At 37.7% G+C, this 144,179-nt stretch overlaps 1 protein-coding gene across 5 annotated transcripts; it reads right to left on the reverse strand.

Annotated features, from left to right (window-relative positions):
• Positions 1-32,730: 32,730 nt before the first annotated feature.
• On the reverse strand, positions 32,731-96,449 carry POT1 (protection of telomeres 1). Of its 5 annotated transcripts, XM_071552517.1 has the most exons (22): positions 96,382-96,423; positions 96,142-96,296; positions 95,362-95,447; positions 89,232-89,365; positions 85,719-85,791; positions 84,207-84,298; positions 80,360-80,473; positions 78,506-78,553; positions 77,221-77,335; positions 70,830-70,960; positions 63,028-63,318; positions 59,096-59,251; positions 52,131-52,291; positions 48,964-49,052; positions 46,754-46,798; positions 46,169-46,325; positions 43,471-43,676; positions 42,078-42,213; positions 39,454-39,548; positions 37,792-37,883; positions 35,542-35,647; positions 32,731-34,514 (listed from the first exon to the last, which is right to left on the reverse strand). In XM_071552517.1, exons 4-22 carry the CDS (start codon positions 89,352-89,354, stop codon positions 34,405-34,407), a joined length of 2,340 nt encoding a protein of 779 aa, XP_071408618.1. In that variant the 5' UTR covers positions 89,355-89,365; positions 95,362-95,447; positions 96,142-96,296; positions 96,382-96,423; the 3' UTR covers positions 32,731-34,404. The 5 variants fall into 5 exon arrangements, with proteins under 5 accessions (XP_071408618.1, XP_071408619.1, XP_071408617.1 ...); XM_071552518.1 differs by having other exon boundaries at positions 95,365-95,447; positions 96,142-96,449; XM_071552516.1 differs by having other exon boundaries at positions 96,142-96,449.
• Between the last annotated feature and the right edge of the window lie 47,730 nt (positions 96,450-144,179).

Consider the following 144,179-nt stretch of genomic DNA (forward strand, 5'->3'; position numbering starts at 1 on the left):
AGAGTGTAGTCTTGAATAACGTTTGGAATGCAATTGTGCTCATAGAAAAAGAAGTAGAAAAGTTGCACAGTATTTTACAGTGTGCTTATAAAATTATTATGTGAATGTAAAACTGCAAAACACTGATATCCTGAAATAGATTTCTGTACATATTGCATAGTACAATTTAATATTAATCACATTTTTATAATGCTGTATGTTGTAAGAGCACATATGCACACATACTGTTCCACGCAAACACATGCTCTGTCATACACTTACTAAAGTGTATATGTCACACTTTCTATTTTCTGTTGAATGTTAATGCTAAACCCAAGAAAATAGAGGCATACTTTCTAAATTCATAAAACTAGGAATGGGTAAATGGGAACAGATGTGAAGAAGAAGGAATTTTAGTCTGGAGGGCTGTCATAACAGAATTAAGATACCCAGCTGACTTCATATTCAGTGGTAGAAACTTTCAGCAGTGGGTGGTGTATGAGCATAGAGTCACACCATTTTAGAGCTCAGCGAGTATTAAATATAGCCAAAGTAAAGCCTGAAAGAAATAATAAGCTGCAGCTGATGCAAAAAAAAAAGTTGCTAGGTGGACATAATGTGTCACAATAGCCCATCACATTGAGATAATGTACAGCTGCAATGATGTCAGCTGCCCTGTCAAGAGTCCTACGATGGGGTTGTGGAATGATGCAACTGAATAAAATAATAAAAAAGGCTCTGTTAGTATATGCAGTGTGGTGATAGGCTGGAGACTTTTGAGTACTGTTTTGAGGTGTGACCTCTGCCAAGGACACAGATCTTCTCAGGTCTGGGGACACATAACTTCTGATGCGTTCAGTTAACTGTGTCTTTCAAAAGTTCCTGTGGATCAAGCTCTGCAGCTATAGGCCAAGAAAATACATCTTGCATTATCTGCATAATGATAAAGCTCTGTCCTGTGTTCCGTAATGATCTCACTAAGAGACTTCGTATTTACAGAATGTGAGATGGGAAAGGAAAAGAGCCTTGAAGCATGCTCCATTTCAAATTCTTTTACTCTGACACATAATTACCCAGCAGAGCCAGTTACCTCCCATTTTTTAGGCAGCTGGAAGAGGAAGGATGGTCTTATGCATAAGACCTTGGGAGATACAAGCTTAGTAGCTGACTCTGAGGGAGCTCTTTTAGTGTGCCCTTGAGTAAGTGCTTCAACTGGCCACAATTTGGTACTCCTTATTTAAAAGAGGATCACTCTTTTGGGTCATCAAATTGTTTTGATATTTCTAGGCCCACAGGTTGCAGTAAAACACCTGTAAAGTATCAAATGTATAGTATTCTAATGCTGTTTGCACCTGCATGCACTTCCAAGCTGCAAATAATGAACAGTGAATAAGACTGCTGGAGAACAGCTTTAGAAACACCATTCATTTCTTCTGTCTGATAAAAGAAAAGTATTATGGATTATAAATATTATTTATTTAAGAATTCCAGGAAAAACTAAACAATATTAAACTTCTTTAGGGACAGAATAGGTAATGACAACTATAATTAATGCTTTTCTTAAATGTAATTCTGGAGTTTTCCCATTTTTCTAGAAATTGGCAAAAATAAGCAGGATTATTCGCTGAATTTTTAAACCATTTTCTTGTAAAGTTTCTGGGTAGAGCATTAAGGAAAATATATATTTTGATCATATGAAATGCTGATACCTGTTTCCTTTGGAAGCTTTCAAGCAGAAGCCTGAAATGTATTGCAAAAGGGCAGAAAAAGAGAAGATTCCATTTGATTGTTTCCCTGAAATATTATTTCACTCGAGCTATTTTCTCTCTCTGCAAGTGACAAGCTGTGCCCTTCCCTCTTGATGGTGTAAGACCAGGACCTTGAGGCACTGTAGGCTAATGATAGTGCTGCCTTTGGAGTCCTCCCCTTGCCTGCACATCCCACCCCTACCTGTTGTCTTGGATATCTTGCCCCTGACATACCCTGTCAGGAAATTAGGTACTGGTAATGATGGCAGTTGTTAGTCATCAAAGATAATGGAGGAGAGAACTGCAGGTGAAATCAGAAGAGGTGATGCTGGTCAGCGCTGCAGTACTGGTGTGTGTGGGCTGTTCTGTGTACCCTGCTGGAACTGCAAAGGCCCTATTAGCAGTTTCCCCCAAAGGACTGGCAACTCTTCAAACCCTGTACCTGCTTCATACAGGAAATATACACTGGAATGGCTTGTGAATCACGTGAATTATAAGATCTTGCCCATTCTGAGCAAAATGCCTCTCCATCTCAGGCATATGTGCTGCTAAAGATCTTTTTCTTGAGTCTCTATGATTGGTATTCACAACGTGAAAGAGAGGGGAGTGGTCTTGCCTGTCAACATAAAGAAGAAGCAGCAGGACCTTTGGCTGCAGCAAGAGGTGTTTAAAAGTCTGAATGCTAATATCTCCTACAGCACTTTCCTGAAACACCATGCTGAATAAAATAATGGGAGCCTTGGTAACATTTTGTGAACCAGCCTGTTAAATGAGTGACCACACTTTCAATCTAATACATTGTCATTTCTGATTAACATTTTTTGATGAATTTCTATCCACTTGTTCTGGAATGCCTTTTATATTACACTGACACGGACCAATAGCTTGGTAGATTGTCAGGGCAAGTAGACAACAATTGAAAAAATTATTGGTGCTTATTAGTTCAAGAATGCCATTATGTTATTTGTGTATTCACAAAAGGGCCAGGGGGCAAATATATGGTGTCTTCATATAACAAAGTGTTTCAACTCGTGGAATTAGTGTTTACATTTGAATTTGATTTTTCAGAACACTTGTGCTTTTTTGTGTATGTGCTTTACAGCAAATTTCTAAAATTATATTTGGTGATACATCCTGATATCAACTGTGCAGGGTCTGCAGTAATTTGTTATCCAAAGGAGTAATTGTCAAGTTGAACAAGCCAGCTCAGAGTAGCAGGCATTTTAGGAATGATAATGTAATTTCATTAATATGTGCCCTAGTGCTTTCTTTTTTAAGGACACTGCCTACCACATCCAAATACATATACAAAATTATGAATGCTGCATTTCCTCTGTAAATATATGTCTATGATATTTCCGCTGTGACATGTTATGTCACTCATGGGTGCTAGAACATGCTCTGTATAACTGAGACACCAAGTTCCTAGTTTTTCTTGCTGATTTTCCCTGACACAGATAATCACAAGAAGTATAGGAGCAACGGTTTTGTTTGGGTTTTTTTCTCTTCTGTTACCAGAATATTGCTATTTCTGACATCTTAACATCTAGACATTGTAAGGGAAGGCTAGACAAAGCAGTCTTGTCTTAAACTGCCATGCTAGGGTAACACTATAGTATCCTCTTCTCCAGATCTGGGGACTGGAGAAGGACCTTCAAAAAATCTTATTCTCTATCAGTTTTGTGAGGTAAATAATGATTGTCTCCAGCAGATGTTGGTGTAGCATATTTATGAAATACTCTAGCAAAGATCTCCCAGCCTCTGTGGAAACAGCCTCAAAAAAGAGGAGTTCTGCTTTACATTGAGATGCCAAAGAAACCTGTTCTGCACTGCTTAAAGGTAATGACCAAGACAGGAGAGCAATCCTTAGAGAACATAATACACCTCTAGAAATCATGCACCCTGCCCAGGATTTTTTTTCTGAGGCCACAATGAGTTGAAAACAGACAACATCTCTCTTAACAAACAGTCAAGGATGTTTGAAGGCTACTGTAAGATGCTACTACTTGCTGATTGTGCTGTTGAATTTTTTGCCTGGCATGTTTTGGCATGATTGAACTAAGGAAAAGAAATCTGACATAAAATTGCTAATAAAATGTGAAAGAAGAAGGAACATGTTCTCTTTCCCTGGGATCAGAGCAATTCACAAGGGTTTTTTAAATACCTCATCAGCTTAGTCAGAATGAAAGTGAGAGTTTTTAGCCATTTCTGCTGACATGTGCTTTAAGAGAGAAATGTTTCATGGGATACTTTGTCTGTTCTGAAAAAATATACTCACCTCATTGCAAGACTGATGAAGTTTGAGTACCATTAACAATAACCATCTCTGAAAATTCTCTAAGGATGATGCTGTTGTTACTGCCATTGAAAACTCAGCATTCCTGCTGTAACAGCATAAAAATTAAACTGATGAGCTGCAACTGAAGTATTTAACAATAAGATAGCAAGCGAACTGTTCAAATATGCTGCAGTGTAGCAATTCACAGCTGTAAGTAATGGAGAATGAAACAACAGGTATTTGAGAGATTGCTGAGAAGCATGCAGTGTGAGTGCTGGGGCGGCTATAATGGATGGCTGAAGAAATGAAGCAGCAAAGGAAGATAATTAATGAAGGGACAAGAGGTTTTAGTAGCTCTAAAGCTGACAGGTAGCAGTACATTAAATGTCTCAACCAGACTGGTTGAAGTAGATGATACTGTAGTAGTAGTGGACAATTTTTCTATTATATTCTAATGGTTAAGGTTCTTGGCCAGGAAGATGACTGTTTCCAGACAGCTTTTTTCTTCCTGGGTAGTCAGGAATGTAGGAGTTTCAGGAACAGAAAGGATGAATGAAATAGTGGCTCCGGAAATGAGAACTTAGACACTCATCTCTTGAATAACGGGTTAGTGACTAGTACCTTCAATGGGGAAATATCAAACTGCATTGGATCCTTGCTTGGAGTCATTCAGACCTTGCATCCTAGGGCTGCAACTTTCTTGGGGAGCAAGGGAACATGAGCCCGATCTCTGCTTCCCAGGGCATTTCTGCATGTTACATTACCTACTCCCAGAGCAGTGATCCAGAGCATCCCAGTGAAATCCCATGCTGTAGAAACCTGCTGGTGACTCAGCAGTAGCTGAGCAGCTTGCTTCCTATCCATCCACTTGGAGGAGGAAACCCTTCTTTAGCACTATCAGCAATGTAAGTCTTACTGTGGATGCTATAGGAAAATTAATTGGGATGGACTATATGAGATACTTTGTCTGCTGCAGTCCAAAGTGGGGAGCTGCAGTCCTGACAGACCTGGGAATGATGGAGGTCTGCTGAGCTACTGGTGTTGTCCTGAGGGTCCATTCAAAGATTCAGGTGTTTGTTTCTACTTTGAACTCAGTACTGTACCCTTTTACTCTATAAAGACATTTCCCAGAGTGAGAAAAACACACACACACACACACACAAGATTTAAACCGATCAGACACTTGATCTGACACTTGTTTGTTGTTGATTTTATGTTTCATTGGCTCCAGGCTATTTTTCTTGGTTTTACTCAGGCAAATAACCATGAGTGAAATCAGAGTCAAGCTCTTCAAATTTAGCCAAAAGTATGGTGTTTTATAATGATGTGTAGTTATGTGGAACCCCAGATTTGACATACACAATTATTATTAATCCTATTGCTGCTATTGCTTTGATTGACAGGAGGGAACAAATAGAGCCTCATCCCAATATCAGACAAAAAGAGTACAGACATACGTATTAGATGGCTTTGAAGATCCTGAAGCTGCTTTTTCTGAGCCAATAAAGGCTACAATACAAAAGTGAAATGCAGAAGAGTTTGTTAAAGTATATTAATCATGAAACTGAGTGAACCACAGCAATACTTGCAGAAAAATACTCTACCAAGATGTTGTAGTTTGGGATTATTATGTAAATTCTCTCCCCTGCCACTTAACTGCCCAGGCCAGCGGTTAACAAAAGAAGCAGTTAACTGTGATCGCTGGGGTGGGGGCAGGTTTGTCTCTTTTGGTTTTTTTTTTTTGGATATTCTCCTGAGTCTTGGCTCGGCGGAAGGGGGGAGTGGGGACTCCAAGGAGGCAGGCTGCCCTGCTGGTTACTGCTGGGGTTTTCCCTGGCTGTCTTGCCGCTGCCTACTTCGGACCACCTTTTCCTGCCGTGCTGCTGCCTGCCTTGGATTTGCTGCGGGTTGCTCGTACTTTTCTGCTTCTTGGACGGGGAACACAGGGGGAAGAGACTGAGTCCATCTGAAAGCCCACTGCTCGTCTGTTTCGCTGGAGAGGGACTGAAACTCACTCTGCAGCCAGCCGAGCTGTGACAAGGACACTTAAGTATAACCTTTTCTCCCGGAAGAAAACCTGCTGGGTTTTGTTGTTGTTTTTTTTTTTTCTCTTATGGTGTTGGGGAAGTGGGTTGCACTAGTCTGTTTACATATATATATATATATAGCAGTTATCCTTCTTGTATTAAAATTCCTTTTCTTAAATTTGATAAAGAGTGGTGTGATTATTGTGGAGGAAGCCCCTCCCCTGCTTGTGGGTAAAACATTTTAGTTTTTCCCCTCAAACCGAGACACAAGAATGTTATATAAGTATCAATTTTAAAGTGCAAATATGACCATGAATCTGTCTTTAAGAATAACACTTTTTTCTTTTTTTTTCTTGGTAGTGGCCTTAAAATGTAAGACTACATCAAAATTATTTGTATACAGGTAATAAGTAGTATTAGGTGATGAACAACATTAGCTTCCAAAGCAGAAGCAAGAAATGGCTATTTCCGTAGTCTGAAGAACCTCTCTATGCAATAATGAGCACAATTTTCATGTTCCATAACAATATGTTCAATATAGATACAAACTGAGCTTACAAGAGGATTTTGCATTCAGTTTATACTGATGTTTGTAGCTGTTTTTGCAGGTGGAGAATTCGCACAGAAGTAAGAAGTCCATTAATGTGTAAGTACAATTGCTCAAGAGAGAAAAAGGGCAGAGAAGAGGAGGATGCCATTGAAAATAATGACAATAACTGTAGAACTTGTTCTTTTTCTATGTTCCGTGACAGACATCAGTCAGTATGAAAGTAATCTGTTCTTTATTACAATTCTTTTTCTCTAATTTATGTCCAAGTTGGCTGACTGAGATAAACTGGTGGGCTTCTGGCACTCATATTTTCTCTTTGGAAACTGCAGCAAAAATAAAATAAAAAAAAGATTAATTAACAAAAAAATGTGTAAAATTGCACTAACATTACAGAGCAAAACTAAGATCAGAGGAAGTTGCATTTCAGCCAGTTTCAACAATGTCTCCCTAATTTGAAATTGCAGTGGTTATATGAATTTGAGTCACATTTGATTTTTTGCTTGACCTTTTATATACAGAAGCAGGTATGAGGGAGTAGTGAGTTCCCCATGTGTGTTATACTAATGAACACAATCTTGGGAAGGGAAGGCAAGGGTAGGGGTATGCTGCAAACACCAAGAAGTTATTTTCCATTCCCCTGCCTCCCATTCAGAAGGTGTTCAGGGCTTTTCAGAAAATGTTTAGCTGATACAATCTATCCTATTGTGATTTTCAATTTACAGTGTAAGTGGTTGACTGACGTTGCTTGGTAATGTAGCGAATAAGTTTCTGTAGATGTTTCATCTCTGTGGTTTAGGCTGTGTTGAAATTGCATCAATTTGCACTGTTAACTATTATGCGGTACAAATAGGGCCTGCATGGAAATTCGAATTGAGACCTAAATGAACAGATGCAGTGATAATTCCAGCTGTCACTATTAATATTTCCTTTTTTCTTTTTTCTTTTTTTTTTTTTTTTAATGCATAGCTCTCTGATTTTAAATACTAGTTTGGGGTTAAATATGAATAAAATGGAAGCCATTTTTACTCAGATTTTCCTCACCCAGGTACCACAGATCTGAGCAAACTGATGTCCCCACAGAGCACAACTGGTGGTGCCCACATTCTGACTTGTACAGAAGGCACTTGCTGCCTGCTCTGCAAGAAACACCAGTCATTTGTCCAAAGAGTTGCATGCTACTGATACTATAGATAAAGACATTACCAATATACAAGCAGCTTCTTCTTCAGCACTTTGTGACTTTCCAGCTCATAGTATAATGGCCCTTAGTGCAGCTTCCCTGTGGGGCCACATTAGCTGAGATGATGGAAAGTCTTTTGCTGGATGCCAACAAATAGCCAAGATTTAGTAGAAGAATTATATGGGGTTTTAACATTATATTTTGTTTATATAGGCAGAAAAAGAGTTTGGCATTAATGTTGTCAAAACTGTGCAGACACATTTACCTATAAACAGACCTGAATGCTCAGCTAAATATTCCTTCTTCCCTAGATGAGGTGGGGATATGGTGGCAAAGCAAGTGTCTAGAACATGCTGTTAGGCTGCAGATCTGAAGAAAAGACCATTTCCTCTGTATTTATAATTTCATTTGTCTGTTTTAATCTTGGCAAAACAATGTACGTTTCACAGGCACCCCTGACCTATCCAGCATAGCTGCACTTGCTGCATGTTTCTCCTTAGCACACTGATATTACAGATCCACATTTTAAAATATGTAGGGAATAGCTCCCTCCCCTGCAAAAGATAAGGTATTGCTGCAAGTCATAGAGAACCTATTTTGTACCTATTCCTTAAGTGTCAAAGGGGTAATCAGCCTGTTTAATTGGATTACAGAGTTAAATTGCACTTGCTGATACATTTGTACAGTATTTACTATGTTTCTTCTCCGGGGACACCCCCTTGTCGCGGGGGAGAAGCTTGCGTGCCCTCATGAGGTTGAGAGCTATGCTGGAGGTGGTTTGTGCCGCCGGTAGGGTCTCCCATGCCAGACAGGTCTCAGCTGAAGGGTCAGACAAAGTGTGTCCACAGGCAGGATGGGCTCGCTAGCCGTCTGGCAACCATCCTAGGAGAAGGACAACTCCAACCCCAAACCCGGGCAGATGGAGCTTGCTCAGCCCTGTAAGGCCATCCATCTAAGAGAAGGATACTCTAACCAAGCCTACATCCTGAGGTATTCGCTGTCACCGTCCAAGCTCGCTAGGCTGTGGCAGATGAACCTTAGGAGTAAAGGGTGGGGCCAGTTCTGCACACGCTGTGCCTCACCTAAAAAATCCATTGCGTAGGCTTGAAGGGTTCACCCACATTGCAAAGCCCTGTAGCGACAGGCAAGGGTTGAAAACGGCAGGCGATAGGAAGCAGCTGGAAGCCGCAGACCCAACCCTGCATGCAGGCGGTTCAGGATATTGGTCATTAAAGACTTGACCCCGTAGATGACAGTCTCTTGAGGCAGCATCCTGAACAACCGAGCAGCCTTTTCTAGGGACAGCACTGCTTGCTCCACACGGAGAGGGGCCTGGCAAAGGTGGCCTAAACAAAGCTCATCTCCACACCCGGTTGGATAACTGCGGCCAACCGGCATCTTCCATGCAGTCAAACAAAAGCAAAGAGATTTCAAAGGCATACACCTGCCTGCAAAGGTGTGCTCAAACTAACACTCGCATGTTGGAACATCAGAACCATCCTTGATACTGGGGATAGTGGACGTCCTGAGTGTCGTTCTGCTCTAATTGCCCACAAACTGTCACGGCTCAACATTGACATTGCTGCTCTCAGTGAAGTTCATCTTCATGAGGAAGGCAGCCTTAAAGAACATGGTGCTGGCTACACACTCTACTGGTCAGGCAAACCCAAAACCGAAAGACACCTTTCAGGAGTTGGCTTCATGATTAAAAAGTCCATTGCCTCCAAACTTGAAAATCTGCCGACAGGTCATTCCGATCGCGTTATGTCCTTATGCCTCCCTCTACACAACAAGCAACGTGTTATTCTTTTCAGCGTATACGCCCCAACTCTCCAAGCTGACCCAGCAGAAAAAGACAAATTCTACACTGACCTGCGCCGCCTCACCCAAAATGTTCCTGCAGATGATAAGATCATAATCCTTGGTGACTTCAACGCCAGAGTAGGTAAGAATTCTGAAGCCTGGAAAGGAGTCCTGGGCAAGCATGGCGTTGGAAACTGCAACGACAACGGATGCCTCCTGCTAAAGTGTTGTGCAGAACGGCACCTCACCATCACCAACACTATCTTTCAACAGAAAGACAGCCTGAAGACAACCTGGATGCATCCTCGATCCAAGCACTGGCACCTCATTGACTATATCTTAGAGCAACAGAGAAATGTCAGCGATCTCTATCATACTCGAGTGATGCCGACTGCAGAATGTCAAACAGACCATCGCCTTGTGCGTTGCAAACTTAACCTCCACTTCAAGCCCAAACGTAAGAGATGCGGCATTCCAAGGAGGAGGCTCCAAGTCAGCAATCTTCAAACAGCCACAGTGAGAGCCAGCTTCCAGGTAAACCTTCAAACTAGACTTAAAGATGATCCCATAGATCCCTCTCCTGAAGCACTTTGGCAACATATTAAAAGTTGCATCCTGCAGTCCTCTGAAGAGTCCCTAGGGTTCTCCTCCAAGCAAAACAAAGACTGGTGTTATGGGTTTAGCCAAGTGGGCCTAAAGCTAGGTTTTAAAGTTCAGGTAGGCCTAGGATTGTCAGCTGATTTAAGCTGGGCTGAGCTAGCTAACAGCTGACTTCTTCCAGCCAATAATATTGTATTCCATACCATACTAAATCATCTCAAAGGGTGTAAAATCCAGTGTGTGGGAGTGGCTTGGTCAGTTCCATCATGGCTGCACTAAGAGGAGGACATCTAGCAGCTCCTCTACTATGCTAGGCCCTGCTCCTCCTGCCTCTGCCTGCATTTTGTTTGCATTTAGGGAAGTAGAAACATTTTTGTTGTTATTCTTTCTGTTTCTTGCTATGTGTCTCTTAAAGTACTTACAGATCTACTGTAATAGACTTAGCTTTGTATTAATTGAGGAGTAGGAAGTTATGCCTTGTTATATATATGTAACTTGTGTAAGTGTGTGTTATATTGTAGTTTCCTTTTAATTTTCTCTTTTCTGTATAAATACATGTAGTTAGTTTCAGCATAAACCTGGTTTTAAGGGTTTTTCTTTCCTCTCCCTCTTCCTTTCCCCTTGGCTGGTTGGGGGGAGGAGGAACCCTTTTCACTCTGTCTTAGACACTTGGCATTTTGCCAACTCAACCCAGGGCAACTGGTTTGATGAAAACAATCAAGAGATCCAGGAGCTGTTGAAGAAGAAGAGAACTGCTCACCAAGCACACCTTGCTCAGCCATCTTGACATATAAAAAAAGCTGCCTTTCGTCTTGCATGCAGCAAGCTCCAACAGAAACTTCGAGACATCCAGAACAAATGATGGATCAACCTAGCAGAAAAGACACAACTTTGCACAGATTTGGGTGACCAAAGAGGATTCTATGAGGCCCTGAAAGCAGTGTACGGACCCACACACCAGGTTCAAAGCCCCCTACTCAGTGCAGATGGTCAAATGCTTCTAACAGATAAAACCTCCATCCTGAACCGATGGTCTGAGCACTTTCAGACTCTCTTCAGTGCCAGCCATGTAGTCCAAGGCTCAGCAATTCAGCACATTACACAACAACCGGTGAAACATGAATTGGATGAAGCCCCTACTATGGGAGAGATACTCAAGGCCATACAAAAGGTGAAAACTGGCAAGGCAGCTGGGTTTGATGGAGTTCCACCTGAAATCTGGAAGCATGGAGGTCAAGCACTCCATGCCAAATTCCACGAGCTTGTTGTGCGTTGCTGGGAACAAGGGGAACTACCACCAGATCTCCGTGATGCAGTCATCATCACCCTGTACAAGAAGAAAGGAGAAAAGTCAGACTGCTCAAATTACCGAGGTATTACTTTGCTCTCCATTGCTGGTAAAATCCTTGCAAGAATACTTCTGAACAGATTAGTACCCACTATTGCAGAAGATCATCTACCTGAAAGCCAGTGTGGTTTCAGAGCCAATAGGAGCACCACAGACATGGTGTCTGTTCTCAGACAACGGCAAGAGAAGTGTATCGAACAGAACAAAGGTCTCTATGTAACCTTTGTTGACCTCACCAAAGCTTTCAACACTGAGCAGAAAAGGCCTGTGGCAGATCTTGGAATGTTTAGGATGTCCCCCTAAGTTCCTCAAAATGATCATCCTGCTACATGAGGATCAGGTGGACAAGTCAGATGTGGCAATGCACTCTCTGAGCCCTTTCCAATAACCAATGGTGTGAAACAAGGTTGCGTTCTTGCACCAACTCTATTCACAGTCTTCTTCAGCATGATGCTTCAAAGAGCCACAGCAGACCTCGATGAAGAAAACGGCATCTACATCCGATATCGTACCGATGGAAGCTTATTCAGTCTAAGGCGACTGAAGGCCCACACCAAGACCCTGAATCACCTTGTTTGTGAGCTGCTTTTTGCTGATGATGCCCCCCTTGTTGCTCACACAGAAGCAGCTCTGCAGCACTTAACATCGTGCTTTGCAGAGGCTGCTGAGCTTTTTGGGCTGGAAGTCAGCCTGAAGAAGACAGAAGTTCTCTACCAACCTGCACCTCAAGAAGTCTTCCATCATCCTCACATCACCATAGGCAATTCAGAGCTTAAGTCAGTCCAGCAGTTCACCTATCTGGGAAGTATCATTTCCTCAGACGGTAAGATTGACAAAGAGATAGACAACAGGCTAGCAAAGGCATACAAAACCTACAGAAAACTCCATAAAAGAGTCTGGTCCAATAAACACCTGAAGAAAAGTACAAAGATCAGTGTCTACAGAGCCATTGTTCTGTCTACTCTCTTATATGGGTCTGAATCATGGGTCACCTACCGACACCACCTGCGGCTTCTCAAACATTTCCATCAGCGCTGCCTCCGTTCAATCCTAAACATCCACTGGTCTGATTACGTGACCAATGTGTCTGTTCTTGAACAGGCAGGGGTCAGCAGTATCGAGGCCATGCTGATGAGAACGCAGCTGCGCTGGGCGGGTCACGTCTCCAGGATGGAGGTTCACCGCCTTCCGAAGATTGTGCTCTATGGTGAACTCTCCACTGACTGCTGCAAGAGAGGAGCTCCGAAGAAGAGATACAAGGACTCCCTGAAACAACACCTCAGCCTTGGCCATATTGACTGCCACCACTGGTCCACTCTGGCCTCCAATCGGGATTCATGGACACACACCATTCACGACACTGCTGTTTCCTTTGAGAATGCACGGAGAGTCAGTCTGGAGGAGAAAAGACAACGCAGAAAGAACCGTTCCTTGCCAGTATCACCTAGGCAGACGTTCCGCTGTGCCTTTTGTGACCGGACCTGCCTATCCGATATCGGCCTTTTTAGCCACCAGCACGCTTGCAGCGAGTGTGGGTAGCGCCCTTCTCAAATCTTCGTTCACAAAGCCTAGCCATGATGATGACTATGTTTAGAGTGTGTAATTTTTGAATTGCACTCATCCATCTACGTTGTAAATTCATTTACAAATATAAGTCTTTGAGAAACACAATAGAAACAACTTGTTAAGGAAATTTTCCCCTAGAAATAAACAAACAAACTTCTTATATACTGCTCTTCTCTGATTAGAGGGCTTATACAGTCTTTCAATAAAAAGAAGATAAAAGAAGCATCTGTTTCATAATCATCATTTAGACAGCCTAACAGCATCAGAATGCAAATACTACAAGAATTGCAGATGCTTTGAAAACATTGTAAGATTATCATATACCGAGAGCAATCTTTTCATTAAAAAAAATACCCCAAAGCCCTCCAAACCCCACTTTTCTGCAGGATCAGGGCTTTGGAGTTCATTTTCATGAATTATAATGCAACACATGTTTGAAAGAAAACGTATGAAGTTTTTTAACAGGTTATGAATCCTCTGTAAGAGGTCTGGCCTAAGAAATAAATTAGTGGTTTTACCAAAGATGAGAAGTTGTTTAGATAACATTTTCTGCTTACATTTTCTTAATATGGCATTCTATTTCCATCTGTCCCTTATGTGACAACATATTTCCACATCTTTTTGGGGTCCATCTGACATGGGACTGTTGCTGATGTTAACAACATAGCATTAATCCTCTTCTCCTCCTAAATGCATTAATTACACTTCAGGTAGCCTGCAGCTAAATTCAGGTCCTCAGCAGGTGGTCTGTGGTGGCCAAGAAAGCGTCTGTAAGGCAGTAGCCAACCAATTACCTAAAACTGTTCTAGTGCAGTTGTATTCTTGATCCAAGCTTAGTCCCTCATATTAGAAGCCTTCCCAGAATTACAAAAATAAATGCGAAGACTATAATCTTGAGCATATTCTACTAATATATGGAGAAGTTATTAGCTTCAAATAACTCTGCATTGAAGTCCTTAACAGCCAGAGGTGTGGTGCCAGTGAGTAGGTCCAGCTGTGTGGCATGACAGCCTGCTCATCTCAGAATCAAAATGATCCTCTTCTGCTGCAGAGTGGGCAGGAGTGAGACACTTGGATATTAAAACTCAACAAAGAAGTTTATATGTTGACCTTAGTTAGAAATTAATATGATATTATAAGTTTGCTAAATCCTGTGTGTTTTGCAGGCCCACAGTTGTGGAACAGGCTATTAACTTTGCTCTATAGCACCTACTAAATAGTTGAATATTTTTTCTTCCAGTAATATTTCTTTTGGTTCTGAAAGTATGATTGTTGAGAAACATTTCTTTACCTTGAGAAATCTTCACTCTTCCAATTGATAAAACATTCACATTTATGGAGAAGTTGTCAGAAGGAAACTGACTGTTGAAAGAACAATAAAAAGATGGTGATAACAAGCTGTAGTGGGTTGTCCCTGCCTTGACACCAGGTACCCACTAAACATCCCTCTCCCTCTCCTCCTCAGCAGGACAGTGGGAGAAAATAATAAGGAAAGAAGTCTTGAGTGTCGAGATAAAGTCAATTTACTAAAGCAAAAGTGAAGGTTCCACATGTGCAAGCAAAGAAGAAAACAAAAGATTTTCTTCTCTACTCCCCATCAGCAGGGAATGTCCGGGCTCTTCCTGAGAAGCAAGGTTTCAGTACCCATAGTGGTTACTCCAGAAGGTAAACATTGTAAATAACAATTGCTCCCCCCCTTCCTCCTTCTCTCTCTCAGCTTTGGTAGTTTGGGTCAGCTGTTCTGATTATGACCCCTTTCAAGATCTTGCCCACCCCCAGCCTACTGGTGTAGCGGTGGAGTGTTGGGGAGAGAGCACTGATGCTGTGCCAGCACTGCTTAGCAGTAGCCAGAACATTGGATTGTTATCAACACTTTTCTAGCTCCAATACAAAGCATAGTGCTCTGTGAGCTGCTGGAGGGTAAATTACCTACATGTAAAGCAGACCCAATACACAGGTTACATTTGCATTTCCATGGGAACTGGCTACTACACAGGGTGCTTTAGGTCTCCACCTGTCACTGCTGACATCTAGCATTCTCTTTGCTTCCTGAAGAATCTTCCCAGATAAAAAAAAAAGGAATAGCAATTAGGATCAGATCACAGTCATTACCAAATTATTCCTGGAATATGAATAATAAACCTGGCAGAATTAGTAGCACGGGGTTATTGGTGTAGTTTCCTTTGTTTCCTTTTCCTTTTTTAATTCCTTGAATATTTTAACACTTGCAATTTCTTTTTGGTGTTGTTGGTACTGTTGGGTTGCACATCATACTCTGGAGTCTAATTTGTCAGCCACAATAATGGGCATAACCTGACTGAGATTGATTTTGCTGTCCCAGTTTCTTTCAAATGACACACTGGCCCACATTTGAGGACAGTGTGCAAATATATAAATATGCAGTGCTGTTCTTTCAAAGATATCCCTTTAGCAAAAATAAAACAGTGATAATAGTTATTGATACATGTCTTGGTTTGAGGGGAAAAAACCAAAATGTTTTACCCACAAGCAGGGGAGGGGCCTCCTCCACGATAATCACACCACTCTTTATCAAATTTAAGAAAAGGAATTTTAATACAAGAAGGATAACTGATATATATATATATATATATATATATATATATATATATAAATAAACAGACTAGTGCAACCCACTTCCCCAACACCACAAGAGAGGAAAAAAAAAAACCAAAAAAAAAAACCAACAACAAAACCCAGCAGGTTTTTTTCTCTGGGAGGAAAGGTTATACTCAAGTGTTCATATCACAGCCCGGCTGGCTGCAGAGTGAGTTTCAGTCCCTCTCCAGCGAGACAGACGAGCAGTGAGCTTTCAGATGGACTCAGTCTCTTCCCCCTGTGTTCCCCGTCCAAGAAGCAGAAAGGTACGAGCAACCAGCAGCAAATCCAAGGCAGGTAGCAGCAGCAGCATGGCACGAAAAAGTAGTCCGAAGTAGGCAGCGGCAAAACAGCCAGGAAAACCCCAGCAGTAACCAGCAGGGCAGCCTGCCTCCTTCGAGACCCCACTCCCCCGTTCCGCTGAGCCAAGACTGGGGAGAATATCCAAAAAAAACCCAAAAGAGACAAACCTGTCCCCACCCCAGCGATCAGCAGTTAACTGCTTCTTTTGTTAACCGCTGGCCTGGGCAGTTAAGTGGCAGGGGAGAGAATTTACATAATAATCCCAAACTACAACAATACAAGAAGCCAAACCCATGTTATACTACAAAGCAAGGCTTTTTAAATAAGATCAAATAGAAGGACAACCATTTAGTTTATTAATTGTAGAATAAATATACTGTCTTGGGTTGAGCTAAACCCATAAAATATTCTATAGTCCTGTTTAAAAAAAAAAGGCAGTAAAATCTCATTAAGGATATTTTCTTATTTTACATTATAAGACCCAATGGTAAAGTATAAGGAAATATGCTGATTTATGAGGAGCAGCTGAGGTCACTTTGTTCAGCTTGTAGAAGAGAACACTGAGGGGTGCCTCCTCACAGTCTACAACTTCCTCAAGGGGGACAGTGGAGAGGAAGCTGCTGAAGTCCCCTCTCTGGGGACCAGTGATAAGACATGAGGAAATGGAATGAGGAAGTTTAGATTGGACATTAGGAAAATGTCTTTCATCTGATGAAAGCTGAGGAAGGTTATAAGAAACAATGCTGATGAGTAATGTCCTTTGATGTGGCTTAGTTGTTTATGGATATGCTCTGCCAAAGAGTTCATATTTGTAGTTACTCAGGAATAGGAACTGCTAAGCAATTAACTGTAGGTGTAGATCCCACCAGGAATTAAGAATAGGAAAGCTTTTGGTGAAATCCCACTCTTCTTGAAATTAAAAGCAAAACACACCTATTGATTTCAGCAGCATCAGTGGTGTATTGACTGCATCATTTACCAGTTCACCAGCCATTTTGTCCTCGATCTGCTTGCTTTTCTAATCTTTAATGCATCCAGTGTGGCTATCACCTCCCATTTCATGCCAGAAAGACCATGTGACCAGCAGCTTTTTCAATTCATGAGAGCAAAATGTTGAGAGTTTCCACTGATGGCCTAAAATAAAGGATAAATTGATTTCGTGTCTCCTGCAGTGAGGTGGCATGGTTACAGTGGAGTAACACCAACCTTGTCAGCAAAGGAATATTCACTGCTTGTGGCCTTTGGAACTGAAAAAAGTTAAAACCAAAAGGAACAGGTTGAACTTACCAGTGATGCCACCCCTCATGCATTGCCTAAGAAATAATTCCTTGTGACACTGCATAGACTAAAGGCCCAGTGCTGGGAGTACAAGGACTAGGGGACTTGTGTCATGACTGCATTCAACTAAAAATTATTGTCTTCTAGTTCCTTCATTGATGGCAGCAACCAGAAAATCCCTAAATGTTTAAAGGAAAAGTGAAATGTGTTATGGATTTTTCACAGTCTTACACTGGGAAGAGTTATGTGCAACATTAAGCTTAAATTGATTTTCAGTGTTTGAGCACTGGCCTGGACGGTGGACCTAATTAGTATCTGCAGTTATTTAAACAGCAGAATTGAATGCCTGGGTTGCAACAATTCCCATCTTGGTTTAGAAATATGCTTTGTTAAGGAAACTCTTCTTGGGGTTCTGAGACATGAACTTACTGGGAAAATTTAAAATAAAACAAAACTTGCTTTTGTTACTTAAGCTGTGATAGTTTTACCCAAGTACTCAGCTTAGAAGCAAGCAATGAAAACAGAAGCTGAGCTACAGAAAAGTCCAGCTGCTGTAAATCACATCTCATGGGAACCATAAATCTATAGAGAGCCTGAATTTGTCATGATCTGTTGTTAACGCATTTGATCTTTTGAGGTCTTTTCCACCAGCTTTCTGCAAAGCAGGCAGCAAACTGGCCTGAGTACTACCTGTGGATCATCAGAAAATGCAAATCCACTGTTCTAAATCACAACTCCTTTCTCCATCCACTGAAAAGAAAGTATTTTGGGACGGAAAAATGGCTAAGATGGGTTCTGGGAAGACTGCGGGTCTCTACTTTTATGTTCACCCAAGAAAACAGTCCCATAGGAGCTGGCACATATTAAATAAAACAAGTGAATCAGAGAAGAAAGAAACCTGCTTCACCCTGTGTTACAATCCTTAGTTACTTGTTACATTTAGAAAAAAATTGTGCATGATTATTACATGCTTATTTCCTTTCAGAGTGAGAAAACAAGACAGATTTAAAAATAAATATGTTTGACAGACTTCTCACCTACTTTTTCAGCTTCTGAATATCCTCAATTCCCACTGAGGTTAGGGAACTAAGCACAGGAGTGATAGCGCCTTGCAAATACACATAGGAAAGACTAGTCAGGAGTTGCAAGTTCAACAGAGGCAGTGACTAATCTTTGGCAAAGGGATAACACCACGAATATCACCCATTTTCTTTATCTAGTGGTTACATTCTGAATGAGTCATATTTAGGGTGTGGAGTTTTTTTCTCTCCACAAGCCATTATGGAATTATAATACTAGAAAAGTGTAATTTTAGCCCCTGTGCTTTGAGTGATGTTCCTCTAATTTGCAATCTCTTAATTAAGGTCTGGCATGGCTCAGCTATTCTTTACACTTATAGTGGTTGGCCATTTGGGCTTCACTAATAAATAAGCACTTTAATAGCTGAACTACTTAATAAACCTTCAGTGAGAGAAGAGGAAAATCAAGGAAATTCTCTCATTATGAAAATATGCTGTGCCATCTAATTGTTCAAAAGCAGATGTCACTCAAATTCAATTAAGCTGTTTAATGACCTGCATGCTTATTACTAACTCGATGGAAGGTCTGACACAGTATAGTAAATACAAATGGCTGGGAAGATTTTATTTTCTCATGTTTCTGCTTTTTGCTACTTTCCCCAAATACTTACATCAATCTGTGGGGCTTTTTCTTATGATATATGATAAATTTGCGCTGTCTGGTCTGAAATCAGAGTTTATGAAAATTGTTAATAAACATATTTTTCTTATTTTCACTTAAAAATGTGTAGTTTTTGTCTCACAAAGAATGTGTCAAATTATTCCAATGTGAGGCAGTCATGAATGTTGTTGGTTAGATAGCAAAGGTCCCCAAGCAAGATCTTTGTTTAGTGATTTAGACCTGTATTTCTGTTAGTGACAGACAGAGAGGCATTAGGGCTGCTTTTTCTCTTTAAACAATGTCTTATAACATGCCAAGTTTTATAGCATGCTAATGAAATCTATATATAAGTTCCTCCTGCTTTATTAAGAAAAAGACATACAGTATTAATTGATTATTAAAATGTTACTCAGCACTTCAGGTTTTATAATAAGCTTCCCATTTCCTTGTTCCCCTCATCCTTGTGACTTTTTTAATTAGCTAATTATTCCTTAGTACTTACTACTTACAAAATTAAGAATGGATTATCTTCCTTACAAACTTAAATCCATGTTGCAGATTTCATGGCCACATACACATTGTGAGCTGGCTCACACAGTCTGTCCCGACAGAAATCTGAAGTTGTGTGGATTAGATGTAGGTCATCCTGGCTGTGCAGTGGTGGCACAGATTTAAAGAAGTTCTAGAGCTGCAGTGCTTCCCACAGCAATATGTGCATGCCAGCTGCTGCTGTGCTGCACAACTTAACCTCATACTAGTCACTGTCCGAGTCCTTTTCTTCACCTTGCCATGGGCAGTAAGCTCAGCTACATCTGATCCAAGCAAACATTTGTAGGACATACATAGTCATAGATAGTCCTGCATGGGAGTAGGAGAAGAACTATAATGTCTTTTTTTTGAATCTGTTTTTCCCACTAGATCCAACACAGTTCTATTTATTATAAGAAGATTGAGTTTTTCAGGTGTGCTAATAATTCTGAAACAGGGACTTAAAACCAAGAAGAAATCCTGGAGTAAATCCTAATACAGATGCTGTGGATGGATGGCTTCCTGCTAAGGAGTGAGAAGAAAAGCTTATCCTTTGCACATTGATCTCAGGTCAAGGATCTGATTTCCAGACTCCATAATGGGAAGCAGATAACCTGGGAGCCCTGGAGGCCCAGAGCCATCCACATGGTGATGCAGCCCTAGAGCAATAGACCCTGAAAAACAAGGTTCTCAGCATCTGGTGCTGTAGAGCAGCTGGAAAGCTTCCAGTTGAGCATTTTCTACATTCCAGCAGAAGACTTTGAGTGCAAAATGCTTGCATTTAGCCTTAGTTATAGTTTTTCATTTTATAAAACAATTTTAAGACTAGTTTTTTTTCCACATCCCAGCCAATGTTTTTTCTGGATCAACAATCCACAGCAGAACTTATGTCCTTGTAGGAATATGGGGCTACTTGGAAAACACTGCTCCTATTAAATATATACACACAAACTCCTTGTTCTCAAAAAGGTAGAATGTAATGTATAGCTGATCTGTTAAAGGGAAAAATCTGTTAGAGAAATTCTTGTAAGTGTACAAAACCAACACATATTAATCTATAGGGTTTGAGATAAAATAATTGAGCTCTACCCTTTTGCCAAGGCAGTTAAATGCCTCCCTGACATCCGAACCCGTCAGATCTCGGAAGCTAAGCAGGGTCAGCCCCGGATTAATACTTGGACGGGAGACCTGGGAAATGCCAGGTGCTGTATGTTCTAGTCCTGAGGACTTCACTGGCACTGTCCAAGCTCGCTCGGCCGTGGCAGATGAATCTCAGGACTTAAATGGTGGGGCCAGTTCTGTGCACGCTGAGTCTCACCTAAAACATCCACTGCGCAGGCTGGAAAGGCACACCCACATGGGGACAGCCCTTCCCAAATCTTCGTTCAGCGAAGCTGAGCCACACACACCCTTTTGCCAATGAAATACGTTTAAAAGTTCTTTTGTTTGTACTGGTGTCATAATCATAGTTACTTTCCATGATGATTTTTTGGTAATTGTGCCAGTCTAAAAAGATTAACAATCATAACCATGGAAGCTTTTCAGTGTATGCACATGAAGGTTTGGTTTTCAGGCCAAATATCTAATTACTTATCAGATGGAGTAGTCTGAAGTCAACAGTAAATCTTTCCTATCACAGAATTACAGAATTATTTAGGTTGAAAAAGGCTTCCAAGATCATCAAGTCCAACTGATCACCACTTTGACAACTAGACCATAGCATGAAGTGCCCCATCCAATTACTTCTTGAACATCTCCATTGATGGTGACTCTACCATCTTGCTAGGCAGCCCGTTCCAATGCTTGACAACCCCTTTCATGAAGAAAATGCGGTATATTTAGGTCTTCATTCCATTACCTAGAAAGATTCACGCATAGTCCCTCCTAACTGTAGTGCAACTGCTTTGTAATTCCTGTAATTATACAAGGGATGAATAAGGCTCATTCAGTTTAAGAAAGTGACATGTTTCTGTAGATCATATGTTAAAGAACTTGATCATTCAAGGGCGTTCAAGGAAAGGCTATGTCCATCTCAAACTGTAAGAGTGTTAGCATCAAAAGGTGTTTAACTTGTTTGAAAAGTAACACCAGCACTGGATATATTGGGCAAATTTTCAAAAATTGATTCCTGCCTCACATGAATGTGCAAAAAGAGTAATTGTGAAGTTGTAAAGATCCAGTTCTTAGCTAATTTTCATACCCACAGAACATTACTCACAGTATCAGGCTGTCGGAGGAGACCAGACTGATGAGGAATTCACCAAGTGGCAGATATATTACAAACGCTGGGTGGACAAAGATGCGGAGGTCCGGGACCCCAGGGAGCGCATGCAGCGGCCGGATCGGGACCGTGGGGGCTTTCGGATGGACACTTCCCCAGTTTAAATGTTATACTCTTAGTGTGGCTACCCTGGTTATTTTTCCCTTAGTCGTTCCTTATCCAAGTTTCCTCTTCCCACAAAACCCTCCAGGTCGCAGCCCCCTGTCCTGGCCCGACCCGGCCATGGGGGTGGTTGCCGGTGGGGCTGCCCACGAGGCGCTGCTGGAGCCGGGGCGGGAGCTGTCCCTGCCTCAGAGTGCCGGAAGCCCTACGGTAGACTTTCCCCACCCATCTCATTCTCCCACTGGTCCTTTTGCCGCTCCTCCCCTCCCTCCTTCCCTTCGTTTGCATGCACCCAGTGCCCCGTCTCCGCCCCGTCTCCGCCCCTCTTCCCCGCCTACATCCGGGGAATTCCCATGCTCTCCTTATAAGCTAGCGTGCGGCATTAAACTTGGTTTTTCCTCGTGGACTCCTGGCAAGTGCAGACTTGTTCCATTTGGGGCAGTCGCCAGGCCGGGGACGGGAGGAGCCGACCTCGCTTCTAAGGGGCCTGATCCTAGGGGAGCCCTGCTGGCTCCTTTCCTAGCCTTGCTCCTGGAAGCAGAAACCTCTCCACCGTATTGGTGGTTATTTTCAATCCGCTGATATCAGGCCTCTTGTGTATAACCTCAGAGGGTAGATTTATCTATTTATTTTAGAAGTACGAAATTATGACCTTTAATCAGTGTTGGTTTTCTCCCTATACAATAATTTTCCTGCTACAGTTTTAACACAGAAGAAAGATCTATTTCATACAACTTCAGGACATTCCCTTGGGTCCTGTCACGGATCACCACAGAGAAGAGATCAGTGCCTGCCCCTCCTCTTCCCCTCATGAGGAAGTTGTAACTACAATGAAGTCTCCCCTCAGTCTCCTCTCAGCTGCTCCTCATACAGCTTCCCTTGAAGGCCCTTCACCATCCTTGTTGTCTTTGAACATTCTCTAATGGCTTAATATCTTTCTTATATGCAGAGATCAAAACTGCACACAATATTTAAGGTGAAGGTGCACCAGTGCAGAGCAGAGCAGGACATATCTTCTAGGTAGGGGTGCTAGGCCATCAGGAAATGTGCTCTGATAAAATCTGTCTGAATAAAAAATTTTCTCTCATTTTCATGTCTCCGGTGTCCACTGATCACCAGCATGAGGTGGACTGCTGCAGTGTTTTCAGAGGCCATTTGCAGGACTATGCCTTTATGCTTTATGCACATTCACCACTACAAATACTCTGATAGAAATCCTCCAACTTTGAGAGCATTTTTTATTTTTTTTCCTTAGCATTTTGGTTTTCTTGTTTAATTTTAACAAAAAATGGGAACTACAGTGTAGTGTGAGACAGGGGCAAAACACTTGTTCTTTCAGCCAGGACACTGCTGTGGAAGGCAGGAAGCACTAGTCCATTCCTAGCTTTAAACAAATTTAAGAAAATATAACTAAATCATAACATTGTTGAGACTAAGTTTCACTTATCTGCAGTGAGAATGCTGCGTGTAGCCCATCCTCCTACTCCAGGCTGCAATAAAATATGGTGCGGTAATGGATGGGCTGATAGTAAATATATCCATTACCCCGATCCCATCTATTATGACACCTAGTTCTCTACAGTCTTAAAAAATAAGCTTATCAACATTCAAATAGTGCCAATTGGAAATTGTTTTTCTCTACTCCCCACACAAATATTAGAAATGTAATTTTTTGGCCAGGCAAATTGGATGAAAGTAATTTTTTAACCAAGAAGAAATTTCTTTTAGAGCCAAATAAACTGTGGAATTAGGCGCAAATGGAAAAGGAAGTATTAAGGGGTTATATTACTACAGTACTATCTGGTACCATGCATGCTCGTCCATATGTGTTTTGCAACTGTTCAGACATAGCTATTGTAAACTGATTCAATCTGCTGTTTCTATTTTGAACTTGTCAGAGCTCTCCTTTTGATCTAGACTAACTGTTGCATTTTTTAATATTCAACCTTTGAGAATCAATTTGAGGACCAACAGGAGAGTACTGGTATGTTGTTTGAAAATTGATAGTCTTTTACACCAAGGAGGTGTCAGTTCTTTTGGCAGTTCTTTTTCTCAGTAAGAAAGGCACAGATACAGAATTGGATAGATGATTTATTAAGGATGGAAATTATAGAGGAGGTGACAGCAATGCGATGTCCCTCTTGAAGCTGGGAAGTGCAGCTGTTGCACAGTCAGATGAGCTCCTCTTTTTGGGTCATGGTACACTACCCAGTGTTCCAGTTGGGGCTGGGGTTTGTCAGCTTTGTGTTCACTGGCATTCTTAGGTACAGATTCATCCCCCACTGACAGCTGTCTGGTTTGGAATGTGGACTCAGCTCTGACAAGTCCCTTGGATAGTGTACTCCAATACTCATCTCAATAAAGGCATGGTTCCCAGAGGTTCATGTATTATTTGAAGTAGACAAGACTGCATATATAATTATGTCTGAATACATATTGAATCCATTCAAATTGGTTACCTGAGAATTTGTTATGTATATCTCAATCAGTTATGCTATAGTATAAGGGTTTTGTATGGTATTCAAAAGAAAAAAAGGCACTTTTCAATATAGTGCCTCTTCTGGGGTCTCTGCTCTATTTGAGCAAGTAGTTTAATTGTGCTTTTCATCTGATGATGCTTTTATTTACTATTTGGTTTAATTTTTAGACCAAGCTTCTTTACTAAAGCTGAATTACCAAAAGCAGAATATATCACTGTCACATTTTCCTTGTGCCAGTTTCAATTTGAATTGACTTCCAATTCCGATTTGCCTTGTTGCATGTCCTCTTGACAGGAGTATTTGGTACAGTTCTATGCTTTCCTGACATGTATTAGCTGATGACCTCAATACTAAAAATGAGATTTGAGTACCTTCACCATAGCCACTATGAAAGGAGTTCAGGATTCCCTGCTCCATCATATCATATCAGCTCCCTTTTTACCCAGACTGAAAAGTAGGCCAAAGACATTCACATTTTTCCAGGCCTTACAAAGAAGCTAAATGAGCTTTGAAAACTATTGCTATTTTTGCAATGCCTTGGTAAGCTTGATGTGAAAAGGTACACTTACATGGTACCATTGTGGAATATCATCCTTGCCACAGAAAATGGTCTGATATGAGCAGGCCTTGGCACTTGGTGAATGACAAATATTGTGATTCAGGAAATTTTTCACAGTTTTTAAAGGAAAACCAACTGACCACTCTCAGTTCAGATAAAAACAATTTCCAGTAACTAGATCCAGGGGAATTATAGCATCATAGAATCATAGAATCGACTGGGCTGGAAAAGACCTCCAAGATCATCGAGTCCAACCCTTGGTCCAACTCTAGTCCATTTACTAGATCATGGCACTCAGCGCCATGTCCAATCTGCGTTTAAAAATCTCTAGGGATGGTGAATCCACCACCTCTCTGGGCAGCCCATTCCAATGCCTGATTACTCTCTCTGTAAAGAATTTTTTTCTGATATCCAACTTAAATTTCCCCTGGCAGAGCTTAAGCCCATGCCCCCTTGTCCTATTGCTGACTGCCTGGGAGAAGAGACCAGCCCCCACCTGGCTAGAACTTCCCTTCAGGTAGTTATAGACAGTGATGAGGTCACCTCTGAGCCTCCTTTTCTCCAGGCTAAACAACCCCAGCTCCCTCAGCCTCTCCCCATAGGGCTTGTGCTCCAGTCCCTTCACCAGCCTTGGTGCTCTTCTCTGGACTTGCTCCAGCACCTCAGTATCCTTTCTGAACTGAGGGGCCCAGAACTGAACACAGTACTCAAGGTGTGGCCTCAGCAATGCAGAATACAGGGGAAGGATCACTTCCCTGGTCCTGCTGGCCACGCTATTTTTGATACAGGACAGGATCCCATTGGCCTTCTTGGCCACCTGGGCACACTGTTGGCTCATGTTGAGCTTCCTGTAAATTAGTACTCCAAGGTCCCTTTCTGCCTGGCTGCTCTCCAGCCACTCTGTGCCCAGCCTGGAACGCTGCAGGGGGTTGTTGTGGCCAAAGCGCAGGACCCAACACTTGGCCTTATTAAACTTCATCCCATTGGAATCAGCCCATCTCTCAAGTCTATCCAGATCCCTCTGCAGAGCCCTCCTGCCTTCCAGCAGATCAACACTTCCTCCCAGCTTGGTATCATCAGCAAATTTGCTGATGATGGACTCAATCCCCTCATCTAAATCATCAATAAAGATGTTAAACAGGACTGGACCCAATACAGACCCCTGGGGAACACCACTGGTGACTGGCCGCCAGCTGGATGCCGGTCTGTTCACCAGCACTCTCTGGGCCCGACCCTCCAGCCAGCTCTTAATCCAGGAGAGGGTACACTTGTCCAGGCCATGGGCTACCAGCTTTTCCAGGAGTATTTTATGGGAGACAGTGCCAAAGGCCTTGCTGAAGTCCAGATAGGCCACATCTATCCAGCCTTCCCCTCATCCACCAGGTGGGTCACCTGATCGTAAAAAGAGATCAGGTTGGTCAGACAGGACCTGCCCCTCCTAAACCCATGCTGGCTGGGTCTAATCCCTTGTCCACCCTGAAGGTGCTGTGTGATTGCACTCAGGATGAACTGCTCCGTAACCCTGCCAGGCACGGAGGTCAGGCTGACAGGCCTGTAGTTGCCAGAGTCCTGCTTGCAGCCCTTTTTGTGGATTGGGGTGACATTCGCCAACTTCCAATCATCTGGGACCTCCCCAGAGAGCCAGGACTGTTGGAAAATGATGGAGAGCGGTTTGGCAAGCTCTTCTGCCAGCTCCTTCATCACCCTGGGATGGATCCCATCTGGTCCCATAGACTTGTTAGGATCCAGCTGGCTCAGTAAGTCAGTAACTATTTCCTCCTGGAATACAGGAGGGGTATTCAGCTCCCTCTCCCTGTCTACCAGCTCCAGAGGCCAGTTGTCTTGAGGGCCACCTGTCCTACTGGTGAAAACTGAGGCAAAGTAGGTGTTAAGTACCTCAGTCTTCTCCTCATCTTCCTTAACTATATTTCCCTCCAAGTCCAACAGACAATGAAGGTTTTCCTTGCCCCTCCTTTTCTTATTAATGTATTTATAAAAGGACTTTTTGTTATCCCTAACTGAAATAGCCAAATTTACTTCAAATTCCACTTTTCTTTCCCTGATTTTTTTCCTGCATGACCTAGCTTTATCTGTAAATTCTTCGTAAGTAGCCAGCCCTTTTTTCCATAGTCTGTAAACTTTCTTTTTATCCCTGATTTCTTGCAGAATCTCCCTATTTAACCAAGCTGGCCGCCTTCCCCTCCGGCTGGCCTTTTGGCACAATGGGACAGCCTGTTGCTGTGCATTCAAAATTTCCTTCTTAAAACATGTCCATCCCTCCTGGACCCCCTTGCCTTTAAGGGTTGTTTCCCAGGGTATGCTCTGAATCAGTTTTTTGAATAGGCCAAAATCTGCTCTCCGGAAGTCCAAAGTAGAGGTTTTAATTGTGGCTCTCCTTACATTCCTGAGGACTGAAAATTCTATTATTTCATGGTCACTATGGCCCAGGCGGCCTCTGACCACTACATCATCTACCAGCCCCTCTCTGTTTGTAAACAGTAGGTCTAGCAGGGCCTTACCCCTGGTAGGCTCATTTACCAGTTGATGAAGGAAATTGTCCTCTATACACTCCAGGAACCTCCTTGACTGCCTCTTCTCTGCACTATGAAGCTCCCAGCAGATATCTGGCAGGTTAAAGTCACCCAGAAGAACAAGGGTTGGCGATTTTGAGACACCCGCCAGCTGCTTGTAGAACAATTCATCTCCTTCATCATCCTGGTTGGGCGGTCTGTAACAGACTCCCAAAAGGGTGTCAGCCTTGTTGGCCTTGCCCCTGATTCTGGCCCACAGGCACTCTACCTTGTCACTGCTGACCTCAACTTCAACAGAGTCAAGAGACTCTCTAACATATAAAGCCACCCCTCCACCTCTCCTTCTCTGCCTGTCTTTCCTGAAGAGCTTGTAGCCCCCCATAGCCGCACTCCAGTCATATGAGTCATCCCACCATGTTTCTGTGACAGCAACTATGTCATAGTTTTCCTGCTGCACTGTGGCTTCCAGCTCCTCTGGTTTGTTTCCCATACTGCGTGCATTGGTGTACATGGACTTCAGCTGGGCCATTGATTTCATTCTCAACTCGGGCTCTATGCCCTTAGGCCTATCTCTGGAGAGCCCAGTTGCCATCCCTTCCCCCTTCAAACCTAGTTTAAAGCCCTCCTAACCAACCCTGCCAGCTTATGGGCTACAGTTCTTTTGCCCTTCCTAGATAAATGAAGCCCATCTGCTTTGACGAGACTGGGCAACACGGAGTTTGCCCCATGATCAAAAAACCCAAAATTTTGACGATAGCACCATCCCCTGAGGCACCTATTGGTAAGCTGGGCTTTCCTAAACCTCTCCTCATTCATCCCAGCTAGCACAGGAACTGAGGCAATTACTACCTGTGCTCCTGTCCTCTGAAGAGATCGGGTCAGTGCCTTGAAATCTTTTTTAATTACTCTGGTACTCCTTTTATTAATGCCATCACTTCCAACCTGGACAACCAACAGCGGGTAATAGTCTGAGGGTTGGATAAGCTTAGGAAGTCATTTGGTAATATCCCTCACCTTGGCCCCAGGAAGGCAGCAAACTTCCCTGTGGGACGGGTCTGGCCGACATATAGGGCCCTCAGTTCCCCTCAGAAGGGAGTCACCGATTACAACCACCCTTCTCTTTTTCCTCTTACCTGTAGTTGTAACCCGTCCGGTAGACTGGGGGTAACCAGAAGACCTTGTAGACAGATCCTCCTCCTGACTGTCCTCCAACAGACTGTCTGAGTCCAGGGTCATATACCTGTTTTTTAAGGGCACCCTGGCAGGTGAAAGGGGTTGAGAGGGGGTGTTTTTGCCTCTACGACCAGGCACCTGTTTCCATTCGTCCCCATCCCTATGGTCTGTTCTGTCTGCCTGATGGCAGGAGGGGCTGGGCTTCCTTAGGAGTGGAAAGGGTGTGACTCCAGCAGTCAATTTCCCTTTCACTCTCCCTTATGTTTCTGAGCCTATTGACCTCTTCCTTTAGCTCTGCCACCAGACCCAGCAAATCGTTCACCTGCTCACATCGTATGCAGGCGCTTCTCATACTGTCCTCTGGTAGTATGTCCAGGCTCAAACAGTCTATGCAGCCAGAGGCCTGAGTGGCTGCATCCTTTTTAGAGGGTTCTGTCTGTATTGACACCCCTCTACTGGTAACAGGAGCAACAGCTTTCATTTTTTTGGGAGGCATGACTGCCTTGAGCTGTGGGGAAAGGTAGAAAAGAGAAACAAACAAACAAACAGAGAAAAAAAAAGGCTGCAGAAATACCTAGGCTTCTGCCCTGCCTGTTTGCCCTGACTGTGCAAACTGCTGTGCCATGCCCTCACTGACGTGCCACGCCCGTTTGCCCGCTCCTGTTTGCCGCGCTCCAGGTCGCTTGTGCTCCCTAGAGATGTTTTTAAAACCTTCTCACTCTCCTGCTAAAGAGCAAGCCACGCCTCCAACTCCCCTCTGAGTCGCCTGCTGATAGCTGAAGGAGCAGCAAACAAAGCCTGCTAGGGAATTAAACTTGTTTAGAAACATAATTGTGAATTAATCTAATTAATCACAACAGATTGGAGATATATTAGAAAGGTTATTTATGATCAAATCGTAAATAAATCATATAGAGCATAGCAGTCAACAGATCTGCACGAGGATTTTCTAGGTACAACAGCTGATTTATAGAAGTGCAGTGTTAGATATTCAAGGTTCACTCCTCATTCCTAACTGTTCTTTCATGTGTAACTTCTTACTTTTCCCTGTCCCTTCAAACAAAGCTTTTCAAGCTTTCTTTTCTGTTTCTTTTTCCTGCAGAAGGACCCAAGGCACAGCACAATGCTAACAAACACACTGACTGACCTGTAGGGGAAAAGCAATTCTTTACCTTGTCCTTACTTTGAAGGCTCGTTGGTTTACTCCTGACAAAACAGCAAATGGCAGCAGCTGTGAGACCTTATGCATGTCACTACGTGTGCAAGGGTATCTGCAGGAAGGGAAGACCAAAGGGCAGCATGTCTCGATGATCTTTGACATCTCTTTACACCGTGGGTTTATGTCAAACTCAATCACTACAATAGTTTCATTATTATTAACAGGATTTCATATCTTTAGCATAGTGAATATGTTAGAAAAAGGGTATGCTCTGTGATGGAGCATCAAAAGAACGTACGACAGAGTAACAGCACTAAAGACTGCTGTGTGGTGCAAGTCCCTTATCCACCCCCATTAAAACCAACAAAGAGCCCCCCTGTTAAATACACACCCTGCCAGTAATGGATCATATTTGTCATTTCAAACTTTGCTTCAGAAGGCCTTTGAGTTGCTTAATGGCTCGCTCATTTGTAGACAGAAGAAATAAAATCTGTAATTAAACTGAAACAAATCTGCTGCTAGAACAGATTTTGGTGCTCTTTTAGGCACAAAATTCAAGCAGCATTTACAAACTAGCATGACCCAGAGAATTTCTTTCAGTGAAGTAAAAGCTCTATAAATCAGAGCTACCTGATAGCTAGCTTTTGTAAGTGTAGCTTCTACTTCACAAAACTCTTTCTTTAACAGTGTGAGTCCACATGCTGTACACACACAGTAGAAGGCATAGGACAAATTTATGCTTAAAGCTTTGTGTGTGATAGAACAGTTAAGGGATTAAAAACAAAAATAACTTTTTCCTCTCATATTTTCAAATCTAGGATATTTATTCTTAGCTTACTTGCAAAAATTCAAATTAGAACAAGTATCTACTAAATGTAATTTATTCCTAGATTCAGTCTGCATGGTTTATGCAGACAAGTGGTAACAAAACATCAGTTTTAAGGAGATACAGATACATCTGTAGGCATATACGGGAGTTGCAGCAGAAAACAAGACAGAAAGACACATTGTAGCAGATTGTTCTGGGGTAGAGTCCATCCATAACTTTGCCACAAATGTCAATTAATTATACCATAATTCTGCTCTACATTTTTCAAGCACTTCTGTCTTTCATCATAGTTTCCACAAACTATAGTTCTCACTGGGAATTTCATGTATAGGAAATGCTGTGAAGAGGAGGGGCAGCAAACTGTCTCATAAAGACTCTGCTCTCTATTAACTACAGTCCTCTGAAACCGTTCTTTCCTCCTCTCTTCATCTTCTGCTGAAGATTTTTTCCCCAATTCTTAACATTCACTGTTCAGTACTTTGAATAATGCTTATTTGAAGTAAATTATTTGAAATTTTTTTTATGCTCCTCTATTGAATAAAATTTTCTGCAGTATCCCATTCCACCTGAAGAACTTGAACATGTACATTTGCCAAATTTTTTCACAACTCCATTTCAGTGTTTGGCCTTGCCCTTTATTGCAGTACCCCAGTTCCTGCCAGTTTCACATCTTAATGCAATGGCTTTGGCCAGAAAGTGACCTAATATGCATAAATTTTTTGTGATCTAAAACACAGTGGTGTTGAAGAGGTGAGCACTCATCCCTATTAAGACAATACTCTCTTCCTTCTATTGCAGACCTCAGCTTGTAGCCTGTGGCTCTACTCTTCTTGTAATCCAACTTCCTGCTGCTCAGTAGCCAAAAGATTAGTATTAAAAGCTAAGCATTTCAAAGCCTTGTCTGTAAATCTCTGAATCCCCATAGCTGCAGAAGCTGATGAGAAAGTTCAATCACCAGTGAACAGCAGGTCACCTAGCAGGAATGCCTCCTTGTTCCTGCAATGCTATTTATTTACATTCTGTCTTTCCAATTGGAGTTTCAAGAATGTGACACATCCAAGAGCTTAAAGTCAGCTGACTTTGGAGAGACTTTCAATCTTAAGCTTTTAAACCCCATTGAAACACTGACTTCAAGGAGCCCAATCACACAGGCACCCCTAAAACCACTACTGCAATTTTTTTTTTAATTACAATGTTATCAATTTCTCTACACTTACCTGTGTAATCGGAGCAGGGGATAGGTTCATGTTCCTTTATTGGTCTTTCATATTCTTTTAATTTTCCCTCCCATCTCCTCCTTTACAATCAAGATATTCTTCCCCTGTGCCGGTGATGATTTTGCTGTGTGAGGTACATTTCACATTCCATACATATTGCCATAAGAAGCTGATGTTTTGATTGTTACCTTATATGTTGGGATGCATGTGGAGGTAGAAAGAAGATGAGAAACCAGGAACACATGCCTGGAGTTTTGATCGGATCTTAGTGTACCAGTATTGACCTGATCTCCTAATGGCTCAATTTCTAAGTGACTTCAGAAATTGAAATCATACATCTGGTCAAGAAATTCACCAAAGGAAATGTGACTTTTTTTTGTAATTAAGAAGACTGCTAGTAATGGCTAAAAGTCATTGCTGCCTGAGATCCTGTTTTCAGAAACTGAAGCCTATTGGTGCTGCAAGTTTAGGACACAATCTCAGGATTTCCACCCAGCAGTCAGATATTCACAGGTCTCAGCACTGACCAGGATAGGTAACTAAGGTCCAAGTCCCATCTCAGTGACTTCCATTGCTTCATACAAAGGCTACCAATGAGATGCAGACCTTTTTCAATGTCTGTGCACTATTTCCTTTCTATACAGTAATCTCTGGTATTGCCAAATACATAATTTTCAATTGTTAATTAGAAAGAGAATTAAACATGTACATTTCAATCCAACAAACTATACAAACACTCATTTGGAGCACTGTGTTGGATGAAGGCTACTGATTACAAAGTTTCCACAGTTATGGAAAGTACAAGTAAAGTCAAGTACAAGAAAAACTCAATAATTGGAGACATCTTCATTAAACATTTTAATACAATATTAAATAGTAAAAAAAATCATGTGATGCATTGTTTTCAGGCAGGGATCTCAGACACAGCATGTGGTGATATTTATTTTACACCAAAGTTCAAAACATATTCTCATTTATTACTTTACAAACACTTATTTAGTAAAATTGTACAATATCAATATCTTTCAGAGTTGTTAACAAAATAGAAAAATAAAAATTCCTGTTTTCATACACTATATACAATAAAAGCAAAAAAACCCTGCCTTCAATTCTAACTTCTCAAATCATTTGAATGTGACCAGTTTTATAATGTTCATTTAGCAATTTGCTATAACTATTTTTTGTTGATACATTTATTCAAAGATTCAGGTGAACTTTTGTAAGTCAGCAGACTCTGGTAAACTGCTTGTTCAATTCCAAAGTTGTTTTATTTTTTGGAATTTTTAAAGGAGACTTTTAGTATTGGTTCTGCCTATACACCAATCAATAAAGAACAATCTCCTGGCTTATCACATATAAATCCAATATAAGTTTTTAGAGTACCAGAAATTTATCAGAAGATATTTAAAGAAATTTGAAATGACAAATTGCATAATCTACTAAACATCCCTGACAAACGAAAAAAATGTCATCTACTATTAAAATAATAATCTACTTACAAACAGATATTCCATCTTGCTTCTGAGCGTCTTTAAAAACAGATGTTGAAATATTAAGTAATTTTGCTCTGATGGAAAGCATTTGATTTGACAGGGATTTCTACATTAATAATCCTTGGAGAAAAATGTTCTGAATTTGTCCTACAGACTTCTGAATGCAAAGTAAAACCATCAAGTAATTTTGCTAGTCCAGCAGAATTTTCAATCCATGATAGCACTGGATCAGTTCTGTATCTCTAAATTTAGTCATACAATCTGGTTACATAAAATGGAAAAGACTGATCTAGGCAGTGCAATCTGACAGTGCATTTAGCCAGATGCATGAGAGCCTTTGCAAACACAGACTCAGCTAATCAGCATGCTACCAACTTTGGTACCCAACTGGCCACCCTAAAAATCACTACCATCTACTAAATGTCAATATTAATTTAATGATTTTACACTACCTTACTTTCATGGCCTGACTTTCATTTTAGTTATAGTCATTATATGCTCATGTTCATAACCCCATGAGAGTCTATAGTAACTGGCACACAGAGCAGTTACTTTGGTATTATTAAGAGGATGAGTTTCATCTAAACGTACATAAGGTGCAAAACCAAAGAAGTCCCTAAAAACCAACAACCTCCCTGCCAAACTGGCTGAGAATAGTAACACAGCCTGCACAAAGTAGTCTGAGAGAGTTTACTGAAGAGCTTCTTCTCCCTATCTTCACAGACAAAATGTAATACAAAAATCAACAAGCAGCATCATTCTGACTACATTTTCTGAGTAAAACCCATCAGAGTAACCTCATCACTGCCTTTTGAAGGGTAGACAGATACTGCATTGCTTCCATCAACCTGAGCCAAGCAGCTTCCAGTGAAAAGCTTAGCATCTTTACTTCCCCTTAGATCATAAAACTGTATACCAGGAAAGTAGTAAATACATCAAAGCATAATTCCAGTTAACAGTCATACACAAACTGAAAATTCATACACACAGGTTGAATTTCTAAGAAAGGAACAAAGATTTCTTTTAATACAGTCTCTGATCCCAATTACTCTCAAAATTTGTTCTTACTGGATTACTTTCTATTAGCAACACATGATTACACATCTTCAGCAACTGTAGTGTCAAAAATTTGGTAATAAACTTGATGTTTCTTTGCATCTCTGACATTATATGACTTGATGAAGCATTCCAGCCATGGCAAGTCACCTATCAACAAAACCAAAATTACTGTTCAATATTCATTTCCATCTTTTATAGAAGTCGAGTATAACTTAAGCAAGATCTTAACTACAGTATCTAAATGTTTACAAAAGTTAATAGGAAGAAAAATTAATTACTAACTTTCACATCTGAATTGGTATCTCCAAAGTTTCCCACAGTATCTGAAATAGTGTTCAGTGACAGTCTTCCACAACTTGGCCTCCCTGCGCCAGCACCCTCCAAAACACTTGGACCCAGTACTTGTATCACAGAATGTAATACATATATATGTGTAAAAACTTACCAGTAATAAAAATTCATCTCCATGTGTCCCAGAGAGACAATTTCACTGGTGTCAAAGGGAACATCCTTTATAATAGGGTCACTTTTTACAAGTATAGTAAAGACTCCAGTGTGGCTGCAGTGGTCACTGGCAGCTGTGTACTGGGATTATGCTCTGGAGGTCAGAGCTGCATCACGCAACCAGGATGCCTCAGACATGTGTGGTTTAGGCAGAGTTACTTTCTGCCACAATGCAAACACTGCACAAAAACCTCTGTGAATGGATTTGGATTGAGCATTTGCTCAATTTCCATGGCTGTTTCCTCTAGTGACTGATGCTCTAAATAAACAGGTGCAATTGAAAGCAGAGTGTCACCCAAAGCCATGTGCCATATGCTGAATTTACTTTCAGCTTTCCCTGACGAGCTGTGACATTCAGTACAAGGGTGTTCTGGTTGACTTCCATATGAATACAAGTGACATGTTAGTGCCTGCACAAGCATGACTGTGTCACACATCACTGCACGCTACATGGGAATTTACTGACCCAATACTTTTCTTTTTCAAAGAGTTCTAATATTAAAGAAATGTATCAGAACAAATTATTTGGAACTCTGCTTACAGACTCGAGCATTTCTCTGTTCTGAGTTTTGCCTGAGCATAAGGTGAATTCTAAGACTTTGCATATACAACAACAGATTGGGGGATCCCTTCCCTTCCCACCCCCCTTTAAAAATAATGGCAGGCTGACCTAATTTTCTTCCTGGAGGACAGAGCGTATTCATGGTCATCTGCATCTTTTCCTGAAGAAAACTGTTCGTTAAGATTTCAGAGGCAGGAATCTGGAAAAACTTCTCCTGGAACAGAACAGAAAAGTATGAGGTGTTGAAAGAGGTGTCAGAAATAATTAGCCAGGACCTTGACTGCATGTTCTTTTAGCAACTTAAAATTAGGTAACATAAGAATAATATTATTTCAAAAATTATTCAGATACAGAAAAAAACAAACTGTCTGAAAAAATTACTAGTCTGAATTTCAATAGAGAGTATTAATTAAAAAAATTATTATTATGAAAAAATTAATACTCCGTATTTCAGCACAGAGTATTCAGGGACTACAGGCACCTTGACAGCACACATGTAGGTCTCTGTATATAACTGGTGGATATTCCTCATAAACCTCCATAATCAGACAATGTTATGGCCAAAGAGGATGGTCAGTCCCCCTCAACAGTCCCTCTCTGCAGTGAGCAGAACATCTTGAGAGGAACAAAGTCACTTGAGAACAAGGGGCACTGCAACCTCTCTTCATACCAGTGGAACTCCCTTAGTGCAAATTTCATTTTTTGACAGTTTGAGAATCTATGGAAGAATGCAGGGTATATTTCTGAATGGAGACAAAGAATGGAACATTAAAATATTAAATAATAATTTTCTGAGTATTATTAAACCACATATAGTAAGCATGACTCATAAAACTCCAATTTTATTCTTTCCAAGTTTGTTATCTGATTTTATATTTTAAAGACTCATCATCTCCTAAGTTCTCAGAGTAAGCTAAGGTTTTTGATGGCAATTTGTCATTTTTCTTAAAAAATACAGAATAATCTGGCTTTGTATGATTTTTGTATGACATTTAATGGCACTGATCAGAAGTTAACAGATAATCCAGCAACAAAATTGACACAGATAAGTGCTTTTTCCTTTCACTCTCCCCATTCTTCTTCTGATCAGAAAACTTCTTGGTTTTTTACTTCACTGACTTCTCCTATAAAGAGGGGAGGAAATAAAATAACAGTGTGTTCCTACAGAAATGCAATTGGAAGTTAGTGTACAGCTGGACTGCAAAGCAGCCCAGTTCCTTCTCAGGTGGTGCTGAAGGACCACAGTTTAGGCTTGGAACGTATTGGCTCGTCTTTGAAGTACTACCAACAGGAATGCTAGCAGCTGGCACTTTGGAAGAAATTGTGGGGGTTTTCCTGCAGCTAAACTGAAGTTCTGAGCAGTATCTGATAAGCATGTGAGTCAACCTGAAGTAGAAATTTTTGGAATTTTTCATCAAGAGATGGTTTAAAATCTTTTGTCCCACCTTCCTTTTGGAGTTTAGTTTTTCAATATATAAAGGAAAAGGTCAGCAGAAGGAAAACATGACTATTGAAGTGGCGATTATTTTAAGAAAACATGTTTACATTTTTCCCAATATTATTTTACTTACAGCTTTAAAATTAAACAAAGTCCCATTCAAAGTCATTTACTGTAATAGTGGAAAATATGCAGATATATGCACATATATATACAAAATATGCAGATTTTATGACAGCATTGCTGTGTGAAAAAAAGTCCACTTTTTCTGTCCCACTTTGTCACACCCAAATTGTAGTGACAGGATAAAACATCCATTCTTCAGTGTATCAGGTAGCAGGAATGGTCTTAAATTGCATCAGAGAAAACCGAAGGTAGGTTAATTCTAAGCTTAGTAAGGTAATTGAATAAATTGCTTCTGAAATCAAAGACAAATATCTGTAGAGATATATAGCTGAGCTCTTCCTAGGGAAGGAAGACCTCTTTGCCTAATGGTCATACAAAACCAAAAAATAAAGCATTACTGAATGGGCAAATTCTACTGAGAGTTCAAAAAAAGAGGTAATGAGATTTTAAACTAATCCAGACATAACCTGCATAAACCGTGAAACACTCCCATCATTCACACAGCATTCACGCTGCATAATTACCATTGCCAATAAAAAAGAAATTCAGCCATGAGAATGTATAAAACTACAGAAATACCATATAATTTATCTATACAAGCTTCAGTTTTGTCTTTATGCTTTAATCTTCTATAATCTGTACAGTATTACCAACATTACAGCATTGTAACTGTCCCTGCAAAACACCGCAGGTAACACAGAATGAATATTTGTGTACATATATTTTCTATTTTAAAAACAAATCAAATCCAAACCCACAATGTGTAGAGTCTACCTTTACCTAGATCTACTTACATAATCAAAAAGGTACGCATTTATTGCTCCTGTTCCATCAACCAGAGTAAACTTCATAATAAAAACATACTGAAGCAATTCAATACCTAAAACTGAAGGAAAAAAAATATTTTTCTTGGAGCGAATATGCAAGACAAACTATAACAACTCAGGCTGACAATATCCCTCCTTTATAGGTAACTAACTTTGAATACTGTCATTGAAAGTATAAATGACAGATCAAAACACAGAGGCTGTGAACAGCAGAGTGTCACTTGTTTTAAGACCACATTGCAACCAGCCTAGAAACACTGTAATAGATGAATCTATGAAAATGCATAAAGATTTTAAAGTACTTATTCTCATACTAATAAAAAAAAAGCTAGTATTTGCTTGGATCTTAGATCCTACCTTAGTAGGATTCTCCTACTCCTTTTATCCATGGAAGATTAAAGGAGAGGTGCTCTTAATTGAGTGATAATAAGAATGCATTCCACTTGAAAACTATGCCCTGAGGAAAACAATTTATTTCATGTGACTCAGTAAAAGCTACTAAGCAGTCTTATTCAGAAAAGACTTTGCTGGTAGTTCTGAAAGTATTCCTGCTGAAGAGTAAATTTCTATATCCACTCTCTCACTGGCAGCAGTAACTGTTATGCTGCAAACATAAAATAACTTCAACATACAAAGTTACTACAACTCTGCATCAGTTTTTTCTGGATACACCTACTGGTATGTTACTGGTAGTAATTTTATGTTCAGCTGATCTGATATACTTGCAGGCTGTAATTTAGTCTGAAACCATAGAAGAGAGAAGAATAACATACATAAAATTGCGTAGATGTCAGGAAGCATTAATGATATTGTTTTCATTGTGAGAATTAAATGTCAATCACTATCAGCTATATATCACTTTACACTTATGTAAGAGGATACAATTATAACAGTTTATTTATTAGAATCACTTTATTGCTCAAAGTTTTTTTAAATTTTATAAAATCTTTACCAAACACGTACTGCTACATATTCTGGCAATATGTTAGAACATGCATCAATAAACACAAAACCATTTTTTTTCCTTAATGTATTGTAAAGTTTTAAGCTCCATTTCCAGCATTTTAACATATTGACTGCATATAGTAACACAAGAAACACAGAAAGCATGGAACACACATAAATGTTGTGATATAATGTCTTTCATTTGAATATTATGTCTTGTAGACTCTCTGGAATATGCTTAGTCTAAGGCTTACCCAAGATAAAAGTCTAACTTGTACAAGCCATTAACTAAGACTCTCTTAAGTTCTGGTCAGAAAAACTGTATCTTCAACAGGAAAAGAAAGATTAACTTCTATGACTGCACGCATATACACAGTTACCAACATCTGCAACCAAAAATTCATTACATCTGTACTACGATAGGTGTTACTACTGATACTTATGGTAAGAGAAACTAGTCAACATATAAAATCCTTTAAGTCATACTGCAATAGTTTCAAAAGTAAACATGTTATTTCTACTGGTAAAAAGTTAATAAATTTTACAGCATTATATTCAACATGACCATAAATTACATGCTTTCTGTAAAAAACCACAACCCAGAAGAGCAAACCAAAGTATTTCACATAAACACCTCAGAATCAAGACACAAAAGTGTTTCAGGACAGTATCATGTCAGCTGACCTTGTGCTATTTCAGTTGGTTCCCATGATGGGTGTTCTTCTGCAGCAATGAATCTTAGGTTCTTGACAGGCTTTGGAGCTGAACACTGCTTGCACCTAGCATTTAAAACAAGATATTGAGACTAACCAAACACTCATCTACTTATACTAGAAGCTTTCTGCATAGAAAAAAACATTCTGATTTTCTTACACAGTAGAAGTGCAAAAGTATTTGTTGCTGCTTAGAAAAACTATTTTACCAGACAAACCCACTTTAGACCACATCACCCTTAATGCTGTTTTTGAATTATCTGTGAGAAGAAATAAAAGACCACCTAAGTGAACAGACAGGAGTAAAATTGTTCATCAAGGCTGAGAGCTGGAAATCAGACAGCACTGGGAAGACCCTTTTGTATGTAAAAGGGGCTTATAAGTAAGACAGCGAGAGACTTTTAACCAGGGCCCGTAGTGACAGAACAAGGAGCAACAGTTTTAAGCTGAAAGGTAGTTAATTTAATTTGTACAGAAGGAAAAAAATACTTTACAATGAGGATGATGAGGAACTGGAAGAGGTTGTCCAGAAACACTGTGGATGGCCCATCCCTGGAAGTGTTCAAGCCCAGGACAGATGGAGCTGAGATACCTGGTCTAGTTGAAGGTGTCCCTGTCCATGGCAGGAGGGCTGCCTTCAAAGGTCCCTTCCAACACAAACCATTCTATGATTCCAAGATCCATTGCTAAACATACATTCATATGCCACTACTTCTCACTTTGTAAAAGTAGGAACACAACACACACAACAGTGCTAGAGAAGAAATTTGGTTTTGTATATGTTGAGAAAATTAACTTTGAGTTATTGGAACAATCTATTTTATTACTGGTGTAGTTACATCAATAATTATAAATTTTACATGTGACATAGTGAGCCAACAGTCCAAGTGGACAAAAACATCAAAGAACTGTTTTCAAAGTTGCTCTCATTTACCTCAGGGAATAAAATTACAGAATAACTATTTTTATCAAATTAAGCTTCTCTGCTAGTATATCACAGTTAGAACTCGAAATAAACATTTATTATCTTTTAGAAATTTATGCAAAGCATGTCATAAAAAATCAAAGGAACTCCTTCTCCTTAAGTGACACAAAGTCAAGCTCAGCTAAGCCACTTTTTTCCTTTAAAAAACCCACTCAAATTCCAATAAAGTGACTTAGCCATGAATTTTGCTTTTTCTATGCAAGTGTGTCTGTGTTTATTTATATATCTGTATATGAATATATGAGCATACACACACACATATACATTCATTCTACTACACAGAATCTTTTTCAGGTTTTGGTAAGTATATGCCACTGATAAAAAAAGCACATGAAACATTGCTTTGAAATGTCAGCACCCCTGTGAGGTTCCTTCCTAAATATCCCATAAACAATCATGGAATATCTTATAAAGCATTTACTTTCATAATCCAGCCATTCGAAGAAATAATGCCTGAAGGTGTGTTGTGTGCAGCCTGGGGAAATATATGGATTATGAAAGTGCAAGGAGAAATACTTTGTATTGGAAAAGAGCTGGTCCCAGTAGGAGGACCTATATACTGCCTTTCTTTCAAAAAGCTGTAGACAGCCATATCTGGAAAGGTCAAAACAATATACGGCAAAGAGAAATACTTACCTATATTCATTTTATGGATGGCTCTTATTGGAAACTTTGTGGTTCACATAAACATGCACTATTTCTGCACAGAAATTTCCTTATTGCCTACGGTGACGTAGTGCACCACTGTACTGTGCTCTGCCTGAACTTACTAAGAGTGATTAGAGAGACGCCTCAGTAGTTTGCATGAAGTAGACTAGTATTTCTGAGCTCAGTAACTGTATGTTGCTGGGCAGTAGTGAAAGAACACACTGCTGCTAGCTCCCATCGGGCAGGAACATGGTATTGCACAGCAGATCACAGATAACAGACCTAGATGTACCTACTGTATTCCACAGCCCTGGAAATGTGGAATTCAGAAAGCTGCTGAAGTCATCTCTACAGAGAATGACATCCACAAACAGGTGAGGCACTTTGCAGTGCTGAAGATCACAATAAATGACAAAAGGTAAGGACAGGCTGTCCAAAATACCTTTCTTCTTCCAAACCCCAAGCTTTCCCAACACTGAGAATGAAAGAGAATGAGATGTAGATTGACAGCCTGAAAGTAATCCGCTATATTCTTAATATATTTATAAATCTCCAGTATATAGTTTTCAAAGCAACATGTGTTTGGATTTTAGTCTCAGAGCAGAAAATAGAAGATCTGAACTAAAATAGGTAGATTTAGGTACTTTGCAGCCTAAAGAGATTCTCATGTGCATTTCCATCTCTGTAGCACACTGCCCTACCCACATACCACTGAACCTGGGGTGCTGCATAATTAAGGACTTAAGATTTACACAGCAAGAGCCCAACTGCAGTCAAGTTCTTTGATATGAGGCAGTAGGATGGCATTACATTCCTGATGTCCGTACTGCAGATCATGTTATGTATTTTGCATCAAAGAATCCTTGGGTAAGTTGTCCCTTGAGCACTGCAGTTTGAATTACTGAAGAAAGTGGTATCTATTACTGCAACTATGGAAACATCAACAAATACTTTTAACCTACCCATAATATTTCACATTTCCTTGTAAAAGAAAAGGAGCTGAAAGATCTAATAATTCAAGATCATCTTCTGTGGATTTCACAGGAATAACACACTTAAATCTTTTAGTAAGCTTCCAGAATTCTTTTAGTGTTCCACCTATTAAAAATAAAAAAAAAGACATGGTTTCTTAAATTGCAATCAGGAATAAATTGAACAACTTGCATTCCTTGGCAGATTAGATACCAATTTCAGGATGTTCAATAATAATTGAGATGCACTATGGAAAATTAAAAAATTAGCCCAATACCTTCTCACACTTACTCAATAAAGAATTAATAAAGAATCAGAGACTGACATTTACCAAAGCAGATACCTTAATATCTTCCTCATAGCTATCACTGTAACCAAGATGTTGTATTTAGTTAGCATCCCTTTCATATAATTTTTCCTACAATTTTACCAGCAATTTTCTTGGAAAAAAAATCAAAACAACCAAACTGGCTTTTTATACACATTATCCACATACACACATACTTAGTTGCTGGCAATTTAATATCTGAAAAAAGATTTACCAAGTCATATTGCTCAGTCGTTTTAGGAAAATGGAGCAAAAGTAGATTCATTTTTTCCCCCCAAAGATAAGGTTATATTGAAATCAGTTTGGAACATATTGGAAATAAAGCATCTATCAGAACAAGTTGAATATAAAACAAAGCAGAAAACGGAAGAGGTTTTGTCATTAACCCCTAAACAAAGGATCACCTGACTTACATTTGCTTATTCACACCACTACTTGAGAAAAATTGAAAACTGTTTTAAACCTGAATGGTACTAATTGCAATTATTTATTATTTTTTATTATATTAAAAGATTCTTCAACAGTGTTCTTGATAAATTGTTCTGTTTAAAGGTTGGTGGCTATTCCTCTTCTCTGAGGAAAGCGGACAAAAACCACAATAACTAAAAAAAACTCATGCTGAGAAAAGCTGTATTAATCTGAAACAATACTGACATCCAGAGGCTGACAAAGTTAATTGTAGGCTTGTATTACCAGAAGGTTTTCAAAACTTTTCTACATATAATAGGTTTGTTGAGAAGACTCAGTGAGTTTTTAAATCAGAAATGAAAACACATTAAGCATAGCTAGGGAAAAAACCCCAGATATTTAAGCATAATCAACAATAAACATATTGGCATAGTTTTAAAATAGACAGATGCATCTTATAAGACCTTCACAGATTACCTTTTCCTGTTTGCACAACAGTAACTTACAGTTCCAGCCAAGTTTTCCCTGTCTTTGAAGATGCCTTTATGATCACCACTACTGAGTACAACTTCAACATGTCTTCACTTTGTACATCCTCAGAGTAGACGCTGCGCTGTAAGAACTTTTATATTTGTAATCTACCTTACCTTCCATCATAAGCAAGGTGTGTTCAGGCTGTTGAAGCAATTCATCATGCCTTACAAAATGGATAGCTATTTTCCTTCGCTTCTGGTCTTGTGTAGTCCACATTACAGAATCATACCAGGATGTATTTTGTAGTTCTGGGTTTGGGGCAGTAATGGCAGAGTCTTGTAATATAAAGTCAAAGTCATCTCCATCTGGAACTTCTTGCCTAAAACCATTTCCAAAATGAGTAAGTAAATTCTAACAGCTTCTCCTTAGGGAAACTATCAATAAGGATGACAGTATTCCAAATAAATATTAGAATATATCACGAGAGTTAAAGTACATACAAGAAAAACATCCTCATAATTTTATCAGTTTAAACATCTAGAGTTGTAGAGTATATTATATTATTATTTTGCATGTTAAAAACTATGCTAAGTAATATGCTAACTTACCTAGAAGCAGAGGTAGCCTAGTGCCTTCATCCACACATATGTAAATCCAGGGAAAACCAAACATACCAGCTTTATGTGATTTCAATTGAGCCTTAAAAGGACCACACAACTGCATAACACTTCTTTAGACTGAAAAGGCTGTACAAGCTTATATAATTTCAAGTTTTACATTTTAGTCTATTTGATTTTGCATATATTAAGGGGAAAAAAGAAAGAAAATAAGAGCAGGCACAGAATAGCTTCACATAAGTACTATAAAGGAAAAATGTGCAACAGATTTGGTAAATCTATAAACAAGTGACAAAAGTGGTAGACATAGTTATTATAGGTAAATATTTCCTTTTTATACTTGGCAATAAAGACCATGAACTTGTATGTTGTGAAGATCCTGAAATATTTCCTCTTACATTATGAATGCTACAACAATATCTGATAAGGACTAATACTGTTAAAGATCCAAGTGTGATATTTTGCATCCAAAAGCTGTAAGAGAAGCATAGCAGGGCCATTTTCTTGTCTCAGTGATGTTTGCATCTGATAAATCTTGATTGTGCAAAAATTTACAGATTGCTAGGAGAATGCTTATGTACCAACATTAAAGAATGCAATAGTTTACACATCAATAACAATAGAGCTGTTGGTTTGGCACTGATGTTAAGTCAGGCAAAAAAAGTGATCCAGGATCCAGATGATCATGAATAGCACTTCCATGCATGCCATTCAGGGATCTATCAAAAATAGGTAAATTCTAACAAACTTCCTTTCATTTTTAGAAGAATTTACAGCAGAAATGGCATATGGTTATTTGACTGAGCATTGATATAATGACAAACAGCACTAAAGGGGAAATAACAGTGATACAACAGTCAGAGAACTCACACAGGTCAGAAAAAAGACAAAAATAACAAGGTGAATGGTGCAGATGCCCATATCCTGTGTTAAAGGTTCAAACAAAAAAATGGGGGGGGGGGGGGTGGGCAATGGAGGATTTTTTCTCTCCCTACCAACACAAAGGTTTGGGGAGTTGAAGTGCCAGGACTGAGAACAAAGGTATGGTTGATGGCTCTAGATTCCAACTTAATGGTGGGGTGGAGGTGAGGAACGGACCCACAACACCTGGGAGGGGAAGAAGCTTTTCCTTTGCGCTGGCTTGAGTTAGTTATCGGCAGCTGCTGTGACTAGCCACCATTTTGCTAAGGTGGTGAAAGCACCTTGGAGGGAGATCCCTGAGAGAGAGAGACTGAGGAGCGCTGCACCAGAATCACTGGAAACCACCATCATCACTACCTAATTTCTAATGTTTTCCCTTCTTTGAATCCTGTCTCTGCCTTGCTGGGAAAAGAGTGTGAACCTGCCTCGTGTCCCGCCAAGGTGTGACACTGCCACCTACTGTCCTTAAATATAATTGCACCAACAGAGACAGACGTCTGTTTTGAGGTTGTTTTTGCTACAGTGAGGGATGGCTTGGCTTTGTCTGTTTTATAGTTACATATACATACATACATATATATATGTGTGTGTGTGTGTGTATATATAATATATGTATATGTGTGTATATATACATAGTAGTTAAGAACTGTTATCCTCTTCTACACGTTTCCTAATTAAAGTTCATTTTCTTTTCCTTAAATATAAAAGGGGTGTAGTGTTGGTTCTTGAGAAGAAGTTCCCTTCTCTAGTTTAAATACACACTTTGGTTTCCTTTAAACTAGGACACCCTGGAAGTGTTCAAGGCCAGGCTGGATGGGACTTTGAGCAACCAGGTCTAGTGAAAGGTGTTCCTGGCCACAGTAGGGGGGTTGGAACAAGATGATCTTTAAGGTCTCTTCTATCCCAAGACAATCTATAATTTCTCTGATAATTTTGGATCCAGAAAAGATGTTTTGTCTGTAAGTTACACTTCAGTCAAAGATATTTTATTCATTCACTTGGAGACTATCGCACCTCTTTGCATATCCTGTTTTAAAACTGCAATAAGGAAACGTACTCAAATACAACTCTGGTATAAAAAAAACTGCACTACTGCTTTTGAAAGTAAAGAAAGACTATTGTTTTGAGAGCACTCAAAGGATGCTGCAAATGGAACTCATTTGATGATTTAAAATTTTCCTACCTAGAATCAGTGAGTTTCAAATCTTTGCTCAAAATGATACATATCTACTCAGCTCATTTTACACAAAAATGATGAGAACACACCGAAAATCTAGGCATCCCAAAACATATAGAACAATTCCTAATTATTTATACTGTGTGAAACACTTACAAAGAGTTGCATTTGGAACAATGAAGTTTAACAGACTGATGGAGCTTCTGGGGTTTATAGGTTCTCAGCTTTGCTCTGATGCGATACTGTTGAGGAGCTGTGCTGTTCATAATGGTTCTCAGTTCTGTGTTATTCAAATCCTGATGATCTGTTAATACTGCAAAAGAATACACACACACAAAAGAGCAATGTGTATACCTATTAAACACCATAATATTTGGAATACAGGAAATGCAATTGCAGGTATACATTTTTCCTTGATTTCAAACTTTCCTTTCCAGTTGCAGTCTCAGTTTTATTAATACAACATGTTACTACAGTCTGTAAGATAAAACGCAACAGGCTGCAGGAGCACGGTGTACTTCAGGGTACAGAAATTCAATATGTAGAGAAAACATATGAAAAAAAAATATGTAAACATGCTCTATTCCTTTAAAAAACAAGTAAAATTAATGTAACAGACACTCTTATACTCTTAGAATAGCTCTCTTAATAAGTAAAAGATTATTTTAGCCTTTGAGATAATCTGTCAGTTTTTCTCTTTTAGCAAAATTAAAATTCACCTTATGTCAAAATGTTACCTACCTGTAACTGGCAACTGCTGACATCTCTGTAAGTGTGATTCAAGATCTAAAATGAAGAAGAATTATCTAATTATTTTCCTTCCTTCTTGTAATGGGTTTGATCCATGGCTTCCTCAGTAACTAGGTGTAACTAAGGAAGCAGACATCACAAGTATTCCACACGTGTTTTCGACGTAACAGAGGAGGAGTCTAGTCTTCTTCCAGGGAGCTGCGAGTAGGAGAAGCCTGAACGGTCTGTTCTGTTTCTGTGGTGTTCCTGGCCCAGGACGTGAGTGGGCTCGTTTCATGCTTGTTCTCCTTTAATTGCATTTGTCTGTTTCATTTGTTTTGTTTTGGTTTTGTTTCTTCCTATTTTCTGGTTAACAAGTTTTTTTCCTTTTTCCCTTTTCCCTTTCCCCTGGGGGTGGGGCCTTACGTGGTGTGTACACATTGCATATGTGGTTGCAAATGTCAGAAAAATATAATTTCTTTTTAATTCAGTTCAGGGAAGTAGAAATTAAGACAATAAGAAGTGTCTCAGGTTGAGCTGGCAAAACGCCAAGTGTGCAAGACAGAGAGAAAGCGTTCCTCCTCCCTGCAACCAGCTAAGGGAAAGAGGGAGAGGAAAAAAAAACCCTCTAAACCAGGTTTATGCTGAAACTAACTACATGTATTTATACAGAAAAAATTAAGAGAAAACTACAATATAACACACACTTACACAAGTTATGTATAGTATAACAAGAAATAACTTCCCACTCCCCAGTTAATACAAAGCGTATTACTCTAGATTCATGAACACTCTAAAAGACACCCAGCAAGAAAGAGAAAGTATAACAACAAAATATTTCTACTTCCTTGAATTCAAACAAAATGCAAGCAGAAGGAGCAGGAGCAAGGCCTACTCCAAGACAGAAGCTGGATCACGACCGGCTTGTACCTCGGCCATGGCAGAACTGACTAAGCCACTCCCACACACTGGATTTTACACCCTTTGAGATGATGTAGTATGGTATGGAATACAATATTATTGGCTAGAAGAAGTCAGCTGTTAGCTAGCTCAGCCCATCTCAAGTCAGCTGACAATTTCAGGCCTAGTCTGAACTTTAAAACCTAAATTTAGGCCCACGGCCAAACCCATAACACTTATGTATCATGTGGACACCCAAAACCAGGTAGGTAGACAGGCAGATAAATGACACGCACACAAACCCAAAAGCTGAACGGAGGAAAATGGAAATCCCAGAAACACATGAAAATAATATAGATGAAAGAAAAAAACCAAAGTAAGCAGGTGACAAACATTACATATCAAGAGTTAATATATTAGAGGAGAAGCTAGCATATACATTAAATAGCAATGCTCATCAAAACGAACACTTTTCAAAAGTATACTGTGCATGATCTGCTGACATAAACTGTATTCATCTCTTGTAATCTTTCTGGACAAGAACAAAAATACATACATTATTCTAAAATCAATATGGAGTGCCTGGTCCCTCCTCTGAACAAGCTGTATTACACACACAGAGTGCAGTAAATAGGAGCAAAATTCTTTCTAAATTTGTAGCTATGGACTGGACATGAAGTATTTATTTATTCTTGACTTTTGCACCCTTTTAGAAATATCCTGTCACAGTATATTAATAACGGCGAAGTAACACAGAATTTTAAAACCTAGAAGCAGTGATACAGACTATGTCCAGTCAGATTCATAATTTAATTCCCTTTTAGCTATTCTTATCCTGGGCTAAAAATGCTGTTCAAAGAATAATATGAGATCTGTAGAACTGTCTGTGAGATACCACTTTTCCATGGCACTGCACCTTGCAGCTCTGCCACTGACACTGTTTTCCATCCAGTGAGTTAAGAAGGGCTCCTCAACAGGCAGCTGTTCAGTATTATTTTCACTGCCTGTCCCTGAAGAATCTCTCTTTGGAAGGAGGCAGTTACATAACTCTGCTTTGTGATCTAATATAGTATGATTAAGAAACACCATCTATGTTTAAAAATTTATTCACTACCTCTTATGAAAGTATCTTTTCATGTAATATGAAAGGCTGGGAGACAGAAAAATAGGGTAATGTAAATTTCCAGCCTAATGATCCAAAACAATTCTCAAAGGTTTTGCATGTGAAAGTAACATTACATACTTAAGCAGTAATTGTGACCTTATCTTGACCATATATATCTGTTGGAAGAAAGAGTATATCAGCTTTCAATTGCTCTTACCTGTAAAATCACCAGAAGTGCCATCTAATTCCACTGAAGTCATGCTTTCCATATTCTGACCGTCTGCCAGATCCACAGATTCCAAGAATCTAAAAATAAATTACTGAATATTTTATAACCTAGAAAATCTTTCATATATCTGCATACACACACACACACATATATATGGGATTATATAGACACTTATATGATACCTATTTATTATCAATACACAGGTATAATGTTCAGACATATAGGTTCCAGCAAAGATATAAAACTCAGCTGAGCCAGAATTTGCAGGGGATTATATTAATGATGCAGATGAGACACTTCTTTCCAAATCAGTTCTGGAACATTAAACACAATATAGTGGCAAAAAGAAAGAGGTACTACTGGAAACAGAATTCCTGACAAAGAAATATGGACTTTGGTTACTTAGCCTTTCCTAAGACAAAAAAGAGTTTACAACCTTTGGAAGAAGGGGCAGAACACTCAGGACTACAAGGATGTTATGTAGGCAGAAAATTAGAAAGGCCCAAGCCCAGCTAGAACTTGATCTGGTAACTGCCATGAAAGACGACAAAAATAGTTTCTACGAAAACATCATCAACGAAAGGAAGGCTAGAGAGAATCTCCATCCTTTGTTGGATGTGGGGGGAAACATAGTGACAAAGGCTGCTGTCCTAGTTACAGCAGCCAGGACCAGTTTATCAATGTGTGGGTGGAACCAAAAGTGTGTATTCGACACCCTCTATATCATTTCTGATAAACTGTTAACAATAGATCCTATGCAGCTGCCCAGGGCACACCTGACACCTCAGGCTACAAGCTGGGTGTTAAAGAAGCCTGAGAGGTATGGGAATGTTCCTATTTTCACACCAGTGACTCAGCTGTGTTAACTCCCCTCCAGGGAGGCATCAGTACCTTCACACCCAGTCTGAGGAGTTATGTCTACCATTAGGGACTGGATAACAGGCAGTTGCAATGACCTAGGCCATCAAAGATTCCAGAAATATCCCATGACTCACAGAGTTAAACCACTCTTTGGGAAACTCCCCACCCTGGGAGGAGGTACTGGGTGTTCCCACCTGAACCAAGGCATATATAATCTTTGAGTTTTGGGACTTTAGGTATCATTCATCGAATCCAGAGGAGGACCAGAACCTCAACAGGACTGTGACTGCCACTCTCAACCAGACCGTGACCATCACCCTCACCAAAAGGTTTTCCTTTCCTTTTACTTTACACTCAGGGGGACTATGTGGGGGCTCAGCACAGGGGCTGACAAACAGCACTTTGCTTGTGCCCTAAGGTGCTGGATTATATCTCTGGTTTTTGTGGGTTAAAACCAATTTTGCTCTATCTATTTGTAATTATTGTAATCTTTTTAGTAAATTGTAACTCGGACTTGTAATCTCACTTGAGTTGGGTTCATTTCTCCCACCAGTTTACCTTTAAACCAGCACAGATGCGGAAAAGGATGAGGTACTTAATGCCTTCCTTGCCTCAGTCTTTAATAGTAAGACCAGTTATTCCCTGAGTACCACCTCCCTGAGCTGGAAGACAGGGATGGGGAGCAGAGTGAAGCACCCATAATCGAAGACAAAATGATCAGTGACCTGCTACACCACTTAAACATACAAAACTCTATGGGGCTGAATGGGATCCACCCATGGATACTGAGGAAGCTGGTGGAAGTGTTGACTGAGTCACTTTCCATCATTTACTAGCAGTCCTGGCTAAGAAAGGAGATCCCAGTGGACTGGAAATGTGATGTTCATCTACAAGAAGGGTCAGAGGGGTGACCCAGGGAACTACAAGTCTGTCAGTTTGACCTTGGTGCTGGGGATCACAGAGCAGGTCATCTGCTCATCTGCAAGGTCATGTTGAGTGCCATGCCATGGCATGAGCAGGACAAACAGAGGATTAGGCCCAGACAACACAGATATATAAAAGGCGGGTCCTGCTTGACCAATCTGGTCTCCTTTTATGACAAAGTGCCCTACTTAGTGGATGAGTGAAGGGCTGCGGATGTAGTGTACTTGAACCTTAGTACAGCATTTCCCACAGCATTCTCCTGGAGAAACTGGCTGTTCATGGCTTGGACAGGTATACTGTTCACTGGGTGAAAAACTGGCTGGATGGTTTGGCCATCCAGAGATGGTGGTGAATGGAGTTACATCCAGTTGGCGGCCAGTCACTAGAGATGTTCCTCAGGGTTTATAGTACTGGGACCAGTTCTGTTTCATATCTTTAGCAATGATCTGGTGAGGGGATCGAGAGCACAGTCAGTTTGCAGACACCACCAAGCTGGGCCAGACTGATCTGCAGGAGGGCAGGAAGGCTCTACAGAGGGATCTGAAGAAGCTGGATTGATGGGCTGAGGCCAATTGTATGAGGTTCAACAAGGCAAAGTGCTGAGTCCTGGATTGCTCTTTACAACTACCTGAAAGGAGGTTTTAACTGGGTGGGGGTTAGCTTCTTCGTTCAGGCAACAGGATGAGAGGAAATTACTTCAGGCTGTGCCAGAGGAGGTTTAGATATTAAGAAAAAAATTTCATGGAAAGGGTTGTCAAGCACTGGAACAGGCTGCTCAGGGAATTGGAAACAGTGTCTGGAGGTGTTTAAAAGATGTGTAGATGTGGCATGTACAGACATAGTTTAGTGATGGACTGAAGCAACATTTACATTTGGGCTCAATGATCTTAAAGGTCCTTTCCAATCTAAATGATTCTATGACTCCTTATGAATACAACACAGTTCAGTAAAGCATGTAAATTATCTGCTTCATTTTGAACATCTTTAAATTTCACCACTTTCAATTAATACATATGTACATGCTTAAAATGTGCTTAATTTATTTGTTGAAACAAGGCTTTTGTCTTGAAAAGATTATATGTTGTTATAATAACAGAGTATGTTAACATGCCAAGATTTATTGTTACAGCACTATAAAAGAGATCTTGATCCCTACTATATTTAATATTTGAAAAAATAATAGTCTTTATTTACCTATCCCTCCAAATACTCTTCAACTTAGTGGTGCTAAAGACATATTCTGTTTCAGAGTTTCTGGTTCTTAGATATGTTTACAACTCTAAACTGTACAATTGTTACATTAGCCTATAGTTTTCAAGAATCATCCAAAAAAGAAAAAACATAACACCTACATATAGAACTTAACTTACGCTTTTAGTTCCTTAACATCTAGGTTATTTTCTGGCAAGATTCCTATTCCTCGACCATAACAGGTGCCACCATGAAGATGAAATTCTATATGTGAGACAGCTTCATTGTCAGCACTTGCTTGTTTCGCATGAATGCTGTAAATTCTCAGAAAACTTCCAATCTGAAAGAAAAGGAAAACAATTTGATAGCACAAAGTTAGCTATTTTCATGGAAAATTCTAGGTTTCTTCCCTGTTTTAACTGAATCATGTAACAGCCAAAGTTGTCAGAGACCTCTAGAGATTGCCTCATTCAACCCCCGTGCCCAGGGCAGAATCAACTAGAGCAGGTTTCTTAGGATTGTCTCCAGCTGGGGGTTGAATATTTTCAAGTATGGAGACTGTAAAACCTCTCTGTGTGACCTGTTTATTTTGTTTTATCAGACATTATGGACAGCAAAGGGTCATTCAGAGCCAGCATAAGCCTTCTTAATAAATCTAATTCTCAAACAAACTTCAGAAGATAGATGAAATGAGTCTATACATTTCTTTTCTGAGGACAAAATTTTCCTTCTATTTTCCCAGCATGGTCCTCCAGACACTGATGTCCTGTGATTTATCTGTGTATGGCCACATTCAGCAACTGACTTCATGTCCATCATTGTGCATGGCTTTTTATCTTCTTAAGTGTACATATAAACACATCTGCTTACTCAGATTTCTTTATCACATCTTCCTCTTTCATTACAGACAGCATTTTTTAGCACCAGGACAAAAGACAACACATGTTAGAAATTGAAAGATCTTGGCAATTGTCCTAATTCCATTAGATCTGCTTCTCAGGTACATGGAGAATATGCTTCTTGTTTTGCTTAGAATTATTTTGTATTTCTGAAACAGTTTTGTCAAGTTACACAAATGGATTTAGGCTACCTTGTATAAGTACCTATCAAAGAAGAAGTTACAGAGTGCTGAATATTGAACGCATCCTTGTAACTCTGCTTTTATTTCAAAATATCACTCCCATTATCTCTCCCCCAAACCCACTCCCGCACAACCAACCAAACCAAACTCAAGGTTCTAGAAGTAGGTAATACAGAGACTTTACTATATAGTTACTAAAATATTTTTTTAAATATGTAACTTAAGTGCCAGCTGATAACTGGCAAGCTACACACATTCAATAACTTGGATTTATATTCATTCTAAGTATCTTTTTAAATATCCCTATATAAATGAGAAATTATTTCAAATTTATTTCAATTAAAATTAATATTACAGCAGTCAAGTCTGTTGAGGCTTATTTCAGCTTTAACTTTACCCAGTGGAAACCTAAAAAGTTCTTATTAGATTGGATTGGCCAGGTCTTAGAACATTTATATATCTATGTCTGTATGTATAAAAGCAGATGGAGCTACAACCTCTGTCTAGAATCACTCCTCTGTATTAAGGAATAAATTATGACTACATAATGCTGGTATCAAACTGCTCTTTTAAACAATAATCACACACATAAAAGGCAACATATTTTCCAATTCAGGCAGCAGGGACATAAAAAGTGCACTTCAGCCTGCACTTATTTCGCTTCTGGCATGGAGCTCTTACCAGAGTTTTAACTGATCTGCACCATTAGCGGGCTGCTCATTTTGTTCATTCAAAACATCACCAGGACAGCTTGTGCAATTAGATGGCAGTTAAAAGGCTCATCCAGAAGTGTGGGGGTATTTTTCCTTTCCAGATGCTGATTTCACTTGATTACATTAAATATCAAAAAATGCAAGGGGCACTCATATTATAAAACTAATTAAATGACTATGACAAATGCCTTTGGAGAAAGTTTATTTTTAAAAGTTCTTATCTAAGTCCTGCTAATGAAATAACCTTATGTCAATTAGACAGTATCAAACTACTTCCCCCCACCCCCAAGTAATTTGCATATAAGTAGGAAAAAGTTCATTACCATTGACATTTTCTTTTCCTTTTAAAAGAATGTATGAAAAAGATTAAGTATTTTCTCTATGTATAAGCACAAAAAATTAAACATGGGAGAGGAGAGTTCAGAAGCCAAGCATATAAAATACTGGATCTGCCTTCTAAACTCTTGTGCTGAAATTCATGCAAAAGTCAACTGAACTACATGTTTTAGTACAACGCACACTTTGCAAGATTTGTCATCACGATAAAATAATCTTCATATATATGCATTTATTAGATCTTTTGTTATTATTTTATATATTTTAATAGCACTTAGAACTGTAATAAAGAGAAGCACTATAATCAGCAATGCCAAATACTGAAAAAGTCTGTAAGGTTCTGAATGGCAAACCAGAGCTGCCTGTGAGGACAGGGTGCCACTACCATGGATTCCTTCGGGTGGCAGCCTTGCTTACTGTTAACAGCAATGTGCAAATGTGTTATGGATAAAATGTTATTGTATTTCTGTTGTTTACAGAATGCCTGCAGACCAAGCACTTTATATACCTGACTGAGAAGAAATAATAATCTAAATTATAGTAAACACGATTTACAGAGCCATCACTAAAATCTAGTACAAAACCAGCTCCTTTCTTGACTTTACAGCAGTTCTGTTTATGAAATACCTATTTAAATTAGAGCAAGTTCATTTAAAATGAATTGAAGCAGTATAAAAACATTTCTTGCAGTAATATAAAATATACTGATACTCTATTTGCAATCTAATTCAAATATGACTATTTAAAAAGTACATATTAAGGCTAGAGAGAATTAAAATGCAAAAGTCACATATGCAGTTCCCTATAACCGGCCACCAAATACAAATTTAGCATAGGAAGTTCTCATGATTATTTCAAAACATACAGGGTTGTTTTCACATTCACACTGGTGAATTCAGAACAGCCATTTATTATGGCAGGTAAGTATTCATGTTTGACCAGAAAGGCACTCATAGCAAGAAGCTGTCTTTAGCTACAGGAATCACGTAACAAATTCATCTGTAGTAATTTTTATGCCTATTTTTATGGCTGACTATTTTCAATGAGATTTCTTTGTCATCATTTTTATCAAATCAACAGTCTAATTTTACTGAGTAAATGGTGCACAACTTCTTGCAAATGAGAGGAAGCATATACACGCATTTGGGAACGGTCCCTTGCAGTAAGAAATACCAACTTAATTCCATTTAAGAGTTTGAAAGATTCAGGGGTAGGATTAGAGGGTGTTGTCTTGTAGTTTTTCTCCTTTGAACGAGTGAAAAGACAGAAGTGGGGAGAACACCAATGACATGTCAAAGGAATGCTACCTAGGTCTGGAAAATATGAAGCTAGATATTACAGCCATGTAATAACACATTTAAGTTTCTGGTTGAAAATGTGACTCTCGCACTAGAAAAACAAGACTTCTTACTCCATACTACTATCAAAGAAGAGATTATATTGTATATGGTGGGAGAAACAGCTGAAAATATAAGTTCTGTATCTGAAGATACTTAACACAAAGCAAATGTTATGAAACTACAGACTGGGACTTGTATTTATGCTCAAGATTAATTGTTTTAATTCCACTATCTGGAAAATGCATGGCAACACAAAACTGATGGTTATCAAGCCACAAAATGAAAGGTACAGTACCACATATTCAATTAATTACTGAACATAAGGAAATCTCTGACCAGCTGTGGGCAGCTGGACCCCTACTGTGCACTGACTGACCACTGATGCTCACTCACCTCGATGCTTACCATCTAAGCAAAATGCTTAAGATGGAGAAACTCACATCACAGACTTACTCCCAAATCCTACAGCAAAGTCAGTGGATCCTGAGAATTTATGGAAAAACTGGCATAAGAATGGCTGAAGAATAACAAACTACTACCTATGGGGAGCTACTGTATTCCAGTCAGTTAGTTGTTTGCTGAGGTTCCCAGAGTAATGAGAAAGCCTCCATCACCCCAGGTACCCAGAGGAAGAGGGAATTCAAAACCAAACCAGTGAACACCATTTTGTTTGCTCAGTTGTAGTTCTTCCTTGTGTCTTTATGCTCCAGGAAATAATCTACTTCAGAGATGAGATTTCTGAAAATTCTTTTTGTTTTCTGTTAACGCACCAGATGCTGAAAGCCAAAATTCAGAACAAAAGAGAGGCGAGTAGGAAAAGTAACAAAAAGTCTACTTACAGTATCAACTACAACATACCTTCAATGTTACTAAAGTTCTTTCTACTGAAAATTTTAAGTATTATTTGTCTGTCTCAGAAAATGGTATAAAGTGCTCAAATCTTCTGTGTTCTCTGGACAGATGATGTAAAGTTTTAACAAACTCTTGCAGCAATATCCCTAACTCTGTCCTCCAGCATTTGCCAAAAATTCATTGTAATAATTACCCACTTTGTCTAGCATGTAGTGCTTACTCAGAGCTTCCTTGTCTGAACATGTGCCTACAGATACAATTCTAAAATATTTCAGGTTTTTTTTTTAATCTGCCTTTCATGTTAACAAGGCTGTGTAAAACAGATTGCTCCTACATAAAATGTCATTTCTGAGATGCAACTGTCACTGCAAATAGTACATGACAACAGGGGAGAGTGTAACCTAACAATTCCATAACAATTTACATTAAAAAAGGCAATTCTAAGTTACTGTCAAATGCAGAAGAGATGCCTGAAAAATAGTGTAGTTTTGCTGTTTCTGAAACCATTAACTGGCAAAACATCTAATCACGCTTGGGAAGGTGCATGTGGATACACTAAACACTCACCAGTTCTATACTTCTACATAGACGATTTCTTAAAATAATCTTTGCATAACAAGACCCTGAACTAAATAGAATATTGTGAAGATTTCAATTATACTTTTGTCCTTGTTCAGCAGCCAGAACCAGTTTACTACTGTGTGGGTCTGACCAAAGCTTTGTGTTCTCCACCCTCTGTGTCATTTATCATGAACTGTTAACAATGGACTATTTGCAGCAGCTGCCCAGGGCACACCTGATCCCTCAGGGTGTGAGCTGGGTGTTAAAGAAGCCTGTGAGACGGGAGCTGTGATAACTCCTCTAAGGGGAGTCGTTAGCACCTCCACACCCAGCCTGAGGGGGCATGTCTGCTAACGGGCCAGTAATGATTCCAAAAATACCCCATGACTCACAGAGTTAGATCACCCATTGTGGAACTCCCTGTCCTGGGGGAGGTACTGGGCGTTCTCACGTGAACCAGAGGGTATACAGTCTTGGGGTTTGGAGACTTCTGGGACTACTCCTAGGATCCAGAGGAGGACCAGAACCTTGACAGTACTGGAACCACTACTCTCAACCAGACTGCAACAACATCATCTGCACTAACAGGTTTCTCCCTTCCTTTTACTTTAGACCCAGGGGAACCACGGAGGGTCTCAGCACAGGGGATAATGAACACCTTTCTAGTTGTGCCCCAGAGTGCTGGGTTATACTTCTGGGGTTTGTGGGTTAAAATTAATTTCTCTTTGAATCATTTCATTTATTGTAATATTTTTATTAAATTGTAACTCTGACTTAAAAGCTGTTTTGTGTTGGGTTCGCTTCTCCTGCCGGTTTAGCTTTAAACCAGCACAACTTTCTTATGATATGATATGACATGATTTCCAATAGTATTTAAAACCCCTCCATTTTAGGAACAGTTCCTCTCAAATTTTATTATATTTATATTATTCCACGAAATAAAATTAATTCCACATGTTACAACCAGAAATTAATAAATATTCCTGAAGTTTAATTGTTAGCTGTTAACTTCTACCATAAATCCCAGCTGTAAATACCAGCCGTGAAAAGTGGTGTTCGAAAATGATCTAACTTGAAATGTCTATAGCTGTCATGACTGAAATCACTGCAACTTTGGACGTAGCCAGGAGAAAAACAGGCCGCATTGTTCAGAAGGTCAAAGGAGGTTTCTTAACAATTTTCTTTGAAATTAGAGCTTCTAATACACAGTGAAGTATCCAGGAAAGGTACAAATGCTTTAGAAATAAGAGAGCAAGCCTATAGGAAGTAAAAAATTGAGAGAGCTGATGAAGACATCACATCACATATTTAACAGGAATTCCTGAATATAAATGGAGTAGAGTAATAAAGGGAGTATTATCAGCTACTTCAGAAAATAGATTTTATTAATAATGAAATATCTTCCACTTAATTTTCAAAACATATTGCTTCACTGGAACATTAGTTATTTATCAATGGATTACACCAGTTAGCAAGAGAAAAATTCTTGAAGAAAACTTGTAATTAATGAAATACTTCTGTCAGTTTTCTTACGAATTTTTACACAAATCCTTACACCTATTTTGCTATCTGTCATTTACTTATGAATGAGTGTCACTTTATCAAAATGATTTCACTTCTGCCAACAGCCCCAGCCTAAGAAATGGTTACCACTTATCTTTATTTTCTGGTAAATATTTTCTAAAAAACCATCTTGGGTATAGAGAGCAAGACATGAAATGAAAGATGTATTCTTTGCTAATTTCCTGTATTCAGAAGCAAGATGGCAGCATTGCCGAAGATCAAATGTTTAATTATGTTGTTTTCTCTGCCTAAGCATAATCAAGATTACTGACCCACTAAATGAAGATTGTAAAGCAAACTGCAGAAGTCTGTAACAGAAAATCTTCTATTGACTTTTGAATTAAGGGTCTTTAATGGAACTGTGAGTTTAACCTCACTTTGTATCATTTAAAAGTAATTCTAAAGCACAGAATACATTTTCTGAGTTCATTATTTTCACAAGACTATATATTATATTAGTGTCTGGAAAGAACTGCTTAATTGGAAGAATTTTTTCATTGTAATTTTCGGGTAATGAGGCTGTTTAACACATGTTGAAGGAGTTTTGCCTTCAAATAAAAGGTATGGGAAATACAATGAAAGATAAAGAGAACATGAAACTAATTACAGCAGAATTCAGTTGATACATTCTGTGAAGTGACTTCTAAGCAGAAAGTAGGCCACTGAAAGAGAGTTAGAAATACCAAATTGTGCATTACCTTAAGTGATGTTGCAAGCTGTACATGGTTATCATAGACTAGAATGTCCACTGTTAGATGTCTCAGCTGACGAAGAAGAACTTTTTCTCCTTCCAGATCTTTTGCTTCCACAGGTACCTTCCATGATGGGTAGGGGCATTTTGTGCCATCCCATACCTGCAAGGCAAATGAACTATTTTAATGTGCTCATACCACTTTAGATTCGGCTCTAGCAAAACCTCAACTGTTTATCCAGCATTTACAACTACTAGCTTTCATCACATGCAGAATTGTCTATACTTAATATTTTAATTCTGCTATGGGTGCTTTATAACCACCCCAAATACACTATGTGAAGACTAAGTACACAGCATATATTGATTTAAGTACTGATATCCTCTTATATCAGTATACACTGCTAGTTATCCAGACAGTATTAGAAAAACATCAGTTTATATTAACGAAGATTCTAAAAATTGTTTGCCTAAAGCTAAATCCTTGTTACACTCCTAGTACTGAGACATCAATAGAATTATTTCTGAGCTATCAAAGTTATTGTGAAAAAGTAAGTTCACCAAAAGGCTTAGCACTTTGGAATCAAAATCTTACTACTTAACCCCAAAATCAGTCTGTATGGTTTCCTGAGTTTCTGAAGACATACTCTTCTCAAAGAAAACAAGCATAATGGTCTGAATGGTATAGTAAAAGAAAAATCCAGAAGTATTTGGACTGTTATTCTGAAATGCGGCATTTTATAGGATTTCAAGCATATAGGTTCAGGAGAAGCTAATTTTCAGAGTTTGTGATACTAAGGCACTTTGTCCCATGAGTCAGGCACTGCAGAGGGCAAGAAGAAAACACACCAGAGCCTAATTTTTAAAGGGTTTCTACTCCTTATGCTTAACTGCTTTGGATCAATGGACCCATAGGAAAAGATATAAGAATCAGCAAAGCTATGCATAAATACTCTGAAAATAACTCATGGTTGGAATACCCATCCAAAATCAAGAGATAAAAGGGAAAACTTTTGACAGTGAAAATGACCCACAACATCAAATTAATGTTGCCAAATAAGAGTGTATTCTGGACCACATAATGAGGTGGAATGTGCTGCCACAGATTAAGAAAAGCCTATTATCTTCTCATCCTGCACCATGGAATACTTGACACCACCTTTGAAAGAGAAGTTGCCTATTGCTTGAATTATCAAATCTCTTCCAGAATTGAGCTTGAGAAACAGATTTAGCGCATATCTATTACTAATTTAATCACTTTGACAAAATATAGAACCTTAGGTTTATCAAGTTTTCCGTTAATTTTCAACTGGCTTTACTTGGGACACTTTGGTAATTTAATTCTACACTGGAGAGACAGATCTGAGAAATAGATTGAAATAACCTGTATGTACCCTCTTCAGATAAAGGGGTGGTGACTTAGCTTTAAACTGTCCTTCACATGAGAAACTAACAGGGCCAACACCAGGACATCTTTTGAAGGAGTTTATAATAGAGTAAGTTTTCTTTACAAGAAAAAAAAGTCTTTGTAAAACTAGTTGGTTTCTTTTTTTTTCTTCCACAATTATGAAAACCAATCAAGTTTTCTACCTCAGGACCTTGGCAGCTTCACTTCACTCAAATTATAGATGAACACACAAAACACCCTGGTTTCAAGCTGTCTTGGTTTCAAAAATAAACACTGGACAAAAATCCAACATTGGTTAAATTAATTCTGCATAAGAAACAACAAATTGTTCTGTTACTAGTCATGAACAGATTGGAGCTAAGTTAATGATAACCTTTGATCACCATGGTTGGAAAAACACTGAAAAGGGAGAAACACAATGATATCTGCTTTTCTCTTCAGCAGGGTATGACTCATTGTATGACTTAGCTTAATGTACACAATTTAACTTACAGACAGAAGGGAAGAAAAACTCTTATGAAAACTCTTATGAAAGGCATAAATGACAAAATAATTTCCAGTGTGAATTCTTTAGGCTCCATCAGTTTGAATAATAAAATTCTCAGAAAATGGTAAAAAATAACAAGTCAGAGATACCATCCTTATGCCATGCGCAGCTCAACTTCTGTGCATGTAGCAATTAATTTATCAAGTGCAATTTAAATGTCATGCTATAAGTCATGTACAAAATTGCTGAAATTCATTTTAGTTGTCATTGAAGCAATCCTCACCTGTTACATGGGCTCAATGCTTAAAATAATCATAATATTTCATAGTATAGTCAGCCATTAATATAACTGATATACTTGGAATAACATGATAAATGCAAATCATTATTATAAAATGCATCACCAAAATAATACAATGAAATTATATTTAATGATCACTCCATTTCAGGTAGTATTGAACTGGTTGTTTAGTTTGATTTTTTTTAGTAAATCAACACAATAATCAGAAATCTATCTACAAGTTTTCAGAAAGGTTTCTTTTCTATCATGACCAATTTTTGACATAAGATACGGATTTTGTTATTGCTGACAAATGGAGGAAATTACCAACAGCATACCAATGTTAATGTGGCATTTTTAAGCTTGTCTAATGTATTTTAGTATAGATTTAAATATTTAATATTTTATAATGCTCAAAAATATATACTGTCAAAGGAATTATGTATCAGAAAAATTAATCTATCCTTATTTAACTTCAAACTTTTACTTTCCTAAGTCTGACTTTTCCAAGTCATTACCTTTACTTTACAAAACTGATGAAAATCAAATTCAGATCTTACAACACAGAAAAGCATGTAAAGAAATAGAGATGATTTAAGAAAGCACTTGGCTCTGACCTTGCTGAAGAGATACTTATTAATTAACAAATTAATTACAGTCCACAAAGTTCTGAAATTTTACTGGGTCTCATTTGACATGTCTTTCACAATGGACTATTAAATGGAAATGTAACACTTGCAGAGTATGTTATAGCATGCACTTAAAGGTTTGTTTCTGTGTAGTGCCTACATTGTTCTGAATGAGAAAAATCTTTGCTGCTTTAATGAAGGAATAATGCCAAGTGCTATTTCTAAAATCATTGTGAACAATACAGTTTAACACAGTAGAACAAATAAATAATTTTATAAAGTAATAAAGTAGAAAATAACAGCTTGATCATTAGTCACGTTTTAACAATCAATCTAAAAAATAAAGAAAAATAAAAGCAGAGGAGTTTCAGAATGACACCAGACTGACGTATCTGGAGCTAAGCCCAGGAATATTATGGAGACCTCCTTTTTATTTAGCTAATGTTAAGGATCACTCTTGGATATTACTCTCCTGTTCTGTGGCACTTTGCATTTTTTGGTGAGTACTGATGACCAAAATGCATATCTGTAACTAAGAGAAACTGCCTAAAATCCATCACGATAGATAACACAATCCCTTCATTCTTTAGATAGTGCTACTTATTGCAGAAATCATACCCAGCAGATGTAAGAAAACAAGCAGTAAGTGCTAACTAAAAAACAAGAATGAAGTTTAAAACAAACATTTTTCAAGGCTAAGAAATCTTACAATATTTATCTAAAAACATCTGTGAAATGATGATCCATACAATGCCATGTTACTCTCTAAAAAACCAAATCGGGTGAACAACTTCAGACAGTACTGTGATTTCTGTTTTGTTTTCAAAGGAATGAAATGTCAAAGGATCATGAGTTTGCTTACATACAAAATGTTTACCTACATAACATTATTTCACCTACATAACATTATTTCAGTCCCTTCTGAGTTGGAAGGGACCCACAAGGATCACTGAATCCAAGTCTTAAGAGAATGGCCAGTACAGGGATCGAACACACAACCTTGGTGTTATTAGCACCACGCTCTAACTTACTGAGCTACTCTCAATGTCTCAATTAGTATGTCTGCTGTGTCAAAAAATGTATCACATCACCTTAACACATAAATCTAACAAATTATTTGAAAAAATAAGTCTACCTTTAGAAGAAATGAAGATCCATCCACTTTTGCTTTTCCTACCAACTGGCAAGTGAGATCAAAGAACAACATTGGCTGAACACTAGACAATTTTACTGCTGGTCCAGAGGTGGAAACATTACTGGCTGCCCAAACACGTAATTCTTCTATTGCTTTATGCTCTTCATCCGTGAAAGTGTATGCTCTGCTAGAAGTTCGAGGAACTACTGGTGCTCCTACAGTTCCATCAAATGTCAAGGAGGCAAATCCTGCACCGGTAATTCCCTGCATCTGTCCATTGTATTGCCTGATCTGCAATAAAGTATCAATGAAAAAAAAACATTTGCACTGCGTGGAAATACAAACAAATTTCTTCAGAAAGAAGAACAGACCATCTATCATTTTTGTTCCTGGTCCTATTGCGAGAACAGAGTGAAAATAAAAACAAATAAAAAAAATAAAATTAGCATAAGAGAACAAAATGAGTAAGCAGAAAATATAATCTTACACAAAAAAATTTTCAAGAGGCAGACTAACACCTACCTGTAAGTATACAGAATCATCACAGAGTATTTTATTCACACAAGTCAAAATATTTGAGTGAGGAACACATCAGGATTACTTTTACAGATGAGGAAACTGAGACACAAGAGAAATTAATTTTTACACAGTAGAGCAATGGCAAAGTTATGGATTCCTGTTTTCTGCCTCTCACAACAGCCCTGTTTCCCAATATTATGGAACGGAAAAAGAAAATATCAGTTCTAGGAGGTTTTTTTTCCATAAAGCAAACAGTGATCAGCTTTCATTCCTTGAATTATGAATACAGCTTTCACAACTACTCAATGTCTACGACCCTGCACATGGCAGGTCCACTGAATCCTGTTCATTTAGCTGAGTGTCTGCTACCATGTAAAACACAGTGTTTAAAGTCTGAAGCATTCATTCAACAATCTAGACTAGTTTACTGCTTTCTGCACTTTATATCTCTGTATCTATATCAAAGGACTGCATGACTCATTACCCGGGAATCTCCAGCCAGCTGTTTAGATCCATCTCTTTTTAATTAATGTCTGCTTACCAAGTAAGCGATATTACTTCTGAATACAGCATTTGTGAGACAATCTACTATAGGATTCCCATTTAGTGAATAGGAAATCAGCCTTAATGTAGGGAAAGCCAATTAAAAAATAACAAAATAAATAAAATATGTAAAATGATAAACCTTAGCTGTGATTATGAGAAAACTACCGATGATCTTGAAGCAAAACCAAACATCCTTAGGCACAGGCAGGTGGAGAAGCCACCGAGTACTCTCAAAGATTAACAGAATTCAACAATATAATTTAGTGAACAACAGAAGAAATGACAGAAGAAAATGCAGAGTGGATCACAGAAGAAAGTATTTCATAGCTGGAAAATTACTTATGCCAGAACCACAGAACAGATGATGGTCAACAGAAATTCTCCAGACGTGTCCTTTAAAAACAAATCCTTGCAAAACTGATGAGGTATAACTGGAGTGTAAAATGAATAAAATCCATGGGAAAATGTTGTTCCATTATGCCACTCAAGTAGAACTCAGCTCAAGTTAAGCAATGATACTGTAAATGTGTTCTATTTTCCACAATTTTGAAATTGAATTAAACTTAGGGAAAAGCGCCAATCTGGGACTTTTGTACATGACAATTCCCCTTCAGCAGACTTTGTGTCATTTCCAGAGGCCTTGGGGCTATTTTTAAAAAATTTGGTGTGGAAGTGTGTATGGGGGAGAAACAGGGCAGTGGGGCAGATGGGTAACACTTTAAAAATTCCTTGAGAATTTAAAATAATTTCAATAAATAATGGTTGCTAAATAAAAATATCCTCTGACACAAAAATGGAGCAGATAAAATGCATTTGGCCTGTTCTAAGCAAGCAAGTAAATTCCAACACATATTGCAGAAGTCTTTGGTATAGTTTTTGTAAACTGAAGAACCATAGGCGAGATGTCACCTTAACAAACTATGGACAAGAAACTCTAGTGATTTCTATGGGCTACAACAGTATCTTGAATACGGTTACTGAAAATAAGCTAATCTTGAAATATTTATAAATAGATTTACAGCAACCTAAAACACCTGACTTTTTTTAACCAAGGCTAGTGTTATTCATCTCACTAAATGGAATAGTGTGATAGTAAATAGTATATAAAGCTAGAATAATAGCATCTCCAAGGTAGTTTTCCATCAAAACTGTTAAACTGTAGAAGCAAAGGACTACTATGAAACCACTGCAGTCACAGGTCATCTTAGAATATCAAACCCCAGTATATACATTTTTGTATACTAAGAAGGATTTTTTAATGATTGTTACTGATGATGTTTGTATGACAAAACATTTCCTGTCAAAAGAAAAAAAACAACATCAAAATGCATTTGGTAAATGTCTTCTTTTTGTAAATGTTTTTTCATCTTAAGTAAACAGCCTAAAGTTTGCCTAGTACTGTATACTGATTACATTTTCTTATATTGTAATAATGTAATCCTGGTGTACTTTTATCTCCAGCTGTATGAACAGAGAGGTAATGAAACAGAGAAGCCATTTAAATTAAACCATTCCAAATATGTATAACAAGAAAACTGAACTACAAAAACTATCTGCAGGCATCTTGCAAAAGAAGTTAACAAGGACAGTCACATGAAAATAAAATGAATTTTTATGAAGACATGACAAACACACCTAAATATTAGGACCACAAATTATAGCTTATTCTCTAGCATTTCTCAGAATTGCTGTCTGCAAAATAAGACTATCAGAAATATCTGCAGCAATGGAAATACAAATTAAAGAAGAAAATGAGCAACATATTGTAGATTTCATTTACCAATTCAGTTCACCTGAACACACAACTATTTTGTGGAAAACACCTGTAAGCAAAAAGCATACATATTTAAACCAGCTGAAATTACTGTTTAGGTAATAATTTCAGAAAACAGCAGACATTGTGATACAGCTTTAGAAATACTCCTCAGAGAAAATAGCATAGTAAATTTAAGAAAATTCTAGTAAAGTAAAAAATTACTATTTTGGAATATTTTTTATATTTAAGACATGAGCAGGTAACTTGACCAAAAGTACTGATATGAAAATATCAGAAAAAATATGCAAATTTCAGAGAAACTCTATCACTGCCTACAGTCAGTATTTCCTGACATTATTTACTACAGTGCAAATACTTGTTTTTAATTTAAATTCCATTCAAAGTGAGTTGTATGCCTTACAGAATTTTTGAAGGGAAGCCAAAAGCAATAGTAATACTGGCATGTCTGGGAAAAATGTTGTTTTCTCTGTGTTAAAAAGAATCTCATTAACTGTTTACTAAAAAAAAATTAATTCCTTCCACTCTTCAGAGCAAGAATTTGAAAATAGCATTGCAGTGCAACAGACAATACATTCTTTGATATCCTTTTTAGCAGAAAGCCTCAAATCTAACTTTGGCCAAGTTTATATATTTGGACCACAATTACTTAGAAGAAATTAAGAGTCTGGGAGCTAAATTCTGCAAGAGTTTAATATTTATTCAGGATGTTATACATCTAAGCTCCAGATCTTCACCTCTCATCCTTATCAGCCTGACAGCTATGGCTAGAGCTGGCCAGGAATAAGAAGTGAGCAGACACTTGTGCTGTGTCTTTCTCTCAATGTCTTTCATACTCCATCAAGTAGAAAGAAGGAAAAGAAATCAACTTTCATCGGACAAATTGGATTAAACTAAGCAAGAGAATACACAGAGACAAGGAAACTGCTAGCCAAGTGCAGAAGTAAGACTGCTCCTGGAAATAACAACAGACTGGCTCAAAGATCAAAGCAGGTAACACAGTGGAACAAATGCTATGTCAAGTATTATGAGGTTTAGGAGAGAGATCACAAGAAGAGAGACAGAACAGAAATAGTAAGGATAACAAAAAAGGGAGCATGATAGTTCTATGTTGTTACAAATCTGCACTCCATAACATTGATATTCAGATTCCCACTACTCTGTGGACAGGTAAAGAGCTTAGAGGCTCACTAGTAAAACATATCTTACCCTTGTCAACCTACTGACCTGTGGAAGGAATAAACATCTATAACGTGGCTATGAAATCCTTTTGCTTGAAGAGGCAATGCATTTATGTTGCAAATCTAACAAGTTTGAATCAGACAGATATGCAATAGATAACATGCAAGGAAGTTGTTTTTCCTGCTGTTTTTCTCCATTTTTTTATTCTAAAGATCTAGGATGGGCATAGGCATGGTGGTATTTGGTCCAAGGTTGGACTTGATGATCTTGGAGGTAATTTCCACCCTTAACAATTCTCGGATTCTGCGATCTGACCATAAAGCTAAAACAATAGGATTATAATCCATAATTATTCCAAAGTTAGTAGATGACACAGTTACAGTCTGTGCAAACTCAGTTCAGATCACAGTGCATTTATGTTATGATACTGCATTTCAGTGCCCTCATTACCCTATTTTTCTACAGAACATTCTCCTACTTAGTGCACAACTTGAGAAGTGTAGTGGTGATGAAATAGTGCTGTATAACAAAGAGGTGAACAATTTTAAGACTTCTACTTCATTTGTTACAAAAACTGGAGCCTATGTACAGAAGAAATTAAGGCACAGGGTAAGAGAAGAGAACCGTATCAAGATTACTGTGACAAAAAGTTAGAGAATTAAGGCTTTGCAATTAGTACAGAGATTTTATTATGCCAAGTTTATGAGAGGTCACTCCCTCTGTCTTCATTTTCCAAGTGTTCTCCAAGCTCCGCAATGCTGTGTCTTCAGGGAAAAGATGTGCCAGAACACATGCTGGACAGTGATTGTATTTAAACAACTAGAGTACATTGAACAAAAGGAACACACAAATAAGAGTGCACTTCATTTTTCACAAATCTCAAACATTAATATGGAAATCAAACACCAATTCACTTCACTGGAGTGCCTCTTCCCTCTCTTTATCAGTGTGACCCTTAGGATTAGTTCTAAGACACTAAGAGCATCCACAGTGAACCATGAAAAAAAATGTTCCAGAAAAAATCCATCTAAGAAAACTCCTCTTTTGCCATGAACATAGAAGGAGACTAGACAAATAGATCACAGGCCTGTTTTTTATACTGGGAGTGTGAGGAGGTACATCCCACCCCCGCTCCCCACAATCTCTGAAGAGCACTGACAGGTTGAAGGCCCAAGTACAGTACTGCAAATCATTAAATTTTATACTTCATGAGAAATCATTCTAAGATGAAATGCATAAAAATGTATTTCAAGAAATAACAACAGAAATGTAACTAAAACATTGTCTTTCAGTTCTGTTACTAAGACACTTAAAATTTTCCTTCTCTGCAGCAAACACTGAGAAAATAAAATTGTTCTCTCTCCAGAGTAATCACAACAGAATCCTCTCCATTAAATTCTTATTAGCTGTGATCATTGGACTTTGCCAACACCTCTGTTACTATGAAGAGAAGTTATATATTAGTGGCTGAGAGTGTAACTTGGAGCAGTAAGTTTTAAAATGTATTTTCTATCAATGTCAGCTTCTTGGATGTCCCTCATCAAAAGCATATCTGGGACAGGTAAAATGTGAACACATGCTGTAAGGACTATGTATATCTATCTGTCCTCACTGGTAAGCACAGCTCTGACAGCCTCTGCTACTCCTGAGAACAGAAGGTGATTAAGGCCTGAATACAAAAGCAGAGGAGAATGAAGGAGGAACTGCAGAAAATGTAATTAGTATGCCAATTAAAGTTCATTTCTTTTTTTAATAGAAAACTGTTGCACAGGAGTCACATCTACTAAGCTTGTTGAGGCTGGAAGAAAGAAAGAAAGAAGTCCTCCCCCTTCCAGTTCATTACCAGAAGTTGGCACCAGGCTTCTTTGTCAGATTTCCAGCTGTTCAGATCAGATATGAAAACTTCCAAAGTACTTGTTGGTTAATGTGGAGTAGTCAAAACACTCCCTTTCGGAAAAAGACAATTTAGTGATTAGAGCATTCTAACTTAGAAAGTAATCAAACAAGCTGTCAGGTTATGCATCTGAAGAAACATAGATTGTGAGCAGCTGGAGGACTGGAAGCCATGTACAATAGCCCAACAGTGACGAAAAAAAAGGGTACACAGGGAAGGAATTAATAGACTCTATCTTTAAATACTGGAACATCATATTGGAGAATGAAAAAGTACCAAGTGACAAAGATTCTAGAATGATCTCAAAAAATTGATGCCAAATCAGGAGAATGGTGAGGTTCCTTTCATGTGCTATATCAGTCGGCTTCCTTAGTAAGCTCACATTAAAAAGAAATACTGAAACTAAGACAGCATGATGTTTGCATAAAGGAGGGTACATACGTAACTCCCTTGACAGTGGTCTTGTTTGTTTTTTTAACATGTACTTCCTATACCTCAAAAAAAAATCCACTGTTAACCTATCACAGACATACAGTACCTTTTCAATTCTTTTTTTTTGACCAGACTCTTTTCTACTTTCTCAATTTTCACATATGTATTACAAGATATGTACTGTTTTAAGAAGCAGTAAACAAGTTTTTATCTCCACTGAATTTCAGAAATGAGTGTATCTGTGTAACATTCATCCTGATGGATTCAGAGAAAATATTAAAATTTAGCATAAGACTTTCCGATCTGAAGTTAAATTAACTTCCAAGACTAACAACATATCTCAAATAGTGATTAGCAACAAAGGCTTCAAAATCTAAATACAGTCTCATTCCACTGTACTGATACATACAGATGACCTTAAGGAAGCTTTATACTAACCTGGAATAAGTTAGCTAACTTATCTCTCCATTGTAAATATTTATTATATACGTGAATAACTGAAGACTGTTTCTGAATCTTAACAAGTTCTTTTTTAACAATCTCAGTGGTCCAAAACTGAAACATTGGATAAATCTTACCACTTTTTACATTTTATTGTCATGGGTTTTCTTCTTTGTTCTCCTGCTACAGTATATCGAAATGTACGTGCTTAGTACTACGGATCTTTATCTCTTTTAGCATCCTTTTGTACAATCTTAAATTTCCTAGATCTCTCAAGAGTGTTCAAATATGCCAAACCATTTTTTTCCACTGGCCTCTTTCATGACATTTATTCATTTCTGCCATAATTATTTTACACAAAAATATATAGTTATGTACGATTATGTTGCAAATTAATATGCAACATGATAAAATCATGCCTTTGGTCCTATTCTGCACCTCTTTAAGTATGGTCCAGCATTGTAAGACTTCTATTCAGTCCCTGTAGTGTGGTTCCTCTTCCTTATACAGTTGCAGCAGGCGTAAGAAAAATATCCAGCAGCAGTACCAAAGCTAATAAAACACTGTTTCCTGTATGATCTTTAATACAGAATAATAGGGTGTAAGGCAGGAAATTATTGAAGCAGTAGCTCCAGCATTCTGCACACTAACAATGCCAGATAGATTCCCTTTACTGGAGTAACTCTTCAACTGACTTAAATTGTTCCACAACAGAGGCCCTAAATAAACTCCTCAATCCTACTAGTTTGAAGAGGAATAAATTGTGCACATATATGTCAGTTAAATCCTGTTAATTTAGAAGTACCATCACATGACTTTTTCCAAGTAGTTTCATATACTGTTGAAAAAATTTCATTGTTTACCTTCAGTTTTGGTTCATACCATAACCACAGCCAATCACCCACTTTATTCAATGTCTCCAAGTGTTAATATCAGTACACAGAATTAAATTACTCCTAAGGTACTCTCATTGCAGAAAAGGGAGTATATATATCCCTCTCATCTAGTACATACCTTTATTCTATGAAATCGAACAATATCTCCAATTTTGTAAATTTTTGGTAGGGAATCTAGATTTCCATTAAAAAGAGTGCATGTTAACTTCACATTTGATGGGTCCACAAGTGTTACAACTGAGCAATAATCTGTAAAATATAAAAGTGTCTGAATCAACAAGAGGCATTATGAAATTATTAATACACAGATATTAAATTTGGGATGAAGATCCATATGGCTGATTTCTTTCTGCCATGTTCTTTGTAACTTTTCTAAATTTTTTACAGTACCATAACAATTGAAGTGTGGCCTACTTGCCAATAATTAGCTCAAATAACTGAAAGTGAAATGTGTGATTAAGCATAGGTCTGTGAATCAAGTTTCAATTACTTTCTCCATAAAATGAGGAACATATGTACAATCTTATGAAGTCCTTTACTGAGATTTATTTTTGCACTGCCTTCTGAAACCGTAATGAGTTATACAAGTTCTAAAAGCAAATTAAAACATAAATTACATAACTTTCACTTCAACAAAATATGCAGGAGATATATATATATATACACACTGCAAGAATCCAGTTACGCAGCAGTAGCTAGAAAATAGAGTAAAAATCTGAAATAAGCCCTTTTGAAGTTAAACTTCATAGAATTTCACTTCTATTAAGGACCTAAAAAGTAAAATCAAAAGAAGATACAAATATAACAATGCCATCCAGCCCAGAATAGAGAATATTTGAAGATGACATAAATTAAACCTGTATTTTCCATTTCAGCTTATAGAGGCACCTTACAAATGTAAAGCAGAGTCAAAGCACACTTGCTCTTTGGCAACGTGGGGCTGGTTCAGCTGCCTGAGGAACAGTATACACTGACCAGCCACAAGCTCCAGCACCACCCGTTGTGTTTCCAAGAGACATGGGGTAACTTGCAACCAGAGCAAGGGCAGTAGAGACTAGGAGGGGGAAGGAAGGTGAAGTGAAGCTGAACCTGATAAAGGTGGAAGAAAGGTGTTTTCCTAAGTGTTCAAATGTTTATCTTCCTCATTTCTCGATAAGTTATCAAATATTTATGTGAACTGGCAATGAATGAAATTCCCCAATACAAATCTGTTTTGCCCTGTCAGACACCTCTTCATCTCCCAGAAATAAAAAACCCAAACAGAAAAGAAAAAAGCCAAATGATCATTAACCCCACCTTCCTTTAGCTATAATTCCATGAGGCAGTTAGTGATAATGCCAATAAACTGGAGTTTACATATGTGGGAACTGAATGAAAGGGTCATAGTTGTAAAACAAAGTCAGTAAAAGCTCCATCATGCATTTTAGATGCAGACATGTAAGTTGCTGCTAAACAGTTTTGAATGAGAATGGTGTCAGCCCACTAAAATTGTCAATTTGCCTTATATAAAAAAGCTACAGCAAGGCAGTCAAAGGGATACCACTGTCGTATGTAAACTCTGTGAACAGACACCCCAGACATGAAGCCAGATATGTTAGACTGGATTAAAATATTTGCTTGTATATGCACTGCCTATGCCTTCAAAAGAAATACACCCTTAAATTTCACTATCATTTAAACTTAAAAGTTTAACCCTAATGTGTTGAGTGAATGAAGCATCGAAAGAAATCCAGTGAAGGCTTACCAAGACATAAAACTTACTTTTCTACACAGATAAAACCCTCCAGTACTTCTATAAAACTACTAGTCTTCTGCCTCCCTGAGATTTTCACACACATTCAATAATGGTAAATTATCATCTCTTTGTATGTATGGCCAGACTTCACAAACAAAGATTTGGGAAGGGCTCTCCCCACATGGGTCTGTCCTTCCAGCCTGCGCAGTGGATTTTTTAGGTGAGGCACAGCGTGCGCAGAACTGGCCCCACTGTTCAAGTCCTAAGGGTCCATTTGCACAGCCAAGCGAGCTTGGACAGTGACAGTGAAGTCCTCGGGACTGTCTACAGCACCCAGTATTAACCGGGGCTGAACCTGCTGAGCATTCGAGAACTTCGGAAGGAAGAGAGGCATTTAACTGCCAGGGGATGGTCCCCACTGAGACTTGAACTCAGGACCTTGGGATTCAGAGTCCAGAGTGCTGTCCTTTACACCATGGGACTGCCCCAAAATTATCATCTATTGCACTCAGAAGTTGCTAAGCATCATTCCTTTGCACACTCCCACCAAAGGTGCACGGTTCAGTGTCACATAGAACCTATTTTGACATTCTGTGCTAGGAATGTAATGAATAAAGTTTCAGGCTGACAAAACTGCAAGTATTTACTACTGTAAGGCAAAGACACATTGTTATATGTCTTTGGGTACGAATTCTAGAGGTTGATTTAATGGGTCAGATGCAGATACAAGCAAAATGAGCAATTAAGAAGAAAAACCTATGGTTCATAGATTTACAGTCTTTTGAGGATACAGAATAACATGCTACAGTATATTGAGATAATCAAACACCAAAATCAAGAGTGCACTAACAAAAATACTCCACATTAAAATTGTGGTTACTCTTTGATGCCATGATTATACAACCTCATCAGCTTCATACATGTGCACCTGCCTATTTAACAGCAGAAGTTAACACATGGCCTCAATTTTCTGTGCAATTAGCATACTCATGTAATCATCCTAGTCAAAGCAGTATAAAATATTACATTCACTTTATATAGCTAGGGAACATCATCTACATAATAGAGGTTCTCTGTCTCTGTGATTTTAGTCTTCTATTCCAAATTATCACCTGAAAACACGACTTCTACAATAAACCTAATTACAGGAGAGGTGTTTGAGAACAAAGCATAAAGACTGATCTTCTTTTAATGAAATCTTCATCCAGCAAGTCCTTTTTGAAGGTTAAAAGTAAAAAGCCACCTGTCTTTTCTTCTCCAGCTGAAATGTGAAAATTATTTTCTGCTTTCCACAGCATCATTACAATTCAGTGATTGAATTCATTTTTCTGATAAAGTGATTCAAACTTTAAACAGAATTGCGGAATTTAAATAATATCCCCATGTTAAAGAAAACAATATAATAAATGTCATTGGTCAAACTTCTGATCTTTCTCAATACACCTTCCAACAAAGCAAAATCCCTTAGTTACCAAGCTAATAAATAAACAAATAATGGAAGCTTAAGTATTGGAGTCAATTTTCCTTTACTAGAGAAATTTACTCCACGGATTAAGTTTAAAAAGGAAATTTTGCCACCAATAAATTTTACCTGTAATAATCTGTCTTAAAAATATGACACAACAAATGCACAGTTCAGTAAATTTATATACTATAAAAGAAAGCTTTTTAGTTTCTTACTAGATTGACTCAGTAAAAGAACTGGATTTCAGCTGACACTACAGAGAACTCCAAACTGCATCTATTTTTTAATATACTTAATTATTATGAAGTGGTATTCTCACTCAGGCATATCATCATGTGAGGAACCATCAGCTAAGACAGCTATCCATAAGGATGCTTGCAGCATCGCAGAATTGTTTTTTATGAAAACAAGGAGATAAGTGATGTTTGCTTTAAATGAAAGTACAGTGATGCATCTGTCTTACATGCTTTTTACATCCTTTCAGATTAGTCCTTTTTGTTTTTAAGAATACAATTGCTTTAACTTGTTAATTAGTTTTTATTTCACCTCATAAAAAAACTGCAGCTATTAAGTGATCAGTACAAGGTTATCTGCACGAACAAAGCTGATTGACAAGCTTCTAGGTCCTGACTTTAAATAATATGAAATATGAATGTTTTGTTGTTCAGCAGTTCAGAACAATCACTGACACTTTGAACCCTCCTAAAGGAGACATCACTCTGGATTGTGGGGGGAAAAAAAAATCAAAAACCAACATGGAAATATTTAACTGATTAGTGAATGTTTTTACTCAAAAAATCAAATCCATTAGAACTCTTTTAGAGATTTTCATTATAAATTTGCAAATGAAGCACAACTGTACTCATAAATAAGAAACCTCAAATTGTGTCCCTGTTCTCCACTGACATTATTGTGTTGGGCTCTTTTAATAAAACCAAATGAAAATATATAAATATATATAAATAACCAACTGAAAATATATAAACAGGGAAGATATATTAGGATGTTATTAATGACATCTAGGCAAGGGTTACTTGTTAAATAAATAATCATTTTCCCTATTACATTTCTACTACTTAGGAAATTGAGGTTAACCTGACAAGTAACTCAGTTGCAAAAATCTGTCCTAGCTGTTTCAGAGACATGCTACTTTGAAAGCTGGTGCATTTAACTCACTGTTTTTATATATCTGGAAAGAACGGCTGTCCTAAAGATTTCCAGCAACAAGTGCTTGTCTAGTTAAGATGTTCAAAGTCCTCAGTTCCTCAAAGTCTTGTTAAAGTAGATGGACAAATGACAAATCTTGACCACCTGAACCTTTAATTGTCCTTCCATGATTTACTCAAAAAGTGAAAGTAGTACTTTCTACTTTGATTAATTCCCTTGTTACTACTTTTGCTGTCAGCAATGTGAAAAAGGAAAAAAAACAACCCTTTAAAAGATTTTGTGGGGTTTGTTTGCTTATTTGCCTTTAAGTCTGAGTCTTAAATCCACAATATTTTTCAAGGAGAAAGAACCTCTGTTCACCCCCAGTAATATCCTTGATCACAGATAAAGAAGTTACCAGACACCACCACAAAATTAGGATTTCAAGAAGCTCGTTACAGTGACAGACATGTTGTTTGGCAGCTTGTGCAAAAAAGATCTATCAATCTTTTACATTAAATACAGGATAACTGTTCTCTGCTCTGTACATATCTCTATTACACTCACACCTTTACAACGAAGCATTTTACAGATTAATGGCACATGAAGCAGGAAGAAGTTATCAATGGTAAGATCTCATAAATAAAATATTCTGTAAACTTTTCAGTTTGATCCTTCTATTTGAAAAAGCATAAAGACTATGTGTTATCACTGTATATACATTAATATTTAAGCATTAATTGTAGCTAAAACATTTGCTACATTCACAGCCAACGTGCACACACTTAATTTAGTATCTTATGAATATTCGCATTTCTATTTAGATGACAGAACAAATTTTGTGTTTTCAGTTTAAATGCTTTGAGTTCCTCCTGAAGGTACTTTCACTTACTATTATTCCTCATTTACATCTAGGAATATCTGTTGTGCTGTAACTTTCTTAATGTAAAACAATTGGAATTTTTACTTCTCAGCCTTTACCAGGCTACACTATTATCAAACAACAATTACTTTCTAATCTGTGACATCTATCTTTTCAACACCTTTCTCTAACAACTACCCTTTGCTTTTTTCTATATAAACCAATCAAAACAATATCACATCTTACAAAATTCAATTTATAACTTTAATGTATCAATGTAGAATATGATAATACTCAGTTTAATTTAGTCTCACAAGGAAAAAAACAAAGCATGCTATATTTGCTATAAAAACAGATGGACCATTACTGGCTCAGTTCCTAACTAAATGCCTATATCTATATTTAAATGTTAACATTTAAATTTGATTATCCATATTCTTCAGACTTGGCTTTTTTATGTTTCAGAGTTATTTTGGGGAACATTACTGCCTTCTCGACATTGAGTAAGAAACAGATCTGTTCGCAAAAGGCTTTGCAAACCACTAACTCTTAGTTCTGAGTTAATGCTCAGTTCTGAAAGTTCTGTATTTAGAAGCCAAATTCATAGCTAGTAACGTTATTTTAGAGACTTACACGTGTAATTAAGACCATAAAAATCAAAAATCACCATCATAATCTATTCTTTTTTGTTTGATTAGAATTACATTTAGAAGGTGGGAAAAAGACTAACTTCAAAACACACAGTAATTTTACAATAAACAGAAAACACTTTGATTAATTCTGAATCATGTAAGAAATTCTACTGCTTAACCACATTCAGTAGTGATATTGCTTTCTGTGTACTTTCTGAGCACCTAGTGAAAAGGCACAATCTTCAAGCACGATCACAATCAGTAAGTGTTCACCTCACAGACAAAAAATTATTCAGTTGTTGCACAACTTCTGCAAGCAACAAATATGCTGGTACCACATTTCTAGCACATTGTAATATTTCTTGTCAAAATCTCAAGGACAAATTGCACATAGATAGACAAGAATCCTTTCTTACAAGGACAGGTACAGGGCTTTTCTTTGTACAGGTCCTTTTCTGTTTCGCACTGCTAGTATGAACTTAATACTTTGCTCATTTGCTCTCCCCACTACTCTGCCTAAACTGACCGTGATATCCCTTATGATATCCCTCGTTCTGTTTCCTTGATAATAGCTAAGAACCAGGTCAAAGGATTATGTGAATTTATTGTTCTGGTTGACTTTTAACGAACATCGTAAGAGATGTAAAATCTCTTGGATATAGTACATACCAGTCCCTTTGCTAACATACGGAGGCTTGAAGAATTTCACAACGCCATACAAATTCACTATAGTTCCATCTTTAAGACAATTCAGGGGAGTGTACACGTATTGTGGAGCAATAGCCTGGAAAGTCATGAGAAAATTAGGGAACAGAAGAAAAAGTTATTCAAACATTCACACAGAACTTTGTCTCTTAACACCACTCATCCTCAGACATATTTATTTAATCTTCAAAAGAAAGATTATTTAATTCTTTATATTTATTCACTTCAGACTCAGAAAACACACAAAATATTTAATTTCTTTTTGTGATTGCATCTTCCTTGCAATAAACCAATCAGTAAGTTCAAGTAAGTTTTAATACATGAATCAGGTAAGTAAAAGCCATTATAATAAAGAACAATGAAACACAATTTTTTACTGATTCATTTTAACATGTCCATAGAAAGGGCTTTTTAAAGCACATAAATAATTTTGTATTTCTTATTGGCAGTGTCACTGCACAGAATCACTGCCTCAGGCTGGCATGGGGGAGTTACTCTCACAGCCATTGTGTACATCTTCCAATTAAAATAGCACAATTGTTGAAGGATTAAAGAAATTAAGGACCAGTTTCTACTGTTTAAGGACTATTCTCCTCTCATCTTAAGGTTGTAATATAGGCTAGTTAGACTCTTTTAAAGAATACGGTTTCTGTCAAACTGATTGGTAACTGTGATTTTCAATTACTACCCTGGAGGAAAAAATGCAAATCTTAATAAAATTAACATGAAAATAAGTTGTATCATGACTGGTACTGAATCTTGAACATCATGATAAAAAAATAAAATTTCATAAAGCAATTTCTATACCTTTAATATACTATTTTCTTTAGAATTTTAATTTATACACCTAAAGGCTTGTTCCAAAAAGTAATCAGAACAAATGGTAAGACCAATACCTGAAGTCTGATTTTAAATCAAAGAAAGATTCATATTTCCCTTTTTTTTAAGCGTAAGCATACAATCTTATTTAGAACAATAGTTACCATTTTAGTTTGTATTTCCTAAACAAACATGCAGACTGTTTGGAGATCAAGATGGGAACTATATTGTAAATACAGAAAATGTAGTACTTTTTTGTATTTCATTCTGTGTTCCAGGTATATTATTTGCAAAACTAAAAGCTAAACAAATGACTGCTGGGATAATAGTATGGAAGCAAATTAAACAGGAACAAAAATTCATTCCACACATTCTTATTTACATGCCGTTAGTCTTGTGTGATTTAAAAACATCCCAAATATAAACTCACTATAGATGTGGTTTCTGAAGCAGTAGTTGTTCTTGGTTTAGTGTCAATCTGTGGAGAAACAAATAGTAAACTTTCTGATTATAAAATTGAAGGCACTGCAAATATAACAACATTTGATAATACTAAAGCAAATATAACACTATAAAGCAAGTAAAAAACAGCCTTACAGACATTTTTGCTATATGAATCACCTGTGAATCTGGTAAAAGTTTATCTACAGAAGAAAAGAAAGAAGTATTTACTGCAATCACAGTCAGACAAAATAAAATATACATTTTCTAAAGCAGAAACACAATGAGTTGAATATGATTTAGGTCACATTAGTAGAGTAGCATTTGCAAGTTGGAGGCCACAAATTCAAAACTGTACTTGCTTAAGTTAAAATGTAAATGGGTGTAGGTTTTATACACATCAGTGCTTAGAGCAGATCTACTCTCAGTGACTTGTTACTCTTCTCTGGGAGAAAAAAAATAAAAAAGGTCAAGGCAACGTCACCAGAATGAAATAAATTTTATTTAAAGATAGTTCCTATGTGTTTTGGGTCATACTTATAAGAAAAGAACTAATTCTGGTGGTTTGACAAAAAGCCAAACATACCCCCTCTCTATGAAAAACACAGGGCTCAGCTGCCATCCTGATGATAGACCAGAGCCTGCCTGCCAGACAAGGGGCCCCATGCCTCAGCTGTGCATTGCCTCAGCACTGCAGATCCCTCCTAAGGGATCTGGTTTTGCTGTCCACCCTCAGCAGCATTCCTAAAGCTAATTTTGCTTTCATTTTTTGTTTTGTTTTAAAGAGCTGAGTAAAAAGCTGTAATTGAGAAAGTGAAGTACAGAAGTCTGATCATTTGTACTAATATTAAGCATCCAACAGGAATGTAAATTGAGCACTGAAAGCTCCATTCTATTGTCAGTGATGAGACAGACAACTCCTCAGCACAACCCCGGCATTCAGCGCGCTGCACATAGTCCTTCGAATCTATGTCCTGAGGTCTTGCCAATACTCAATTGAATGCCTTGTGTAGTTCCTAAAATTTGGTGCTTTTGATGTAGACACACCTGTTCCAACTCAAGGCACAGTTTTGCTATCTAGTATCTTCAATGAAATATACTGTTTCTACCTATATATCATCATTATCAACAGATAATGTAATGAAACAGCCTGCACTATCATTTTAAATCATTTAGTTTCTCACTGAGCTGTGTGCTAAGCTTTCATTTTCTACAGAGGTCAATTCTGAAATAAAAATGACTTTCTGAAATAAGAAAAACTGTAAATTTTTCTTAAATTTAATATTTAATTAGAAAACAACAACACAGATAAAAATGAACATCATTAATGTGAGATTAGTACAAAAGAACAAATATTTTATTCAGGCAAAAGGGTGCAATTCTCTTTAAAAAAAATTTAGAATTTATGAATTCATGTATTTCAAAGGCAAAGACTAATGACGTGAGTTAAAGCAATACAAAGTCACAGATCAGAGAAAACTAAAAATTATAGACCTGAAATTCCTCTTGTATCCCGTTCCTTGTCTACATTATTGAAATGTGTTATGCATGAGCATGGTTTAAAAAGCTCTAGGGATCTATCTAAAACCAACTAAAGTCAAATTTCTGCACTCATCAAGTAGAAATTTACCTGGGAAATAGTTTGGTTAGTGTTGTTATAAAATTGAATGTAAACATACACACACCCACACACACACAAAGGTGTCTGGATTGTTTCCTGATGAACAAGGTAAAATAATCTGTAGCATTTTAGTTTCTAACAGATTTACTGTTTTTTCTACTATACAGCATAATGTTAATGTTTAGTAATTTTTTGGGGGAAAAAAGTTAGATACCCACGTACATAATAAATGGTTGATCCAGCTTCTTCAGACACTTCCAGGTGACAACAATGTCTACCATCCTCTCTTGCTGTAGGTGATTCTACCACCTTAAATCCTGCCACTATGAAGGTGTCCTATAGGGACAAAGGAATAATCAGAAAATTACGCAGACTGTATCACATACTCTACTTTATATGTATGTGCTCTGAAATTTCACCCTAAAGTCTCAAGACATTTAAGAAACAAAAATCCTGAACAAATTGTAAAAACTGCCCTTAACTTTCCCAATTTAGTTTTTCTACCCATGGAATTTATATTTCCAACCAATGCCAGCAAGCTTTTTTTTTTTTTCAAATTCTGCTAAAACTTTTGCACTGTTGATGCTACTGTGACTGACAAGGCTATTTTTGACCCCCCTAGAGGGGATGATTCACACTGAATAAGGCAAAAGAATCATTCCTCTTTGAATAGACTGATGGCTAACTCCTTTCTCATTGAGCTTAACTAAGGTAGGAAAGAAATCACACATCACATCAGCAGTGACAAAACCCTCTTTTTTTGGAGCTTCTTTCTCACTGAGTTACAGCTGCACTTTGAAAAAGCTCTCCTAGTAAATATTTTCTGTTTCTTTGGACCAATACCTTCCAATTTCTTCCTTAAGGGTCAAATAGGTGAGTCAATCAATAGGGAGGTTTCTGGTAGCTAAAAACATTATAAACTTTTCTGGCATTACTCCTGAGATTTTGGTACATGAAGCAATTATACCTGCACTTTCACTTCCGAACAAAGTTCCTCAGACAACACAAAGTGAACAAGAAAAGGACCATTTAAAAGGTATGTGATTCAAGTACCAGCAGTAGCTCATGTTTTTAGCAGTAACCGCCCCAAATGAAAAAAGCAGAAGACAGAAAATACATAGAACACCTTTAGAAAATCAGACTTGAATAAAAAAAAAGTATCTGATACAATGTAAAATTCCTTTATAGTCAGGTCCCTTGTTATCAGAATTGTACAGCAGGCTTGTACCAGTGTGAACCATTCCAGTAAACATATTAGACTTGGACCCTATTTCTATTCAAGCTTCTACCAAAAGCACTTCTATAAACTTTTACTGAATGATTTTTGCTTATGTGTTTATTTGATTACAGAAAAAAAAAAGATTTTTGATTAAAGTTGACAGTTTTAGCCAAATACTGTGCTACAATGCTTCTTTTTCTGCTATTTCAGCAATCTGACAATGCTACTCTAAATGATTTAAGATCCAAAACCTTGATGTTTCGTGCAAGAAAAAGAAAGACTGCAATATTAAGTGACAGTGATATATTTAGTTATTAAAACATTGGGGGAAAAATTTCTGCAGAAAACCTAAGTTTAATCAGACAGTTTAACACACAATGAAACTACTTAGGACATGGTGACTTTCAGGTAGTGTCATAAATGGGAATACAATGTACATTTTGTCTAGAAAGAACTACCTAAGTCACCTAGATACCCAGAGCCAAGTTAAAATGTGTCAAAATAATCACATGACTCAGTATTCCTTGAATTTATAACACATCACTCTAACATACATGGAAGTAGTTTCATTCTTTCCAGATACAAAAACACACAAACGCAAGCTTCAGGAAACCCTTTTTTATGTGTCTTTCCTTTCACTGTTGCAGCATGTTCCTTCAAAAGTAAAATCAATCTTGAGCTAAAAAGCTATGCCTTGCTATACATTATTCCCACGTCAGCATATTATTAGATTGCAGGCTGCACAAGATTCTGGGACTTGGTTGCTGAGTCAGGAGTGGAGCTCCGTACAGCTGACTTGACTTGTCTTGTTCTCCTATCAGAAGGAACTTCAAAATTATGTAGACTCAGCCTGTACACATGTTGATAATAAAAGGAAACTTTTTTGTAAATTATATTAAATCACTAGTGATTACTCTCATGTAATACATATGCCATGTGTTTCACGACATGGAAAAAAAAACCCTGTGAAAGGACTGGGCAATTTTCATGAGGAAAAAAAGACAGCATAACTTCAAACCCTAGTTTTACCAGTAGAAAGAACAGGTCTATTCTCAGATTTGTTAAGAATTCAGTCAACTTTGATAGGCTGTGATTTGCAGTTTCTAAACGTGCAAAAAATTTTCACGATATTTGCATAGTGCTTTGAAATTTAATGCTATATTAGTTTCAATATATATTAGTTTTCAATTTCACCTTTAGCTAAGAAGGTCTCATAATTGGCTTCAGAATCAATGCTATTTACATAAATTGGTGGATTTTTATATAAACAGACTAGTACTACGTTGCATATATAGATCAAATAACCAATTTCACCAACAATTTTAAACAGCAAAAAGAAATTCTATTCCCTTCATTCAAAAAGTGTGAAACACAGGAAGGACAGTACTTTCCCTGAAGTTTATTCTATTACAAAATAAGAAGACTCTCAAGAGACAACGCAGTTATTCACATTTTTAGAATCAACCTGCTCCTCCCCCAGGCTGCTTAGCTGAAGTTGTTACAGTATGCTAAGAACAATATGGAAGTTACACAAAACAAAAATTTGGAATAGTAAGCAAACAGCAGGAACTATTGGATCTTACTGAAGTAATTAATGACTAAAAATTTGGGTTATTTTAAAACTAAATCTAGTCCATAATTGCTGAACTGCAACTCCGTTAGATTCAGAAATCATGGTTTCCTCATGTTCAGGTTCTTCCAAAATTTAAAGATCATTTGTGACATGTGGAAAGCACCATGAAGGTTCAGTCCATTCGGAAAGAATGAATTCTGGTTTTAATGCACTCTGGCCAACTAAGGGGGATGTTGTCTGTAGGCTGTGGTTTCCTAATCAACTCTTTAGCACTGATCTTTTAATTTTCTAATTGCTGCTCAGTGCCTTGTTCAAGATTTGTATTTTTATGAGGAAAAAATTGATTTGTTTGTTGAATTTTAAAAAGATTCTGCAGCTTATATATTTAGTAAATTAGTTCAGGAACTTCCCATCCTGGTTTCACTGTCAAAATTCTGTGGAACTAAGAAATCTGTAAAAAGACTGTAATTTGCCCAGAGAAGTTATGGATACCCCATCACTGGAAGTGTTCAGAGTTAGGCTGGATGGGGTTTTGGAGCAATCCTATGTAGTGAAAAATGTCCCTATTCATGGCAAGGGGGTTGCAACTGGATGATCTTTAGAGGTACCTTCCAGCCCAAACCATTCTGATTTAGTGAGAATGCATATCGCAAAAGAAAAAGCACTAACATGAGATCATAATGTATTGTACACTAATTTTAATTTGGTATTTGACTAATGTTGGCAAACTGACAGGCAATCTAATAAAAAATGTTGAGGTAATATTTTTTACTTTGTTTTCCTTCTTTAGTTGCAATATCGTGTCTCACAAACTCACAGGCTGACTTTGGTCAAAGTCCTGTACCCTGGAGTTAATCACACCTATCCCTGACAGAGGAAGACACCAGCACCCAGCCAGTGATGAAAACAGTATGCATTATTTTAACTTTTTTTCTTTAAAAAAACCTTTTACTGTAATTGCCTTTTAAATTAATTAAATTATAAAATTTATCTTATAAAATGGCAAAACATTCAAAATATGAACATAAATGGATGACTTCTCTGCTATCCCTACTGATGATCCTTTACTTGTTCGGTAAAATGCACTGATTTGCTTTATTTCAATATTACTGTTAGAAAGAACTTAAGTAAGAAAATACTTTTTTTGTTCTAGTTCATATTTATAGATTTGAAGGGACTGAAAGAAACTATTTCTAATTTTAGTGATAGGTAGAGAAAGAAGTCAATCTGTGAAAACCAATTCCTAAAATAAGAATATTTATTTTTGTTGTCGTTACCCCATGGCGTATAACTTTTGCACAATCCTGTGCCATTTTTCCATGTATCAAAACATTGATGCTGCTGATCCGGGAACACAAGTCATCCAAATCTAGAGTAAAAAAACCAGAAGTGTTCAAATCACCATACCTCCTCCAAAACAAAACAGCAGTGGGAGAGATTTGGAAAACTAGTTCATCTACACAGTCTAACACTTTTCATCTCAATTAATCTACAAACAGAAAAGAAATCAAATAGTTATACAACTACTTTTATATGCTAACTGTATATTGCTCAAAATATTCATGAGAGGATCATTTAAAATGTGCATACTGTACACCAGTGTACATTACACAGAAATTACAAAGATTTCCATTTGGACAATTGAGCGTATAGTGTTAGAGAGGAAATATTATCCAGTCACATTTGATTTTTACATTAACACAGATCTTACTGTAGAATTTATAAACTGAAGATATTCCAGGACTTCAACCTATCAATTAATAGCCTTCCAGAAGGACTGAAGCAGAAATTATGTTGTTAGCTTAAAAGAGTTTTCTACCTTTTCCTGTTCAGAAACAAGGTTAATGATTTAGATATGCTAACTTGTGTTTCCAGGTTGGGGAAAATGTACAGCAACTCTCTCCCCTTCTGAACAGTTGCATGAAATTAGCAAGAACCAGGGAGGTTCAGCATCACTCTGAGAACCCTGAAGCCAGCAAGAAAACTGACTCAGGTCCCATCAACTTCACTGACCTCTGCTAACACCAGTCACAAGCAGTATTACCAGGCAGGATCTACACCCCCTGGCAGATCTGAGCCTGCTGCTCAGTTACAGGAATCAGGAGGCATAGAGGGACAAAGTGATGATTCTCTAGCCAGTGTAAGCAACAAGTCGAACATGAAATGGCAGGAAATGTAAAGTTCCTTGAATTCAACAGACTCCTGACAAATTATGTTTTCCAACTTCCTGGCTGGAGGGGGCAATGAGCTTTAGATGTACTATTTTTCAGTATCATTTATTATAGGATGAATGACTTAGATCGTTCAACATGTTAGTATATCTACTAACATTCAAATACTTGAGCAATCAGGTGAAATTCCATATTTTAACTGCTTATTTTTAAACAGAATGAAAGAAAAATATTTTGCTGCTAATCAAGAGAATGACCTATATTAAATGTGCACTTACATAGTATATGCTATGTATATTGTGTGTAACGATTGTGTGTGCAATTTTCTTAGTCCTTCTTTATGATAAGCAGTTTGAAAATACACTATTGAAGCTGTACATATAGCTAATATATTTCCAGGACAGTATTTAAAAAAATTATGCAACAAGGAGTCTACTGAAATATAAAGACTGTATTGTTTCCATTACCTTGCCTGGCAGAAGTTTAAGATAAACTTTTTTGTATAAAATGAACACTTTTAGAGAGCATTTTAAATATAATATTTTACTGAACACTATACAAAAGCAGGTGCTACTGATGTAATACCATAAACTTAAAACATATACTTAAATGCAGTACCTTGAAGAACAATCTTGAAAAAGTCAGTCCCATCTCCAAGTTTTGTTAATGGGTAGGAAAGAACAACTATTCCCTAAAAAGCAAAGAGTAAAATAAAATATTGTGAGCTAAGACTATATGCATCTAAGCAACTAAAATAATGATAGCAGCTGAAACATCTGTAAGCTAAAAAAGGCAGACTTTGAGTGCTAAGTGAAAATTATCACCTGAATACTTAAAAAAACCCAACAAACTGCTAAAGACAGCACTGAAAAGCAAAACTCTTGAGATTAACAAAGGAAATATTACATGCCAATACTACCTAGATGCTAGTGACTAGATGATAAACTGAGATTAAACAACAAGGTAGCAGTTATGGAACTATACATGTAACTTTACTAGTTACAAAATAGCATAAAAGGCTATAGTTTTAGAACAAAACCTGAAAGGCATCTAGAGATGTAGTGATCAAAATCCTAGAAGATACAGCAATTTCTCAAAAAATTTGGCAAATGATTACAACATAAATACCAAAATAAAATCACAGTAAAGATATATGCTTAACACCAAATCAGGATAAAATAAGCAGTAGTGAATTTTTACTGTAGAGGCCTTTCAGAGTAAAATTTTTCCTACAATATGCTAACTGAGGAGGACTCCAAATCAAATTCAACAAGATTTTACTATCTGTTTTATAAAGAAATAATAAAACCCCATAAAACCTCAATGTCATTTTCCAGATGCTATTTTTTTAAAGTAGTTTGATACTTAAGATCCCTTACAAAACTTGTTAGTCTTCTCTGCGAAAAGCAGGAACTTACCTGTTAAAAACAAAGGGTTGTCATTTGGTTTAAAAATTACAACTTTGTTTAAAATTTCAATTAATATGTACATATATATGTACTCGTTCTTGATGAGATTCTCTTGAGCTGTACTCAGGTAAATAACAGAATACAGAATTTTTCTTGTATTAACGTCTTTGCAATGAAACAGTCACCTCAGGAACACTCAACATTTACATATGATTTTTTTCTTACTAGGAAATTTCAATCTGCACCAGTATGCTATTTACAAGCAAAATACACTGATCAGATAGTGAGTGCTTTCTGACTATCTTTCCTTTTACATCCCAGTATCATCCAGAGAGTCTTCAAATTCTGGGACCACATTCTTTGCTCTAATAGTCTGTCTCCAACACTTTCCTTTGTATCCCAAACACCTACACTCTAGTTATTGTCCTCAGCAGACATACCACCTCCCCATGGCTTTCTCCACAAGCCCAGCACACTTGGGCTCCAAGATTCAACAAAACCCACCTTAGCAAGAGTCGCTCAAATTGACTGTTCCCCCACAAATCCTGCACTGCTTATTGAATTCATAAGCAAACTGCTTCCAAAAACCTCCACATTCCATATGCTACTAGACTCACTCTCAACTATGTGCTATTCTTCCAGTGACTGCCTCCCTCCTTTGTCAGGCCTCATTCCTCAGTCTGGTCCTACAGCTGATTTGGCAGCTGATTTCCAGGTGTGGTTCAGCTTTGTCAGAGGATGATGAACTAACAGGAGAAGGCATCAAGTTTAGTTAACAGACATGATGACTGGGATGTATGACCGTTGCTTGTGCAGTTGTTCCACAGATTTAAAATCTGCATTTCCCAGATGGATGCCAGGAAGAAAAAAAGTTTCAGAAAAATGAAAGGACTGAGGCACACAAGCCAGACAGAAGCATCCCAAATGTATTTTGTTGCTTTTTCTCAGAACACACTTCATAAAAATCCTTGTTTGCCCTCCCTCCTTTGTCAAAGCAGGATCTGATCCCTGTTTTGGCAGGTCTAGAGTGAGTGTGCTGTGCCACCACTAAGATTACCTAGTATCAGTACATTCTAAGGTTCACTTCAAGATAAGCCTGCAGAACTGGATTTTCCTACATATTTAATGGTGCATTAGCACCAGTTTTATCAGCTCTCCACTTGCACTGTTTTTATATTAAGCTGTTTTCGTCACCTACTAATCCATGTGAGCAGCAGCATGTTCTCTTAACATAAGGCAGAAATCTGAGAATGACACTGTACACGCTTTTCCTTTCAGCAATCAGCTATAGCAATGCATGTATGCTTTAAATCATAGTCTGGTAATAACTGCTTTGCTTTCCTAATGAAAACATTTATTTTGGCAGAAACATTTTCTAACTTATGATCCATTTTTGTCTCCTAGACCATTTCCTTCTAAAGAGAATCCGTGTTCTTCCATGTCCACGCTGCTTGCAGACATAGCTCTTCAAAGCAGGAAAGCCTGCAGGTGAACAGGGACAGGAAACTCCTGAGGAATCAACCCCGTTTGCTAGCAGCATTGGTTATGTTCCTTTACAAGACCTAAGGGAGGCTGGATCATTCTCAATCACATCACCTCCTAATACACTCAACTGCGGCCTCTTTTTTCCAAAAAGGGCAGTTTTGTTCCTTTGTTATACCTAACTGCAGTACTCCTGGCATCCGACACCACAATGATCCAGGGCAGCGAGTGAAAGCAGCAGAAAACTATCCCCTCTCCTTTGACATGGATAGCCCTCTGTCAGTTTATTTCTCATGAATGGACTCAAACACAAGGTCAGATAAGCATGAATGGAATTGGAAATATATAGCTTGGGAAGCAAAAATGTTTTCTGGATACAGAAAAACATTACACCATTTCAGCTTTTATTTTTAAAATGTTTGTCCAATTTTTTATGGATTCAATATAACTAAGGTTTTCTACAGAATTAGCTTGTTTTATTTTTTCATTACTTTTTGGTAACAGACTGAAAAGCAGTCTCAGTTAATGTTGATTTCGAGACACTTAAGCATCAGAGATTACTAAAAAGAGCCATAGACAAAAAAGTTCAACAGGATAAAAAAGAAAATCTGAAGACTTAACACTGCATTTTCCAGAGAATACTTGTTTTAGGCACGAAAAAACTACTTCTGCATTGCACTAGTCAAGCAGGATTGTACTTCCAATCTGAAATACATTTGAGATTATCGTAAAATGTAAGTGCACACCTGTCAATGATAAAAAATCCAATTGTATTTTGACGCTGGTAGTTGCTACAAATTCCTCTTTTCATAAGATTGTATTGCTTCATACAAAGGGAGAACTGCTTTAGAAGTCATCACTCTGAATCTGATCTTTAACAAGACTGAGGTGCTTATTATTACTTTTTTAAAATAAAGTACCTCTTAACCTCCCACAAACCATCCATTTTCAGCACAGCGTTCTGCATATCAATGTGGTTTTAAATGGTCCTACATTTTATAAACTAAGAAAACCTTTTATAAAATTTCAGGCTGGTAACATAACAGGAAGGGGCAGTACAATGAAGGCAATAGCAACAGACAATGAAGTTCAACAAGGTGACAATTTTCAATTGCTTACAGATATGCAACAGATGCACACAGTTCCAGAATCTCTCCAACTAAGCTGCGATATGGAGGCTCCTTGTAAATATAACAGGAGCTATTTCAAAGTAAGACAAAACTTTTTAATAGTCAGTTACCTGAATATATTTGTTGGTATGATCACAGCCTTCTTGCAAATGTTTCAAATGCTCCTTTTGCAAATGCCTTGGTAGTGGAATCTCAGACTGGTCTTTAATGATCTTCAGCAACTGAACAGGCATAGCTGCTTTATCTAAACAAAAGATTATAGAGAGTCCTGTAGATATTAATCTTGTTCAAATTAAGAGTTACTAGAAGTTGCAGTTTACTCAGAAGGAGAATATTTATCTATTTCATAACAGGGAAGTTTAATAGTGTAGGATTAAGAATTTTCAGAGGGCTTGATCTTGCTTCTTAGTACCACAAATAGCAAGAAGAGAGAAAGTAATGCTTCCCTGGCAACAGACACCCAAATTACTTGATTTCCAAGCATTCCAGAACACCATAAGTGGCAGGAAAATATTTCTTTACATAAAAATGCAAAGGGTAATGTAAACAATGTTCATATTTTATGTACAGAAATGCAGATAAAAACCAAGAAGAGACTTTGAAAAACACCTTCCCCAGCATAAGGTCATGGATAAACAGCATCTATACTCAGTCGTTTCCTTATAAGAAAATCTGACTGTATTAAAGAAAACTGTCTATCATTTAAAATTAAAATGAACAAAAAATGCTTAGGTAGAGATTTAAAAAAATTTATCTAAGTTCCAGTAATGAAAAAATAATAAAGAAAATAAGATGGGTATCTACAGTGGCTAAAGATGGACCACACTGGTAAAAAGCTAAAAAATGTATGACTGTGTTGACTATTGCTTGCTCTCACTGTGCTAAAAGTCAACAAAATAAATTTTGGGTGATAGTGTTATGCTGAGAATGTGGGATAGGAAGAATAGTTTATTACAGTGAAGTTACATGTATGAGGAATATATGGGTTTTGCTGCACAATTTTTATTTCAAATGGGTATCTACATGATGCCTAAGGATTTTACTGTGTTTTTGTAGATTTTTAGACTCATATAAGCTACATAGATTCTCTCCTAGGTTGCTTACATCTTAGGTGAGTAACTAAAGCTCTTTCTCACAGATTTGTGAGCTTTCTCATGCCCTGCCGAGTCCATGGTGTTTGTGAGAAGCCACCTGTAGATAGCGAGAAGACAAAACACAAGTACAGGGCCTGGAGGTCCTGGAACTCCTCCAAAGGGCACAGAGGAAAAGAGAAGCATGGTTGTTTACTGATCTCTCGTATGTAAATTGCTAGAGAGGTTATAGAATTGTAACATCTCTGGGAATGTGTGCACAGACCTTCTGCACCTTGTAACCTATATATCTTTCTCCATTAAACTGTTTTCGAGTGTCTATTTTCACAGGAATTTAGGGAACAACATACAAGCCACAGCATTATCAATCTTCTGGTTTCATATATTTTAATAAATTAAGCAAAAAATGCTATCTGTTTCTTAAAAAGACAGCTGGCAGCATTATAGCCGCAGTCCTAATTTCAGAGTTGTAGCAATTTTTATATGACAGCAAAGAACAGAAAAAAATTCCTGTATTTTCGAATGGACACAAAAACTGGGTATTCTACTCAATAAAAGCTAAAATTGCATTTCAGTTTCAGTTCAGAAGTGTTTTCACTGCTAGACAGACTGAATTCTTATAAAATACTCAGTTATAATGAAATGGAATAGGGAAACCACTGAAAAATGGAAAGACCACTGGATCATAAGTTATAGACATGAGTCCATGCATATAATTTGCAGATGGCAATACTACAGATATTCTTTAAAAAAATACCTTATTCTTCAGAAAAATAAAAAATCCACTTGTCATTCCAGTATCTACAGATATTAAACTTCACTAATTACTCATGACTCTTTCTCTAGTTGAGAATGGCCTTCCTTTCTCATCTTCCATGAAACTTCCCAGTGCCATTATTCTTGTCTAACAGATATTAGCAACAAGTCACAGTTACTAAGGAGAATTCTTTAAAATAAAATACTTTGTTTCAAGGATCTCTCAGCTAAAATGACCAGCTTATGTTTTTTCCTAGCTTCCAATTTCCATGAGAAGGAAGGAGTGGCAGAGATGAACCTTTATGAACTGACCAAAATCCCCATTCTCTGTCCCCTGCTTTTCCCAAGGAAAGGAGGTAGAATAGTTGGGAGTGGAACTAAGCCCAGAAGATGGGAGAGGTGGGGGAAGGGTGGTTTTAGATTTGTTCTTATTTCTCATTACCCTATCCTGATTTGATCAACAATAAGCTAAATTAGTTTGCTTGAGTCTCTTTGGCCCAGGGTTGTAATAGGTGAGTGATCTCACTGTCTCACCCCACAAACTTTTAGTTGTATTTTCTCTTCCCTGTCCTCCTGAGGGGAATGATAGAGTGGCTTTAGGGGGCACCAGGTTTCCAGCCAGCATCAACCTACACCAGACAGGTTTCGATTTCTATTTGAGCTGAAGGAGAGGTAAAAGCCTACTACAAAGGGGCAGATGCTATTCTGTCCCTGTTTACTGCTTTAATTAGTGAGGTATCAGGAGTTAGAACTTCTACAAAATGTTGCTGAGGCTAAAAATGATGCTGTTATCTCTATGTTTTCAAACACAAACCAGGATAGCATTGTCATTAGCTTACTAGGATCTCAAGCCTCTAGTGAAAAGAGCAACTAGAAGATTTACACAGCTTGTCAGTTCAAAGTATCTACTTCACACTTTATTCCACCAGGCTGAGAAGCCGATCTATTCCACCTAGAAAGAATCAACTTCAAAGTTAATCAGTAATATTGATCTTCATCCAGCAACAGCATAACGAGGTAGGGAGATATACAACATAACAGATTAACACATTTTTTTTTCTATTTCTCTCCCTTATGGTACTTGAGCAATTAAAATAGACCTCTTTTTGTTTTTTTTTCTTCCCCATAAAGATGCCAACAACACAGATAATTTTGTTATAATTCAAACAACACTGTTAAAACAAAGCAAAAAAGGGAACTGATGTTTAATCAATCATCTCTCTGATGACCACCCTCAGTTCTGTGGCTCCCTTACCCTCATTTAAAAAGAGCCTTTGCCACTTATTTCACTGGCACAAAGATCTCACACGTGCCTTCAAGATTACAAAGGAAAATTTTTAAGATTTCTAAAATGAAGCAGTATGTAGGATGATGTAGTGAGACCTGCCCATATTATTTACCTAGTGTATACTCCTACAATTTAGGACATTGATGTAAATAACATTCTAGTAGATAAAAAGTGGGGGTATTTTTCCAGATCTTACGATTTTGTATATATAAAACTAAGGTCATGAGTTTTAACTGTTAACCATTGAGGCTCACACATTCTTATTCTGTAAAATTCAACAAAGACATGAGTACCCAGCTCTAAGAACTACCAAAGTAAATTTTCAAGAACAAACTGATAAGCATTGGCTTCTGAAATTTTCATGAAGAGATCATTAGAGCTGTTCTAGTTGTTCCCAATTCTCCTGAAGAGCAACTAAGTGAAAATAAATCTGTCAAGTATCTTTGTTGTTTTCAAAAGACTGACTCTAATACTGACAAGAACCATTGTAACTCGAGTCTGCTGCTCAAGAAGCCTGTAAGTGGTGCAAACAGAGCTATTCATAAGGATGGGTAGTTAAATAAAAAACCCAAAACCATCAGAGACTGAAAGAAAGGTAGACAGCATCATGGGCACTCCTGCAAGAGGAGGGATATACAACACATACACACAGTAAAAGGAAGAAGGCTGTGAGCTACAAATACCTTTTGCCTTCCAGTAATTAAAGTGACAAAAACATGGAGACTGAGCAAACAAAAAGTTTAACAATTTTAACAAAGAAAGAATTATGTGAAAGTATGTACACTGTATGAGGAACCAAAAAGGATGTGGACTGTATACAGTAGACAGTATACTGTATGTAAGATGTAACCCACAAGTCAACATGCCCAAAGAGTATGTGATATATCTCACTTGCTGAAGTGAAACGGAACGCTGAGGATGGCTATGGGCTTAACTCGTATGTGCTGCTCTCCCCTGTCCTTGACATTCTACCTATAAATTTTCTAGATGTTAAATTTTGGCCAGTGGAACAATCTGCCTCAACACACTAACTTCATTGTCATCACTGCCTACAGAACAGTAGCATGTTTTTCAAAAGCATAAAATCCATCTTAAACTACAGTATACCAGAAAACAATTGCTTAGTAGCAATGGATTTGAGGAAGGATTAATCTTCAACAGAAAGCAGCAGTCTTTTTTTTTTCTGGAATGAGGACATTATTCCACCAAAATATTGCAGTCCCAGAATCTCTCCTTCTCTAGGTCCAGAAGCAAGATAAAAATTCCTACAATATTTCTAAAGAACTTGACCCCATCCTTCTCACTTGTAGCTTGAGAGTACAAATATCCACAGACTTGAATTAGGCAGCTAGGTATGGTTTGGGCTGCATGTACAGAAACAAGAAAAGCTTTCAGGCTCACAATCTTTTCATCAGTTCTCACAGAAAACAAAAAAAATAGCATTTACTTTCAGGTTCAGCACACCCTGGATACATGCTTTGAGAGCCCGGTAACTTCAGTGTTTAAGACTGAAGCATAAATCCAAAGATCAGTGCACTTATAGAATCTGACAGTGGTTTTTAAAGACTGCAACTTCTGAGCTTTGCACTGCAAAATAGGGTGGGAGGAAGAACCTAACCATTTAAGTCTTTTTTCTCTAGGCTTTTAAAACTTTCAAACAAACAAAATTTTCTTAAATTATGTTTGGAAAAATATCAGAATCTGAACTCTCAAATTAGTTATATCACCCTTCAGTGCACACTGAAAATCATTAATAAACCACAAGCTACATTTGCAGGTGAAGCTGACACCACCCAGCCACAAACAATACAGAATTGCTGACATGACCGAAAGATAGGAAAAAAAATAAGCTACGTAGGAAAAGCTCATTTGTTCTTATCATCGAGACAATTCATCATTCTCCCCTTCCTCCATGATTCTCTATACAACATGAAATAGCCAAATTTTGTACAGCCGTTAACATACTAAAGTAGTACAAAGTTTCTAAAATGTTTCAGTGTAAAAAGCTGTAGCTAGCAAGCTCAGTATACAAAGACAAGGTTAAAGGTATCACATGCCTTATAATTGTCTAAAGCACATGGAACATTCTAGGAGTGAGAAACACCTTATTAGTTATGACAGATAGGTCAAGCTGACCTCCTGTTAGAACCAGGAATCATTCCATGTAAATTCTGAATGTACAAGTTGCGGAATTCTTTTGAGTAAGGAGAAACAATAGGATTCAATGAAGATTAACTGAACTTCTCACAGATTATAACAGAATCAGAAGAAAAGTTATTTCACTAGTAATGGAATGTTGTCCCATCATAGACTTCATATGTCTGAAGACATATGAGGAACAATAACACAAGGAAAAGAGGGTAATGACAGTCAGTTAAAATCTTGGGTTTTTCTTCCCAGATCAAGAGAAACAAGCATTTCCTAGAAGAGTACAAAGAGATCACAAAGCAAGACTTTTCCTCATTGTCTTTAGTTGATTAATAAATCCAAGTCTACCAAGACTTGTCTTCCAAGTCTACTTCTCTACAACATTGTAACTCTGCTACTTTCTTTAGCAAAAATTCATAAGGACATATTTAAAAGAAGACAAAAAATTCTGGACTCCAGAATTAATTTAATTGAGAAGGAAGTCGAAGTTGGCTCTGTTCTCTCATGGTTTATCATCGTAATACATCAATCTAGTCCACAGGATAACAACTAATTTACACCTCTCTACCTGGATTATTCAGCTCCAGCCAGTATTAGAGCCAAAGATACACACTACTGGGTCCCAACTTTAGCTTTCATTACAAAAAATGAACTCTTCCTCTGTAGTCTCCTCTAGAACAGAACTTTTTGTCAAGAACTAATGGGAAATTAACTTTGGAACAGAAAAGCAAAAAAACACAAGAAGTGAGAGGTAAATTGGAAAGTTTACTCTCTTCTCTACAACCAAGACATAAAGAGGATTAACACCTTTTTGGAAAAGGACATTGTAGTAGTCAAAGTCATGAGGATATTCCTTATCTATCAAAGCAGATGCTACTTGCAGAGGGTCACATAAACCCATTCTCCAAATCAGAGAGTAAACCACATTATTGTGTGGACTTCTGCAAGAAACCTCACCACAGTTTCATGAAGAATCAAGGAACAGCCACGAGCATCAGCATTTTATTGATGTGGTCAGTCACAACGGTAGGTATCTGAAGCCCCTGTAAACACAAATAGTCAGTACAATACCCAGGCTCATTGTGCAAAAGTTAAAACAATTATGAAAGAGGTAATGCCTCATTTTAAAAGCACACACATATGTAGACACAGCCAAACAGCCTTATTATAGTTTATGCCAAATTTCCTCATAAAAATGAACACTTACACCTTAGATAGAACAGACAACACAGACCTACCATAAACTCAACCTGCAGTCACAAGAGAAATCTTTTGTCATACAGCAGTCTTAATGAAATCAAGAGAGTCATTAATGAACAAGGTGTATAGTCTAGAATTTCTGTAATAGTCTAATCTTGTTACTTATGATTTCCTTGAGAATAATCATCAGGAGAAGATTACAACTATCAGCTAAAACAGGAGAAACCAAGTCAGTAGCATGAGACACCTAATTCCCTTCGCTGCAAGGCTTCAAGTGCTCTTGCTGCAGATCTTCAGGCACTTACGTTTTGGAAATCAGTCCTAGGTTATTCTTACTCTTGATAACACAGCTGTACTTACTAGAGTACAACTAGAATTCTCAAAACAACAAAAAACCCCAATCGAACAAACACTGCCCCCCCAACTCTCAAACCAAAAGAAACAAACCAAAAAAACCCACCAAACCAGACTAAAATTTACTTCAGATTAAAATTTACTAATCTGACACTGTTCAAAGAGACCACAATCAGACTTTACCTGAGGAAAATGGATTCTTACACAGCCATTATCTCAACAATATTTCAGCTCTAGAAAGCAGCAACCCATTGGAAAACGGAGAGACTTCAGGAAGACAGAACTACACGCGCATCCTCTCGGGATGTGAACTAATCGCTTCAGAGTCAATCCATCAGCTGCAACAAACAGAGATCTTTAAAACTAACACCTCAGGAGCATCAGCACAGGCGTATTAACAACAGAAGACCCTTTTCAGCTCACTCGGTGCCCGAAAAAAACTTCCAGCCCGCAGCGCACGTCCCGCACTCCCTCCCGAGTGCCCGGCCCGCCCCAAGTGCCACTTCCGCCCGCACTGCCCTCCGGGCGCACACTGCGCATGCGCGATCAATGTGCGCACGCGCGCCAAGGGCACCTGTGGCCTAACGCTCCTCGCGCGCCCAGACACGCTCCCGGCCGGGGCGGAGCAAGGGCGGGGGTGGGAACAGGGAGCGGGACGGGAACAGGGACGGGGATCGGGACAGGGGCAGGGATTGGGACAGGGACAGAGATCGGGACAGGGACAGAGACTGGGACAGGGACAGGGGGCAGGAACAGGGATCGGGACAGGAGCAGGGACAGGGTGCGTGAACAGGGGTCGGGACAGGGGCAGGGAGCAGGGATCGATACAGGGACAAAGGCAGGGATCGAGACAGGGGCAGGAATCGGGACAGGGACAGAGATCGGAACAGGGACAGGAACCGGGACAAGGTCAGGGACCGGGACACGGCCAGAAACGGGATGAGGGCAGGGAGGGGCAGACACAGCGTCCCGCGGGCCGGGCTGTCGCTGTGCCCCCGGCAGGGCCGCCCGCGGTCGCGGCAGTGCAGACCCGCTTGCAGGAGCCCTGTCGGCCCCGGGGCGGCTCCTCCCGGCTTTTCCACAGCCCCGCTCCCGCTGCCGCCGCGCTGGGGAGGGCACCGCAGCGCCCCTGGGCCGGGATCCGCGGCGCCACGAACCGCTGGATGGCAGGGCGGGCTTCAGGAGCACTTAAAAGCTGTCACCTAGGGAAAATTAAAAATCACGAGGGAAAAAAGTGTTCTGCTGCTTCCTGGCGTCTGCTGTTACTTAAAGAGGAGGAGATATCAGGCCAGCCTTTGGAAAACAGTATTTGTCATTGACAGCGACTCCGGGACCAGAGGCTTGCTGATGTTTGGATGCTGCAAGTTGACACATGCCAAGATCCCATTTGCAGTGCTTGCCAATTCAAAACTAGAGCGTTTGTAGTTCAGCATCACAACAGCAACTCTTCTTCCTTTAGAAGCTTCAGCTTTTTGTCTCCAGCACCTCAGAGTTTCCTGTCAGTCTCTCTTCCCTTTCTCATCTCTGCAGTCCTGGATATCTGGGACAGCTTTCCTTTTTTTGTTTCTCATCACTTAGCAACTTTAAAAAAGTCCCACTAGAAATACTTTTCTCCTTTCTCTACCTTTAAGTAGTTTCCTTCACAACCCCTTCCCTATTTTGGAACCATTTTAGTTATGTCTCTGGAGTGTATTATAGTTACACTTGGAATTTAAATTCAATTCAAAAAGTGGAACTTGAATCCATCTACGTTCAAGATCTCGGAAGCTAAGCAGGGTCAGCACTGGATTCGTACTTGGATAGGAGGGAGACCTCCTGGGAAATGCCGGGTGCTGTAGGTTCTAGTCCTGAGGACTTCACTGTCACTGTCCAAGCTCACTTGGCCGTGGCAGAGGAATCTCAGGACTTAAAACGGTGGGGCCAGTTCTGCGCACGCTGAGCCTCACCTAAAATCCACTGCGCAGGCTGGAAGGGCACACCCACATGGGGACAGCCCTTCCCAAATTTTCGTTCGCGAAGCCGAGCCACACACACGTTCAAGAAGCCTTTGGGGGGACATCCGTGCTTTGTACTCATTTTCGCTGTTGACAACCTTTTCTGGAACAGGCTTCTTTTCTTTGATCATTACTGTTCTCAATAAATTTTAATCCTGTACTTTCCATTGGGTATTAATGCAGCATGCTTGATTATAAGCAAAAAAATTATTAAGACCTTCTTATACAGGCTTGATTAAAGTAGCCCACAGTCAGAGCTCAGATGGAGCTGGTAATTGAAGCACACCTGGTTACATGAAGGACTAGTGATCTGGCCATATGAAGAGCCAGCTACAGCTGAGGAAACAGGCCAAAAAGTTTGGTGTCACTTGCCCACATGCTTTGTTTCCATCAAAAGGTTTTGAGAAATCCACCTTATTTTTAGGCTATTAAGTTCTGCCAAGTGTGCCTTTCTGTTAGAATATTATCTATCTTCTCTTATGACCTCTATTTTTAAATCTACATTTTAAAATCAACAATTTTGATTACAAAAAATTATTAGCAAAAAAAGTTGATAAATTGATGAAGAATATATTCAGAAATTAATAAAGCCTCTCGTCATTAGGTTAAAAAAAGGATAGTTTGAAAGAATGCAAATTGAGGAAATTGTGATTTAACCCACTGATATATTTCTCTTTTTTGTTCTGTTTCTTATGTCTGTAAAAGATCTGTTTAGCAATTAAAATTATGGTGAAGTGAAATGATGGGAAGTTTATACATTATAGGTGAATTAAAATCATTTGGAAACATCAAGTTGTACTCCAGGGTAATTTAAATGGTTACTTGGTCTTCTCATCTTACATAACTCATGATTTGTTGCCTCTCTACCCAGTTACTTTTTCTAACTTTACTATTAAATTCTTTTGTAGAATAATGTTAAACCTAGAGGAATTAGTTTTTATGTCTTGACCTGTAAATAATCAAAAGAGAAAAATTAAGAAGATGTAGATAAGCAAAATTTTGATAAAAGAAGATCCAGTTTTATGTGTCAACAAGACAATAATTGAATCTATCAGAAATTTAGCCTGAAATCTGTTTGATTTTAATTTTTAATTTTTTTTTTTAATGGTAGTCATCTTCTTCTTTAGTTACTCATTGTACTTCAACATATTTTCCAGTTCCTGCTGGGATAATATTACAGTCAATATAAGAAGTTAGATTAATCACATTACATCAGAAGGTGATTTTTAATGTTCCAAAAACTGTGTGCTATATATTCTCACACTACTTTCAGTAATCTTGAAATGGGCTGCAATTTATACATATCATAGTAGAAATAATACCTCTGCAGAGGATAAATATTCCCCTAAATCAGAATTTGGATCTTAACATTGGTTTGCTTTGCGGCTTTTGATAAATCATGTTTAAAGCTTACACTACAAAATGAAAGTCCATAAATAAATAATAGTAGCCTTACTTTTTGAACTCATGTTTTGGAGCAGGGATATGTAAGGAGGGTCTGCATGTAACAGTTCCTCTTGCTCATAAGCAGTTTAGAAATTCTTGAAAGCCCCAAATACAACTGAAATTCTGATCCCATTGAAAATGATAAAAACATTCCGCTCGCTTGAGCAAGACTAAAACCTGACCTTGTGCATCAAATGTGTATGAAACATAACACATTAAAATAAGGCTTTCAGAAATAGAAACATAAATTAAATCAATACCTATTAGAGGAGCTTCTGACGACTGTTCTCTTAATGAGACAGGAAACTAGACAGGGGCTTTGGAAATGAGTCTCAAGATATGATTTAAAAAAAATAAAAATGACTGTGCAAGATTTTCAAGTGTGTTTTGAAAAACATGACTTATAGTGGCAGCCAAGTCCTTAAGCAATATTGAAAACTCTGTGTCCAACCTTATTTTCTTTTGATATCGTTGTGAACAGTAACAAAAGAATTGTCCTATAGGAGTACTGGCTGTCTTTGTTAGCGGCTGTCTTAGTATAATGTTTTCCAAGTTCAGTATGAGTCATTTCACAGGCTGCTGATACAATGTGAAAGGTGAAGTATATACTCAGATTCTAAAGAATGCAGCTCCCAGGAAGGATCAACCTTCATTTTATTTGAGAGCTATTGTAAAACTATTTCCAAATACCTCCCCAGGTAAAGGCAGCCCTCTTTCCACTCCTTTAACTTTGCTTTGGTGATAGCACTTGATTTTTAGTAAGTTTTTTGGATACAGGCCAAATTCAGGCAGAGATCCACTGCAGTACATCTAAAATTGATAGAGTCGAGAGGCTAATAGAAGTGAAGAATCCAGATTTATTAAAATTACTGACATTATTGCAGTATAAAAGTTTATCAATGTCTACATTATTTCCAGGAATGCGTTTTGACTAATTCCCTCTTTATAAGTGTAGTTCATGTGCAACGACGCAATAAGAAATCATATGATTATACCATGCTTCTCACTACAAAGTGCAGTGCTTAAATGATTTTCCCTCTGTAAAGGACAGTCAGATTTATGAATTTTTGCTGTAACTGCTGGCAAACCTGAAATACAGAGGCCAAAATTAAAATATTTTTAAACAAGTGGGATGTAAAAATGATTAAGGCATACATTTAATAAGTATTTAATGGGTATGTTAATTTAAGAAGCAAAATTTGCAAAGCAGGATAAATATTTTATTCGATGAAATTGTATAGATTATAGACTGTACAAGTTGTATCTTAGCAGTGGAACACTTTCATGGATTATTGCTGATATTTCAGTAACTCAATCACAGAGCAGATTCATGACTGGCTCCTGGATCAGAAGAAGCCACCTCCAAATAACTCACTAATGAGATAGTGGCTAAAGAAAGACACATTTTGTGCAGAAGATTATTTTCTCCTGTATATGGGGGATAATGAAAATAAATGGGAGAACATCCAGGGAAAAGCAAGAGACTGAATTTAGCCAAGGGAATGAAGAAAGTCTCCACTATTGTGATTCTGGTTCAGCAATTCTAAAATTCATTTGAAAATATCCAAGTTTTCTTATAAAAGAAGGTGATATATGAATTATGGAGTCTCTCACAGAGGATTAGTTCTTGTTCCTACTGGCTACATCGAAACTTACTGGGGTTTTGAGCATTAGTTAGATACATGATAGAATTTATTGACTTACTACAGTTAGTGTAAATTTCAGAAGCTGCCCCAAAGCTGTTTGGAGTCAATGTTAATCTTTCCATTGTTTTCAGGAGTTTCATCTTTATTGAATCATCACAGATACTGCAGATTAGCTTTTTGTTTGCAGCTAATAAAAATGCTTCTTTGCTTAGAATGGGACATTTTTCTATATTTAATACTTTTATTAAGTATGTTTGTTCTGTGGTTTTGTTCTTAGATAATTTTCTTAGCAGTAGGATTTTATTTTCTAACGAGGCAGCTACCCACAATGAACAATGTGGGTAGAAATGAACAATGATGGAAATTTATTATCTCTTTCCATACTATTTTTTCCTGTAGTTTAAATGAAATACACACTAGCTCTAAGACTGTTGAAATACTGTTTTTTATTCTAAAGCCTCAGCAGTCTGACTAACTATAGAAGTTTGTGCTTCCTTCACTGATGCTTATAAACTTACACTGGCTAAGAATACTACTGCAAAATATAAATCTGATTTATGTGATTTCCCAAAGAGTTGATGTGTTAGTGCTGTACATGTCCTGGGAGCAAGGAAATGAAAAGAAACCCCTACACTTCAGGAGCACAGAATCTTTTCTTTTGTTGCAAATACAGGAATAAAGTCAGGAATGTGTTAAGATATTTCTGTGAGAAAAGTACAACATTCATATCTACAAGCTAATTAAAAACAAACTGAGGTGTTTAGTCTTTTAAGTTCTTGTACTTAATGTTGGAACATTTGTTCATATATCTATTCATTGCATGTGAGTTTTGGTTTCAGTGTGCTTCAGTTGTAGACAACAGTGGACAGGAATCCAGGCATGTATTTTCAAGAAAGCCATTAAAAAAGTTTATTAAAGGGTGAAATTTTGTGAGCACAGATAAACAGAACTACTTCTGTGAAAGCTATTTATACATTATTTGCAAAATAGTCAAGTGTTTCTTGCTCTGTTATTTTCATTAACTGAAACAATTGGCTTTTTATGATATATACTAAACCATGAGATTTTTTTTTTTTAGAAAATAAAATTCTTTGAACAGAATTTGCTAAGAACCAATTTATTTGAAAAATTCCGGTTCTTCCTTTTCAGGGATGAAATTCTAACTATGGTTATTATCACAAGCATCACTGTCCTCACTGTGGAAACCTGTACACGCTATCACAAACTGGACTAATTTAGTGTTTCACAATGTAATGGTGAACAAAAAAGCCGATTTTCACCCCACTAGGTTTGCAGTCAAAATACACTAAGACAATTAGAAATGGAATAAATTTATAATATAGTGTGATACTTACTTTGAAAGCAAAAAATACATCAAGAAGCATAAGGAAACTTGGGAAGAGATGTTACTGGGAAGCCTATTCCTATGAAGTTGTTTAACTTTCATTAATGTGATGATGGTGCCAGTTTTCCAGACATTGTTGCATACTCCAGCCTGGAGAAAACTGCTCTACATAAAAAAACATTATAATTTATTAAAAAATGTACTTTTGGGGATGTATAAAATACCCCAAAAGCACAAAAAGCATTTGCTCTATTTCTGGAAAAATCTTCAGCTCTTAGGGCTCAATTATGATAATTCTGCCTTCATCTACTATAGTTGGATTATTCAATTTTTTTCCCCTGCTTTTTCACATTTAATTGTCTATTCAGCTTTGCATCAATGTATTTTCTAATTATATTTTTCTTTGGCTTTCAGTGAGACAAAAGTAAAAGGAAAATTAAATTTAAAATTAAAATCAAAACAAAATAAATAATAAATAATAAAGAGGGGAAAGATCTGTGTCTTAAACAGAATGACTTTATCTAGTCACACTAGACACGTTCACCTCCTATTAGACTGAATGTTTTCTAAGAGATCTTTAACCCAAATTTTAACTCAAAGGGCCTTAAGTGCTTATTTAATAATGTTTATAACTTTGAAGAAGTTTGTCTTCAGTCTTCCAAACATTTTTGTCTGTTTATTTTCTTGGGCTACATTATTACTTGTTACGGCTTCTTTGTTACAGAGAAACAGAAACAACATTTCCCAAAACATGGAAAACATAAACATTTTTTTACATTTGGAAATAGCCAAAATATTCAAACTGAGGCAAAAATATACCATATTTTTTGACCATGACTGACAAGGAAAAATGACCCTCAGCAACTGAATTAAGAGGGAAGCAAAGGAAAAACTTCTGACTTCTGTAATAGTATCTAACAGTTTAGTAGTGATTCTGCACTCATCTTTACTTCTAGATTTTGTTTATGTCAGTTAAGCAATGGCACTTCCCACTTCAGTTCCCTCACTGAGACTCTCCAAACCACATGCACACTTTCTCTCGTCTCCATTTTTCCCTCACTGTGTGGCAGGATGCAGAGGAGAATTGAAGGCACAAAACGCAAAGATCATAGGTTGAGATAAGAACAATTTACGGGATACAGCAATGAGAGAAGAAAATTAACAGTAACAGCAACAATACTAATGACAAAGGGTACAAGAAAAGAAAAATATCATATGGAAACCTCTCCCCCTCCCCCCCAACTATAAGCAATAGTGGACAGCTCTCTCTGCTATGTAAGTTCTACCAGAAGGAACCCCTTCTCCTTGGAACAGAGTCCCTTTTGCCAACTCCTGGCAATGGCTGGAGGCAGTGTAGAATAACCTCCACATCTGAGCAGCTGTGTTGTACTTGATTCATTATGTTCTTGTAGACTTAAATGGGAGTTAAAGCCACATGGAATTTTGCAGAAATAAGGATTTTTCAGCTGTGTCAAGACCTTATTTAAGAGACTGATGAGGTACTACATGAGCTCAATCTCCACAGAAGTGTTAGGGCAGATATTCAGGCCCTGCAGAATTATAAGGATATGCTCTGATGTGTTCTTACAACCTTGTCAATGGTCTTGTGCCCATGGTCTCTAAAATACAGCACACTTGGGAAGTATAGTAATTTGAAGACTCCTATATAATAGCAGATACTGAGAATGTTGATTCTTTGTTGTCCTACAAAAGTGTTTTGTCAATTGAATAAAATGGTTCAAAAAATAAGATGCAGTCAACGGGGAAAAGCAAAAGATACTGCACTTACACAAAAATAGTCACTGTGTAAATGTACAAGGTTAAACAAGTGGCTAAGCAGAAGTTCTTTAGAGAAAAAAGGGATGAATCACATGTGAGTCAGCCAGGCCATTCTGTTCTGAAAAAAAGAATGAATGACAAAAGTAACCTGTAAAAATTACCTTTCTGTTCAAGAGATCTGATAAGCTGAAATAATGTGTCCAGTTTCTGTCATAAAACTTGAAGAAAAACGTAGGTCACTTGGAGGTGTACTGAAGGACATCAATGTGAATGATGATATGAAACATACCCAACAAATATGGATGGGGTTATTCAGCCTAGCAGTTTTTCTAATGTGGAGTCATGTGTGTATAGAAATTCAAAACAAAGAAGAAATTTTTTTTATGTGTTTGTGGTACACAGGAGAAGAAGTAACAAGCTTAAATACTGAAATGAATTATTCTTATTTGACCATGGGACAGACTTTCTGACAAAAAATAGTAATAATAATAATGCTGAGGTGTCAAATATGTTTTCTGAAGTATGCATTACAGAATGGATTTTTTTGGACCAGGTTACTAAAATTTTTAGTTCAGCTAGCTGATTTGTCTCAGAGTAAATGGATAGATAGGATTTGGCTTGAAACATTTACTTACTTTAAATATATTAATTATATTAATTTCTTAAAGCTGTATTATTCTCAGTTAGATAGCACTGTTCTCAACTGTTTAAGTGAACACAAGGTAATCACTAGCTATGAATGGAAGTCTGTTGATTTGCAGACTGTGAAATAAATAAAATTTTTGCTTTTTTTTGACTTAGTCTGTATTCATTGGATGTAGCTAATATGAGAGTAAAAGCTGTCATTTAGTTTTATTTTAAACAATCTTGCTTGATTGTTCATTGCTGCATTTTCATGCTGCATTTGTTCTTTGTTGTTTGTATATTGACTATGTCATTCAGTTTTGTGGTTTGTGTGTTTTAATATTATTGGTTTAATTTTCGTCTTTCAGATAACATAAAAATCTAAGAAGTGCTAAGTGGTTTCAAAAGTAAAATTTAAAATTTATTTAATAATTTGTTTAGTAAAAAAAAGGAATAAACATTGTAAACAGTGTTTTCTGATATATCATAATTCCAACTGCATTCAATGGAATTGCCTAAAACTAGGTGCTTAACCAAGCATCTAATTGAAAAATTGCAGTTGGATGCTGCATTTGGACTGCTTATGGACAAGGGTTCCTCATACTGATTTCTGCATCTTTAAGAAAGCAGTCAAGCATGAAGGAGCATAATAGCACACCAAATTTGGAGTTTGCACTTTTGCTAATAGAAATAGTATTTTCTGAATTGAGATGATCAATTTATTTGCATATGTTTATTAATGTTATTGTTTATAACTGTAGAGAGAGTGTCCAAGCTGGTGTTCTCTAAGAAAACAGGACATTTTTCCAAGAAGACACATTAGGAAGAGTCACATAGATCACACTGGTCTCAGCCTTGGTGAATATGAGTATTTCTTTGCTAGTTTTATGTGAATCTTTTGTGTGATTCTGTTCACTGAACATTGCAACTGATAAACACTATATCTGAATATATCTTTTCAAATATGAAGCTGTCTCTGAAGCATCTACAAGAGCGAGGATAGCAGTTTAGCTTCTCTGTGGCTTAGACAGGTGGATTATTCTAAATAAGGTTCATTTCTTTTTAAGAATACAGACTACTGATGAGGTCAGCAACATTATTAAAAAGATAATTACCAAAAAAGTCTGTGATAGGTTGACCCTGGCTGGCCAAGCACTCACCCAGTTGCTTCTCACTCTCCTCACCCTTAACATGACAAAGGAACCAACAGAACAGAAACCAGACAGCTCATGTGTCAAGATAAAAACAAGGAGGTCACTTACCAATTGCTGTGACAGGCAACATGGACTCAAATTGGGGAAATAGTTTATTGCAAATTAATATAAATATGTAATTACTCTTTCAGGTATGACAAACCAAAAAAACAAAGCAAGAACAAAACATTAAACATTTATGGAAAACACACCAATCTTTTTCCCAACTTCACATCAGATGCCTTACCTCCCACCTTATTAGGGCTACATGTTGTACTCAGTGCCTTCAGTGAGGCAAGGAATGGCAATGATGGAAGGGTGGTGGTGTTTGCATTCAGGCTATAGCAATTCCTTTGATTCTCCTTCTTTTCTCTTTTCCTCTGCTTTGGCATGGGCCTTCCACAGGCTCTGTGCCTTTGGGAATATATGCTCTGCCACAGAACACCTCCTGCCTCTCCAACCTTGGTATTCTCTTGTGGTTTCCCTTAGATTCCCTCCTCCTATCTCTGTTCCCTCATTCTCTCCATGTTCTCTCATTTCTGGAGCTTCTATCCTTTCTCAAAAACATTTTCTCAGAGGCAATGCCAAATTCAATGGTGGCTTCATCTTTGGCCTATGATGGGTCCAGAGCCATTTGGAACTGTCAAACAAGACAATCACTGGCCTTCTTGACAGGTTACCCCTGCAACTGTCCACTACCAAAACCTTGCCATATCAACACAGAAAATTTTATCCACATTGCTTTTCCATACAGAAAATCCATATCCCACCATTATTCTTTGAGAATTGCATAGAATTATCAGAAATCTGAAGTTCTGTATGCTCTCATCAACTTTTGTTGTTCCTTTCTTCTCTGCCTGCCTCATGGCTCTTAATATAAACAAATAATATGTGTATTAAGATGTGTATTTTTTTAGCTATTAGTCTGATTTATGAGATATCCAGCAGACATTGCTATGCATTGACAAAGATAACATAATTTGTATTGATATCCAGCTCTAAATTTTCCTCAGGGTGGGCAAATTTTATTCTTATTTATTAGTTTTATTACTCTATCAAATAGAAGATTTATCAGAAACTACCACCACATTGTCCTGAGGAGTAAACCAGGCATTTAAAGTGAGTCCTTTCTACTAGCAGAGGGCAAGAGAAGGCCAGCAAAGTAATAAGGTCAGCCTGATGAGAGGTAGTTTTAGCACAGCAAGAAATTAAACTTTGCCAAGGTCAGCAGTCCAATTTCTCAGTGAATCATCTGTCCATTTTCCTGTTTGTCTGACAGAAGCCAGTCTCCACCTGCGAGAAAAATTCGAGAGGGAGAAAAAGTCAAAGGATACGAGCTGTGGTGAACAAGGTTTAAAAAAGGGATCATAATTAACAGTGTACATTATTACTGTCATTGGAGAAATATTCAATAACAATTCCAGAGGATTCAAATAGTCCACAGCTACTGTATTTTGCCAAATGATAGTAGAAATCACAAACAAATTAAAAACAGGAAAAAAAAAGTTTGCAGTAGTGATTGAAGATAATTACTTTGTACACCTCTTAAAGTCTGAAAATGCTTTCACTCCTTATTAACTCTGCCTTTTTTCTCATCCATCATTCTTCATAGAAGTTTCATGAAATTCTTGGGACTAGAAGAAGAAACAAGATAAGGGTTTCTGTATTCTGTGGGTCAGAGCCTCTGGCCTCTATGGAGAGGATTTCTGACAGTTTTCTTAGAGCAGTGCAGTTTGGAACATCTCACAAGTGAAAAGATTCAGAGATGACAATCATGAAGTCCACAGGCAAGATAACAGCAAGACATTGATTAATATGTAGTCTGGTTACTATCATAATCTTACTATAAAGTTAATAACCACTGAAATATAGAGTGATTTCCCACATGATGTGCTCGCAAAGCAAAGTATCATACACTACTCAGAATATTAAAAATCTTCATTTCTTATATTGATGTCAGGAAATCATATTGTTCTGGAAATATTTATCAGGTAGTACTGATAAAAAGGAAATTTTACCAGTACCACCTCAAATGAAAATGTATGACAGAGCACAGCTTCCACTGATATCAACAGGGGTTGCATACAGTCATCTGAGAATTGATGTGACTCTATGTAGAGTGACATTTCAGATTAATGGATACTTATGGAAAGTCATGAACATTTCTTACATGAATTACTTAACTGTCATAGGCATGTCTTACATAGAAAATCAGAGAAAGATGATAAGAAGAACTGAAATGGAAAACAAGATAGAAAGGGAGCAGGATAGAGAAAAAAGAAGGCTATAAAAACAATAAAAGATACAATTAACATTTTACTATCTGAGCGGACATCTATAACTTACTGTAAATCTATACAATCTCCCTTATGGAATAAACTAAGATGATCAATAACTCTGAAAGAAAGAAGGTTAGTAATTAGCCCTTAAATTTATTGATAACTAAGGAGGAATGTCCCTATGATGGACTTTTAAATTTTGTAATGCTCTTATGAAAACCAAAGGATGTCAGTGGGTCTTGTGAAACATCAGAGCTCATCAAGTGGGGCCATGGGTATAACATAATGCTTTTCCTTCAGATTGGTGCGGTAATAATTGCACTTTTTTTTTAATACTACTGAAAAATTGTTCAGAATTTTTCACAAAGGGGAGAAATATTCTCAGAAAGTAAGAATTAGTAACTGCCATTGTCTGTTCTAGCTGTAAGAACAGGAAAGCAGTCTAGAAAAATAAAAATTTGTCTAAGTGAATAGAAAACATACTCATCTGTTGCCTGTTCCAAGCAAAAAATAAAAATTAACTGCATCTAGTGGCTGCTCAAACATGGTGTCCTATGTCTCTATATGTCTCTATGATACAAAAATGAATTAGTTTACCCAAAATAGAGCCTCTCTCTGATAACTTATCATGTTGCACATACTTTCCTTTCCTAAAAATTTTTCTCTGAAAACTTTCTACAAGATCTTCGAGTCTCACTGGTGATGCCTGGCTGACTACAGGCTTTGTGACAAGAATCATCTCTGCAGTGAGATTCCATGTGTTATTTTGGTGGTCTCCCTCTGAGCCCACACTTTTGGTGTTGGTTTCATTTGCCTTCCAACCTGTGGCATGGTTGTTTTCCTTCTGGGATGGTTTTCTCCCTTCTGAAATATTTCTAATTTGCTTGATCACATATCCATATAAGTAATCTTTCACTCATATGTGAATGTGAATGTTATATTGCTGATAAATGTGCTTCACTAGTGACATTTCTAGCAAACTGTAATATCAAAAACCTATTTGGTTGCTACACATTTCATTGTTGCTATGTTATTGATATGCAGTTGCTATTCTACTGCTATTATTGCTTATTACTATTCTTGGTGAGTATCATACCATTGATACTGTATTACTGATTGCTCAAAATTTGTAACAGCTCAAGATTTTTTTTTTAATTCAATAATCATAGGTATGCTGTCTAGTGGTGATTTTTGTGGTACTGTGGTAATCTGTAATAAACTAGAGAAATTTAGACAACAAAGGCTCAGTGTTCTTTTTTATTACAAAATCCTAAGAACTCACAGTCACAATCTCTACACAAACACAGACTACATAATCTTTTATCATTATTTGGGTATGGTATTCCCCAATTTTGTGTTCCCACTGAAACACTCCAAAGCATGCACTGCTTACTCACTCCTCTTTCACCTCCCCATCTCCCCTGTGGTGGGCCAGAGAGGAAGGCTCAAGGCATAAAAGGTAAGGTAAAGATCATGAATTGAGACAATTTCCTGGAAAAAGCAGTGCAATAGGAAAATGAACAATAACAGCAACAACATTAATAACAGAGTGTACAAGAGAGGTGAACAATTTGCACACAAGTGTTCACCATGCTGAGCCTGGCAATACCTGACCACCACCATGCTAAATGACCAGACAGGGACTCTTTCCCCCTGCCCGCCTCTGGCAATGACATGAGGTGGTGTAGAACAACATGCATATCCTAACCATGCCCCCTCCTAGCTATTGTGAAAATTAACCTTGCCCTGGCAGGAACCAGGACACCCTTTAAGTTGTGACAGATGATTGTCCTGAAGGATTAGAGAAGAGCTGTTTTTATCAACTTTAGTAAGGCTATTAACTATTCCTTAAAACAGCTTGTCTCTGAGGACAAAATGAGTACAGGTTAGATAAGTGGAGATTAAAGACTGGCTGAAGAGCTGGCCTCAAGGGTTGTGATCATTAGGGCAATGTCCTCCTGAAGGACAGTGGTTTGACCCAGCAGGTGACACATTTTTGTCCAATACATTTTTGTTAATGGCCTGGACAAGGGGACAGAGTACACCCTCAGTGAGTTTGAATATAATGCAAAACTGGGAGGGGCAGCTAATAGCTGTGTTATCTACTCTACCGAGAGACTCAACAGGCTAGAGAAGTGAACAGAAAAGAACCCAGGAGATGAACCATTTTAGCATGCATTCATGAAAGGACTCTCACCTGTGATCTCTGAAGTAGTCTGTAAAATAGACTGTCTCTCCCCACTGGCAGAGAAAGGAGGAACCTGCCTAGTTTAGGCTATTGTGCCTGAATACTAAGTGAATGTGTACATTTTAAGCAGTCAGTTTGTAGAGCCCTAACATATAAAATCAATCTGACAGAAAAGATATTTTCTATCATCTGACAACTAGTTTTCAAGAAGTGGAAGACAGAGCCAAAATGACATGAGTTTCCTCACTGTTGTCACTGTTTCAGTCCTGAATAACACTACCTGGTGCTTGTCCAACTAATGTCCTGACAGCTTGTCAAAAGGCTCTTTGGAAATAGTTTTCACATGATTTACTGCATCAAAGAAGCTGTCTTTATATTCCAGTTCAGGCTTGACAAATCCGTCAGTTTCTCCAATCTTTTCACAGTTCACGAAGTCAACATTTCAGTGAAACAACCAATTCTGAGACACCTGGAAGGAAACCCCTGGTGATTGCTTCAAGTGTGACGAATTTAGAAATAGTGTAAGGTATTTTTAAATCTCAGCAAAAGAATGGATCTTGTAAGGTAGCAGGAAAGCTTCATTAAAAATTATCTATCAGCATCTGAGAGTTTGCTGTGTATCAAAGACTTATGTTCAAAAATTCCCACTGATCTAGGAAAATTCATTGCTTCCCTTGAGAAAGTATTTGGTTCAGATTTGTAAGCTCTTCGAGCGGGAGTTATAAAAATGATGGAGATAGAACCTGTAAGCAGTTGGGCAAGCAAAAAGAACTCCACACTTATTTTGCTGGCTGGATAAACAACTTGAGTCCTGCATTCCTCAAATGTTGTCATGCTTCTGAAGTTGTGTTAGCCAAGAAGTTTTTCATTGAATAATTTTTTGCTATTTTTATTTCCCCATTGCAGAGAAGAGCAGGGTATTAAGCTGTTACGATATGTATGGCAGCTAACCAAGAAAAAGCAGACATTAACAGTTTTCTATCCTTCTTTCTTTTCACACAATATTTTTGTTATTTTAGTGAAACTGATTATTGTCATATTTTAACAGATGACACAAGTCAAAAGAAGAAAACCGATATAAATTACTAGGGTGTTCTGGTTTCAGCTTAGGTGGAGTTATCTTCTAAGTATCTGTTACAGTGATGTGTTTTCAGTTTGGAATGAGAATGGCGTTAAAACACACAGATGTTTTTGGTTTTTTGCAAAGTCATGTTTATCCTAAGTCAAGGACTTATTTTTTTAGTGGTGTTTTTTTGGTTTGTTTGGTTGGGTGGTTGGTCTTTGTTTTGTTTTGTGTCTCATGCTTTGCCAGTGAGGAGGCACACAAAAGGAAAGAAACTGGGAGGCAGCATAGCTGGGACAGGTGACTTGAACTGGCCACACCATAGAACATCATGACCAGTGTATAAACTGGGGGAGTTACCCAGAAGTGAGGCTGCTTTGGGATTAGGAATGGGGTCTGGCATTCATCAGTGGGTGGCGAGCAATTGTATTGTACCACTTTTTTGGGTTTTCCACTGTTATTATTGCTGTTGTTGTATTACTTTACTTTGTTATCAATTATTATACTGCTCTAAATTTACAGTTTTATTTTTGATTCTTCTCATTCCACCAGGATGGGGGGAAGAGAGAGAGGTTGAGCAAGTGGCTGCATGGTCCTTACTTCCAGTTGGGAAAAGAGGGTGAAGAGTTAAAATAAAAATACATATATACATGTAATAAAATACTTAAATACATATAATAAAATACATATACATATACATATATATATAACAATTTTGTCTGTGTAGAGTTCTAAATTGGAATTAAGACTTATTCACATCACTGTACTTTATCAAATGATACAACCTATTCACAATAGCAAGTCATGGTGTGATGTATAAATGTTGAGAGGCAGAATTCCTTTACTGTTTTCTGTTCTGCTTTAATCTCTTGCACAAAGTGGAGTGACAGTTCAGCTTTTTGAAATTGCATTGGCTTCTTCTGAATAACAACAGCAGGCTTTAAACAAAGACCAAGCAGATGTGTTGCTTAGCAGAGCAACATACATGGCAATGCTTCAGAGAACAAGAAGTGGTCTTTCAGTGCTGGCCAAAGCAGCAGGACTCGCAGTTGCTAACAGGAACATGAGCTTGAGATTCCTTGAATGTATGAGCAGAGATGTGTCATTGATATTCGTAAAATCACAAAAGTCCTTGGAGGATTTATGGCACAAGCAGGATTAGAAATGCAAATTAGAATCTTATATACAATTGCTTCTGCCTCACAGTCTCAGCACTAACCTGAGTGCTTGGCCCTGTTATGTAGTTACATGTCAAAGACCCTGGGGTAATAACAAAACTTTTGTTCTTGTGACATGCATGCAAACATTACTTGAGGTGGTTTGATTTGTGCTACTACACCTGACATTTTTGCTGTCAGCAGAGAGAAATACCAAATTTGACAAATTGAACCACTCTTGCTCAAAGTGCCTTTCTGGAAATCAATTTGTCTGTTGCACCTGGCAGGTTTGTAAATTCCCCACACCTGATGTTCTGTCCTCAAGATGAAAAATGCTTCAAAGTATGAGGATGCTTTTTACTTTTTGGGCTCCAAGACATTTGTCCCAGCCTGCAATTTGTGAAGCAGTTTGTTCAGAAGTTCTTCAACAATTTCTTGTGTCTGGAGAAAGTGCTCACTCTGTTAATCAGCTGGAAACAGCCACAGGAGATTGTCATGGTTGGGTTTGGCCCAGTGTTCTCCTTTTTATTTCTGCTACCAAGAAGTGTTTGGCACTCTCCTGAAGTGAGTTTCCTCTGCCTGGGGTAATGATCTGGATACTCAAACATACTTTCCGGAGGCTGGGCATGTCAGCTGCAAGTAGCCAGGCAGCTACATAGTTCAAAGCAGTTTGGTTTTGATTAGAGCTGCATGGAAGCACTTTTATTTGTCTAGTCCAGCTGGGCTCCATACATGCACGTTTTTGCTAACTTTACACCAACAGATTTTCTCCTAGACAGGAGAAATTCCCTGTTGCTGTGTTATCATAGATTCTACTTATAATGGAACCTGATAGTAGCTACCGGTCATCAGCTCCATATACTCCAGAGTTGTCCAGGTAAGGTGCTGTTCTGCTGAAAGCTGAATCAGCTTGAGAGCATCCTGTGATCTAGCATGGTGAGTTAGAGGATCTTCTTGAAAAATGGCCACAAAAAATGGCCAGAGTATACATGACCAAATGAACACAGGAACATCTTGTGCTTTACCTCTGTGTTATGCTCTCTTGGTTTGCATCAGTGAAAATGCAGCAGGTTCCCTTGCCAGGGAACTACCCAGCTGTGACTTGGAACAGAAGAGCGATGTGAGATCAATAGTAAATTAGTAAACATATAATTAGATTCACCAAATGTAAGGATATGATGTAAAATTGAATTAGTGTGAATACACAGTGTTTGAGACTGTAATGTACATAGGAAGCCACAGGAGCTGTTGCCACATTATATGGCTGTTACAGCATTTATTTGGGGTATGTTTATTTTATGTATATCTAAAATTTTACATATTTCATGCAATCCTAGTGCTTGACACAAACTTCTAGCTCTTTATGCAATGTGTCTGAGTGTTGGAACACAATGTCCTATGATAGCTAGCAAGCTTTTATCTTTTCAGCTGGTGTTTTTGGCAGGATTTCTTGATGTGCCATGAGTAACTTAAAGAATTCCTGGGCATGAAGCTGGAGTTGGAAAGTTCTAGTGAGGACTGCCGATATAGTTTGCACATAACCATCCAATTCCCCAGGATAACAGTGGTTACTAGGGTAGAAACAGGATTTTCTGTACCATCTGGTTTCAAGACCCAGAAATACTCTCAGTAAATTTAATTTACTACCATAATTCCAAAGTGTCTCCTCTTTCTTTTCTCCTAATTTTTGTCTTGATCTCCATAAAATTCCCTCTAATCTATTACAACCCTTAGTTACTGAGACTGCATTCAGAAAAGGGAGCTGAGCCTTAGGGAACTGGTTGAAGGGTCCATTAAGGAAATAACTTAAAGTTGTTTTATATGTCAGATATTCAAACTTTTCTCTGCAGCTACCTAGGTCTAGGAATGTAATGTTTTTGCCCCTCATGAATTACCAGAATCCATACACTGAGGCTTTGGAAAAAAATTGTCAATAGACTTTCCTGTAAATACAATATGCAATAAAAGGACATAACATGCAAGAAATGAAAAGAAAAAAAATGCAAGCATAAAATTAACCTCAGAAGTGCTTTAAAGCATGCAGTAATTAATGTATCATATTATTTTGAACTCTTTGTTGTCATAGATGCATGCTTTTAATATTACTGGCATAACTAATTCTTGTAAAATCAGGGACATCTCGCAATGTCTGATATAAAGGACAAACATTCTTAATTGCAGCAGCATCACATATAGGTAAAAGAAAACTTACCTTTCAAATTCCACAGTGAGGTGGAGCAGACTTAGGGTTAGGGTTAGGGTCAGATCTCTTAAAAGAAAGTAGAGATTTTGGTTCCTCTCTTCTAGTGAAAGTTCATATAAGAAAGGAAAAACTATCTTCTCATAATTTTACTTCAGGTTTTTAAAATGTAATTTATGGATTCTCAGGCTGTAAAACTGTGATTTCACTCAAGGGAAAACAACAGGAATTTATTAAGGACCAGAGATAAGTAATTATAAGCCCTTCTGGCTAGCCCAGTATTTTCCTCTTTTTTTTAATTATACCAGATTTCCTGGTAGAAAAGTAATTGCAGGTGTTTGGAGGGATATGGATTCAGCTCACAACATCCAAAGTTAAAACTGGCAATTTAAACAGAGATATATATCCTTTCTCTGTAGGATGTTTACTTTTTAAAAATTTTCTATAGCTGTATTAAATAAGTCAGACACTAAGCTAAGACCCATGAGTAACTAACTAAAGAGCTTCCCTTGAGTTCTGATGAACAATGGTCAAAGGCAGATTTCTGTTTCTGTGATTCTTGTAAGCCAAGAGGCAGCTTCTTATTTTTCTTATGAATAAGAGTAGCTTGAGGTTGTCCAAGTTTACACAGCAAATCCATCACTCCAGCACTCAAATATGGAGAGCACTCCTGGGTCTTGAAACCGTCTGGCACAGAAGAGCCCTAGAGTCGGTGCTCTGGTGATCTTTCACTCTTAGTAGTACTGTTGTAGCCACAATAGCATAAAGATAAAAGAAATATAGGATAAACAGAGAGTGACAATAGTTAGATAGTTGAAAAAAAAACCAAAACAGAGTAAAGTGGATTCTTTTAACTGTTTTTTTTTCCATTATTGGACAAGTATTAGCATGTCTTTGCCACAGACTGGAGAAAGTTGAGGAAAGGGATATAGAATGACGCCAAACAGATAGGCATAAAAATCTCACTATTCTCGACTTTCCCTCTACCACAATTATTTATAACACTTCAGTGCTACATGGATATCAAATGAAACTGTTAATTTTGATCAGACTATTTATCCCACTTGTTTAATAAACACCTTTGAAAGAGCCTCAGTGTTACTTCTGAGGAAACTGCAGTGATCTGATCATCCATCCCTACCCCACAGGATAGGACCTTGTTATCAGTTGTGTAATGGTTTTTCCTTTTTGTAGATTCAGAATTGGTCAAATTTTGTTGACAAAATAAATAAAATGATACTGCTGGTTCTAAAACTAGCCATTAATTTAAAAAAAATTGTTAGGAATGTTTGTTTGTAAGAGCTACCAGTATTGAAAACTTCATATCCTGACTACTGGCTATGCAAAAAAATAAATAGCTTGGAGTAGCCTTTGAAGAAACAGTGATGGCAAAATCACCAATTATTTCCAACACCAAACTAAGTAGTTTACTAATTACATTATAGAACAGAAAGCAAGGGGCTAGAATCAGAGAGCAAGATTTTAATCTATACTTCTAGAGTTTTATTAATTTTAAATTTAACTAACGCTAATAATGGGTGAAACAGGCAAGATGGGCAATGCTGTTGCATGAGAAAGGAAATGTGAAATATATGGTTTGTGTTCTGTCTACTTTCCCAGGAACCAGCTGGCATCATAATCCAAGCACTATTTTTTACAACACCAGGATCAATACTGAAAATGGGAGAGGTAATAAGCAGCTTTAATTCTTTCTATAAAGTCAGAACACCATCTACCAAATAATAAATAGGCTCAACCATTGCTCTGTTTTCTGGAAAGCTCCTCACCCACAAGGACTTATTTGATTATTTCTTTGTTTTTTATGGGTCTGTCTACACTCATTTACTTTTCCTTCACAGTCGGTTACCCAAGGTAATTCTAACTCTAATGAGACTGGGATGTTTTGCTACAGAAGTTCGAGGATAGCTTAGAGACCTTGCTGAGAGCATTTTCCTCTTGCTAGCACTGAAACCCTCTTGTGCTAGGGGTCCTGAGTCCGTTTAAGAAATAGCTCTAGTGCCCTCAAAAGCCACACCTGGGACCCCCCACCCACCCACTCTCTCCATGGCCAGGAGTCTCATTTTAGCTCACGCATGGGCCCCTAACCTTTGTCTCACCTGCCTTTCCCCAACCCTGTGCACTGCCTTTCCTGAGCTGATTAAATTTCCTGGACTGATATTAGACATGAGCTTTGTCTGGATGGTGGGTGAGACCCACTGTGGTGGACATCCCTTCTGTGCTTGCCCTGCTCAGATATTCTGAGTCTGTGACCTGCTGGTGGGGACATGGTGATGCCTGTGCTGTGCATAATCTCAGCTGGTTTGTCCTCCCTGGGGAGCAGCCTGACTTGCTGCTCAGCAATAGCTTTGGAAGGGATGGGGCTTAACCGTGGGGACCTTTGTCAGTTCACTGCCTCTTGTAGTTTTACTAAGCTAAATTCAACAGGTTGTGTGACCTGCAGCCCCCTGGAAGATCTGTTCATACCGCTAGAACATCTGGATTCCCAGTCTGCAGTTCAGCCAGATCTGGATGAAAATACATCCCAAATCCCACTTCTGCCATTTTATTTTCAGATGAAAACCCTGCTGAATCCTGTTCCAATGACCTATTATTTCTGTGATTTATCATTGCAAAATTATTCATCTGTGCTTTTTATGGCTGGGAGGGAGTAAATTTTTCTCACAGTGGCTAGTATAGGGCTGTGGTTTGTATCTATGCTGAAAACAATGTTGATAATACAGAGATGCTCTGTTATGTTTTGGTTATTGCTGAGCACTGCTTGCACAGTGTCCAGGGCCTTTCTGCTTCTTGTACAGCCCCACCAGCAAGGAGCCTGGGGGTGCACAAGAAGGTGAAAGGGGACACAGCTGGGACCGATGACCCCAACTTACCCAGAGGATATTCCACACCATATGGTGTCATGCTCACTATATGAAGATGGTGGAGGAAGAAGAAAGGAGTGGGTGTTTGGAGTGCTGAGATTTGTCTTCCCCAGTCACTGTTAATGTGTGATAGAGCCCTGCTTTCCTGGGGATGGTTGAACATTTTTTAGTTTGCTTTGCTTGTGCCTATGACTTTTTCTTTCCTATTAAACTGCCTTTATCTCAATCTACATTTTTCACTTTTCCAATTTTCTTCCCCATCTCAGCTGGGGAAGAACCTTAATTTTTATGAGTCAAGTATGAGGGGGAATGTGTATGTGTATTATTTAACAGGACTTTCTATGTGCAACAAGTTCTGTAGCATGACAAACAAAAAGACTTGCTCAGCATAAAATCTAAGCATAGAATCACCCTTCAACAGATCTGTTTTTAAAAGGTAAAACCAAGCAGGCAAATACAATGGAAAGAGAAAGTAGACTTTAAGAGGAGTAATATATTACATTTTTATTTTGAAAAGTAAAATAAATATGTAAATTCTGTACACTGTCCTTTTGGCTTTGATTATGTCTTTGCATTTCAGCCCTTTCAGTTTAAATATTTCAACATTACTTCCATCTCAGCATCGCTCCTGTTTGCTGTTGGCTTAAATGTCTTCCTTTGAGACATTAACTGATAAGTTCTAAAGTGAATCAATGATCCTACCCAGGCTGTATGGGAGAATGATTATTCATAAATAATAATTATATTTCAGGTGAATTAGCTCTCCTCAGGCTAGGGCTTGTAAATGTTGCATGGTACTTATGTTGTTCAATTTATTGTTTTGTTTCTTAATTACCTCTGAAAAAAACAGGCAAATCTTGTTGTCAGGAAGCTTTCTCATCATAAGTATATTGCACATAGGGGCCTACTTCACCCAAAACGTGAGGATACAAAATTAGCATTTTAAACTCCATTCTTTAACCATTTTCATATAATCTCTGCCTATTACTGTGTGAAATATTGCAGGTCCTGTTTGGAAATGTAACAGTAACATGTAGGAATAAAATGTGCTAAAGCTTCCATCATCTGGTCTAACTAAAGCTTTGAATGTTATTTAAACATATATTTTTATGACTTCATTTGATTTTTATTGCTATATTTTAGAAGATTACCAATAATGCTGTCAGCTATTTTTATGTGAACAAAAGACATAGGTTTGTTTGGGTTTTCCCCTGCCTTTTTCCTGACTCTTTTCTCTGAGTTTCAATGATGAGCCTGGAATTCTCAGTCCAAATTTTCAGAGGAATCATGTTCAAAGAAGGCTGTGTTAATCTATTGGATATTTTTTTTTCTGAAGTCAAAACTCTGAACCCTATAGCATTGAATGAAAGCATCTAAAATGGTCAAATCACTACAGACCATTCCTTTCTTCTTGATTGCTGGGAAAGAAAGAATAAGCAAAAGAGATGCACAAGAATTTTACAGTCTAAGGGGACAGAAATGGTATTTGAACAAGGAGAAAATCTTACCCTTGCCCTAATCCAATTAACAAGTTCTAGTTTCATGAAACTATTGGTTCAGTTTTCTGATTCTGTTGTTTCTTAAATATTCTTCCCAAACTATCTCATCTCAGCCCTATAGGATGAGGATGGCTAGTCAGAAGGATTAGAGTAAATACTTTTTATTTACTGCTGCATGTCAGCATTTTTTTTTCTTTAGGAATGCTAGAAGTTACTTTCTTTAATTAAAAGAGTGACTCAGAAGAGGAGAAAACTTTGAAGATGACCATAATTTTAAATATTTTGTTATTAATCTGTTATAATTGCAGTTTAGGTACTTCAGTAAAAGAGAAACATGAGGAAACTGGAGAGACTGTAGTGGAGGGCCACTAAGGTGTTGGGGGCCTGAGGAATATAATGTAGGAAGAGGGGCTCTGAAGCTGAGCTTGTTTGGGCTAAGGAGGATTTTCCTTACTGAAATGGAGTTAGAGATGATGGAGCTAGATTCTTTTGGAGGTGCATAAAAGTCTTCACAGTGAGAGTAGTAAAGTTCAGGAACACGTAGCACAGAGAAGGCACAGAATATCAACCTCACAAATTCTTGAATAACCTGCTCCAGCCTTGGAAGTTAGCTTTGTGCCAGAGAGCAGCATGAGTGGGCTTCTCTGCAAATGTTGTCTCATCATGGAGGGATGGGGTTAGGAGAGACAAGACCCATCTGGAATTGAATCCCCACTGTCAGGGGATAAGATGGACAAAAAGAAAGATTATGCAAGTACATAAACAGCAAAAGGAATATTAGGGAAAAGCTGGTGCCAATGCAAAATAGGGAAGAGAAGCTGCTGACAAAGGGTGTAGAAACAATCAAAGGGCCTTCTCTTCTTCATTCACTACTGGTAAGACCAGCCTCTGGGAATCACAAGTCCCTGACACCAGAGGAAAGTCTGGAGCAAGGAAGAGTAACCGTTGATGGAAAAGGATCATGTTAAGGGAATCTAACTGAACATACAGAAATTCATGCAGCCTGATGGATTGCAGCCACAAGAGCTGAGTCACTAGAAGCACAAAAAGGTAAAGCACAAGAAGCACAAGAAGCTCAGCATGCTTTATAAAAGGAAACTCATGGTTAACCAACCTGATACCATTATACAGCAAGGTCACCAGGTTGGTGGATAAAAGGAGAACAGTGGGTGTTGACCTTGACTTTAGTAGGGCTTTTTCACACTGTCTTCCATAACATCATCAGAGACTAGCTGAAAAAATACAGGTTACATATATGGACAGTGAGGTGACTAAAAACTAGATGAACAGCCAGCCCCAGAGGGTTGTAATCAGTTGCAAAATGTCCATTTAGAGGAAAGGGGTGTACCTCAGGGGCTTGTGCCGTGGCCAATATTATTTAGCCTCTTCATTAGTGACTTGGATGATGTGGAAGGATCAGCAAGTTGAATATGACACAGAACTGGCAGGAATGGGTGATACACCAGACACTTTTGCTGCTATTCAGAGGGACCTGGACCTGCTGTAGAATTGGGCCAAGTGATTTCTCACAAGGTTAAAAAAAAAAGTGCAAAGACTTGCATCTGAAGAGGAATAAATCCACATACCAATCACTGCAAAGAGGTGCTGACCACATGGAAAACATTTATCTGCAGATAAATACACTGGGGTCCTGGTTAACCGCAAATTGACCATGAGCCAGCAAGACACTCTTGTAACAAAGGCCAACAGCATCCTGGACTACGTTAGTGTGGTGAGTTGTCCCTGGCTAGCAGCCAAGCTGCTTATTTAGTCCTCCCATACACACACAGAGTGAGACAGGGAAAAAAATAAGGGAAAACAGAGTGAAAAAGACTCACAAATCAAAATAAAGACAGGAAAATCACTGACCCATTACTGTCATGGACAAAGCAAGCTTGACTTGAAAAATTTAACTCAATTTAAAACATTGAATTACTGATCAAGTACTGGGAAGGAAAGACAAACATTTAAACACTGGAAGAAAGCACCTTTTCTCCCACTTTCCCATGCTCAACTTCACTTCAGACACCTCTTCTTCCCTTTTCTTAATCTCCACTGTCCTCAGTCCCTTCATTGAGGTAGTGGGCATTGCAGGAGATTGGGGCCACTACATAGCAGTTTCTTTCTGCTGCTGCTTGTTTCTTAATCCTTTTATGTTTTTTTTCCACTGTGCCTTTCTTCTTAGTGGTTTTCTATGATCTGGCTATAGTCCTCCAGAGGCTGCCATTCCTTCAGTGATGTACCTGCTTTGGCATGGGTCCTTCATGGTCCACAGGCTCCTCATGGTTTTACCTGCTCAACCATGAGCTTATCTCCAGGCTGCAGTCCCTCTGAAGTGTTACCATCTCCACTAGAGATCACTTTCCACTGTTCCAGTTTTGTTCCTTTGTCTTGGTGTTTACTGCCCTTTCTGAAATATGTTGGCACACAGGCATCATCAGCTGTGTCCTGTGGTGGTCCTGGTGTGGAGCCAACTGGAACCAGCTTCAAATGGTGTAGAGGAGCTCCTCAAAAAATCACAAGGTAGTTCCCTTCTTTTCTCAACAATGTTTATGTATTTAAAGACTGCAAGTGTATCTGCTCTTTTGTTTTTTCTTTAGTAATTTGTAATCTAAAAAATTCCTATGACCTTCACACTTTTTGCATATGTAGGATGTTTCTAGCTATTCTCATTATCTCATCTCTTTTTCTGGTCTGCATCTTTTTTCTTAAAGTGCAGTGCTCAAACAAGAACATCATATTATGACTGAATTATTTTCATGACTGAATAAACTGGAAGGCTTAATTCACATATTTTAGAAGTTATACTTCTGTTTACTTAAAAAAGAGATGCTAAAATTGTTAGTGAAGTAGAAGAAGCTTATATATAAAATTGTATTCATACTAATGGGATTGCAGAAAATCAGGCTTGTGTGTGTCTAAGTGGTGCAGCAGGTCTCTAGTTCCCTTGGATTGATGGGGGTTTCGTTCTTTCTCTATCCCTGTCTTCCAGCTCAGGGAGTTGGGTATCCTGAGAAAAAATCATTGACTACTAAATACTGAGGCAAAGAAGGCATGAAGTACCTCAGCCTTATCCTTTGTCACTATGTTTCTCCCCACGTCCAATCAAAGATGGAGATTCCTTTTAGCCCTTCTTTTGCTACTTATCTACTTAAATCAACATTTTTTTGTCTTTTATATCAGTAGCCAGATTAAGTTCTAGTAAGGCTTTGGCTCTTCTATTTTTCTCCCTGTATCTTGACATCCTTGTAGTCCTTCTCACAGAATCACAGAATATATAGAGCTGGGAGAGACCCACAAGGATTATCCTGTCCCTACACAGGACTATCCCCAAGAGCCAGAAAGACTGACAGACCTGTAGTTTCCAGGGTCCTCCTTGAAAATTCAATGTTCACCAGCTTCCAGTGAGCTAGAACCTCTCTGGATTCCCAAGACTGCTCAAAAATCGTTGAGAGAATTTTATGATGACATCAGCCAGCTCCTTGAGAAATCTTGGGTGGAACCCATCAGGCCCCATAGATTTGTAGGGATTCAGCTGGAGCGCCAGATCCTGCACAATTTCAGGGTTAACTGGAAGCTTATCATTATCACAGCCATGGTCCTCCAGATCAGAGCACTGAGAGTCTCCTGATCCATCATCTCTGTTGAATACAAAGGCAAAGAAGGCATTAAACACTCTGCCTTGTCTCTGTCTCTGTGGAGTGACCATCCTCATCCTGTAACAGGCCAATGATATTTCTATATTGCCTGTTGACATTAATATATTTGAAAAAACTCTTTTTATTGTCCCCCACATTTCTGGCAGCTTCAACTTCAGCTGAGCTTTGGCTACATGAAGATTCTCCCTACAACAGCAAGCAGCATTTCTGAATTCTTTCCAAGTCACTTGACCTTGCTTCAACTGGTCATACGCCTTCCTTTTTTGCCTCATTTCCAAGAGAAGATCCCTGCTCAGCCAAGCTGACCTTCTGCCTTACCTGTTTGACTTCTGACATGTGGAAATTTCCTGCTCCTGTGCCCTTAGGAGGTGATATTTAAAAAGTAACCAGCACTGTATGGAACCCGGCACCTGCAGAAACATTTTCCCAGGGGACCTTACTTACTAATTCCCTGAGCAGCCTGAAGTCTGTTCTCCTCATATCCAGAGTTGAGGTTTTGTTGACACTTTTCCTGCTTTTGACAGACATTTTAAGCTTGATCACTTTGTGGTCGCTGTGGCCAAGATGCCTGCAAATGTCCACTTCACTCACAAGATCCACTCTGTTGACAAGAAGCAGATCAATGAGACCATTTTTATGAGTCGGCTCCCTTAAGGCCTGTTCCATGAAGTTGTTAGCCAGGATTTTTAGTTATCTTCTGGCCCAGTCTGAACCAGCTATGTGGTGCTCCTAGTTAATGTCTGGCAAGTTGAAGTCCCCAACAAAGATAAGGGCAGTGGCTTGGAAGGGTCCCTTAGGTCCTCAAAGAATAATTTGTCAGGGTCATCGTCCTGGCTGGGAGGTCTATAGCAGACTCCCATGATGACATCTGCATTACTTGTTTACTCCTTGATTCTTACCTAGGTGCTCCTAACTGTGCCATTGCTAACTGAGCTCCATACATGCTAACTCTTCTATTACATTCAGTGCCACCCTTCTGCCTCTTCTGCCCTGCTGATCCCTCCTGAATAGCCTGTAACCATCCAGCAGGGCACTCCAATCACAGGGCTCATCCCACCAGGTTTCACTTATGCCAGTGATGCCTGCCCTTTCTTTTAAAGGTGATAAACTCTCCTTTTTGCTGAGTTCCAGCTGAAGCTCTCAGTTCAGCCAGGTCAGTCTTGTTTCTCAGCAGCTCGTCTTTGGGCACATGGGGATTGCATACTCCCATGACATTAAGATTTCCTTCTTAAAGCACATCCAGCCTTCCTGACCTCCTTTCTTTATCAAGACTGTCTCCCAAGGAACTTTCTCAACTAGTCTTCTAAACAAGATAAAATCTCTCCTTTGAAGGTCCAAGATGTGAGTTCTGCTGACCTCCCTCATTTCTCCAAGAATCAAAACTGTCATTTCATGATTGCTGTGCCCAGGATGGCCTCTATCATATCACCCACCAGTACTTCTCTGTTTGCAAACAACAGGACAAGTGGTTGCCTTACTTGGTTGGCTCACTCACCAGCTGAGTCAAGAAGTTGTCTTCCACATACTCCACAAACCTCCTAAACTATTTCCTCTATATCTGTGCACGTATAACTCATTTCCCATTTCATTCATTGTATTTCAAATAAGAATTCATTACATTCTCTTTAGATACTTTATAATGTAGATATTCAGAGCAGGTATCCTGTTACTACCAAAAAGAAACATGAGAATTATTGATCTGATGTATTTTAAGATACCTTCCCTAACATGAGACGTACTACCATCCAAAATTGACATTTTTTCACCATTAATCATATATGAGTCTAAATTACTACCTTGCATAAAGACAGTGCAGATGCATCCCATCTCTTATGCTTCTGACTGCTTGGCACCAGTAACTAACAATAATCTTGTTCATAAAAATCAAGGTAACCACTAAGCCTCTTTCCCCTAAAGGCAATATTTATTTGACTTACAGGCCATTTAGTAGTCATGCTACAATGCTGTTACTAGATGTTGTTTATTTTGAATTGCTGATATAAGCTAGTATTATTGCAGCAGTTGCAGGCCTTTTTCTCACATCTACCATTCTACAATTTTTATGCATACTGAACAACTTTCCTATTGACACTTTAATATATTTCACAAATCAAAAAAAAATCTAGGTCTAATTCTCTTTACATCCTTACATTGCACATCCAGTCCTAAGACTTTTCCATAATATATAAATAAGCAGTGCTTACATGATAAACCAGTGTTCTGCTTTAAATACTTTCCCTCTGGTTTTAGAAATATCTGGACAATAAATGAAACATGTCTTTGAGCTTAGATTAGTTAATTCTTCTTTATTAGACTAAAAGATTTATTTTGAAATGGTAAGAGAGTCTTCTGTTCAAATTCCTGTCTCTGTCATTGCAATTCCAAAATGAAGAAGTTTTGATGGGCAGAATGCACTCCCTTGCTCTTGGCATAACTATTGTTGGTTTTCCAGCTTGCTGCCTTTCTCAGCACGTTTGTCAATACCTTTCCTCCAAAGTCTGTTAACTGACTCTAAATAGCACAACATCAGAGGCGTTAATATTCTGTCTTTTATTCTGTCTAGTACAACTGAAAAGCATAGAAATGGAACTACAACACATGAACTGTCAATAAAATATTGTCACCTTATAGCTACTATGTACTCTTTGTAAGAGCACAAGTCTCTAAAAAATTACTCTCTGTGAAGGTTTTCTTTTCCAACATAATGTATTTTCTATCTTTTTAATTTAATCCTCTTCAGTAACTACTGTATTTTATCATTTAACTCAGAAATTGGATGCCTCAGGGCTTGACTTTATCATGCACTAATAAAACGAAGAGGAACAGACCTTTAAAAATAATTGCCAAAATACAGTCTGTCAGCAAGTATTAGACTCAGCTGTGTCAGTGGCTTGAAAAGGTTGCTTTGATTTAAAATACATTAAATATTTATTAGCTTCACCAGAGGTAAACATATAGGTGTTTACATATCTGCAAATTTGTATAGACATACTTGTAAATAAATGTAGAAAGGAGCACCACGCTCATAAATGCACACCTTTCTTTTTCTATGGTTTGGAAACTAAATGATCAAAGTGTTCCATTAGCAATAGGCCAGGGGTAGACAGGTAGGATATTTCAGGAGCAGGACCCATTTGCTTAATCTGTCTAATAAAATGTGCCACTCTTAATTTGATTTGTTTTGTCTCCTTTCTGTCTCAAACTCCTCATTTCCACAAGGCTTGAAGGGGCTTATGGGAGTTAGTATACATGAAAGTATAATATATTCTCCTTTCTTGTAACTTACCAGTAAGAAAAGATGACCTAAACCCATAAGAAATATATCTGCTGTGATCAAAAGAGATTTGTGAAACTGGAGATCTCAACAAACTCTTATTAAAACCTGAGTCCAGATAACATTCAGAGGGTTTTCTTTGGCACCTAGGGTAGATTTTTTGTGAAACATGGACATGTTGCTGGACCATGCACCAAAGTTATTAAGAAAGCTTATTCGCCAGAACTTGTCACTCAATTTGGTGCAGCATTTTGGACTTCAGCATTCCTCAGGTCTGTGAACTTCTATGACTGAACTCCTCTAATTCCTTCTTATGCTCAGCAGTCCAACATCTGGAAAACAGTGCCTAACTCACAGCAAGAGTCCTCGTATTAACCAGTGGTCAGAAATCCTCAGAGCCCAGCAAATGCACAAAAAAAAAAGAATGAGAAACAACTGGATGTTTCAATGCAGTACAAGAAATTCCAGCCTGCATTCTCAGGACTGTTTTATTTTTCTGCACAACGTAAATGAATTGTCATAGGAATTGAGACAGCAGCAGTTAATTCTAGACCTTGAAACAAATTTCTTTATATGCTTTATCCAGTGCTTGACACAATTGTATCTGTTCAATCACTTTCCCCTGGAACATTATTTACTTAATATTTTCTCAGAACTTTTATTTCTCTCTCTTTAATAATAGATATCTTTCAGAAACTATGTTTTATTATTCTTGTCTGTCTGCTGCTTGTAAGATATTTTTATGTCCTGTGGCAGTAATTTGGATTTTTCTGTTTTGTTCCTAGCATCATTTCACAAGCTTTCTGAGCATTTTAGTGCTCTCACCAAATTTTCCAGGTATATTAGATTTCAGTCTATCAGTGATTTTGTTCCTAGCACCTTTTTTTCCTATAAATCTTACCATTTTCCTCCCCTTGCAGTCCTTCTATTTCCTGTGCCTTAGACTGCCTGATTTTCCTTTTCGTTTGCAGTGAAATAATGCATGGGCACAGCCTGATTTTTTTACAACTTTCTTCAATGATTTAATAATTGAACATTCGTCTTTTCTGTGTATTTTCCCAGCTACTTACATAGATTTCAACAATTCAGAGAATTAATCCTTAAATAAATTCTTTCAATGCTAAGACATCCCCAGATTTTCCCATGATTGAACCACCTTTTCATTTGCATTATACTGTCCTCACTTCTCTAGAAAAAACTTTGGCCTGCACTTCTCTAAGCCTCTTCTGCAGATAAACCTCCATGCACCCTTTCTGGGGGATACTGGCAGTCATTCACTGCCAGTGGTGGTAGTGGTTACCTTTCTCTTCAGCTCCCTCATCTACAATGCATATCCTTGGTCATGGTGAGCAACTAGGAATTTTAGAATTTTACAGTGATTGACTGAAAAATTATTTCTAAATGTGAAGTTTCACTCATGTAGATATGCTTCTGCCAAGTGTCAGTGTCCTTCCTGACCTCTCCTCTCCAGATTTCTTTCCATCTACAGATCACTGATGCTAAATCCTTTAGTACTTTCAAATGATTATTAAAACTATTTTATTCTTCACTCTTTTATATAGATTAGTATAACTGTCCTTTAGGATTGACAAGCTTATGATCAGCTGTGGTGACGCACAAGAAGTTTCTCATATGTTCTCAGTTTTCAAGTCACAGTCTCCCCCTGCAAAATTCCTAAGCTTCAAGCCGAAGCAAGTCATTAATACTGTCAGCTGTGACCAAACAAGGCAGCAAGAAATGGAGGAGAAGATTTTTTTTTTTGCCCCCAAGGAACAAAACCTAGGTTCTGTTTCATACTGGCAGACATTTGGTTTAAGCTTTAATATCCTCAAGGAATGTCCAAATTTGTATGAATAATTAAATAATTATAAATACTAATAATATATTACATTCACATCTGCATTTATATCTTCTAGGATATTATAAAATATTCTTTAAATAAAAATATCTGAAAGATAAATAAAGCTTACAGGAATTTCTTGAAACCATATAGAAAAACTATTTTTAAAATATATTTCTGTTTTAATATTAAGGCACAAATTGAAAACACCTTTCCTTCCCAGAGGTCATTGTTTTACCTTTTCTTTAGGTTCTGTTAAAAAGACTAGTTTCTCTGTTCTAATCTGTATTGAACTCACTAGTGTCTGCATCACATGAGTACAAATAAACAATTAACTTTGTGAAAAATATTAGTGTCGCAACATTATAGTAAGTGTACTCTCGTCTGCCAAAGCAGTTAAAAATGGTGGCATTATTCTAATTGCAGGCTACTTTAGCCATTGAAAGGCCAAAGCTCAGCTCCTCTGACCACTGTAGAGAAGCACTTCTACTGGGTAATCTTTCTGTTCCTATTTGATAACATATAGGTATGCCATATCCATTGAGATCATATTAAGACCTCTTATTGCTCAGCAGCTGTAAGTTGATAGCACTTTGTTCATGCCAGTTGTATGCCTTTTAAAACTGTTGTGAATATGACCTGTGATAGGATTTTGAGTGAAACTCTGCAGGATTTCAGTTTGTTAAAGTGATTTACCCTGCACACACATAATTTGAGCAAATTAATATTTTTAAAAGTGTACTTTGAGGAAAACCTATTAATATAAGCATTCACACTGTGCTCATCTGTGTGGTGTGTCTGCTCCATGCAAAATGAGCAGAAAATAACAGAAAAAGGAAAGAACTTATCAAATAAGGTTTTTCAAGCTTTGGCAGTGTGCATTCACACTATTGCATGTCTTTATGCCATCTAGTTTGCTCTCACTATTCCAAGTCAACAGAAAAACATTTATTGTGTATGATTTTTCTATGAAAGGGAAGAATATATGAAATACAGTCCATGTCCATTCTGCACTTTAGAGTATTATACGCCTTTGATGTGCTTCAGACAAACTAAATGGAAATTGCACTTTTGTAGCTCAGGGCAGATATAATTTTAGAGGATAGGATGCACCTATTGACAGCACAAGGCTTGAAATATGCATGAGCATTCTTCTGAGAGTCTTCAGTCTTCTGGAATTAACATAGTAAGTATTTTAGCAGGTACATCAGGTTAAAGGAGTAAGAAAAGATATTCAACCCTTCGGTGCAGTCTCTCACTGCAGTAAGCCTTATACACATAGTGTGCAAGTAGGCACAGAAGGGGACAATAATGCTCTAATCAGTGGGTTTTTTCAGTTTCAAAGCATTAAACAATACCCTTTCTTTGTCAAGTCTCATCCCGAGAATCTCAAAGCCTCAGTTCTTGGCCCTCTGCTTTTTCATTGTTGCTATATACATGACTCTCTCACATACTAAAATCAACCTGGGGGTTCCAGATGTTTGGTCATGAATCAATGTAATTTGATCTTGACGATCTGCCATAGCTATGCTAAATACCATGTAGACCAGGCACAGGAAACAATACCTATCATACATTACCTGGGGTTAACAAGAAAACATAACAGAAAAATATATTGTTCATATCCTGTGTCATCATCTGTGCAGAGCTGTGTGCATTGGTGCATTCATGCCAATAACATGACAAATATTTCACTCTTTTTAACTAAAAAGCATGTTTGTGGTGTTGCTGTCATGTACAAAAAAAAGTACTGTATCTGCTGCCTTCCTTTTCAGTAGCAAATCTCATAGTGACAATGCAAATGATTTGACAGAGGGACTGGCATAAAAATAGAATCATGATCTCTCTGGGATGGTTTTGGAAGACATTGATAATTTAAAAAAATTTGTGGCTTAGAAATCACATCCTTAATCTTCTGGTAAAAATGTAAATATATCTTAGATAGTGTTAGTCTTATTTAAGAGGATATTCTATATAAGACTAGATTAGAGAAAATGAAAGACAGTTGTTTTGTGTTGGCAAAAGAAAAAAGTACCTTGAACTACCAGCACACACTGCTTGCATACAGAAATGCATGACATGTGAAAAAGATGTCTGAATTTTTCTAACAGCTAGAAATTATTGTATGTTATTTGAGGGATTTAGTGGCAGAGTAATTTTTTTTTCAATAGTCAGTCAATAAATCAGTATTCTCTTTTGTACTTCTACAAATGCTGAAGTGAACTAAAGGAGAAATTAAGAGTTTAACTTTGCCGGGTTTATATTTCTGAAAGCAAGTGTCATATTCTTTGTCCATAATGACTATAAAAATGGAGGTATAAGAAGGTAATTAAGGTCCATCTTTAACTACAAAAACATGTTGTCTGTCATCCTTCAGGAGTCCAGATCTTGATTAGTACAATTCCTCAATGCATAGGTTACATTTTAAGAATCCAGAGCAGTATTTTTTGTAAATTAGCTATAATCACAAACAATGGCTATTGTTGATGGAGGACTATGGACTTCCAAAGGGCATGAGAGCATGAAAATAGATGGCTTCATATTTTCTTCACAACTGAGAAAACTTTGATTAAAAACAAGTTATTTGTTGATAGCACAGATACCTTAACATGAATTTTGAGAGTAACCATTTTCTATTAGCCTGGGAAATGGTTATGAAGGTAACTTCATTGACACTTTAATAAGACATGCCACATCTAACTTTAGTTATGTGAAAATTACATGTTCAGCCTCAAGCGATTGTCTAGCCAGCTCTTTAGTCAGTGTAGATATTTTCAGAGTATGGGTCATCATAGCCAGAAATAGATTTCTAATATAAAATGGTATTAATTGTCTCTGGGTATGGTCATTTCTCTCCATGAGTTAGAGAAAAATGACAAACCCAAACTAGGCATACAGTTAAGTGAAATAAATCCTACCTCTAAATGAATAAAACACACATTTGGTTAAAGTAGACAGGATGAAGTTTAACTTAATGAACTCACCTTACAAAATTACTTTGAATATACTGTCTTGAGGCATTTGTTCACCATAACCCCTTATTTAACATATCTCATGAATATATGTGTATTGAACACTGAAAATGAAATTCTGTCCCATGTTAAACAGAAAGTAAGATCTGCACCTGCTGTGAACTGAAACTGCTTAATGACAGGAGAGAGATGCAGAACTTATGCACGAGCGCATGCTGAGTAGCATGCTCCCATTGCTACAGTTAGGTGAGGAAGTGCAGCCTGATTCATTTCAAGACAAGGTTTTAGCCATGAAGACAATCTGATTATCCATGCTTTCCACCAGAGAGTCAAAAAATATTTTAAAATATACCCTAAAATTGTCAAATGATACTCAGTCCTTTCCAGTGAATGGCAGAAGCTGAAAGGGTGGCAATACTTTGAAACAGATGAAAATTGAGAAAAAATCTTGGCTAATGAGACATCATTTTGTTTCAGGTCTCTTGATCCTTTCTTTCCATTGTATCTAGAAGGCGATAAAAAAGGAAGACTGAAATATCCCACGTTCTCTCCCTGATTCCTGAGCCTGCTTTATACCAGACCTTGCAAAGCATACTTTAACTTTGGGCCTGAAATGATGTGTGCAAGCTGATAATAGATCTTATGAGGTTGTTAACCAGTCAGAATTTGCATCAGCATTGTAGTCTTCCAACAGTTCTACACATAAAGCAGAGCCTGAAGAAAAATTAAGTATGATATTGTCATATAGTCATATTTCTGCATGATGCTGAGAAAATAGATGAAATAGAACAGAGAATATGATCTTTTATACTCAGATCTGTTGCAATTTCCCTTAAACTGAAACATTTTATAATATATTTGTAATGCATACTTGCTCCTGTACAGGTTCTTTTATTCAAAATAACAAAAAAGAGTAGGATGGGCTGATCACACCCATGGTATACCAAAGAATATTAGGAATTGTTACCTCATTCTGATAATAGGGATATTTTTATCCTATTATAAATGTTGTATTCAGTAATGTAGTTGCCTTTCCCCCTAACTAAAAATTGACCTTGTCAATGGAATAAAGGATAAAACAAAGAGATAGCAACAAGGCATTTACCTCCTCTTAGAAGCTCAAGTCCAAAGAGCACTCAGTGGCCCATGACTTCTTACTCTAATTCTTTGTCTTCCACAAGAAACACTGCAACCAATTTTTATCTTATTCTCCAAGGGTATATTTTGATTTTATGATTAAATAAAATTAAATTAAAAATTATATAACTCATCATTTCAATGACTCTTTCTTAAAAAAATTAATAAACCTGGATTTGGCAGTCAGGGTTTACTGATTGCACTACAGGCCATGAAGCTTCAGGATTACTCTGATTCTGTCTGGATCTTCTTTTGTTTTGAGGTGGATTGTTTTGTGTATGGAAGCTCTTTGTTTTGTTTTGTTGTTTTTTTTTCCTCAGTAGACCATACTTTACAGACTATCCTGCCTGAACTGTCAAAATCCAGACACTATGTACTAATTGGTGTGATTATGACACTAAAAATCAAATTTCTGACTCCTCTGCAGCAGTGGGATCAGCTCAGCAATCTCTAGTGGATGAGAGATACATAAAAGTTTTGAATATAGTGTCATATTTATTCCATAAGTGTCACAGTCTTTCCTCATAATTAAATCTATTGGGTATTGCTTAGTAAAAAATAGGCTTTACTTACAGTTAATTTTTATGAATTTTTGGAAACAAAAAGGAACATTGCTTGATTTCCTTTGATGAGCAGAGGAGGAGCTTTAAAAGTTAAATGTGGTGTTAATACCACCTGTTCCCTCCCTTTTCTGTTCTTTTACGTAGAATTTCTTGATCCTCATTACAGCACTGCCCCTCAGGGATGTTGATGTTTGTACATAATAATGAGTTGCAAGCAGTACTGGTGATAAATCTTGGCATAGAAAGAATACAGGCTATAAATGAAAAAGAAAAACCTTTACTAGAAATGCAAGAAAATATAGTGGGCTGGTTTTCCCACAGTTTGAAACTGACATATTTAAACAAGAGTGTTAGGCTGAATAATTGCAATGGAAAAAGTAGAGAAATGTAGAGAAACAAATATGTACATAGTTACCCTATTAGTGAGATTTTTGCCAAAGAGCGAACTTTCATATTTGTATTTTTACATTTGATATGGTGCCAAAAATTAATGAAGAGACGGAAGAACTTCAAGAGAGATCAGAGCTAAAGAGCAGTGTTACTGGAAGTGATCTGTCTCTGGCCTGCGGCTTTCTTCTTTTGCTCCACTTTCTCTGATACAAAAACTATACAATAATTTTGTTCCTACTTTAGGTTTCATAGTAAGACTGAAAATATAAAATCAGACTGAAGTCTGTGAAATAATGAGAGAAACATTTGAAAGCCTTCAACATAAAAACATATAACAGGGAGAGTCCACGCTGGCTTCTTGTTGGACTCTTTTGGACTTCCACAGGCACTGTAGCTGGCCTAACATGGCTGAAAATGAGAGTGTTTTCTAAATAATTTTCAGAAAACATTAATTATATGTCTGCTGTAGGGCGATGCTCTGTTCAATGATTACACTGTGTCCTGATGCATGATTTCAAAGTTAGTAAAGTTACTTTGAGGGCTTCTCCCAGGTAGCAGAGCACCATTTGACCTCTAACTATAATTCTTCTTCTGGCTGTCAGCTCTCCCAGCAGCACACCACACAGGTTGCAAATGGAATCTGGCTAATCACAGTCCTAGCGAGTTTATCAGTGGATGGCAGTGTGGAAATGTGTTTCCTCTGTCTTGTTTCATATTTCAGCAGGGAAAAATAGAGGGGAAAAAAGAAAAAAGACATATACATTTTGTATTTCTGAAATGACAGGCATGGAATGGAATTGTGTAAGTAGCTATGATTCTGTTCTTTTCTTCTGGTTATTAGAACTAAAATATATATCTGTCTATATATATACACACACACACACATGCACATATATTACATACCGAGTAGAGTCAGAAAGGACTTAGAGAAAGGTCACTGTAATTCAATTCCAGTAAGTTAAATTTAAGAAAAAAGGCAGAGGTGAACAAACATATACATACATAGACACTGCTGAATGTCATCCTCTTTTGCATAGAACTATGTGATTGTTCTGTATGACCTCTGTATTTCTCCTTCCCTCAGCAAATCCACTCTTGCTAGGGTACATACACAAAATATACTGAAAGATGATCAACTTAATCTTTTATTCTGTTTGCACAAATCCATATGATTTCAGAGTTAGCTGTGTTAACCCTTACTGACTGATTATACAGAAGGAAAAAAGTAAGGAAAGGTAGTGAAGAGGTGGAGCAATTTTTGCAAATATGCCACTGGCATTATATGAATATATATAAATAAATATACAAATATATAGCCACTGCCATGTGGGCATTGGGCTACTTATCACTGGGGTAGAGCCCAGCACATGATCACTTATCTAGTGCCTCTTTTGGAAAAGAGGCTATACTTGGTGTTTAATGAACTAGATGGGTTTGCTAAAGTAGTTGTGCCAAATGAAAGCATTCCTTTGTGCTTGATATCCCGATTTACCTTGTAAAGTGAGTTCAATAAAGGACTCCTATTCATCAGTTATAAAATAGCATATTGTATGATTTATACCAGCTAGACTAAAATACTGGAGAATGGATTTGATGTCTATTATAGCAATAGAAAAAAGAAGAATTTAACAGGGTTAGGAAGGGGAATACGATGATTGAACTAAAAGGGATTGCACTTTTGCAGAATAAAGTGTAACAATCACAGTCATGTTTGCAGATAGCATCTATTGTGGTACAAAGACAAAAATCCTCAGAAACATGCCCAATTCTTCCTTCGAGCCACAGTTATTTTTTTCTGGCTTGCTCCTTTTTATGTTTTTTTTTTCTTCGAATTGGTTTAGATGACTATAGTGTGCTGTAGTTCTAACTATGATAACATCAGATATACCTGGTCAGCCATAATTGTTAAGGGTTTATTTTACAGTTTTCCAACACTTGCTGCGTCTTTTTTCTGCCAGTTTGGTACTCCTTAACAGAACAAAAAACTTTCTCAGTGAAGGTGTTTTTCCTTGGAAGAAGATAATTTGATAGAGGTGGAGCTTTTGTAAAAAGTGATTTTTTAGTCTACCTGCCTGATGATACATTTTGATCTATCATTCCTGTTTACAAGATTCATATTAATGTTTTCAAATGCTCTTATTTTGATTTGAGAGACTGATGTTTCCAACTCAGCAGAATTCAATACTTAATTTCTGAGTCTTCTCTGTACCCCTCTTCTCCTTTCATGTTTCCAGCAAAAGGGAAGGCTTATCTGAGAACCAGCTGGATAAGGAAGATACTCAGGCACAAAAGATATTTGAAAAATGACCTACCATTCCAGAAGAGCAAAAGTTCCATAGGATACACTGCAAAAGGTAGAAACAAGTTAATTTTAAGACAAGAAAGTAATAACCATATATCTTGTCAGGGCAGCCGCGACTGGGGTTGTGACTTGCTGCCCCGCCTTGGTTTGCCCTGTTCCTGTCTGGAGGCAGACAGGGCAGGACTCCACAAGCACAGCCTGTCCTACTGCCAAATGGACCTTGGCTGCCAGGTCCTGCCTTTTGCTGAGGTCAGTAAGTGAGAATACAGCCAAACACTATAAACGTCTGTCAATTCAATGTTGAAAAAAAGAAATGTACTCCTTTAATTTCTATTGATTGAATTCAGCTTTCATTTAAGACAAAACCCCCATTTTTATTTTACCAAAATACTTTTTTGGGGAAAATATCTTGATTTTGTGATTTCTGCTTCTAAAGTTTTGAAGTTAAAATTAGCCATTTTTTTTTTAATAAGACATGGACTATGCTGCTAAATAGGAACAAATGACAGATGGGCTAATAAAGGCCTGCATGATGTGAGACATTAAAATACGGATCATAATAATCTAAAATAAGACACAGCATTGCAAGTTATGAGAACAAACTGATGTTTTAATAAAGAAAAGTGGATGAGTGTTCATGATTCCAGAGATAAAAAAATAAGCCTCCTGTTGGTGTATTTGGAAAGGCATAAAGTGAAATCATATATACTTCTAAGAAAGAATAGCTGAGGATTTAATAGATTAGAATGAAAAAAAAAAGGGACTGGAAAAATCTCTTACAAAGCAGCTGAAAATTCCGCCAATGCGGTGGTGTCTGTAGCTGCTACACTGCAGTACTGTCAAAATTATACCTTGTTGTCCAGTTTCTTTTCATGAAGGGAGTTCTTGGGATACACAGAAGAATTTTCCTTTGTTGATAATGCACCTCATTCTGTTAGTTCCCACAAAATATGATTTAATTTTTTTCTTTTTCCTTTTACTCTTTTTCCAGCAGACCAGCAGAAATATTGGAAATTAATTCATAACACTTTCAGCAGCCTATGAGATCTCAGATTAATAGTAGTACCGGCAAAATTTTAAAGCCAAAATCTAATTTTGGATTTCTTTGTATTCCACTTAAGGTAATTTTGGATTTTCTTTTTGGAGTCCCAGCTGAAGGTATATTTAAGCTGTAGAAGTATTTCAGCATGGAAAGTGGAAAAAAAACAATAGAAATGCCTATCTCTATTTTGTTAAGAGTCAGATTACAGTGACTCTGTTTCCACAGTCCTTATGTAGACTTCATACAGAATACACATCTTCTGTTAAAGGCCTATTTTGATCTTGGTAACAGACTGGTATTTGGAGGAACTGAATTTGTGCTCTAAGGGTGACTGAATGCTCTGTATGAAACATAATGTTTCTGTAGCTTTGGGTATGTTTGAATTTAGGCTGATATATTTTACTGTGATGGTTGAATTGACTGATCTAGAAGTTAAAAACAAAAAGAAAGAAAACCTCAAGCATAATGATAATGCCTTTGTTTTTCAGCTCTATTCAGACAAAATGTACTACAGGACTTTTAAACTGAAGATATTATTAGGAGCACTGTATTATGATTCTTGGGAGGGCTGAAGGGCTTTTTCTTTTAAATCAATGATCTAGGACAGTTTTAAAGCAGTAATTAGGTATCAAAAATCCATGGAGATGCAGGTAAATAGGATTTATTCACCAGCCACAGAAATACAACCAAATTCAGACTGGTGTGAAGCAGCAAGGAACAGACAGTAGAGTGACATGCAACTTTGCTCTGAATTAATATCAAGTGGCAGTCACCAGGGGGGACTAGACATTGTGTAAACTGAAATCAGACTGGCATCAATAATGACGTCTGTGTTTGAAACATTTAGGTAGACAGACTATAAGCACCAGTAGATTCCAGCTAACTGCAAATCAGCAAACCTCCTTTCCTATTCTGGTTGAAATACTTTGTCTTTTCCTCTTCCAGTTCCCTTTTTATCTCATACTTGGTTTTTAATTTTGTGAATGAATAATGGGCATTGAATACAAGCAATATTTCTCCAATATTCAGCGGTTCTGGAATTCTGTCATTTAATGCTGACCCTGATTAACTCGTGATATTTTAAAGATCACCATATAATCTGGCAAGCATGCAACATCAAACAGTAAATCTAGCAGAAGGGTTCAGAGCAGAGGATGCTTTAAAACTACTCCTGAAACAAACAAACAAAAAAATGATTTGCACCACCAAGGGAATTTTCTATGATTGAAAGAAGATCAGTGCAAGGTTTCGTGCACCTATGACTGGAAGCATCTCATATGAACAGAACTTTGGCAATAACTGGATGAAAATGTTGAACATGAGAAGGCTGAGACTGAGATATTGATGAATCATGGGAAGGACGGGGAACACCAGAGGCAGTTGGAAGGGAAGGCTGTATGCTATCTATCAGTGTACCTGAAGGTGAGAAGTCTATTTATAGAATATACTTTAGGTGCTGAACTTATTTCTTTTTTTTTAATTACTTTTTCTTTTATTATAATCATAGAAAATTTCAAGCCAGATTCAGATACTGGGCAGATTGGTGACAGTAGAAGCCTCCCTGTGGGTCACAGAATGGTGCTACAAAGGACACTTCATACTGACAGGAAAAATCTGGCCTAAGACTTTTCAGGATATTTCATACTCCTTGGAAGGCCAGTCTAAGAGAGGGTTAAGATGCCCTTGTTCAATCCATCTATCTCTCCAGCAGACTGCTTCTCAGGGCTCGAACTGGAAGTTCATATCTGGCCAGAATTGTTGCATGAGGGGCACTGGAGCTTGCTTCTTCCGAAACGCAAATCCTGTATTTGTAGTTCCTTTGGCATGAAACTCCTCTGTGTGGATGTTTTCTTTGTCTCCTTGCCAAATTTGTGGTTAGTTACAGTTACACATTTACTGTCAAATTAATATTTTCTCTTGGCATCAGCCTTATGTTTATTTTGTTCATATATGCAACACTTGCAGGATTTGGGTATTTCTAATCTGTTTTTCATCAGTACATAGCCACTCTTTCAAACAGATGTGAAGAGAATGTAAAACTGAAATGAACTAAATTTTATTATACAGGTATTTTAATATGCACCATGAACAGTAGAGTTAATCCTTTATAAGTCTTTTCTCTTTAATAAAGTTGATAACCCTTTCCTCCTCAACACCCCATTTCTGATTGATCTTTATTAGTCTTCTTTCAAACAGTTCAAATGCCTTAAGAACACAAAGAAAAGAACATTAGAGCAATGTAGTCTTGGATATTCTTTTATAATAATTTTTCTTCTAATTTTCTTATTTTTTCTGTTTTCTCAATTCAAGTGGTTTCTTTTGCAGGTCCTAGGTGAGAAGTTACATTAAAGATACTATTATTTCATCTCCTTCAATATGTAATTGCTTGATACACTGTGAAATAAGTCCCTGAAGCTTGTATGATTAGTTTGTCTTTATTATGCTACTTCAGTAATAAAAATGAAACAAATAATATGGAAAAGAGATTCTGAATTTCAGTAGGTGACCCAATTACATTGTTTCTGAAGGATGCAGGAGAGTATGTGTGATTGCAGACATGAATAGAGGTGTTGCTCTTTAATGACCATGCAGCACAGCTGTTTATTTCTCTTTTTGGCTGGCGTGATATTATTGGAGAAGGTTTTATATATTGTACAGTATTTTCTGAGGGGCTTCCATCTACTTCATAGATTATTCTCTTTACAGTCTTTTGGTTATTTTTACCATGTTCTTGCCCTCTTCCTTCTTTGCTCCTGAATACTGAGAGCTCTAAACATCCTCTTGGCATCACCTCAAAAATGGAGGTGGGATATGATAATAGAAAACTTCAGAGTAATGGAACACATGAACAAATCAGTCTCTCTCTAGGATTTTATACTGACTTACTCAAAGGTACACAAATTAAGAGTTGTATATGACTAAAGGAAGCCACACTACTTGAGTTTTACAAAATATGATAGTTTCTTATGCTCCATTTTTTAACCCTTCCTCTGCAAATATTTATATATATAAAGATACATCTCATAAAATGTCTTATGACAAAAATCAGTATCATTATATCTTTCTTTTTTTTATGTTGTATTAACACCATTTCCCCTGAAATTAGGTTCCTCTTGCATTTGGCATTTTTTAAGTATGTCATAAAATCTTCCTCCTTTGCTGATTTTCAACCATGTGAATACCTAGACTCTCTACTTTTCTGACTGTATTTACAACTAAATGATTGAATTTTCATGGAAGATGTATTTGTTTTGTTCTATTATTTGAAGTATAATTAATATAAAGCAGACCCTTCCAGACTCAGGTGGCTCAATAGTAATTAGTAGGCACCATTCAAGACGTATTGCCTCTGTCCAGGACAGTGCAAACATACTGGAGGACACCAGACAGAAACCTACAGCAGGGCAGCTTCAAGTAAGTAATGATGGCCAGGTGTCAGAGAATCTGACAGATATTCTAGTTACCAAGTCAGACTGACCTTTCTGGCATGTTTAGTTTTAAGCAGAACTCTCTTCAGAGGTGCAAGTGATGTTATCACATTTTTCAAGAGGGAGAAAGTGAAACGGGGAAAATGAAATACATGCCTGTGAGCACCCAACAGAGAAAAGACTTTTCTGTGTTTTCCTGACCATGATCTTTCCTACATGCTGTATGTACTCTGTGCCAAAGTTTTTATTAGAACAATATGTCTTCATCACACCAGTATTTTCCAGATGATTGCATACTTTACTGAAATTCAGTTTTCAGACCTTCATAACCTCCTGAAACCAAATTTCTTTTGAAAGAGAACATGTTCAATATCTGACATAGATGCCCTAACTGAATATCCCTTTTCTTTAAACACACTTGCTTTGACTGAAAGGTTTTAAGTACATAAAAAGATATGTATATTTTTCTCTCCATCTTTGATGTACATAGGCATAACCAAGTCAGTTTCCTCAAATTACTTTTTGTGAAGCTTAGTGGTGGGTGAAAAGAGAAGAAAATTTTCAGTGCAAAGTGAGAACAGATAACAAGCTATCAAAGAATACTGCAATTTTCAACCTTAATATCATTTGCAACCTTTTTTTTTTTTTGATGGTATAGGTGCAATGTAGCTGGCAATGAATTTAAGCTGAGTCCCACATGAGGACCTCTGTTCAGAATAAATGGGGATCTCTGAAGTCAGCCACAATCCCCAAAAAAACTGAGGTCAGAATTCCTTTGCTTCTGATTTCTCCAACATTCTCAGTAAGACCCAAGATGATGGCAGCTCCTTCAGTCTTCAGAGAGCTTTTCATTAATATTATATGTGTTGTCAGGAAAGCTGTGCACAGATTATAGTAACAAGCCTGTACTTTGATTATTGGTAATTCAAAAGAATCTGTATTTTTAGGCAAACTACTATGATCAGTCCCTTTACATTCAAGAACTAACATATCACATCTGAAATGCACTTCCTAAGTCAAGTCACAAGCAGATGACCTCTGCAGAAAGAGTGTTGGGGCTTCAGGTCTTGCAGTACCTTGGATGGACTTGTTGCAAACAGTGTCAAAGGGACATACTTCTCAGCAGTAGCAATGAGTGCCCTTTTTGCTAATTTGATTGCAGTTTCCGCAAGACTAATATAAATAAAATTCATTACCAGCATGTGGGTCTGCAAATAATCATGCAGAAGTTAGAAATGGCAAGATATTTTATCCACAGCACTGACTGAAAGACTTTAGTGATTGCATTTTGAAAACATTTAACTGAATTTGCTTTTCTTATGGCCAGTTTATCTGCAATAAAGTAATATGTCTAAATATGATTTTAAAGATGTCACTTGGAAGTAGCTGATTTTTAGAAGTAAATCTACTAAGCACTGCTTAAAAGATGAATTAATATAAAAGTACCAAAAATATAAAGAAGAAAATTTGATGGGTTATATATGTATTTTTTCCCGTCTGTTTTTCTAATATTATTTCTGTGCAAATATTCAATAATTATTTCACTGAAACACATTTTTCATACTATTTGTCTGAATGTGCATTTAACTATTAATGATGAAATGGCTATAAAATAAAGAGAGTATTGCTATTTCTTTGCTTGTTTTTGTATTTCCTACAGCAGGAAATATTTAACCTTTCTTTTGGAAGTTGTTATAGAGGATTAGTGTTTCAGAGATATCTGAAGAACTGATTGCACAGTCAGATCTCTCTCAATTTTCATGTGATTTCTTCTCACACAGAGATGATTAAAAAAATGGAGGTTGGTTCTTTAGTGATCATTTCAGTTATTCTTTATGTGAAGATTTTTTACCATAGCAAACCTTTAACCTGTTAATGGAATAAAGTCTTGCTATTCTATTTTTAAATACACTAAAGAGTGACAATTAACCTCCTAAGATGCTTTTTCCTCTGCTCTGTGATGCTGTAACATCAAGCAGATGTGCCATCATTGGCAGAATATGGAAGAAGAGCCTGAGGATTCAGCTTACATTTCGTCCAACACACCCCCTTAAAAAAAAAGGTGCAAAATAAAAGTGGAACAAGTGAGGCTAACCCCCCTAGTAATAAAATCAGTGATGACATGAGTGCTAAAAATGATAAAGCACAGGATGCCATCTTCCTCCTTTGGCATTGACTGCCTTCTTTAAATATTGAGCTACTGAGCAAGCAGGCAGACAAAATGTGAAAGAATGTGCTTCTCATGTTTATTCAGCTCATTTTGAAAAGCTGAAATAAATTTTCAGTGCTTATTTTGCTTATACATTGACTTCCCTTCTTCAGGATTGTTCTAATATGTCACCCTTTTATTTTAATTCGATATTCAGTAAGTTTCCTGACAAAGGGTTAGAAATCCAGTTTAACAAGTAACAAATTACTCTAAAATCAAAATGTCACAAAGTCTCTGTGGAATGCAGCTGTAGACATTGGTTATTCAGGATCAATTTTTCATTAAATTCTGCAAATGGTTTTAAGCCTTTCTTCTTCTGTGAAGTACCTGTTCTTTATCAGCTACCAGAAGATGGAGCTCTTTTAATAAACCATGATGCCAGTATTTGAAAAAAATGCAGAAAGGATTACTTAGAAGACCTTTAGGAAAACATTGAGAATGATTTCAGTTTATTTCTAACTGAGCCTTAGTTAAATACATTTTAAAGCAGGTAAAAGTTGTATTCTGCTACTGTAAATCTGTAAACCAGTTTAGTATTTTAACTCTATTTTCAGATTTTGTTAATCTTATATTTTAAACTCTCTTCTTCCACCTTCTGAATTTTCCAAACATTCCTAAACAGGTCCGAAGTTGCTCTTTAGTTAAGACATACAGAATTGCAAGAGTGTAAAGTATGTAAAAGATTGACTCCAAGTCCTTTTTCTGCGTTTGTGGTTTCAATGTCGTAAAGCTGGAGTGGAAGACAGTGTAGCTGGACTCTGCAGAGCTTCATGGCTGTCAGACCAAACGTCTTTCACTGACATCTCTGACAACTGCTAAGCAGGTGGGCTTCACTTCTTCTGACATAAGCCACCTCAGACAGGAACAGTAGAAATCCAGATAAATGTGCCTCTGAAGGTATCTGTTTGTCTCTCCTGCTGTATTGACCATGGAGGAAAGACAGATAATGAGGTTAGACTAGACATCTAACTTTAAGACAGGTAAAGTTAGCCAGAATGAATCCAAAAATCTTATTAACAGAGCTTGCAAAGAAAAGATCGAATCACTATGCTCAGCATTGATTCAGAGTTTTTTAGTGTAAGCTGTGATTCACATTTCTTTAGTATAAGCTGAAACCACAACAGACGGTGAACATAAAGTTCAAATTTTAGGGAGACAGCTATGTAACTTGGAAAGAATATTGAAAAAAAAAGTTATTTTATATCCAATGCCATATCTTAACTTTCCACTTAGAATTGGCATAATCGTTCTGTAAGTGTCAGTCCTGGATGGAGGAATCATAAAATGTAGATTATGTATTATGTGTAATTCTTCCTACTGTTTTGGAGAATTAATAAATAATGTACCAAAAAATTCTCACATTGATGCAGCACTTGATATTCAGACCTCTAAAGGTTGCTTGGTATGAAAGAATGGTCTTTTTCAACTATTTTAGGAAAGTTTCTTTTGTCTGCATGGAAATTAATAATTTTGTGTGACCAGTCTGTAAATAGCTCTCACTGAATTTGTCTGTCAGCCTGGATTGCACTGAAAGTCACTTTCAATGTGTTTCTATGAGTGTGTGTATTTTCATCACTCTTCTCCTGATGCAGAGACATGTTTGCTTTTAATGGAGATTAATGATATGATAACTTATTTGCATTCTAGCCTGGTGTCAGTCACAATACAGCAATTCCACTCTGTGTGTTATTCATTTTACGAAGCCTTTGCCATAGTAGACAATAGCAGTTTTGTCCTACAACCCCTTCTTTTCCTATTATGCTTCCCTGGGTATACATAAAAGCTTTCACAGCTGTACTGTACATTAGGGGTAAAGGCTGGAGATTCACTCGGCACCTTTGCTCCCTCTCAAGCTATTGGATAGAGAAAAGTATTTCAGGACATTAAGAACTGGGCACATTCACAGAGGAAGTTACAGCATTGAATGAAGAGTTTAACTGCTCTCTGCTTCTTATTGATTTTTTAGGAGCTTATGCACCACAATTCAAGCCAAAAGTTCTGTCCTGAAACCGATGTATATTTTCCAAGAGTACATACATCCTGAACCCATATGGTGATTATGAGTTTCAGCTTTGCTCTGATTACTACTGTTTTCTGATGTCATGAAAAA

Source organism: Pithys albifrons, chromosome 3 (genome assembly GCF_047495875.1).
Source record: "Pithys albifrons albifrons isolate INPA30051 chromosome 3, PitAlb_v1, whole genome shotgun sequence".
Taxonomy (NCBI): domain Eukaryota; kingdom Metazoa; phylum Chordata; class Aves; order Passeriformes; family Thamnophilidae; genus Pithys; species Pithys albifrons.

What these genes read in the sequence shown, in the direction of transcription:
- POT1 (XM_071552518.1), bottom strand. Translation starts at nt 89,354, where the DNA reads ATGCCTGTTCAGTTGCTGAAGATCATTAAAGACCAGTCTGAGATTCCA. An exon ending in TTCGATTTCATAGAATAAAG is followed by an intron (nt 63,319 to 70,829) that starts GTATGTACTAGA and finishes ACTTTATTGCAG; the next exon opens with ATCAGGCAATACAATGGACA. An exon ending in TCCTCCAGGAAGAAAATTAG is followed by an intron (nt 34,515 to 35,541) that starts GTCAGCCTGCCA and finishes TTTTGTTGATAG; the next exon opens with GTGACTTGCCATGGCTGGAA.